The sequence below is a fragment of the Lacerta agilis genome, chromosome 7, assembly GCF_009819535.1.
Source record: "Lacerta agilis isolate rLacAgi1 chromosome 7, rLacAgi1.pri, whole genome shotgun sequence".
Taxonomy (NCBI): domain Eukaryota; kingdom Metazoa; phylum Chordata; class Lepidosauria; order Squamata; family Lacertidae; genus Lacerta; species Lacerta agilis.
In genome coordinates this window covers 22,493,065-22,637,243 of record NC_046318.1, presented here as the reverse complement: position 1 = coordinate 22,637,243, position 144,179 = coordinate 22,493,065, and the positions used below count along the sequence as shown (strand labels likewise).

The 144,179-nt window shown below is 41.9% G+C and overlaps 2 protein-coding genes across 3 annotated transcripts; one reads left to right on the top strand and one right to left on the bottom strand.

Moving 5' to 3' along the window:
- Positions 1 to 9,015: 9,015 nt before the first annotated feature.
- On the top strand, positions 9,016 to 25,006 carry IRF4 (interferon regulatory factor 4). Of its 2 annotated transcripts, none has more exons than XM_033154470.1 (8): positions 9,016 to 9,285; positions 14,210 to 14,396; positions 14,836 to 14,924; positions 16,008 to 16,149; positions 19,081 to 19,188; positions 20,665 to 21,018; positions 22,156 to 22,268; positions 24,339 to 25,006. In XM_033154470.1, exons 1-8 carry the CDS (start codon positions 9,052 to 9,054, stop codon positions 24,480 to 24,482), a joined length of 1,371 nt encoding a protein of 456 aa, XP_033010361.1. In that variant the 5' UTR covers positions 9,016 to 9,051; the 3' UTR covers positions 24,483 to 25,006. The 2 variants fall into 2 exon arrangements, with proteins under 2 accessions (XP_033010361.1, XP_033010360.1); XM_033154469.1 differs by having other exon boundaries at positions 19,078 to 19,188.
- A 17,866-nt stretch (positions 25,007 to 42,872) lies between these two features.
- On the bottom strand, positions 42,873 to 123,318 carry EXOC2 (exocyst complex component 2). Its single transcript, XM_033154468.1, has 28 exons — positions 123,259 to 123,318; positions 120,750 to 120,909; positions 119,779 to 119,955; positions 118,751 to 118,877; positions 108,930 to 109,043; positions 106,789 to 106,913; positions 103,726 to 103,806; positions 99,219 to 99,364; positions 99,033 to 99,114; positions 97,927 to 98,029; positions 94,333 to 94,451; positions 85,036 to 85,161; positions 83,984 to 84,108; positions 80,881 to 80,949; positions 80,057 to 80,214; positions 78,640 to 78,761; positions 78,039 to 78,100; positions 77,368 to 77,448; positions 76,841 to 76,900; positions 75,885 to 75,946; positions 74,450 to 74,516; positions 73,023 to 73,139; positions 68,652 to 68,793; positions 50,159 to 50,214; positions 48,959 to 49,081; positions 46,832 to 46,893; positions 45,541 to 45,600; positions 42,873 to 43,575 (listed from the first exon to the last, which is right to left on the bottom strand). Exons 2-28 carry the CDS (start codon positions 120,865 to 120,867, stop codon positions 43,482 to 43,484), a joined length of 2,778 nt encoding a protein of 925 aa, XP_033010359.1. The 5' UTR covers positions 120,868 to 120,909; positions 123,259 to 123,318; the 3' UTR covers positions 42,873 to 43,481.
- Positions 123,319 to 144,179: the final 20,861 nt, after the last annotated feature.

Here is a 144,179-nt window from a genome sequence, read left to right as displayed (position 1 = left end):
ATGCAGATGAATGGGTGCGGGGCCTTCCCCCATAATTCTGAAGTTGCAAGGCTGCACAGATGGTTTTTTGGGACCTGAGTGGCTCTTCCAATGTTGTTGGGCACCAGCTTCCATGCAATGGTCAGGGATGGAGGCTATTATATTCCAGCAGCATCTGAAGGGTCACAGGTCTCCCAAGGCTGCTGATACATACAACCAATGGATCAACACTGCGTGTTTCCTCAATCTGGAAAATAAGCAGGGTGGTGGCATCATGCTCCAACCTTTGCAGAGACTCAAACCCAGCATAGGGTGGCGCTGTTCTCAGTTCCAGTTGTCATGCAGTTCTGAAAACTAAGAAGAAGAAAGCCCCTAGGCGTTACTTAAATGAAACACGAAAGGTTTTGTCGAGGGCTCTTTTGCTGAACACTTTCGCCCTTGGATGGAAACCAGATATCTCTCGGTCTGGAAGAAGCTTTTTTTCAAAACAATAGAAGCTTCCTCTAGAACCCGGGTCAAACTGGGCGGACAAAAGGGAATGGAGTTGAATAGATAAGTGATTGCTCCTCGCGCTTTCGTGGCATGTTTGTGGGTCGGATCCGGAGGACGGGGGGGGGGGCAGAAATGCCACAGATCTGTTAATGCAGAAGGCGCACAAGTACTTCGGCTGCCCCAAAGTTTCAGGCAGGGGAGAGGGGAGATTTCCCACAGGAACCTGGCGTGCCGCTGCTTTTTGCTCATAATAAAAGCGCCCACTTCTTCCTTTCGTTTTCTTTCTTTCTTTCTTTCTTTCTTTCTTTCTTTCTTTCTTTCTTTCTTTCTTAAGAGAATAATGTAACTTGCTCTTTGGTTCTAAAGGAGAGAGGAAACCATGTTCTCTAGCCTTGTCACCTGTTCAGCCCTGGGACATGGGAAGTCATACAGTCAAGGCAGGAGGAGGGGGCCCCTGGATGCTTTCCTTTCGTAACACAGCATTGGGGCTCGTTCACACGTTCACATGTAATGGGTTCCTCTGCAGCTGATTTCTGAGCATACACAATGCGAACAGCGGTTGGACGTGTGAACAGACTCTATCCAAAGTTCTGTCTGCGCTGGCCTGTCCTTACCCAGACAAGTCATCATCTGACACGCAGCAGTCGCGGTGGGGTGAACTAAACATGTGTGAACCCGCCGTCGGGGGTTTGAAGGGTTAGGGCTTCCAGGGAGAGGGTGGGGTGGGAGTCCCTGGCAAATCTCGTTTAGGAAACGCGGGGATGTATGAAGGAAGCCCTTCGTCTTCTTCTGCGCATCTTCTCTGATGCTGAAACGCCCTCTAACGGGATGCATCCAGCATTCATCCCGCTGTCAAAAAGAAAAGAGGGGCGGGTCGAGGTCGGTTTTCCTTTTCTAGTTAACGTTTACAGAGTAAGCTATGGGCCTTGGTGAAGTAGCCTTGAAGGCGTGCACGATGCAACAACTTTTCTCGTACGGTTCAATTTAAAACGTGCCCCTCCGAAGCTCAGTCTGCAGAGCATGAGACTCTCGATCTCAGGGTCGTGGGTTCGAGTCCCACGTTGGGCAAAATATTCCTGCATTGCAGGGGGTTGGACTAGATGACCCTCGGGGTCCCTTCCAACTCGACAATTCTATGATTCTTGCCTAGGGCTTTCCCTCCGTGAACAGGGACAGGCTGGCTACCCTCCGGCAGTTCCCGACAAGTCTTCTACCGCGCAACTCGCTATTACTGAAACTGAACGCCAAACCCCGCCCTCCGGGTCAGTCACGCAGGGAGGCCCCGCCCCCTCAAGCCCCGCCCGCCCCTCCTCAGGCTCTCCGCTTGGGTCATAAAAGAGAGTTCCCCTTTCCCTCTCGCCGCTCAGTTTATTCCGGTTTGAAATCTGATTTCTCTCCCCCCCCCCCCAACCCGTCTCCAAACCATTTGGAGAAAAGGCTCCGCGCTCGCCTTCCGCGAGCGAGGAAAGAGAGAGAGGTAAGTTTGCCAAATCGCCTTCTTTTAATTCAGGGGGTGGTGGGGACAGTTGATGATAGGGAGCCAGTTCCGTCCAATGGGACTTAATTCGGAATAAGCTCTGGAGTGAGGTCTTTTTGACCGCCTTCAGGTGTGCTATAGCTCTGGCACACGGGGACCAGATCTGAGTTCACTCATCGGAGAGCGAGGCAAAGCAAAGAAGTCCTGGAGTTTGGACTTGCGGGAGCCGAGTTCGAATTCCGGGCCCTCCTGGTGATCTCTTGAGCCAGTCGACTCTTTAACACGCGCGGCCGCGGTGGTGACGAGAGTAAACCGGGGACAAATTCATAGAATCGTAGAGTTAAAAGGGATCAGGGTAATCTAGTCCAACCCCCTGCAACATAGGGACCTTCTACCCAAGTTGAGGCTCGAACCCACGACCCTCAAGAGTCTCGTGCTCCACCAACTGAGTTATGGGTACCAGTGCGTGGCTGCAAAGCGCAGTCCTGCCCTATCGACTACGAAGCGAGCCCCCTTGAATCCAATGGGACTTCTCTCCATCTGGCTAAGATTATTACAGCCATAAGTAGGCCTAATGGTCAGAAGGCCATATAGCGACCAGTTCAGTATACGGACCATTTGCCAAGCAATTCCCACCCCACCCCCACCCGCGCCTCTCGATTTCATCTCGGTGGAGTGAGGGCTTAACTGGCTTGTGGATCCTCTTCGAGAGCTTGTTCTAAGTCTAAAGCATCGTCTCCTCTCCCTCTCGCAGCCCTTTTTGCAAGTTGAATCGCTTTTCTACCCCTTCCGGCGGCTCTGCTTCCCTTCCCTTATCTCTGCCAGTCGAGATCGCGTTCGTTGTCTTTTATGAATGAAGTGCATTTCGTAGTACTACGGGGAGACCGCGTGTCGTGGCGTGGCGGGCAGGTGCGGGAGAGACATGTGGGTCTGATCCTGGTCCAAGAAGAGGTGATGCCGAATCACGTGGCTAAGACTTCTTCTGTGCCTAGACAGGAAGAAAGGTGGCTAAAGATGTGGCTCCCGTTCTGTCGTTTCTTTTTGGTAAAAAGAAGGTAGGCGGGCGAAGTTTTTGGGAAGCAAATTGCCCATCGGATTCCTAGTCCCCTTTCGGTTAAGGCCTGCCCAAGCGAGGTTTCTCACCCCACAACTGCTGCAGGCTGCAGAAGTTAAGGATCCGGGTGATATTTCTTTTATTTCTGAGCGCAACCTGAGAGTCGCGTTCCTTCGCGAGGCTCCCGTTACCGAGCCTAGTCCATTCCGATTGATCGACGGGGAGGTTACACGACGTTCCGTCATATAACAATTGTTAATGTCCAGCGCATTCGGCTGCCTCTTTCCTTACCCCGAAAAGTGCCCTCTAAGCTGGCTTTGCCAGGATGTGATCGAGTCCCACCCGGAAATAGCGACCGTCTGGAAGCGCCCCCGCAGACTTCAGCTAGGAGACTTCAGCCCTATTTAATGCTCTGTGCAAATATCATTCTGCAAAGATACTCTTTCCTCTGACCCTAGCCATACACTTCGCTTAGAAAGAGGGAGCAGCTAAGGCTGCAATCCTAAACACACTTACGAGGGAATAACACCCTTTTACCCCTTCCCAGCAGTACATAATGTACAGAGGATTTCATTTCACGTCTGTAGCCCAGCGCACACTTACTCGAAAGTAAGTCCCACCAAGCACAGAGGGGTTTTACTTCAGAGTTCAGAATAAATATGCCTGCACGTTGACACTGACCCTAAGCATGTTTACTCCAAAGTGAGCCACAGTGAGTTCAATGGGACTTATCGCCTTGCAATTGCAAGTGTGTTTAGTTCTGCAGTTTTAGTTTCCGCACGTTTGGTCTCCAGCACAGCCGCATGGATCTAAAAATCCCTTTAGCATAAGAAATTTGGCTCTATTATATTATAAGGAACAGTAAGCAAGTTTTCGAACCGCACAGAGCTCTCCTTCCGGACGGGAAAGGAAAAGGATGTGCTACCCCAAAGTTTGCTGCAAGTTTAGACCAATTCAGTAAGGAAAAGCCTGCTACTGGTTTCTGTAGGGGACAGTTTCTCTTCTGATGCCGCAGTCTTTCTGAAGCGCTTAAAAAAAAATATCAACTTGGTGATGCCTTAGAGGGGAACAGATGTGATTGGTTATTGTGAGCTTCCCTGGACCAGAGCTGCTTTCTGGACCAGGAAAACTCACGAGGTCAAATTAAAAAATTATTTTGTTTTTATTTCTTAGATTTATATACCGCCCTTGGTCCTAAGAGCTCACCTCGGAGGTGGTAGGAGGTTTTTGTATTTGCTAGGACAAACTTCGACGCTGCTGCCCGATCTTAATGGAGAAAAGTGACTCCAGAACTGTCCTTTGATTCCCAGACTCTGCATTTAAGACCCTGGTAACCTAAACTTGAGGACCTTCCTATTCACTCTCATATCGAGCTAGTCACGCTCTTTAGATTAGCAGCAGCAGTGGTGGGTGGATAAATAGTATTCAAATATATCTGTATTTCTTTTGATTGCTTCAGAGGTTTAAGACATCGGTAGGGTTCTTGCGCAGCTGGAAGAGTGGAAAATTTGTTGGAAGAGGCGCTGTCCCTCCAGCCCCCAAACCCATTCACACACAGAGCACAGGTGAGCTGTCATGTGGGGTGGGTGAATCCTAGAGGAAGGTAACCGAAGCTATTGGTGGGAGAACCTACAGGCAATATATGATACGGTGATATGAAGGCAGGCAGGCAAGTACTCATTTAGCTACCCTCTCCTAAAGCTAGATAGAGCCTCCGGGTTCAGAGGCAGTGTATCTGGCTGCAAGAGTGCAAGCAGCAAGGGAGGTTTCGAGGAAGTTGGCTGCCTTATACCGAGTCAGACCAGTAGCCCATCTAACTCACTGGGGCACGATCCGGATGTTTCTGGACTCCAGCTCCCAATAGCACAAGTCACAGAATCTCAGGATTGCAGCGTTGGAAGGGATCCCCGAGGATCATCTAGTCCAACCCTCTGCAATGCAGGCACATTTCACCCAGAGTGGGGCTCAAACCCACAATCCCTGAGATGAAGAGTCGCAATGCTCTACCAACCGGAGGTAGATCCCTCCTCCCCTCCTCATTGTTTTAGGCAGGCTTCTTTTGCATCTTACCAGAGGATTCGAAGTGGGTCTGTCTGCAATTACTGGGGGGTTGGACTAGATGACCCCCGAGGTCCCTTCCAACTATACATTTCTGTGATTCTGTGAACTCTTCACTGATCTATGGCCCTTTCCTCGTTGCATTCATGCCTTCCTTTTGTGTTTCCTGTAAGCGTGTGGATAGCTGCTGTGGGAGATAGGATACCGTGCCGACTTTGGGTCTGACCCTGCACTGCTTACTCTCAGGTTCTACTCTCTTTCTGCGTAACAGATGGGTGCAGTCTACTGACCCCCAAGTTTTATGAGAAAAGTATTAGAAAGGTGGGTTGGTGGTTGGTTCACAGGAGGCAGCCATGTAGACCACAACCCCCTGGGCCACGGCAGAACAAGCAACAGAAGTGACTGGGACAGTTCAGTCGTTAGAACTCTCAGTCTCAGGGTCGTGGGTTCGAGTTCGGCGACGGATTCCCCTGCATTGCAGGGGGTTGAACTAGATGTCCCTCTGGAGTCGCTTCCCAACTCTACAATTCTGTGATTCTAAGGTTGAAAGCGGAACGGGAGCAGTTTAAGGCTTGACTACGACTTCAGGTCGAGCACAAACTTTGCCCGCAGCACAAGAGAACCAAAGTATATTCTGAGACCAACCGAGGCAGCTGTTGAATTTCAACAACTTTTATTTTTGCCAGCTTTGAAGAGGAGGAAAGAAAAAGGAAAGGACCTACCACCCCCACCCCGAATTTGGGGGCTCAGGTTCTCTGAAAGCAGAATGTGGGTTGTGCAAAGCTCAAGGAAGGATGCGAGGGAGGGAGAAAGTATATGCGGGTCTCGCTCATCTCGTGGGAAATGGCTACCATTTGGAGAGGGAAAGCAAACAGTTCACAGAATCATGGAAGAGTTGAAAGGGACCCCAAGAGTCATCTAGCCCAACTCCCTTGCAATGCAGGAATGAAGAGAAGGTGATTCTCGTTCTTGGGGTGGGGTGGGGGGCGCAGCAAGCGCCAGGTGTCCCGGGAAAACGGCCTGGAGAATGAAAGAAGCGGGAGAGGAAGGAACCTGGACCAGATGATACTTAGCGCATAACTAGCCCTGCAGCTCATATTCATTTCAGCCTACGAGATTTTAGTTTATGGGAGGGCATGAACCCCTCTCCAGGAACTTTGCTGGGAGCTTCCCGTCGAAATTTCGACGGGGGGGGGGAGGACAAGAGCAGGAGGGAAGGGAGAGCGAGAGCAAGTGATGGATGTGAGCAAATGCAATCCTGCCTCCGCCGGGGGTCTATGAGTACCCATTTATTCCAATCCAATGAATGCCTCTACTTAATATAATACATTAACATTTACTATATATATATTCCCTTTTTAAACTTCAGCCACCTCTGCTTCCCTACTATAGGAAGGCAGCATCCACCCGTTGGTAATAATGTTTATTTGCATGTGGATAATTAAATGTAGCCGCCGATCTCTGTAAGGCATTGCCCCTCCACCAGCAGTGCAGTTCCAGAAGGAAGCCCCATTGAGTCCAATGGCACTGAAAGTGAGTCTGAGGTTGTGCCTTTCCTTGTATAAGTCTCCTGCGGCCCACACGTAAGCACTGCGGTGTGCGCAGCGTTTATTTATAGTGCTTAGCTTCGTGGTTCAGTAAGTATGCTTGTGTTTTGGTGTAAATAATGCTTATATACATACCGATCGTCTTATGGGGGGGGAGAGATGTGCATGTGTGGCTTTTCAAAGCACTTTTTCTGCCACTGACAAGGCTTTGCTTCGGTAATCGCCCTTTGGGATATTCGTTAATGTAGAATTTGTGCAGGTGTGCTTGTTTACCGTTGATCTCTATGGGTGAAAACCTGGGGGGGGGGGCTTCGCTGCTTAAGGGCGGTAGGAAAGGCTTGATGTCTTCAATCGCAGCAACAGAATTGCTGCAGATCCTGCCTTGACTGGTCACATAATACCCACAATGTATTTCAATGTCGAAACAACTCCCATTGATTTTCAGCGTGGCTGGAAGATGTCCGGCAGTAGCAGCCTGCCTAGTCGCGCGATCCTCTTACCACTGGGTAGCTCCGTTTGGTTAAAGCATGGTGCTGATAATACCAGGATCTCGGGCATGGGACAGCTGCATATTCCTGCATCGCAGGGGGTTGGACTAGATGATCCTCAAGGTCCCTTCCAACTCTTTGATTCTAGGTTTACTAGGAAGCCCCTGGAAGCTCGAAGACACTGACTCGCACGCGAGTCCTTCGGCTGCCATCCCTACACACATTTACTAGGGAGCTGCTTAAACAAACCCTGCGCGACTTACTGCCGAATAAATAGGCACAGGATTGCCCTGTAGCAGGCCGATCCTATGCACGTTTACTCGGAAATCACGTCCCCAAGGGGCGCCGGTGGCCTAGCACCCCGTGTGAGTCCAGAGCATCGCGCTGAGTGCTTTACAAGCTTTTGACTGCTTCCAAGTCGGCGAGGGGCCAAACAACACGTGTTTGAGCGCGGCTGCGCCAACGCGCGCCGCGATCCTCGCAGCAGCACCTTTTCCTAGGGCTCGTCTCGTGGAAACTTTCCCGAGAAAACGTGCTCAAGAGCCGCGGCGGAGGCGGCGCGTCTGGCCACTCGCTCACCGCCATTCCCCGCGTTCTCGCTGCCAGGAAGGAGGTTCGGCGGGCGGGCGCGCCTCGCGCCGTGCGGGCGGGAGTCCCGCCGAGCCGGGGCCGCCGTGGGTTTGTGAGCCACCGCTTCAGGGGCGGCGGAGAGGAAATGTGTCACGAGGGCGAAGCGACTGCTCGGAGCCGAGTCCCCTCTCTCGGCCGGTGCGCGCGGGCGGGAATGACGGTAACAGGGCAGCTGCGTTGGCGGGCGAATGTGAGGAGTTTCCTGCGGAGAGTCCGCGGCGTGGATGGGAAAGCGAAGGGGGAAAGGCCTCGGCGGGGGATTTGAACAGAGACAGAGAGAGACCAGGACGGCGGCCGGGGAGAGTGGAAGGGGCTTCTGTGAGTATGAGGAGCGGTCCAGCTCGTGCCAGCCGCGAGGAAGCCCATAATATAGAGGAAGGAAGCGGGGACGGATGAGCGTCTGCAGGAGAGGGAAGGCGACAGGGAAGTGGGAGCTGGGTGAGGCGCGACGTTTGGCCATGTGGGTTGCCTGTCAGAAAAAAAAACAACAACCAAAGACGGCTCTGAGGTGGGTGGGTGGGGGAAGTGCACAAAACGAAGCAGGCACACACAGAGAGAAAGATAATTCGGCGTGTGCTCCGAGGAAAAGCCGGTCAGGGGGACGAAGTGTGACCAGGAGGGCGGAAGGGAGAGGTGCAAAAACGCCGAAGGTGAGGCGATGGCTTTGGCCGGCAGGTTCCTCAGGGGCAGCAGACCCCCCCCCCCTCCAGTGTGGATCTTTTCTATGCCCCTTGTTCTGCCGCGGGGAGGGCGGCACCATTTTGTGGCTCGCCTCAGGGGCCGTTCTGAGGTGTTCGCGAGGGGAGGAGGTGCGCGCGAGAGAGCGCGATGGAGACGCGGCATAAGCCGGGGCTACTCTGTGTTGGCGCCAAACGAGCGAACGGTCTCTCTGCTTCCCCGTGAAACGGGTCTCTCTCTCACTCTGGATACCAGGAGTGCTAGCTTGACCCCGCGACCGTGGTTGCGTGAGGTATGCATGGTGGCCCTGGCACCGAAATTTGTGGTTGCCCGGCCCCTTCTTCACGGGAAATTTTGCGGGTGTTTGGGAGCCAGCCCCTATGCTGGAGACCGTGGTGGTGGACACCGGCGCCCCCGACCTTCGCTTGCCCGGTAGCAAAAGGTAGATGTGGAGAAGTTCGCGTTTCTCCCGCTGAACTTGCAGAATGGGGCGTTCTGTGGGTCAGAGAGGAAAGGAGCGCTGGCTGGGAGAGCCTGGCGGCGTGGAGGCGCTGAAGCGCGCGTGTGTCTGGCGCGTGGCACGTGACCCTTCTCCCTCCCGTCAGCAGGGGAGGCGCCGGAGCAGGCGACGTCGGCTGGGCGCGTGGCATGAACCTGGAGGGCGAGCGCGGCATCCACAGCACCAGCGAGGGCGGCGGCGGCGGGATGAGCTCGGTGAGCTGCGGCAACGGGAAACTCCGCCAGTGGCTGATCGAGCAGATTGACAGCGGCAAGTACCCGGGCCTGGTGTGGGAGAACGACGAGAAGAGCATCTTCCGCATCCCCTGGAAGCACGCGGGCAAGCAGGACTACAATCGAGAGGAGGACGCCGCTCTTTTCAAGGTAAGGGCTTCGCCCCAGGGCGGGCAGTACAGGCGCGTGCCAGATTTAGCAGATTGCGATCCAGTGGCTGGGTCCTTGCGCAAGTTTGGCTCCAGTCTCCATCAGAAGCAAAGCGTGCATTTACTTGGAAATGGCCCATGCTTATAAGTGTAACTGGTTCCAAATTTAGGGTCAGGTGCAGTTAGATGCTTTAGGATCATTGGCTAACGTACATGGAATTAAAATAGAAAATTCTTTCCAGTAGCACCTTAGAGACCAACTGAGTTTGTTCTTGGTATGAGCTTTCGTGTGCTTGCACAGGAAAGCTCATACCAAGAACAAACTCAGTTGGTCTCTAAGGTGCTACTGGAAAGAATTTTCTATTTTGTTTCGACTATGGCAGACCAACACGGCTACCCACCTGTACATGGAATTGACTATTTTATCTTGTCAACAGTCTTGCAAGGTAGATCAGACTGGAAGACAGGTTTGGCTGAGGCCGCTCAGTGAACTGGCTAATCTGGGATATGAACCCAGGTCCAACTCCACCCTCTGTCCACTATCAGCCTCACTGTCAAATTCCACAAAGGCGCAGGGGTCCTTCTCCAATAGCTCCTGTAACCTTTAGCCTGTAACAAGTGAAAGTACATTTTCCCTAGCAGTAGAGGCACACCTGTGACTAGTTAAAGAAATGATATTTGATGTTCCCTAAACTGTGTGTAGACTGAAGAAACCAAGAGGTAGATTGGACTCTGCCCCTATTAGGATTGCTGGACAGTGGAATTAGGAGGGTCTTTTATTTTAGGGCACTTCTTTTCTATGACTTTAAAAGAGAAATTAAATGATCACCTATCAATGATGGAATTATCTTTTCTACCCAACTAGCATCCTAGATGCTTCTGAATTAAAATGCCAACCAAGCTGCTTTCCTGTCACACTTGAAAGAGTCCTTCCATGTTCCATAATTCCCTCTTCCTTATTTGATTAACTGCCCCAAGGCGTGACTCTTTATGGCTGCAATGATGCTCCGAGTTGCACAAACTTACATTCTGTAGACATCAATGGAACTTGTGTACAATTCCAAACAGGATTTGCAGCCTTTGTCATTAAACTTCAGCAAGCACTGTAATAACTCTTTAGTAAGACTTCCTTTCTAAAACTCCTTCCGTTGATTGTTATTGGATAGCATTACCTGGAGCAACACTGTTCCATTTCTGCTAAAATGAATGTAGCTAATTACTTTTAATAGTAACTCATTTTTAAAAGCAACCATTTACGCTACTGGTTGAATCCACAAGCAATGCCTCCCCCCCCCCCACCTTAATTACCCAGACTTAATGTTAAACTTCCGCATGGTTTTCTTAGCTTTGTGTACTGAACTCATACTGTGACATGTCTTTTTAAAAAAGCCATCTCTTGACTTGAAAATAGTTTTTTACCTTTTAGCTGCCTGCAGATTCCAGTGACTAGACTGGACTTGGCAGAAGTTATGATGCTATTTCCACCTCAGCGTGATACGAAACGAGAGTTCATAATTCCTGACTGCGCTGATTATGCTGATTAGGTCTGATGGCAACTGGAGTACAACACATCCAAAGGGTCACAGATTCCACATCCCAATTATGAAAGAGTGGCTTTACATCCTTGCTCCCATTGTGTGTTGTCTGCAAGCAGGGCTCTTATTGAACTCTGCACCACACAGAATGAGAAGACCGGAAGAAGCTGGGGCCGCATCTGCCACCATAGCTGCATCATTATTATTATTTATATAGTCAGAGAGATCATAGCTGAGTGGTAAAGCATCTGCTTTGCATGCAGAAGGTCCCCGGTTTGATCTCTGACATCTCAAATTAGGGCTGGGGGGAGACAACAGATGAACCAATGAGTCTGAATTTGGTTAAAATACCTAAGGTCCCAAAAAAAAAAAAAAAGCCATTCCTTCTGCCTGCATAGAATCTCTCACATCTTTCTGAGAGCCGGTGTGGTATAATGGTTAGAGCGCTGGACTAGACACAGGTTCGCATCTCTGCTCAGGCCTGAAACTTAACTGGGTGACTTTGGGCCAATCACACTCTCTCGAGCCAACCTACCTCACAGGGTTGTTGTGAAGATAATATGGAGAAGGGGAGGACTGTGTCCTTGAGCTCCTTGGAGGAACAAGGCGGGATAAAAATGTGATAATAAATACACAAATAAAAACAGGAAGGCTTATAGGTGGTTAACTGCAGCCTGATATATATATCTGTCTATTATAATACTGCACACCTGCAATGCCACATGAGCGAGATGAATTCAACACCCAGCAATAAAAGATAATGGGAGAGGATTTACCCCAGCAAATTATTTGCCAAAATTACAAATACCTAAATAAGATGGTCATTTACCTTCACTCGGTTCTTTTATTATATATAAATAATTTTTATTAGATTTTCCGCTTTAACAAACCAATCAAAATCACATTAAATGTTCCAAATTATACATATAGATATCAAATAGTCCAAATAATCTGCCAAATCATAAGTTTATTAGGCTTCCCATGCTTCAAACTCGGAGGGCTCTGATCAACATCAAATTTCTGTTGCATTCCATAGTCCTTTCCGATGATTCCCATATCCTTTCTGATATTATCCTTCATTCTTTCGCAGCCTTTGAGTTGTTCCCACAAGCGAGATAAAACAAACAAAGATATATTTCTGTGTGGATTTAATGTCCATGGTTCTCCTCCATAAGATTCTCCTCCTCACTAGATTCAACGTGCTGCCATCTGCCTTATTGCAGGGCAGATTCGAGGGTAAACCATACGCGGAATGAATCTGCCCCTGCGGTTTGATGGAGGTAGAAACTGTCTCTCATGCCTTGTTAAGCTGTCGTTTCTATGGGGATATACGCTCGCCATTTATTACCCCTGCTATGCAGAAATCTCCAAATGAATCCAGACCTCAGTGTCTAAAATCCCTGGCAGAGGACAAGGATCCTGAGATCACGTTAAATTCTGTGCGATTGCCATAAAACTTAGGGAACAAGCTGTGCTATCATAATGGTTAAGGTCTTAAATGATAATTTTAGGTTATATGTTAGTGACTAAGTTTTAATTTATATATCTATCTATATCTATATATATATCTATATATATAGATATCCATCTATCTATATCTATCTATATCTATCTATCTATCTATCTATCTATCTATCTATCTATATTGCTATATCTGTATTGCCCCTGTTATACCTAATTGCAAATTCAAATTCAATGTATCCCTATCGTGTTTTATGACTTCCTTGATATTGTATGTGGGCTGGAACTGGTCTGTGACTGAAATAATAAATTCATTCATTCATTCATTCTTTCAACTCTTCCTTGCACACGGAGCACTCCATTTTCATGCTTTCTCTCTCCTATTCTATAGCCCCTTTGCACAGGGCTCTGTGTTCTTTCTTTCTCTCACATGAAGCAGCTGAAGAATGGAAGAGGCAAATGTTTGAGTACAGCCAGAAAGAAGATACGCTGAAAGGAAAAAAAAAAGTGGCTGATTTAAACAGTGGCAGAAGTTTGAGTAAAGTGGGGAGTGGATAAAAACTGAGAGGAAAATGGTGATTTTAAACAACAACAGTAAAGCAGGGATGGAGTGACAGTGAGGGTACTCTTTTTTAAAACAAACAAATTTTAACAAGAAGAAATAGCAGAGATGGGTGCAACACAAAAGATAACACCAAAAAGAAAACACAACGGAGCCTTTCCAAGCTCCCTTCTTACTGTACTCAAATTTTGCTTTAAAATGCTGCTTCCTCCCCCACATTGTCTTCCTCCCCCCCCCGCTTGCTTTGCTCAAACTTTTGCCATTCTTTAAAATCGCTACTTTGTTCCTCTCAGTGTTCCTCCATGCATGCTTTACTGAAACTTCTGCTGTTGTTTAAAGCACTCACATTTCCTTACTTTCAGTGTCTCTCTTTTCATGCTGTACTCAAACTTCTCCATCTTCCATTCCTCAGCTGCCTCAGGCGAGAGAGATAAAGGACACGGATTCCTCAAACATTCCAAAGTATCTTTATGCAATGCCACTGTTTAAAATTGCTTTCCCCCCCCCTCTCAGTGTTCCTCCAAGCTACCCCACAATGACTTCATGCAAATTCAGAATTGTGATGCAGCACTACAGATCCTTCAATGGATTACATTTTTATTATATAAAAATTACACCCACACACACATTTTATACACTGTTGTTCTAAGCTGCCCTGTGCTCCATACTGGAGGAACGGTGGGATAGAAACGATCTTATTCATAAATGAAGAAAGAAAACATGTTGTGGCTACTCCATGCTGTTTTGCAATGAACTAAAATAGCACAGAGCCTTTGTGTATGGCACAGGGTCTATATACCGTACTTCCTGTAGAACTGAAATATCTACTATGAATCTCAGAACGACATCTAGTTCTTTTACTGCAGTCTTCTCTGCTGGGTCCTGAAAAATTGCACTGTGTTGGGAATTTGGTTTGTAGCTGAACTATGACTTGTTGTTGTTGTTCAGTCGTTCAGTCATGTCCGACTCTTCGTGACCCCATGGACCAGAGCACGCCAGGCACGCCTATCCTTCACTGCCTCTCTCAGTTTGGCCAAACTCATGTTAGTAGCTTCAAGAACACTGTCCAACCATCTCATCCTCTGTCGTCCCCTTCTCCTTGTGCCCTCCATCTTTCCCAACATCAGGGTCTTTTCCAGGGAGTCTTCTCTTCTCACGAGGTGGCCAATGTACTGGAGCCTCAACTTCAGGATCTGAACTATGACTAGGGAAGTGAAAATCCTATAGTGGCAGGAGAAAAGCTAGTGATAGTCCCATCAGAGAACTTCCACGATGAACACACGTATCGTGCTATTTATATTGTTGATTATAGGTATGTTTAAAGGAGTTTTTAAAAACAAGATGTTAACCTCCATCTATATTTCCAGGCTTGGGCTCTATTTAAAGGAAAGTTCAGAGAAGGCATTGATAAGCCAGATCCCCCCACCTGGAAAACAAGACTGCGGTGTGCTTTGAACAAGAGCAATGACTTTGAAGAACTCGTTGAAAGAAGCCAGCTGGATATATCAGACCCCTATAAAGTGTACAGAATAGTACCAGAAGGGGCAAAGAAAGGTAAGCTTGCATTACACAAAACAATCCCATTTATTGAGGTGGTGCCGGGGTGGGGTGGGGATATACAGGTACAACAGCGCTATAATTACTTTAAGCAATAAAGTTTGGTGAATTAAAAATCTAATGCTTGTTTATACTGTATAGGTTTACAATAGAAGCACCTAGGGTTCAAGCAGCTGATGCAGTTCTGCCTGATTCTGTAACTAAATAAATTACCTATACAATTCAGGTGATTTGCATGTATGTTGTCTTTTATTCTGATAAAGTTTTCCAGTGACAGACTTCTAGATTTATCCGCTATCTGTAAAGCATACCAACAAACCTCATGGCTATGAAGTAGACTGAAGCAATAACAATGCCATTTGTTATGTGGAAGCTACTTTTCTCACAAGGTTCTTCAAGATACGCATGCGTAAATCTCCCTGTTTTATATACACAGGAGCAAAACAGCTTAGCATGGAAGATCCCCAAATGATTATGAATAATGCTTACACCATGAACTCATCTTACTCTGCACTACCACCTCAGGTATGTATAAATACACATATATAAATAATATGGATGTATTTTAGCTTTGATGTCAGTTGATGAAGATATGCTGATACAATTGCTGTTCCATTCCTTAATCTAGTGTGAGATTGAAAAAGAGTAGCAAAGAGTACAATTATAACTTAAGGAATGTTCTCAAAGAGTTCATAGGTGTTGCTGTGATCCAATTTTTGTTGTTGTTGAACCCATACTATTAGCTCTTATTATATTTCATATCTGTTTCATCATTTGCAGTCCAAGTATTCATCTTCATACATTTCAAATATTTACACCCCCCCTGTAAGCGTCATTAAAAGAAATAATTAATTAACAATGCTGGATTTGCACCAATGCATCAGTTTCATGTGCCCTTCCTCTTCAGAGGGGACCTTGGGTGCTGTATCTTCATTATTTGTAGGGGAGAGCCTAAGGATTGGTGGTGAAGCACATCTTTTGTGTGCATGGAGTCCCATGTTCTGCCCCCTGGCACCTGTACTCAAATAATCTCTGGTAGCAGGCTTTGGAGAGAACACTGCGCAAGACTCTGGAGAGCATTTTGTGTTTGGACATTTTGAGGATGGCATGTATCTGTAGTCCGGGTGGGAAAGCTGAGGATTCTGTCTGCAATTGACCATAACCATTATGTAATGTGTGGGACACCACAGCCTGACCCTGCACACTTTATTCATGGCTAAGTGACTGGTTTGACAGAACTGGAAGGACCACACAGCTGCTTTGAGAGCTCATTGGTCCCGAGGACCTTTCTTCTCTTGCAGCATATGAAAACATTACTTTTGTCTGAAGTTGTGAGGATCACAACTATTCTGAGATCTCGGACCCCTACTCAGAGCTGTTTGCCTGACTTGCATGCCATATAAGATCTTTCAATGCCTCCCCCATCCTCTTTTGTTATTTTGTATTATTGGTTTTGGCTACACATACCTGCTTTTTTGCAAAATGGCATTGTGAATGGACGTACTTTGCTGATGGGTTTTCTTTCTCCTTCTTATAACTGTGACTGAAAAACTTTTTTAAAAATGCATTAAAACAACAACATTATGTAATGTTTCGTTAAACATGCAGGTGCCAAGCTACATGGTATCTCATGACCGTAATTGGAGAGACTATATGCCGGAGCAGTCACACCCCGATATCTCCTACCAGTGTGCAAGTGTTCCTTTTGCAGCTCGCAACCACCATTGGCAAAGCCCAGCATGTCAGAACGGTAAGAAGATCACAGTGTTTTTAGACAGAGCTGTATCTGGTGGTTATTTAAATTGTGAAAGAAGTTGTGGTTCCTGACCCAGTGAACAAGGTGCTTCTGAGTAAAGTGGATTTCCTCATTCATTTCATTAGAAGACACTGCTCAGTATATCCAGCACTTTGTGTATGTAAACGTCCCCTCTTCGTTGAAATAAATGGGGAAGCATTGCAAAAGTGGGAAAACTCTAAATGTGCATTCCAATGTTGGAAGAAAGTACAATGGTATGAATGAATGATTAGGCAGCCAAAAGTAAGGACTTTTAAACCTCATTTAAGGGATAGGCAAGCACTTGTAAACTCCCTCTCACTGAAATCAGTTGGACTTGCAGAAGTGGTTAACTTTGGAGCATGTTCTAAGGTTCCATTACACTGAGCACTCAGTATAAGAAATTTCCACAGGAGTGTGGAGTGCTTTTACTTTGAAGATTCAGAATAATGGACGAGGCAAAGTAGGTAAGTCAAATGGGCCTATTTCTGATGGTGCACAAAATGAAAGCTTTTCAGTGTTTACAAAAATGATGTTATTCTGCAGCATAAGAGCCAACTCCTAGGGGCTGAGGTCCCTTTGCCTCCCCAAAATAAAATATTTCAGGAAGTCAGGGCACCCCCAGATTTCATGGGCATTGCCATTCAAATGGCGTGCGTGCACCGCATCATGTGATTGATTATGTAGGGTGGGGCTTACCTGCCCCCGCCAGTATTTTAGCCAAGTTGGCACCCCTGTTCTGCAGAGTCGGGTCACCAACGTGGCACAAGCAAGCACACATGTGCCTGCTAAAGCTTTTCCTGGTGCCTACATTATCCCCTCCTCACTCCACCCCCATTGTAGTCAGGCCTGAAAGAATACTTCTTTCCTTTCTGTTGCAACCAAAAAAAAAAAAAAAATCACCCTCCCCTCCTGGAATTAGTTTTTTTAAAAAAATAAAATAAAATAAAATACTGTAATAGAAGGCTTTCCCCAAGTGTGTGTGTGTGTGTGTGTGTGTGTGTGAGAGAGAGAGAGAGAACTTCCTGGAGTGGGTTAACCAGTTCCTGCTCAGTGCACTCTCCAGGAAGATGACCCCCTCCCCTTGCCAAAAACAAATTATGCTTGGAAAAAGGCTGAAACACTGTTCCACGCCAAAGTGTTGGAGGGCAGATGGGGTTGTGAATGGATGACTGTGGGGCATGTATATTTGCATGGTTATGGGGTGTGCATAGAATCATAGATTTGTAGAGCTGGAAGGGATCATGAGGGTCCTCTAGTCCAACCCCCTGCAATGCAGGAATCTTTTGCCTAGCGTCAGGCTCGAACCCATGGCCCTGTGATTAAGAGCTTCATGCTGCACCAAATCAACTATGCCAGCTGCCTGTGTGGCTGCAGTGCGGTGCCAATGCTTATTACTCAGGTTTCCAAAAATGGCAATCGCTGCTCCAAGAGCTTCATAAACATGGAATGTGTTCAGTGAAACCTGTCAAATAAAAGCATATTGCTTTATTAATTTTTGGCTTCCATCTTGCACCTACCAGCCCATGACTGAATCTGGCTGATTTCAATGCAATACAAAGATACATTATAATAGTATAGATATTTAAGGCACAGTGATACACCCCAAGTCAACCACTTCTCTAAGTCCTATTGATTTCTCTGGGAGAGTTTATCACTTAGATGCTTTTGCATCCCTTTCAATCCTAACCATTAGTCATTAAAGCTGAATGCCTGAAGAACCCCCTTGAGGGTTTCCTAGCTCTGTGACCTCACAAAGCCAGCTGATCCTATGCAAAGTAGGTTTTAGTTTTAAACTTGCACAACTGGGCATTCTTGCTTTTATTTATATTTATATTTTTCGTGCTTGGCCTAAGAGGGACAAGTAGATTTGGATGCAATCAAGTGAAAGCATTCCATACTGCTCCCAATGCTGTATAAATGTTAAATCTGCCTTCACTCTAAGGCTGCAAGCCTGTGTGATGTAGTAATTAGAGGGCTGAACTAGGATCAGAGTGACCCAGGTTCAAATTCCCATTCCACCAGAAACTTTACTGGGTGATGTTGGACCAGTCGCTGTCTCCCAGTGCTGCCAATTCCAGGGGGCCATGGGGGCCCAGGCACCCACAATTTATTTTTGCTGTGGGTGCACAGCCTCTGCCCCCTGCCCATGCCGCCTGCTGCCTTGTCTCTGGTGCTGTGGCACTGCAGCAGCGACTGGCCCTGTGCTCTGCCCCAGGGTCTCTGTTGGGGCCCATTGTGGCTGCAGACATGCTTCCAAAGTGTGACTACTGCCACAGCAGGCCCCAACAGAGGCCCTGCGACAAAGGTGCAGGCCCTGGCCCAGTCGCCACCATGGCGGCAGAGCGCACATTTGCCATAACATTGCATCGTGGCATGACGTCACCTTATGACATCACAGCGTGCATGCGCTGGGCACCCACAGTCTGGGGCCCAAGCTGGCACTACTTCCCCATAAGGTTGTTATAAAGTGGCTAGAACCACATGTGGCACTTTGAGCACCTTGGAGGAGCCAAATACTAAACACATTTACTAGAAGGTAAGCCTGTGAAGTCAATACCAGTGCCATGCCCCTTCTGGAGTCATGCAATGGTTTAAAGCATCCACGAGGTACCACTTAGTGTGAAGAAGTGCAGAAGCACCAAGGGATCCATCTCTGCAGCCAGCACAAGGCCCTCCAAACTCAGCCAAAACATCCAGAGTTCAGGAGAAGGGAAGCATCTGCCAGAGTTTTTGTAAACTACCTGGGAGCTCTGCTGAAAGACAGCATATAAACAAACAAACAAAATGTGTTCGGGTCGAAATGGAAGGTGAATTTCTCAGACTGGATTGGGAAAGCCTTCAATGGATTTTTGGACCGCTTGGCAACATAGTTTGTGAACAGAAACTTTTTGTTTGTGAAAGCAGGTTGTCAGGTAACTGGAACCTTTTACGCTTGCGCGCCACCCGAAGCACAGACTCCTGGGATCCCAATAGAGCCGAGCATAAGGTCTGGTGAAGCTCTTCCGTTGTCAGGTATATAAATAATTCAACAATTGGCAAGTAACAATGAATTCATGAGAGCCCTCTCATAACTTTCCAGATAAGTTTCTCTCTCTCTCTCTCTCTCTCTCTCTCACACACACACACACACACACTCCTTTCCCCGTGAGTTCAAATGAGAGGATAACTGTGAAATTTCCATCAATGTTTGGTTCTCTGATTTGGTTTCTAAAAATGTAAGGTGAATACAGGGTGCGCACAAATGTTGGTTGTGCACATTTATATGAAGTGTGGAGAATGTTCACGGACAACATGAACAAGGAATTTTGTGCAGTGCCCAGTCAATATGCATTGAATTTTGGGCAATGTCCAGTGAATGTGCCTGGGTTCCAAATGATGTTGGAAATAGGTGGCCAAAACTCAATTAGGTGGTGTGTTTATTGGCCAGTCAAAGCAGGAAGCAACCAAAGAGAGCTCCTCCTCCTCAATAGAAGTTCCTATCTGTTGAATTCTCTCCCAAGGATGACCTGCCTAGCACCAACCGTGTTATCCTTTCAGTGTCAAGCAAAGGATTATCCCAGACACCTGAATATATTTTTCCTCTCTTCAGTTGGTTGTTAAATATTTTATATTAATTTTGAAAACAGCTATGGAAGTTCCACTGAAGGGCCGCATATAAATATTTAAATAAACAAAATTATCCTGTCGGGGACTATGTGGATTACCTAGGCAATCAGTGAAACGTATGTGGAGGTGTTGCACATCAACCAGGCATTTAAGTACAACTGATCAGTTAATTTCCCCCAAAATCATTTGGCAACAACTCATACCGTGGGGCGTAACATTCCCTGTTGATTGTTTGGTAAACTTTCTCCATGCTGTCATGTGAGTGTACATTATGACTGATGTTTATGTACCCATTAACCCCAACATATACATGTTGACAAGAATTCCCTACCACTTAAGCATTTGCACAGAGTTATTTTAGTGGCGTGTTTGTAGATGTGTTATCTTGGTTTAAGGGCAGCTCATTTCACTAACTGTAGCTCTTGCTGCCCATACCTGCAGCACAACAGCCGTATTTGTTACTTGCTCCAATGCTCCATCACCAAAAAACCCCCCCATGGAACAGCTACCTATCAGCTATCAAGTAGCCTGCAATTTGACTTGGCCAACAAGCAAGGCTACTGCATAGCTCAACTCAGTGAATCAGAGGAATCACTATGCCAATACCCTCACAACCAGCATTTCCCCAGCTAATCTGCTGTGTGGCACAATCTTACACATGTTTAAGTCCCACTGTGCTTAATTTCCTAGCAAGTGTATTTAAAATTGCATATGCATTCTCAGGTTCAAAGTCTGCCACTGAAAAGTGGTTTGGAGCCACATCTCCGAGATGCTATGTGTCACTAAACCTCAATGCTTCTTAGCTTCCTCGTAGACGTTACATGACATGCCATTGTCTGGTGTCCAACGGTTAACAACAATTTTGCATAAATATGCTTTCAGATTGTCGATTGCACATCTGTCTGTATTACCATGAAACTCTTGTGAAAGAAGTCACTACTTCAAGTCCTGAGGGGTGCAGAATATCTCATGGCCAAAGTTACGAGGTCAGCGGGCTGGACCAAGTTCTTTTCCCTTATCCGGAAGATCACAACCAGAGGAAAATAACCGAAAAGTCCTTAAGCCACCTGGAAAGGGGAGTAATACTCTGGATGACACCTGATGGACTCTATGCTAAGAGACTTTGCCAAAGCAGGATCTATTGGGATGGGCCTCTGGCGTTTTGCAACGACAGGCCTAACAAATTGGAAAGGGAGCAGACATGCAAACTTTTTGATACTCAGCAGTTTTTATCAGGTATGTATGTTACAGTGATAAATGCATCCTTGTAAGTTGTGTGATCCAAGCTTCTTTTGTCATAGCAGTGGGTTTCAGAAGGAGTTGGATGCACATTCATGATTTGACTCTATTTAACCATAGCATGAGCTGAAATAATACCTAATTTGCTAAAAATTTCTAATTAGCCTTCACTTGAGAAATGTAATGTTGACTCACCCGTTGCCCTACTGTGAGCTAACGATGCTCCTCACACACATTTTTTTTTGCCTGCTCTTCAGTGGTGTAATATTTCTGAAGGTTCCCCCCCCTTTTCTTATCTGCATTCTTAAATGCTCCTTTAGCCTTTGGTGTCCAGGGTGCTAACACTTACAGTTATACGATATGTGTAACTATTGGTATGTACAACACTGGCTGTTTTGCAATAAAAATAGCATTGATATAAGATTGTGCAGCTTCAGGCTTTACTTCGGTGAGATCACACTGGCTAATATAAACACATCTGCTTAATTAGAGACTGTGATATGTGGACTGGATATAGAAACAACTGGACTGAAATCAACATTTCTTATCTCCAGCAAATTTGAAAGTGGAATATTTTAAAAGATTATTTAGTGGAGGGGGGGGGGTTAATGGAAGCACCATTTTATAGATTTGCCTTTTTAGATTCCAATAGTCTTTATTGTAAAATCCCCATAAACCCCCAGTTATACAATTTTGAGTCAACAAATAATAAATTGTAACATGTGGGAGACTTGTGTCTTCTCCATACATATTTTAGAGGTTCTCCTCAGGCTTATCACACTTGGTCTTTTCTGAAAGCCAGCCAGCTCTGGTTTATCCCAGCTGAGGGTAAATACAGACAACCGTGGCATACATGTAAGCACTCAATAAACTGGAAACAGTAATGTCTTGCCAAATTGACAGGAATTTTGTTATGCATATGTACCTGATCGGAAAGCTGGACAACCAGGGAAGTGTTACAATTTTTATCATAGTTGGATTTTAGATTTTGTTAGGTCTTTTGCCATCTTCATTGCCACAGAATCTTTTGATCAGTAATATCGGCCGATTTTCCATGATTCCTGCCCCCCCCCCACCATAGCTCTGAAGTTTAGTCCTACCTAATAGCTTGAGTATTTTCTGTTGACTTTCCAGAACTACAAGTATTTGCCCACCATGGCCGGCCGTTGCCTAGATTCCAGATTGTGTTGTGTTTCGGTGAAGAGTTTCCAGATCCACAAAGGCAAAGGAAACAAATTACAGCCCATGTAAGTATAAACAATTTAATTTGCTTGAAACTAGGGTCATGCAAATATATTAAAGGGGGTAAGGTGAATGCTTAAAGTGAATTAAGTTAATCCAATATATTCAAATAAGGTTGGAAAATAGCATTGAAATGAACTGTAAATCACCACTCTTACAGCTAGGCAGTACAGTATAACTGAAACTTCCTTAAGTATGATAATCGCCTGGAAATATGCAACACCAGTTTCTGAGTAATTCACACCTGTGATTACGCTTTTGATTTAAGCTAAACATTACAACAATTCAAATATTCTGAAATTGGAAATCACAGTCTATTTCAATACTGCTAAATAAACTAGACATGAACTATAAAGAGGGGGCTTTCTGGCTTGCCACCAATAGTTTGTGCCGTGTTGGTGTTTTTATAGCATTCTACAAAGCTGTAACAAATGATGCTTTGAGCATAGTGATTCCCTCGTCTCTCTTACCAAGTGCTCCATGCGTTCTGTGTCCTTACAGCCAACGCCTTTCATCTTCCTTTATTTAGGGCTATTTAGCCTATAATTCACAAAGCTGTTAAGCCAGAACACCGGTGCACCAGTGTCCTAAATCTAAGCACATTGGCTTAATTAGGTAGTGAATCAGGTTGTGAATTGTGCATTCTATTATAAAACAATACTAAGAAACATTCAGCAGAAGAATTAACTGTACAAGATCACATTATTTGACCAAGGTAATCTTGGACAAATAAAATAATCCATGTTTTGAGCTTCAGCGTAAGTTGTTTCGAAGTATACGTAATACCTGCAGTCATCATATGAGTTAACTTTGTCCTGAAAGCTGTGTGTCAACGTAGCACTGAGTGACTCCTTGCATGAGTGGATTGACTTCTGCCTGCACAACAGGACTCCCCCCATCCTCCCCCCTTTGCCCGCTAAATTTGTTCTCTCTGGAGCAGATTTGGGGGTAGTGGTGCAGGGCATGTGCAGGGGAAGGAGTGGGGAAATCCCATTGTGGGTAGAAATAATTTTACTCGTAGATTTAAGTAGATACCACCCTATGTTTGGTTGCGGGTCTTTTCTCTCTCTCTCTCTCTTTTACAATTTCCGCTTCAACAATCAACTGTAAAAGTTGATAATGCAAGGAAGATTTAGCTCTTATTGCAACTGATCAAGTAGACAATTCGCATATTGAAGAGGAATAACATTTCAAACATCCCTACCACTACCTTTGTATGCTTGTGTGGAGTTTTTGCTATCTCCAGGGCTCTGCAGGAGCTCCATACTTTTAGAAAGAACCATGTTCAGCAAGGGAAAATATATTTTTGTCGTCATTCATGGTAGGCAGTAGATGTTTCAGGTAAATGTTAGTCCAAGATACATAAAGGTGTGTTCTGATGCCTGCGCTTGCACATGTGTATAGGCTTCTATGTACATGAAACTGTAGTAGAATGTTGGACAGTCCCATGCCTGTTTCTTAGAAATAAGTCCTGCTGATTTCTGTGGGACTTGTTCCTAGTATGTGTATGTATATGATTGCTACTGGAAAGAAGCATGTGCTGCCGAACTTCAATATCTTGAGCAAGGCCATTTGAACTGATGAAACTAGATAAAACATAAATGAAATGCTTTCCGATGTGGAACTCCGTTGACTTGTCATGATTAATTTAAGGTTTGTTCTTATATATATACATTATATATATACAGTGTACACACACACACACACACACACACACACACACACACATAGTGATACCTCGGGTTGCGCACTTAATTCGTTTTGGGGTGTTATTCGCACCCCAAACAGTGGCACGCTTTCGCACATGCGTGAAAACGCAAGATCTCGTGAGATTGCGCTTCTGCACATGTGCGAACTGCACAGGACGCTTCTGCGCATCCACAGACCGTGCGGACATGCGCAGAAGCGTCCGCGCTCTGTGTTTCACTTCCGGGTTTGCAGAGTACGCAACCCGAACGTACTCAACACAGAGCGTTCACAACACAAGGTATGACTGGATATGGATATAGATATATTCAATATGAATGAATCAGACCATCTGGCTGTGTGTCCCATTAACCTTTCTATCTGTTAAGGTTGAGCCAATGTTTGCAAGGCAGCTATACTACTTTGCACAGCAAAACACCGGACCTTTTCTAAGAGGCTATGATATACCAGAACAAATCACCAGTTCAGAAGACTACCATCGAGCTCTCCACCACTCCTCTGTTCCAGAATAAGCATGTGAAAATCGGTGCCTTGAAGCATCATGTTGGATGTTAAGCATAATGCAAGAATCGTTGGTTCACAGCTGCATGTTATAAGTAAATGCTTGGATTTCCCCTGGGAAATGAACAACAACAACAACAACAACAACAACAACAACGTTCAAAGAATGGTTGTGGTCAAGCCTAAAAATATATTACAATGGACACATGGTCTCCTCCCTCCTTTTTTTGGATTGCTGTAGCTCAGATTCTAACACTGGGGTTAGCGGTGGAAACTGACAAAATACTTCCTATGTTTACATGTTCTAAAGGGAGCCAGTGTCTTATACATGACTTGAACTTATTTCAGACTCTTAATTATTTATTTGATTAGAAATCTCAGGGCAAGAATTACTAGACCGAAGCATCAGTTTACTTAAGATATAAGGAGGTACTCAAAAGCACATTATTCAATGAAATGTAATTATTCTGTAATTTTTATAAGTATACTATTTCGAAAACATCTATATAGTCTTTAAAGAAAGTTGCAGTGTACAGGTATATGAGGTTTTTTATATATATAAAAAACATCCTATAATTTCTGACATTTTTTCATGTTTTTAAATATGTACCGGTATATTGTCGCTCTTTAGAAAAATGGACACATGCAGCACATTCTATATCAGGATTATTCCTAAGATAAATGTTTTATTATCATGCTATGTTATTTATACCATTATATGTCATTTTCATAAAGCTCATGTAATGCTTAGCAAGCAGTCAAAGCTTCTTTCCAATAACTGCTGGATTTGCTGTGCAATCCTATACATGCCTACTGAGAGTTCAGTAGTACTTGCTCCCAGGTATGTATGTAGAGTCCTGCAGCCTCAGGCATTTTAAAAAAACAATTACCAAAGAGTGAAACACATGTTTGCACAGGATTTAAGATGAATCAGTGTAAATCTATATACAAACCGATTGTGAACTCACAAGCGCACTATAGTTTAATTTGAACCATGTAGGCACTCAAAACAGTTTTTGGACAAATTCACAATTGACTTTATTGTCAGAATTATTTCTTCTGAGTGATAATGTTGACAGACATTGTCACTCATTCAGGACAGAGTTAAGTGCTCCAGTTACATAAGTAACTATGTGACCACGAGTGGTTTCCTTTTTTAATATTAAAATTTATTGAATTTCAAAAAACAAAACAAAAAACCAAATCAACTTCAACACACATTTTCCTTAATGGTTTGATGTCCCAACCCTACCTCCATGTTGCTTTTATTTCCATCACTATTTTATTTTTTAAAGTACCGGTAAAGGAAGGACTGAAATTTCAGGTTATTGGTTATTTGCTTGATCAGACATGTCAGTATCAAAGCAGCATATTCTAATGAATCATAGGAAATACTCATCCCTTCCTTCCTTAAAAACTATTTGTAGGTGTGTGTTTTTTTCCTGTATTGAAGTATTAAAATTAAAAATGTGTTCTACTTGAATTTCTAATCAGGGACAAATTGTATATTTTTATACAATTGGCAGAAGACCCATGTTCTAAACCCACCCACCCACCCCCGAATTTATACATCTTAAAGATGCATGATGCCTTGGGATATAATATCCACTTTCTTCTCCTAAAAAGCCAGTCCCATCACCTGGCATATTTTTCCTGATGTATTTAGGCTGCAATCCTTACCATGCTTACTGCAAAGTAAGGTCCATTGACATTGCGGGACTTACTTCTGAGTAAACATGCATATGATTGTACTATTAATCTTATTCAGCTTGAAAAATTGATAGGCGCTGCATAGCTGTTTGGTTCTTTTCAGGCATATACATTTGTGGTGTTGATCCATTCAGCAAACAAGCACGTTCTCTCTTTCTCTCTCTCTCTCATGTGTGACGGACCACTATTTGCTTGTAGCCCCCTCCCCTTTATTTTGTTGGTTGTATAAAAAATGTTATTTCTGAATACTTGCAATTCCAATTATGAAATGCAGCTTGTGTTTAGTTTTCAAAGGCTTGATGACTACACCTTTGTCTCATACAAGGCAGTGTGAGTTCTATGTTTATAGCACACTGGTTCATAATTCATTACTTGGAGGACAGTCCTGTTGATTTGAATGGGACATATTTCCAAGTGGTGCAAAAAGCACTTCAGTGGCAACTGTGGAATAAACGTATATATAAATGGAAAATGCAGGTGCATGCTGTAAACGACTTCAGACTGGATTCGAACACTTTTATCTAAGGTGGCATACAGGTTTCCATAGCATGAGAGTTTTGTGTGTGCGTGTTTTCTCCTACAAATAAGGAACTGAACCAACTTTCAACTGAATGGACACTCCTGCTGTTTTTTTTAAGAGGGTTCTTTTTAAAAAGGTGAAATGTCCCCCCTGTAGTAGAAAAGAATGGGAATGATGGCCAACTGAACTAGTAGCATTCAGTTTGCTGTCCAGTACATCTTTCAAATGACTTTTACAGGCATAGGAACTCAGGCCTGAGCTATGGGAGGAAAGAGCAGTAGTTTTGATTTCCAATATATTTCTGTATGCAGCCTAGTCTTCACTATAAGGAGTTGCAAAGTTTACCAAGAACCAAATTGTGTTTTGAATATCCAAGGCAGAAGGGAGTGCTTTTTCCTACTGATTCATTTATGCAAATTGAGCTTTTGCAGTGTCTTATCTTATGGGGTATTTTTTAGCATTGGAAGGAAGCTTAACATTAGCAATTTGTTTTAGGATTGCCAATCCTTTTTGGGGAAAGGTATGGAAACCACAGTTGGAAATGGCTTTGGCAAATGTGATTTATGCAAATAGCTGTGCTCCAGAATCCAGAAAAGGGATACCCGTATTATTTCAATGGGCTGCAATATTTGTTTGTATTTAAATACAAATGAACTTTGGAAGACTGCAGTTTTGAGCCGAGGAATCCATTTTCTCCTTACTTTTTCACTCAAAACCACCCTTTTCCAACTGCCCTACCCACACTGTTCCACATATGTGCCCTGCTTTTTTGACATCACTTTTTCTGCTCAAAATTCCTCCTCCCCAGTGGCTTTTCTCCCCAAAGTGTTCCACATACAAGGGTGATGTTACAGACCTTTCTGTGTAATGTTTAGTTTGCCCTTAAGCAAAAGCTTAAATCTCAAAATTATTTGGGTTTGGTTGGATCATGCCTTCTGTGTTGTTTTGAGGTGCAGTGTTTACAATTTCTAACCACATTTCTTTTTAAAGCAAGTTCCATAGCTCTTAAACGAAACTTCCTTTTAAGTATTTGGGATCACAGATGTGCTCAGTTTCAAGCTTCTATTTTGTCTAGCTTCTGCAGGAGTAGCTGAGGAAGGTAGTAATAGAACAGATAGAAATGCCGGATCAAGTTGGTTATGAATACAGTGGTACCTCGGTTTAAGAACAGTCTGGTTTAAGAACAATTTGGTTTACAAACTCCTCAAAACCGGAAATAGTGTCTTGGTTTGAGAACTTTATCTCGGTCTAAGAATGGAATCCGAACGGCGGAAGGGCACCGGTGGCGGGAGGCCTCATTAGGGAAAGCGCGCCTCGGTTTAAGAACGGTTTCGCTTTAAGAATGGACGTCCGGAATGGATTAAGTTTGTAAACCGAGGTAACACTATATTGGCTGTAGTGGAACAGAGCTATAAATGTACTATTAACAGTGAAAAAAGAAAGCTGGATTTTTGAGACATTGTTTGAAATGTAATATTGTAAAATAAAGTGATGAATTTTTAGTCTCTTTCCCAGTGTTGCTTTCAAACACATCAATGGCTGAAAGGGGGGCGGGGAAGCTTCTGAACAACTTCCTGTTTCTGTTCAAATTCTGCTTATATCCTCTTGAGGTCTACTTTCTTCCTGCTATTGAAATCTTATCTCGAGTCTTTTAGCAGTTCATAAGAATGTAAGTGGATTTGTAAATGTATGGGATTGCACTGTAAGTCTTCAAACCTATGTACAGTTACCTGGGGATAAGCTCCATTAAAGATAACAGGGGCTCACTTCTGAGAAAACATGCATAAAACAGAATTGTAGAGTTGGAAGGGACCCAAAGGGTCACCGAGTCCAATCCCCTGCAATGCAGGAATCTCGGCTAAAGCATCCATGGCAGATGGCCAGCCGACCTCTGCTGAGAAACCTCCAAGGAAGGAGAGTCCACAACCTCCCAAGGGAGATCATTCCACTGTCGAACAGCTCTTACTGCCAGAAAGTTCTTCCTGATGTTTATTCAGAATCTCCTTTCTTGTAACTTGAAGCTATTGGTTTGAGTCCTACCCTCAAGAGCAGGAGAAAATCTTGTTCCCTCTTCCATGTGACAGCCTTTGAGATATTTGAAGATGGCTATCATATCTCCTCTCGGTGTCTTTTCCACGCTAAACATACCCAGCTCCTTCAACCGTTCCTCATAAGGCTTGGTTTCCAAACCCTTGATCGCCTTAGTTGCCCTCCTCTGCATACAATCCAGCTTGTCAACATCCTTCCGAAATTTTGGTGCCCAAAATTGGACACAGTATTCCAGGTGTGGTCTGACCAAGACAGAATAGAGGGTCCCTTCCCTTGATCAGACCAAACCTGGAATACTGCGTCCAATTCTGCGATGTGTCCAATCAATCTGTGATGGGTCTATTGCTGAAAACCTCAGACACTGTCCCGCCAAAGTTTGATTTCAATGGGAGAGTATTAAGTAGGTATTTAAATCTCCCGTTGAAAGATATGGAACTTGAAGTTTTAAACTTTGACTAGTATGTTGTAGCTCCTGCAGGGGCTTTAGGTTATGAGCCCCTATGTTTCGACAGATTTATGGAAAAAAGCAGAGGATTCAGTGGCCTTTCAAGTTGGCAGATCTATGCTGTTTACATCAGCATTTGTCACTGGCATGGAGGTGGGGAAACACCTCATAAAACAGCTTTCAGGAAAAGAAAACCACCGCCCACAGATTACTAGTTAGATCGGCGGCGGCCTGTAGCTACGGTAAATATCAACTTCCTTTTTGAATGAGAAACCAATCAGCTCAGTTTTCTTCCTTCATCTCATTGATTTCTCTGAGAGCTGTGTTAAAAGCAAAGGGCTTCGCTGAAGCTGCATAGCTTATTCATTTATAAAATGCATGTGTTCCTTAATGCAGAACATAAAGGAAAAAGTCAAAGCAATAAGAACAGTGAGGATAATAACAGCAGCATTTTTTTTGTTAAATTAAAAAAGCCACTTGTGTAACAAGACTGATGTTTATCTATACCTTGCCATCAACAGCTTGTCACTTTGTTTTAGAAGGCAAAGATGAGAGCTTAAAATTACTTAACTACAATGGCTATCACCATGTGGAAGGCATTATTCCTTAAGTGTTTTCCCATTTCCAGCGTAAACTCTCAGGAACCAGGTTTAAGTTCCTCCTCCTCCTCCTCCTCCTCCTCACATCAGTTTATGTTTCTCCTTTTCATGCTTTGTTGAGAACTTGATCATGGGTCACAATTTCACCCACCCACTGAAAGTCCTGCGGATTTGAAAGAAACCTAAAAATCACAGTGTGCAGTATGTCTAACTGTAACATAGATTATACTATCTGAAGAAGTGTGCATGCACACGAAAGCTCATACCAAGAACAAACTCAGTTGGTCTCTAAGGTGCTACTGGAAATAATTTCCTATTTTGTATAGATTATACAAGTGTGGGAACAGAGGTGAAATTATGATGATAGGATCCAGTTCTACTGAGTGTGTGTGTGCAAAATATTTTTAAAGCAGTTCCTACAGAGCTGCTAAGGACGCAGGTGGCGCTGTGGTCTAAACCACTGAGCCTCTTGGGCTTGCCGATCAGAAGGTCGGCGGTTCGAATTCCTGCCACAGGGTGAGCTTCCATTGCTCGGTCCCAGCTCCTGCCCATCTAGCAGTTCAAAAGCACATCAAAGTGCAAGTAGATAAATAGGTACCACTGCGGCGGGAAGGTAAATGGCATTTTCGTGTGCTGCTCTAGTTCGCCAGAAGCAGTTTAGTCATGGTAACCACATGACCTGGAAGCTGTCTGCGGACAAACACCGGCTCTCTTGGCCTATAGAGCGAGATAAGCGCCGCAACCCCAGAGTTGGACACGACTGGACCTAATGGTCAGGGGTACCTTTACCTTTACTTTTACAGAGCTGCTAAATAATTTGCAGAACAAATGGAATAGTTGCCTTGATCTTCCTTTGAGGTCGCAGTGAAGGCGGTTCACCCAATCCAAAGCATAACATATGGTCTTTTATTACATAGAGAGTCTTACTGGTTTGGTTTTCACAAGTTTGAACAAGAGGAAGGCTGAAAGATAATATCCCTGATTCCCCGCCTGCAAACATGGGCATTCACAGAATTTTTTTCCCCAAGGGAGGAGGCAAAGCAGATATTCCAGATGAACAAACAAACAAAACACCAGATAGAGAGATTCCTAATAGGTCCAATGACAGAAAAGCATTTTCTTAAAAACATCAACCACAAAACAAACAAATGACATGATCAACACCACTAGATGATGATGATGATGATTATGTAAAAAATACCAATTTTAATATGTTTTAGATATAATTATTTTGCAAATATTATTTTTTAAAGAGTTTTCTGGATTTTAAGTGTGGTCTGACATTTTTGTTATGTACACTTCTTAGACACCTCTTCGATTCAGTGGTTAGAAATCATTCCATATAAACAGTGTTAGGTTTTTTCCTAGAAAAATAGGTGCCGGTACACACCATGAGGTTGTTACACTTTTTAACAACAACAAAAAGAAGTGCTGGTACTGTGTACCCTTGAGTACTCCCTGGAAAAAAGTACTGCATATAAAAATTAATAAAAGTAGAGACTAAGGGGGCATTCCTATGGCAAGATCTGCTGGGGTGAGCAGTTTAGGATTCCTGGCTCAATCCCAGCTCAGCTGAAGATACTCTGGTGTAACTTGCTCATTCCACACTTCACCCTTACCAGACAGTCCCAAGCAGGATCACAGCAATAATAAAATACATTATTAAAAACAATTGATAACAAATGAGAAACACAGCTAGAATACACACGCACAAGTGAATCTTCAGCACATGAGGAAAGCTTACACACAATTAAGGTGCCAGATGCATTTTAATAACGTTGAGGTGCATTTTCTGTGGATTTATTCTTTTCACATCAAAACCTCCAAAGATAGTTTGTCTTTTAAAGCAGAAGTGGGGGGTTTACAGTCAAGGAAAACCCGCTTGTCAGTTCATTTTCATTTGGTGTCACCGAAAGGTGACCCTCAGATAGCTTTTGCTGTCTCTCTGGTATAATGTTTCTGTTGCAATCAAGTCTTTTTCTTCCCTCTGCAAATGGAACTTCCACTGATACCCAAGCATCCAGATTAAGGCATCAATACGAAATTAAAAATGAAAACAAATGAAGAGAGTGACATTTGAGTGACAGGAGTGTCCTGTCCTGTCTCTCTGCCTGAGGGGGTTGGCCAGTGGCTTCTGGCAAGATCTTGCAAGAGCCCCACAACATCTTGTGGACATGTCCAGAGGCCTCGCACGAGCTTCCTGGGACCTCAGTGAGCGAGGTAGAACGCCTCACTTACCAGGGTCTTGGGAAGGTCGTGAGAGGCCTCTACGAGATCACACAGGGCTCTTGGGGAACCCAGAAGCAACCATCACTGCTTCCCTTGGATTCTGTTTCCCGAGCAGTGGTGTAGAATGGATTGCTGGTGTCCGGGACGGAGCAAGTGTTGCTCCCCTCTGGTGGAATGGGCAGTGGCCAGTCCTTTCATCAGCCCACATCTAATCAAGGGAGTCTCTCCTTGAAAACTAGCCCTGACCTGGAAGCAGAGATAAGCCAGAGAAATGCGAAGCCAGGTGTGCTGCTGTGTCGCCTCCACCTCCTGTCCTTCCAGCAAGGTGCTTTAGGCAGTGTTTTTCCACCTTCCTCTTCCTTGCTCCATCCTCAGTGGGTGCTTCTGCCCTCCCACTCCCTTCCTCTCAGCTGGCCCAGGGGCAGGGAGTGTGCAGGCTTCCCTTCGCTGGCCATGAGACTGAGGTCCGCTGCTGCCACAGTCAGACTGGGCCTGATGCAGCTTGTCTCCCTGCAGCTCCAGTTTCAGTGAAGGAGCCTGTCCTGGGAGTGCCTAGTTATGTTCCCTCAGAAATTTGCACCCGGGGTCATGCCTCCCTGGCCCTCCACACTATGCCTCTGCTCCTGAGGCGGCTGCCTCAGTTTGCTGCATGTACAGAATGGCTCTGTTGAGAAATTACCCCACCCTGTGCATCAAAATAACTTGTGAGGCCCCCTTTAAGTGTTTATTTATTGGCCCCAATCCACAGGCAAAGGAAGCATGCACTGGAGAATAAGCATCTGTCAGGAAGAGTAGCCACCCCATGTACAAGGTGTAGAAGCCAAGATACTACATTGTTTACAAGTACTCCCAACTACTTAGCCTTTCAGGTGCCATTTTGAATTTTGAGAATATCAGAAATGCCTCTCCATCTCTGTAGTGGCACCCGTCCTGTTGAACACCCTACCATCAGATGTCAAGGAAATAAACAACTACCTGACTTTTAGAAGACATCTGAAGGCAACCCTATTTAGGGAATTTTTTTAATGTTTGATGTTTTATTGTATTTTTAATATTTTGTTGGAAGCCGCCCACAGCGGCTGGGGAAACGCAGCCAGATGGGCGGGGTATAAATATATCATTATCATTATCATTATTATCTGAAGGCATCCCTTTTTCGGGAAGTTTTTAATGTTTGGTGTTTTTAAGATTCTGTTGGGAGCCGCCCAGAGGGGCTGGGGCAACCCAGTCAGATGGCCAGCATACAAATAATAATTTTTTTTTATTATTTTAGCAGAAGGTGAACGATTTTATTTTTGCTCACCGGATGTACTTAAACAATTGAACTCCGTGCTTTGGGAGTGACGTCACCAGGAATCTCTGTAATAAATGAGCAAACGAATTACGCCACTTCCAGAGAACCCATACATGTCTAATGCGACATAAAATGATATGATAGTCTGATAGCATCTTATCTCTGTGTCTAATTAGTATTATTCATGCTGTTATAAAGGAAGCGAGGACCAGACCAGAGATCTCACGTTATTTATTAGCTACCCTCCACTCTGTCTCCCCCCCTCACTTCTATTCAGTTCAATGGAGCTTACTCACATGTAAATGGGTACAGGATTTCAACCTCAATATATGAATAGATATTTGTTTGTGGAATAGATTGCCAGCTGTGGTGATTTTGGTGACAGTGATGTTTCTCACAGCCAAAGCCCTGGTGGCTTATTCCCACAGTAATTTTGCTGCTGACAACATTTCATGGCGTACAAAAGGAAGTCAACAGCAAAAAGAAAAGAGGGGGAGGAAAAGAGGGGGCAAATGTCAAGATAATGTTCCCTTACAAGGTAATTAGATAGCACAGACTACGTTCTCCCTACAGGAACCTGCCCATCATGCTCCCCTGCCTTTTTGAAGGTCAGGTGGGTAGCTACTGGAGGGAGGACTGTTTCTGTGGTGGAATCTGATTTATTGACTTCTTAAATAAAGCATTAATAAACCACTTCATATATTCTAAAAACTCTAAGCAATTTATGGGGGCTCTCTATTCAGTCATAGGCGCTGGGGTCTAAACCACTGAGCCTCTTGGGCTTGCTGATCGGAAGGTCAGCGGTTCGAACCCCTGCGACGGGGTGAGCTCCCATTGCTCTGTCCCAGCTCCTGCCAACCTAGCAGTTCGAAAGCACGCAGTGCAAGTAGATAAATAGGTACCGCTCTGGCGGGATGGTAAACGGTGTTTCCGTGCGCTCTGGTTTCCTTCACAGTTGTGCCAGAAGAGGTTTAGTCCTGCTGGCCACATGACCCAGAAAGCTGTCTGTGGAGAAACGCCGGCTCCCTCGACCTGAAAGTGAGATGAGCGCTGCACCCCATAGTCGCCTTTGACTGGACTTAACTGTCCAGGGGTCCTTTACCTTTTTTTTTTAACCCAGTCATATTTTCTTGCTGCCATCTTTGTTACCTTTGGGGTGGTAGGTGACACATTTTCTGCCAGCCCCCCTTGCAATTTTTGAGATCCTTCTGATGTAGCTTCAGTTTTGTCATTTAAGCTGTTTTGGCTGTTTTTGTTTTTAATTTTGCTGGTGGTTGTTTACAATTGTCTTTTATTATTGTAAATTGCCTCGAAGGCAAGAGATGGGATGCAAATTCTATCAATAGCTAAATTAATTGCTAATGAAGAATCTAGAGTACTTGTAGAGTGCAATTAATTCTTTTTGAACTGAGCAGCAAAGCAAAGCTCAGACCACAGGCCTGCCTAGTCCACCATCCAGTCATCTTGGGAAGCCTGCAAGGACACAAGGCCAAAAGCACTCTCCTGCTGTTGGCCAGCAACTGGTATCCTCCGGCATGCTGCCTCTGTTTCTTGTGGTAAATCAGTATACAATAAGCAGCACAAAAACGGCGCACACAAATATACCAAACCATTCCACGTTCTGAATTCTATATTGGTAGTCCAACCAAAGAGAGAGCAATGCCAGAAATCTAACAAAGAAGCCACAAACAGAAAATTCATTCAAGTTATTGCAACAGGACAATTTCAGTCTTTAAATTTCTTTAGCCGGGCTCCTGTAGATAATGATGAAAATAGGTCCAGTCAGATGAAATATCAATGATGATACGCACAGATGTTAATTGATGAAAGCAAGTCCAATCAGATGAAATATTAGATGAAATAACATGTTAAGATGAGATGTAACATGTAAATTTGTATGTATGAAAATACAGTAAACCCTGGGAAAGAATTTACTGAAGAAGCCCCAAACTGTCCATGGGCGAAACAGGGGACAAACGCCGGCACCCTGTCTAACTTTTGTACGTAACATCTTCAATATTTCATGTGATTTGTTAGATTTCTTGCATTGCTCTCTCTTTGGTTGGACTACCAATATAGAATTCAGAACGTGGAATGGCTTGGTAGATTTGTGTGCGCCGTTTTTGTGCTGCTTATTGTATACTGATTTACCACGAGTATTGGCAGCATAGGTTTATTTTTTCAGCCTCTGTTTCTTGGGCAAGCATATAGTCAGCAGGATTATCATAGAGCTAATAATCACAGAATTGTAGAGTTGGAAGGCGTCACGAGGGTCATCTAGTCCAACCCCCTGCAATTCAGGAAACATTTGCCCAACTTGGGGCTTGAACCCATGACCTTGCAATGAAGGGTCTCTTGCTCCACCCACTGAAGTATCCCAGGTCCATCCCAGTAAGCCATTGAGAGCTTTATCCTTCATGAATTTGGCTAAGCCTCATTGTTGTTTTATTGATTTCATTTATATCCCACACACCTGATTTCCTCCCAACAACCCTGCGAGGTAGAATAGGCCAAGAGACAGCCAGTGGCCCCAGCTAACCCAGGGGGCTTCATGGTTGTGTGGGGACAAGATCCCCCTAGATCTTAGCACAACTCTCATCTTTTGAAAATTCAGTCCTGCAAAAGGATTAAAAAAACATGAACCCATTTCAGGGCTTTAAAAAACAATAATTTCCCAAGTTGTGTTTCTTTCTTTCTCAATTTGAACCTTTTACATGGTTTTGTGTGTATTGTGTTATTTTATGCATTGTGACTTGCAGTTATTTTTATTTCTCATAGTTTAGTTGATATTCACTGTAAGTATTAAGAGTGAGTTTAATTAATATATTTGAGAGTTAATTTCATTGTGTACTATTATATACTAATAGATTATTGAATATTACTTTGTTGGATATAAGTCATTCATTCTAAAGCTACATTTTTTTGTGTGGGTCCTTTTTGTTGCTGTAAACTGCCTTGTGGTACACAAATCACAAGTGAAATGAATGAAATACTTTTGCTCAGTACCTATTTTTCTTTCTTCCTGCTCCAGAGTATGGCTTGGCTCTCTTGCTTTTAGTCATCTGCTGCACAGGAATCTCCTACAAAAACCTGCTCTCTGCCTGTGGTCTGAGTTGTCTGTGTAGGCAGTCACTATGTGGATAGCCCTGGCCTTTCACCCAGAGTTGTACTACCTGGTCATTAGGATGCCGTGAAACTACAGGGAAAGGGATGACATTTCAAAATGTGACATTTTAGGTGAGCATGTAACAAAGGTTGACTCCCCTCGCTAGTCTAGCTGAGATCACCATGTTCTCTACACCCAATTTCATAGGCTAAGAAAGGCTGCAGGAGATGATTTCTTCTCAGTGTCTTAGGACATGGGAGTTTGCCCGTTTAGGACTGAACTGATGCTCTCGGTGTCTAGAAAAGTAAGCATCATGAAACTACCGATAAACGAAACCAACGTATTGTCTCCTGGAAATGGGCGCTAAGAGGAGGTGAAATAAAATATCAAACGCAGCTTGCAAGTCAGTGGCTGAAGCAGCAGCAGCTTAAGCCAACAATGTATTAGATGACACAGGTCTGACTACCCCGTTACTCAAGTTCTGTGGTCCTTGACTGAGGATGTTAATTTTTCCACTGCAGATAAAAGGTCATTCATTTGCTAGATTTGTCTGAGTTTCGTTATTCCTCATGTCTCTGTACCCAGACACCCAACTTTGCATGGATTGTCACAACAGATTCTTGAGTCCAGGCCCACCTGAACTCCCCACCCAAACCTGGAAAGTCCTGGGAGATGCTCCAGAAAGCACCCTAAACTGGGCTGTATTGGTACTGTGGTGCTATAGCTCCCAATGTGGGGCTCAAACCCACAACCTTGAGATTAAGAGTCACATGCTCTACTGACTGACGACAACAAGGAATTGAGCCTTTAGTGTCACTGGCCCAGTCCTGTGGAATACTCTGCTAAAAGAGATCCAGCAGGTGCCTTCTGTTTTGACTTTTTCAATGGCCACTGATTTTTTTTAAAAAATGCAGGCAATTAAGAACACATCTTTCCACAATGGTTAATTGATGTCAGTTTTTAACTTGTATTTACAGTATGGTTTAATGTATTTTTTGTTTTGTTTTTAATGAAATAGTTGTCAATCTAACTAACTTACTAACTAAACTAACCTGCAGTCAGAAATTATATAGTCTAGGGCAGCCAATATTACTGCATTCTGCTGATTGTATAAACTAGCTATAAACCAACCATGCAATAGAGGGAGAATCTGTTGATGTGCAATGGTTATTTGCACCCAAATTATGCAAGGATACCATTACAGTGGTACCTCAGGTTACATACGCTTCAGGTTACATACTCCGCTAACCCATAAATAACGCTTCAGGTTAAGAACTTTGCTTCAGGGTAAGAACAGAAATTGTGCTCTGGCGGCGCAGCGGGAGGTCCCATTAGCTAAAGTGGTGCTTCAGGTTAAGAACAGTTTCAGGTTAAGAACGGACCTCCAGAACGAATTAAGTTCTTAACCCGAGGTACCACTGTACTGCTACAAGAACAGCATCTGTTCAATGGTCAAAATTAAGTCACTGGTTCATGAAAACAGTACATACACAGGAGAAGGGTTTCCCTTTTATAAGAGAGCAGAGATCAAGAGTTAATCATCCACCAAACCACTGAAATGTCTCTTCTTGCCAAATCCTCTTCTCTTCCCCCCAGGGAGAACCCACAGCCACTTTCCCTTCTCTTATTTCAGCGACAGGTTTTTAAGTCTCAAAACCAGTGTTTTCTTCTTCTTCAGGGGGTACTCAAGGGTACAAAGCACCGGTTCATACCTTTCTTCCCTTAAGGTGTTCCCCAACTGGTTGCTCCCACCATTCCTCTGTGTCCAACCAGTCCATGACAGTGGGCATGTAGAAACCGCTGGCTTTTGTGAACTTGAAATGTACTCTATCATACAATGATTGGAGACACATCGGCCATGAGTCTGCTGGAAGTTCCCCCATGAGGTGGTGTGGCCCTCAGAGCTGTAAAATGTTCCACACTCATCATTTCACATGGGTAGAGTATACCTGCTTTATGTGAAATGCAGCCTAGATCTCTTGGCCATCAAGTGCTGGAAAAGTGGCACATAGCTTTTGGGTTTTCTTCACATGTGAAGGGCTCGGCTGACGGACATGTCAATAATCAGGCACACCATCCAGTTAACAGGGAAATAACATTCACTCTTCAGCACTGTGTGGCTTCAATCATCTTGTCAAATGGGATGTGAACTTTCCTTCTTTAAATATGTCTGTCAAATGTACTGGAAGTGTTTATGACTTTAAAAACACACACACACACACACACACACACACACACACACACACACACAGTTTCCTGGAATGACTCCTTTTAATTCCGATCTAGGTTTCATAGAAATGCTCTGAGAATGCTTCTTATCTGCAAACTCTTGAGGGCTACTAGGGACAATCCACTTAATCATCTAATGGCTAAAGGTTACAAGAGTTTACAAATCACATGGCAAGGATCTTTCACAGGGTTGAGGAGCATTTTTCTAGGTTTTGGACTCCATAACCTCTCTTGCATTACATATTGATAATGCAACGCACAGAAACTGATGAAGTCTCACGACCAATATTACTCCAGATGTGCCTGAAGAAGACACCTCCTGCTGTTATTTTTTTTAACCACATATGCTCTTGCATAGATTGCCAGATCAAGAATGACATTTTTCTAAATATCCCCTTATGCAATGTGTCACGTGGTTTGCTTTAATGTAAAAGCCCACACTGAAAACACACAGCAAAATATGATTGATATTCCTATAAACCAGCTGTTTGAGAGCTAGAGAAATAATGAGTTCATGTCTCTAGCTGCCTACAATCCAGCCTCTTTGTGATCACTCCCCATTATTGTCCTAAACTAGGATTTTTTTTGTTCACAATTGGCTGCTGAACAACACAACTCCCCCCCCCCCAGAAAACCCTAAGGAGTCATTCTGCAACTCTTGCTCGTTTTTGTAGGAGTTCAGGTAAAAGGCAAGTGACCTCCTTAACCTTTTTAAAAATATGCTTAATGTAAACTCCAAAAGGGTTCTAAACTTAGTTTATCATCACAGACTAGGCTACGGTATCATAGATATTCCAGTTTAGACAAAGTGCTGAGGTTCCACAAAATGATAATGCCCAGAATTCAGTGAAGTAGAAATAGAAGATGAAAATAGAATGGAACAGAAGATGAAAATTAGGCTATTCAACCCAGCATTGTATTTTCTATAGTGGCCAACCACGTGCCTAACAAGCAAAAATCATAAAGACCACAAATTCTCTCCCATTTTATTACGCAGTAACTAGAAGCAGAATATAGTCATCAGAACCAGTAGCCACATCTTCCATGAATCAAATTTCTCAGCCAGCCTAAGAAGAACCATACTGGATCAGTCCAAAGGCCACCAGACCAAAGGTGTACCATGATAGCTAAAGCAGGGTAAGTACAGAGAACAGATGCTTGTATGCTCACAAAAATGGATGCTTATTATTAATCTGGATCTGTTATGGGACTCCCTTGTTGTTGAACAAAGTATAATTAAAGAACTGGCTACATTCTTGCTGATAAAGTATATAGCATTAATCACACTCTTCTGAACCAATTAAAACATTTGTAGTGTTTTATGATTTGTGTTGGTGCACATCTTGACATATATCAGGGATGGGGAACCTGTGGCTCTGCAGATGTTGTTGAACTCCAGCTCCTATCTGCCTCAACCAGCATGGTCAAGAATTATAGGAGCTATTCGGGCAACATCTGAAGGGCTACAGGTTCCTCACCCCTGACTAGAGCATGGAATGACTGAGTTCAGTTTAACAAGGTTCACTGAATCCATTGAAAAACTTCAAAACTACCCCAGAAAGTAGGTTCCACAATTGCCAGGTGAACGGAACTTGAATTAAAATCATGGGGGCAGAACGATTTCTAATTCATCTTCAACTTCATTCTCTTACGGGTGTTTGTTATGCTTTTGACTTGTATTTGGGCCTTGAAGCTTAAATATAATAATTGTTAGAAAAAAATAAATTCACCTTTCCCTGTGTGTTTTGGTGTTTTCTTTGTCTTAAGTATATTTTATACTCCTACAAGGCAGCTTGTTGTATTTGGAATGCAAAAAATATTTTGCTGAAAGGCTGAACTTGAACTGAACAAACTTTCCGAGCTCTGCCCTGACATACAAGTCTGTCAGCAACAAATCCATTATTAGCCCTTTTTAAAAAATGGCAGACTCTAAAGTACTCCCAAAACACACACACACACACACACACACACACACTTATAACTTGCTTTTGAAATTTGGGAAGAGAAGAGGAATTAGCATAGCTACATTTTAGGATTGGGGTAAGAAAAAACTAATAGAGGCAGCCCTATTTCTGGTCTTACTGTTAAAAGCACATAAAAGGAATGTGTGAACTATTTATAGCTTTGTTCACAGGTCACAATCAAACAAATCAAGAGAAAAGGATCGAATGATTCTGTCACTTTTTAGTACTTAACATTTGGGACTTCACTTACAGTATGAATCTGACCTAACATGCGTTTAATCATCTCCAATGTTAATAAAAATAGGAGAAAATCCATGTTGTGAGATGGCAGGATGAGAGCAATCATGCTTAATACAGGAGTCGTGTGTGCAGGATCTTGTTTTAGGGCACAAGATGGACTTAATGATCTCTAGGACCTTTTCCAGGACTGTGAATCATAGCATTCAAAAAGATGAGTAAAATTGGAGTTCTTTTCAGTCTTTCGGGTGCACTGTTATGTTACTTCCCATCAACAAGGCTGCCAGTAACCGACAGGCTTTTATTGTTGTGAATCTGCATGTAGGGCACCCTTATCCTACAATATAACTGTTGCCAATAGACGATCATTGTGGGGAAGAGGTGTTGGGGATTTTCTTGGCTTCAAGCTATGAGCCTCCCCAACCCAGGCAGCCAGTGGAAGCACTTCAGGAAGTAGTGCAAGTGCTGCTGCTCTTATGCCAAAGAGGGAGCTCTGCCTGTAGGATGACACATTTCTGGAGAGGACTGTTGGTGTAGATCAGGGGTCAGAAGACTTTTTCAGCAGGGGGCTGGTCCACTGTCCCTCAGACCTTGTGGGGGGCTGGACTATATCTTGAAGGAAAAAATGAACGAATTCCTATGCCCCACAAATAAGCCAGAGATGCATTTTAAATAAAAGGACACATTCTACTCATGTAAAAACAACAGGCAGGCCCTACAAATAACCCAGAGATGCATTTTAAATAAAGGGACACATTCTACTCATGTAAAAACACGCTGATTCCTGGACCGTCCGCAGGCCGGATAGAGAAGGCGTTTGGGCCAGATCCAGTCCCCGGGCCTTAGTTTGCCTACCCATGGTGTAGATGTTCTGGAGCAGAAGAGAACAGAACTGGATGTGTTAGGGACATGATCCACCAGACCCAAAACCCTTTGTTCCCCTGACATACCTGCAGAACTCTATGTCAGGGGAGGTGTAGGTAATGGGAGAGAAGAGGAAGCAGCTGTATTCTCCATTTCTCATTCTGGATGGTGGGCAGAAATGCAAGGTACAGTCATGGGGAAATGAAAGTACACCTTCTTTGAATCCCATTGTTTTACATACCGTATTGGCCTGAATATAAGCTGCACTCCCCCCCCCCCCAATTCCTACTGTGAAATTTACAGTGTGGCTTATATCCGCGACCTTACAACACGAGGGATGTCAGGGGTGTGGGACAATGGCGCCTGTCCCAACTGCGGCTCCCAAGCCTCCCCCTGAGCCACCGGCTAATTTGCGGGTATGGCTTATATTCGGGCCAATATGGTAACAGTCACCTACTCCTTAGAATCAGGCATAGGCAAACTCGGCCCTCCAGATGTTTTACGACTACAATTCCCATCATCCCTGACCACTGGTCCTGTTAGCTAGGGATGATGGGAGTTGTGGTCCCAAAACATCTGGAGGGCCAAGTTTGCCTATGCCTGGCCTAAAAGGTCTTGAAATTAGGTAAATACAATCTCAGATGAACAGCAACATGACATATTACACTGTGTCATGGTTTATTTAACAAAACAAGAGAGCCAAAAATGGAGAAGCCATGTGTGAAAAACTAAGTACACCCTTACTGCTTGGCTATCATATCCAGTTACAGCTCCATGGTCTCCGCTGCCTGATAAGCCTGACTCATGCAAAATGGTGCCTAACTCTCCAGAATGGGCTTAGCAACTGACAGGGGAAACTAAGCAAGGGCTCAGCTCCCTAACACATTATAGAGCCACCACTGCTCATGAATGAAGTGTGAGGGAGAGGCTAGCAGCTGCCCCAACCTGGTGGGTTCTGGCAAATGGTTTGGTATCATCCAGGCCTGAAAGCAACACTGTAGTTTGTGGAAGATGTGTAACCTCCAAACTGAGCCTATGGAGTTTCGTCCATATTTTTAACTTTGGAAAGTAAGTGTCTATGTAAGTGTGTGTGTGTGTGTGTGTGTGTGTGTGTGTGTGTTTTATTCCTGCCATCTAACTTTAATACACATTCAATCACAAGTACACACTTATATTTATTAGACAGCAACATTTCAGTACATTCTTTGCCATCCAACTCCTGGATAATAAAGCCATTTGATCATTTGCTGACATAAAAGTTGCAGCACGTTCTCTGGTTGAAACAGATCATTACAAAGCTGGCAAATGGGGTAAGTAAAACCGAGAGGTCTGTTGGTGAATATAGATGACAACCACGATATGCATGTCGCCACCTGGTAAGTCAATAAACTGGAGAATTTTACCACATTTCTGTAGTTAATTAGAAACACGGGGAAGCAGGAAAATTCTCCTCATTGTTTGATAGGATAATTGGCTTGCCAAACACATGTGCTGTGGTAAATTACCATATAAAAAATTGCAATTGGCATATTTTCAAGACAAACCCCCAACTATGAAAGCTTCTGTTAGGCATTCTTTCTGGCAATGAAAGGCTGGCAATCTTTTTAACCTCTGGAGTCTGGATTCAAGAGACACAATTCACACAAATGGACCAACATAGTTACTTGTCGGCAACTAAAATACAGTAGCACATTGAGAAGAAAAAGCAATTATCAGGATTGATACTGTTTCCTTTTCCTAACGCGATTACATTTCAGAGTTGCCTTATGTCTTCACCATTGTGGAAGAAGAAGCTTGAAAGCAGGTGAGCTGCAACTGCATGCTACTCTTGAATATATTCAGCAGCTCTTCTAGCAACCTGTTCGAAAGGAAAATGCTTTTAAGGTTTTGACTGGCTTGCGCAGTATTTTGGTCATGAACAGAACCAACAAACGTCATACACAGGGGGAATTAAGGCAGAAATAGAAATACATTGTGCCACAAATTGCTGCCCTTGGGCTCCTTTGGAGTATGAGGTATAAATTTAATAGTAAATAATGCATTGCATTGCATACACATGTGAAACAATCTTATATATGCCTAATTTGCTATGCATGCTTACTAGGAGTGCTAGTTTAGTTTCATGGGACACACACAAAGTTTTATCGGTGGGGGAAGACTCATAGCAAGGTTCAACGACCTGTTTTCTGATGTGTTCACAATAAAATGGAACAACCCCCCCCCCCCGTAGTATAATCCATGGTTTGAAACTTGGGCAAAATGGCTGCTTCTTTCGGGTTCTTAAGTAGTGTCCTTGATTCTTACACTGAAGTGAATCACAATGAGTGGTGCAGACCCTGTGTCCTCCAGATATTGTTGGACTCCAACTCCTATCAGCCCTAGGCAGCATAAGTTGATGGTCATGGATGATGGGAACTGTGGTCCATTTGGAATGCCACATATTCCCCATTCCTGTCATAAAACTTATGTCTCATTTTGCAGGCTCACAGATCTTTTTAGCATGTGTGTGTGTGTGTGTGTGTGTGTGTGTTTGAAGTTGCAACAGCTTGGGGAAATTCAGACAGACAATGGGATTAGCCTACATAACCTCACTGTGTGGCAAAACCAGAAACCGAAACCCTGTTGTTTGGGCTCCTTTCTCTTTGATTGCAATGTTTACTCATTAGTTAAATCAAAGATTCAATAAACATTCTCATATTGCCAGATACCTATGATAAAGCCAAGCCTTTAGGTGGCAAGCATAATTTGTGTGTGTGTGTGTGTGAACATGCAGACTTGTGTGTGCATTTTTTAAAGGATCAGTAAAACCCTCAAAACTCTAGGAAAGAAAAGGGAAGAAACCACATAATTTTGTATTAAAAAAAAATGTTGAGCTAGTCGTTAGGCAGCCACCACCAATTTCCTTTTGAAAAAAACACAGCATTTAATAGCGGCAGTAAATTCCACAGCTGTATAATCTGTGCCAGGGCCAGCAAGGAAAAGACATAAACATGTCAGTATCTACTTCCTCAATAACACCCTGCAGGAACAGGTACTAGCAGGGCAGCCACACACAGGCAAATACTTAATAAGTCAATATTAAATATAATATGTCACTGGCAACACGAACAGGTCTAAATCATTCCATAAATGTGAATTCATTACAAGAAGTGTGCAGCGAGCTTGCAGATGCAACAGCAGTGTATGAGGGCAAATAATAAGGAAGAGGGAATATAACCCTTAAGTCTGCCAGCTGCGTTCTGGAAGAAACTCAAGCGTTTTTGTATGCCAATTGCTGCTCGAAGTTCAGCACTGAAGCTGCTGGAGGCAAACCAAATCCCAAAGTTACATCTGGAAATGTAAGTGTGTTGACCTCCCAGCATCTAAAAGGAAACTTCCCTCTTGGCATCACTTAGGCGCAACGGGAAAATTAAAAAAAGATATGGTCTTTTTGGTGGCAGTTTGGTTAAGTGGACAGGGTGTCGCGTTCGGATGTGGGAAGGACAAGATCATATTCCTGATACTGCATGTGTGGTGCTGAACTAAATTAGCAGGTCAGGAGGGGCAGACATTAGGCCTGAGGCCCAAATGTAGCTCTCCAGGCCTCCAGTTTTCCCACCTCTGCCTCTGACTAAGTTGCCCCACAGAGTGCGTTCAAAGACAAACAGCATCATGATGATACTGAATGTGTGTGCAGAAAAGAGTTGTAAGAGAGACACCAGCACTTTAACCACCAGCAAGGTGGTTACTTCTTGGACTAACCTTATGAAATATCAATTATCATCATGGAACATTTTAACCACCATACTGTTCATAAAACACATTTTCTAACTTATAAACTTACTTTTTGTCTCCACCACTTGACAGCTGTGGCAAGGCTTCCAAAGCTTGCTTAAAGCTTGAGCTGTAACATTAAAACACATACTGATTGTATCCAAGAACTACAATGACCTTTTTATTCCTATATCCATGCTTTAAGCATAGACTCGTTTTTCGATTATGCAGGTTGTATAGTTATGCATTTCCACAATACAGACATTTACCCTCTAAAATTAACATCACAATAGAATGCCTCAATTTACAACACTTTCCAGCATGTTGCTAGCATTCAGTGCACACGTACAAATGCACACGTGTGTGGGCATGCATGCAACTGCATTTCGCTCCATGAAAAGAAGCTTAAAACTTTAGCCGTTTCCCGCTCCCTGTTCCATTTGTTATTTTGATTATGAAGCCTTTTCTCGATTTGCTTTGAAAACTAGCTGGTCTCTATGAATTCCTCCACATCTAATCCTTTTAATAAATGACAGATTATTATTATTTTAATAACATGAAGGGGTCCTTCACAGAAAGAACCAGGAAGGTGATATGTTAAGGCTCCTGCTTTCATGGGAGAGAGGAGTTCTTAACAGTTGCACCCAACTGGTCAAAACAAATGAACGCACAGGCTCTCTCATTCCTGTCGTTGATGGATGTGTGGGAAAGGGAGCCTAATAGGAACCATACTGCCGACTGTTTCAGCTAACGCCAAGTAATTTTTAATCTCTGCTAGACATTTGTAGAGCAGGGTAAAAGGTAACACACTTTCAAAATTATACAAAACTCAACGACGAACAGTCTATGTGCGTTGCTTGAAACTATAGCCCTTAGCACAGTGTAATTTGTGGTTCTGCTGCAGAAGAGGAGCAGCTGCCCAGAGAAGAAACTTCAATTCCAGGAACTCTAGCTAACCAGCAAGACCTCACAATTGGTTCAAAATTGCAGTTCTCATTGCTTTGCTAATGTGTGGTAGCAATCAACGGAAAAAGAAAAGAAAAGAAGGAATGATAGAGCTCAGCTAGAGCCTAACTCCTCTTGACTGGGGGCATCTGTGTAATCTCTAAATGAACAGGAAGACTGATTGGGGATCCCTTGGTTGGGAGTTCTCAAAAATCTTGCCTAGTGAGAGTGGCTCATGTGGCCAGGGGGAGCCTCTCCCCAAGGGTGATGTCATTGCTTCAAGAAGCTTGTCTGCTACCCAAGAAAGAGGCTCAATCCTTGTCGTCAGACTATGCTACTCAGGAGGTGAGAATACAACAGCATAGGCTCCTTTTACCTTTGTGCACATTTGCTGAACCTCTTGCTTTTGTACTTACTTGCTTTCAGATGTAAGGAACACAGCCACTGCATCTCTCAGTGCACAGATTTCAAGCCGGGCCTGGAGGACATAAATGTTCAAAAGTAAAGCAAGTGTGTATTTATAGATTCAGAATCTGATTTCACAAGGTTTGGCTGCATAAGCAAAACAAAGCTGCTGCTGGTGCAGCAGCAGGAGGAGGCAAAAATGTTAAGAGCACTTGACCGAAAATTTGTTTCCTGTGCTGGAAACATCAGTCCCGAAACAGCTGTAAAGCCAACAGGAGATCTGGGAAGTTCTGGAAACGAATTAAACAAAATCTGACTATCAGGAAAAGTTTGCAAATATAGTTTCTTAAAGTCCCCTACCCCCGCCCTGTAAATGTAAAGTAAAAGTCCTGGAAAGTGCTTGCATTTATTCTTACCAGGGAGGTTCTGGCCTCTTAATATACAGTGCCACCAAAGAGGAAGGAAGTGCAAAAGGGCGAAGTCTGTCAATATGCATCTTGTTCTCTCCCCCCCCCCTTTTCTGGCTGCTCAACAGTAGCAACAACAAAAGGCTCCCCTCTACCCCTTCACGTGCTTTACATTCAGTGATTTTAAGATGTTCATTTATGTCAGCCTTCTTCATCCTCCAGATGCTTCTGGACTACAACTCCCATCATCACTGACCATCACTGGCCAGAACTAATGAATGTTATAGTCCAGCACATCAGAAGAGCACTAGGTTGGGGAAGGAAGAAGGGATAAATGGCCTTATATATCTATAGTAATAGTCTATATAGCCCTGCTACTGATCTTGCAAAAGAACATTTTTTTAAAAACCTACCCTCTTCCTTTGCCCCTTTATCTGATAGCATGAAAAGCAAAATTATGCTGAAGCAGAAAAGAGAAGGCATGCCTGATTGCTGCAGGGGGAGGATTCTTTTTACTGCTGAGGAACGCATTGCTTTGAGGGCTACATGCCAGTGGTGGGCGGGGCCAGAGTCATAAGTGGGTGGGGTCTTGCATAGTCCTTTTTTCATATCCAAACCATGTGTAATGTAATTACAAAAGGTGACAAACTGTGGTGCGCTTAAGTGCTTACTGTTAAACTAAAAGTATCAGCAAATACCGCACTGCTATATTCTTCCAGCTCTAGTTCTATTGAAGCCCATGAAGTAAGAAGGAGGTTGGCTTCACATCTTCTCTGCAAATTGCAATATGCTATTAAAAATGTTTAAATTCCTAACTTTCTTGGGATGTTAGCGAATCAAGAAAACTGAGAAAACTGAGCTCTGGCTAAATGAATCCAAATTGTTAGAGAGCAAAATTTGATCATAGAAAGAGTTGTCTCCCCAGGCAGTATGACATAGTTTGATACACTTAGAAAAGCAATAATTTGCAGGTCATAATGCAATAACTCTGTGTGGGTGTCAGACACACCGATACCTCTTCAGAAATGAATCGACAGCACCTTTCCATCCTGGAGACTACATTTGATCATTTTTGCATTGACTGGCTCGTTGCAGGCTTCTAAGACATATCTGTCTATTTACATGTACTGCAAATGTGCATTCATTTAATAGCAGTTTAACTGTCATAGCTACCCCAAAATAATTTTTGGAATTCCCAACTGGTGAGGATGCGGAGATGTCTAGGTGAGATCCCTGTATCTGTGCAGGGATTGAAGGCTGCCCACACCTTCTCAAACTCCTGAACTTTCCACATAGCAAGAAAAGGTCTTAAAGGAGTGTTGTGTGTTCAGCTGCACACTGTTAGCCAGTGGTATGTGGTTGCAAACCCTCATCAAGAAGGGGTTCTGATAGTGAAAAGGACTGTAACCATGTTCAGCAAAATGCACTTACAATAGGGCTGCCATATTCCAAGAAGTAAAAACCCAGACACAAAAATCCTGACATTTTGCCGATTTCCTGAAATCCCCCCAGATGCTAATTCCGTCATTGGAATCCCAGACATGTCCGGGGAAATCCGGACGTATGGCAACCCCAACTTACAACCTCCTTCTGAACTTCTTGCTCAATGCAGGTTGGTGGTAGAGGAAGTGCCCCCTCCATGGATACAATATACAAACATCTGAACAGGACAACTGTGTTAAAAAAGCTACATTCCCCCCCCCCCTGCCTGCACTCATAGAATTCAGTTACCTGCAAAGCACCATTTCTGCTGAAGGATGAAACACACTGCATTAGCCTGCTGAGTTCTTCGGCGACTGCTTCGACAATCCTCGACAGCACTCGGGGTACGAGCTCTTTAGAGATGGCAAATACCTGCAGGTTTCAAATTAAAATAATACAACTGAAGGCTCAAAAAGCTGGAATTGCTTTTTCCCTCCAAAAGCCTTGTCAGCATTAAGACCTTTTCTCCCGTCTAAAGGTGCGCCCATGTTTGGATGGGACTCAATTGCACAGCGGCAAATGTGTGTTGCACGATTATAACTGCTTGGGAGGGGAGGTCTTGTGCAACAAACCAACTTCCCCAAAACTTTTTTTTTTGCTGTAAGGAAAGTGATGGAGAAATGCCCTGGAAAGTGTGGGATTAACTCTTGCTTTGACACCGCACCATCCAACCTCTGCACAAACAAATCAGAAGGGAATGCTTGTTAAATTGCCATCGGCATCTGGTCTCCCTGCAAACAAGCTGGGATAAATGCTTCATGTAGAAGCCGCCTAATACCTGCCGACCGTCAGCTGAATAACAGTGCCCCCTCATAATTAAGATCTCATTTATTCTTGTTTTAATTGTGCCGAATCCCTGCCAACCGTAAGTGATCAGAAATAGGTATTTTAAAAAGTAAAGTAAGTGAGCACTTGCAATGACCAGTGTCATGCCAGCCTCAAAAAGGAGTGCTTCTATTCTATCCAGATCAGGTCTTCTTCTTCTTCTGCCTCTCTTTAAAATATGGTTGAAGTGCTATTGGCAAAGCCCACCAAAGGCCAGGGCCTGCTCACAAGTCACAAACTGAATACAGTGGTGCCCCGCTAGATGAAAATAATTCGTTCTGCGAAAATTTTTGTCTAGCGGGTTTTTCGTCTAGCGAAGCGGCAATGCAAGCTGCGCTTTTGCTAGACACAAAAAAAAGACGAAAAATTTTCGTCTTGTGAGGCAGCCCCATAGACTTTTTCGTCTTGCGGGGCTGCCTTCCGCTAGACGAATGCCTTCGTCTAGCGAGTTTTTCATCTAGCGGGGCATCACTGTACCAACAGAGCATAGTCCAGGCTAATATTTCTTTGGAGCAATTTTCTGGCACTGAAAAAGGCCTGCCTTTCTTGAACCTCCAGTTCCACTGGTATGTTTTGGTTTAAACACATCGACACTCATCATAGATACGTCTGAAATAGTCTTACCTCGGCATGCACAGCAATGATGTGAACTAAGGCTTCCTTCAGATAGTTCCTGACACCTGTAATTAAAAACAAAACAAAAACAACAACAAAACAGTTGGTGATTTCATTCTGTTATGCTGAAATATCACTTGACATGATTATCCATGCCATGCAGGCCTCTATATCCTGTAACAGGTATCATTGACTACGATACCAGCATATAGAAAATGAAAACTTCTCCCAACCACACCACTATAATCTATTTCCTTTTTGAAAGTGAAATGGAGAAAGGCACATTTCCTTACACAAAAGGTTAAAGAAGCCAGAAGTTCCTAGTCTCGTCTGGCATCCCTTGTTCCCTCCTCTTCAAAATAGCATCAAGGGGTGTGGTTTTTTTGGTTGTTCTTTCAAATACTATTCAATAAAAGGCAGCTGTCAACTGCGATTGTCTTATTAAATACCGTAGATCTTGCTATTATTAAAGAGAAATATGAGCTTGGAAAACAGGATTGCAGAAATCACTGGCAATAACAACAATCTCATTTCTATGCTGGTGGCTTCAAATGTAACTCATGACAAGGGTTGAGCAGACAACTGCGATCAAACAGCCCCAAAAGCTTGTTGCACTAAGCACAGTGAAATCAAGCTAAAAACAAAGTACATGAAATTTTCAGCATTTATTTCAACAGAACCAATATTTTACTTGTTACCAATAAATAAAGAAAAAGTCTAACAAGCTTATAAACCACTTTGAGCTTTCCAAATACAGGTAATCCATTTTATAAGTAAATAAAATATTGAAACAGACGGGACGTTTCAACAGGAAGAGTGTGTGTTAACATAGCAAATATATTTATACATATTTGCTTATACAGTACGTACATATATTTCTGTCGCTCTGTTGTGAATATTTTAAAGAGTTTGGTGAAATGCATTGAGAGCACATGGGTTTGTTTAGCATTCAAATGGTTCTTTACAATGGAGGGAGATAAGCCGAGTTTAGAATGAGAAAAATAAAACGTGCCACAATTAACGTCAGTGATGGTTTATAAATAGAACGGAAATATATTATTCTGGGGAAAGCAGAAACTAAGATGAAATGTGAATCAGTTAGTCTTAATTACAGTCATATGACCTGTTCAAATACAAAGCACAATTGACAAGGAAGAGAAGCAAGAATATTGTACTATTTGTTCCATTTAGGTAACACAGTCAACTAGCTGAGCTAGACATGCACTAAGTAATATATAGGACCTTGTCTGATAAACATTTCACAACCAGTCTTTCATCTGGGTGTCCCAGTAAACTAAATCAAAATAAAAAAGATGAATTGTATTTTTAAAAGTCAAAATCACTGGTGCAACAATGGTTGGAGCCACACCCTGAGGGACCCCTACTGACCACCCAAAGAGCAGTAGAAAACAGCAGGCCTGTCTTCAAGAGCCGGCCTGGTACAAGCATGCTGCACCCAATGGGTCTGATGCCAAGCTCAGGCAGCATCCTTTCTGCCTTCTTATTTTTAAAAGCATTGTATATGCTAGAGGCTCCTGACTGGCCAAACACATAGTTACAGGTGCTCATTATACAGTATTATCTCTAACTGCAACAAAACCATGCTTATTCCCACCTATTGTTTAACCATAGTAAAGCAAACCCCAATGTATTCCTGTAGGCACAATGGTACAATACTATGATCTAAGCGAAGTCTGGAAGACCATTTTGTACTGATAAAGAACTAAGAAAGGTGTAAAAATCTGAAACAGGCTCCACAGAACAGTTGTAGGGACAAAATCACATTGCAAAAAAGGCTGCCTAATGTAAGATGGATGTTTTATTATTTGAAGTGAGTGCCTGGTTAGGGCACAGAGAAGGAATGTTCTCTAAAGTTTTGTGTTCTTCACTGTGCTCTAAGGTATCAGAAATGGGTTATTGGGTGAGACGGATTTTTGTTAGAAGGTTAATTAAAGTTTCTCTTGCAGCCCCCACCCTAAGCACAGGACTATCGGAGGCAGTCTGGGAGTGTAAGAACTTTTCCTCTAATAATTCCAGCAAATTACCACCTTCAAATGCCAAAACACATTTAACAGAAAGCTGGGATGAATTCAAAGAGGGCATGAACTTCAAACACTATAACCCCCTCCATAGCCTCCAGAACAAAGAGCTCAAAGAACGGAGTTAAATGCTGCCAAGAGAACAGGAAAAGCAAGAATTCTTTTTCAACTCAATTTCCCTGTATGTTAAGCTCTTTGAGGTTTGCCCAGTCTGAAGATATGATGAGCAACGCTGGCTGAATTAGGAAGTGCAACCTGCACTTCCCTTTGACAAGAGATCTGTAGTTTACCCACACATCCAAGAGCAAAACCCCTCAAACCACTTTGAAAATTGAAATAGCACTGCTTGCCAATTTGCAAAAGCCTTATCTTTTATTCAAACACACTGAGTTATGGGTGCTTGAGGAGCAGAAGGGCTCGTTCTGCATTGACTGTCCTAGTATGGTTGGGAGCTGTGTGCTAGCACGTACAGCTTCTGAAGAGAAAAATAAAAACCTTCCCCAATTCTCCTTCAACTAGTCTCAGGTATAAACTCCTGAAGCCTGGTTCACTTTGTGGCCTTCTGTACCCAGTCCATAACATGAGTGTTACCATACCCTCCAACATTTCTCTGAGGAAAGTCTATGTCAAATTTGTGTGGTCCAAATCTGTCTCATATATACAGCTCATGAAATGCACATCATACATGTGGCAGGGTGATTTTTTTTTTAAGCACCACCCATACAACTGGAATACCACACTTCTGGGAGCACAAAGACCCCATGAGCTGGGATCCTGGGTTCTAAGCAGAAGTCCCTCCCAGAGCTGAAATGGAGGAGGAAAGTGAGAGGTATTTTTGTGGCATCACAGTACCTCGAGGTACTTCCTGTGGTGCATATTACTGTCACACTACTTCTCATGGCACTAAGAGCTCTAAAGCCATCTTGTCAATTTCATGTGATGGCTTACTTCTTACAGGTGGAGGCCTGCCAAATTTGATAAGATGTGTGAGGAATGCTGCACCAAGTATGGCCCCTAGGTATGGTCTTCAGGTGGAGTGTTTCTTTCCTTGCCATTTTCCCAGTTCAGTGAAGAGGAACAGTGATCACATTATGCTGTGAAAACGAGTCTTTCCAATCCCCCCCCCCCAAATAAAATAAGAAAATAAATGGAGGTGGAGGCAACACACCTTGAGGTGCAGTGAGGGTGCTATTTGCTCAGAGTAGACCCCACGGAGATGAACGAACATGACTAAGATCAAATTCACCAGATTTATTCTAAGTAAAACTTAGTTGAACACCACTCCCAATTAATGTGCAGGTCAGTGTAAAAACTTGTGATTATTGTCCTTTGTGACATGGATTTTTATCAAGTCTTCCTAACTGCCTTAAAAGAAAAGGAAGCCTTGTAAATCAAGTGGGGTTTTTTTGTCAGTCAGTGATGAACAAGGTATTTCTGATGAAGGTGCAAGTTATAAAAACCATAACCTTCTAAATGCAAAGACAGACATAGGCAGCCGATCTGATGTCATGGTATTTGATAGAACTATCCCCACCCACATGCCTTCTGACTCGTTTAGCAGAAGGTAGAACTCTTGAGTGGGAAATTCCCCAGGGACACACAAAATAGACTGCTGTATTCGCCTGAGTAGGAAAATGGATGAGACAGAGAGAGAAGGGGAGAAAAACACCTGATTCTTCACTAAGATACCACACTACTGGCTGGGCAGGTACCATAGCATTACATCATTAGAATCGTCTTGTAGGTTCAGGCTAACTATCCAGAACCCTTTTCTCAACCAGCCAGCCTCCTGATCCTCTGGAAAGCCACAAGCAAAAATGAACTATTCATATGCAGCTTTTAGCAAAATCAAATTAAATCCCAGCATTCGAAAGAACAGCCCTGCAGGATCAAATCAATGCCCACCTCACCCAGCATCCTGTTCCCAAAGTGGCCAAGGAGATGTCTACGGGAAGTCTGCGGGCAGGACCTGAGTACAACAGCATTCTCCTCTGCCGTGGGCAATGTATGGCTGTGCTGACTTTCTGGGTCTCCCAATCTGGCATTTATTCTTTGTAGACATTAGGGGCCATGGCCTGGGCTGACCCAGGGAACAACTGACCTGACCCAGATCTGGCCATAAATCAATTTGGGGTGCAGAGCTAATGCACAGATAGTTTTTTTTTAAGGGTGTTGTATTTAAAAAAATGATTTACTCCTGCTTGGTGCTGGCCTGTAGCCAGAAGGACTGCATGCTCTATGGCTTTGCAAGCATCTTCCTTGCGGAGGAATCCATGCAGTAATTCTACACTGACAATTGAAGAGGAACGGCAGGAGTTCTCTGAAATATATACAAAGACAAAGCAGCAGCTCTTTCTAAACCACACTGGGATGTGGTGGTAAGGGTGCGTGGGCTTCAACAAGGTCACATTTCCAGGGGCATTCAGTCTTGCCTGGTGGGGATTGAAGGCAGGATCTGCCCCAGGATTGTATCTTTCACTGCAATGCTAAGCAAAGGCAAAAGAGAATAGACTACTCCAAAGAACACTTGAAGGATGACCCTGATCATGTCAGTGACTGTGCAAGCATTCTAGCTTCAGCCAGCTGCTAGGAAACTGCAATGTGCAGGTCTTCCCTGTGCTTTCCTGCACAATGGGGACACAAAATAGCCATCACTAAACAGTTCCCCATGCCTGGAATGGACTGGGACACCCTTGCCAACCAATGCTGGATCAGCCAAGGATTAAGGAGGAAGTTGGAGAAATGCCTCTAAACATGCATTGAAAGAATGAAAGGATATTGAATGCTCAAGTGCACTTCAGCATTTAACATATAGGGTGCTGATTCAAATCCATAGTAATGATTGTGAGAACAGGGACCAAGCATGTTCCAATCAAGTAAAGAGCAAGAGCATGTGATTTTCTGAAGTGTCAACAATTTCAACTGGTACAGCCTCTGGAAGTCAAAGAGGAAGCACTTTGTCATATCTGAGGCTGTGATACTAACCTCACTGACGTCTTTGGCTGAAAGACTGCACTATAAAACCTTAAAAGGGTTTCTTTAAATTTATTGGAAAATGGAACAATCAAAACCGGGATTTTACGCATATGCCAATTATTTGTAAACTGGTGCCACATGAATAAAACTAATAATGGCAATGTAAGGCCACCGCCTTCCATACTTATGCTCACAGACCCTTGATTATAATTTTGTTCCTCTTCAAGAGAATAAACTTTCAAAGAGCAAAGGAAAGAAACAGATTGAGTGGCCATGTTTAGGTTGACCCTGACTGTAATTTAGAACCTCAACAACATGCAAAGAAGTCCAGAATGAAGAGGTTACAGTTTGCTTAAAACATTTACTGGAAGTGAATGGTGATCATCTGCATGAGGAAGGAAGTATTTTCTTCTATGAGCCATTTCCTGCTTTTAATGGAAACATTCCTCCACTGATCATAGCAGGATCTCAAGATGCTCTGCATCACTTTGCTTTGATATTGTAGTAGCTAGAAAAATAAAATGTGAACATGTAGGCCAGCTCTGGAAAGTCTTTGGAGGGACTACCCACCACTTTAATCACATTTCCTGTTTTTAACTCCTTAATTCTAACGCAGTTGTAACTTGACAAAAATAACTTGAAGAAAACAGTTGCTATAAATACCCCAGGGTTCTTTTTCTCTCTCCTTGCTTTGAGCTTTAAAAACAAGGGGATTTTCATTGCTTTCCTGCAAGCAGAAAGGCTCCTACATTGCACAAAAAAGGTACTGAGTTCCTGTAGAGATCCCAAACCCCCCAGCACCACCTGTCACGAAGTTTTGGATGGTCCTCTGAAAGGAAACGCAGGGAGAGCCAGTAAAAACCAACTCCCCACTTCTGCCAGCACAAGTCCTGTGGGAGGAATTCTACCCACACACGTAGGAAACCCAGCCAGATGGGCGGGGTATAAATAATAAATAATTATTATTATTGTAGGCCAGATCTGACACTCTGATTTTGTGAATGCAAACAACATTTCAAATAGCAGGAATTGCTTTCTCAAGTAGACACCCAAGTGCAAACCATATGAAAGATGCAGGTTGCTGGCTGGTTTAATCTGGGAATGGGTGCCATGCTCTTTTGAAGCAAGAAGAGCTGGAGGACCCATCTCTCTTGATACGCACCTCTATGGAAGATGCAAAGAGCTTAACTATGCCTCTTTCCCCCAATCTGGTGCCTCTATTCAATTTTTAAATGCTATCAGCAGTCTTCATTGGTTTGAAAGACACAAACTAAGTTACTTAAATATCTACTTTACAACACCACTCTATAAGCAGAGAGTTCTTATTCATAAACATATCAGTAATAGGTACATCTTAATTTAAACCCCCTTTTTTATTTAAAAAAAGGTGCCACCCACCAAAACAAAACAAAAAATAATGCTTTAGTGTTTGGGCATTTAATCCACTATTTCTTTTTATGAACATAAACCATCGACTGGGCGCAAGGTGTTATTTTCTTCAAAACGCCCCCATCACTATGATTTTATAAAAAATTATATGAAAATCTTCAACACACAAACTAGCTGAAAAGTGATAGGCGCTTATAAATCCATAAAGCTGTTAGCTGTTGCCATAATAATAACCTGTCATAGCTTTTACAAGATGAAATGACAGCAATTTTGCAAATGAAGAATGGGCTTAGAGATATGCAATGTTTATGAATTTAGATTGGTTGTCACTCAAACATTATGAATATTACTTTTTAGAAAAATAAGAAAATGAATCCATTGATCTGAAAAAGGACTTCATCTGGGGGGAAATGCCTGGAATGTGACGGAGATTACAGAAGCCTAATTCTCTCTGAAATACTTGTCTTCTCCTTGCATGGCCATAAAAATGTCAAAACCTTTGATGAGAGACAGAGGCTATAGTACATTGGGTTTGGGGCAAAAAATTTGGAAAATTTAATATAGGCAACCAAGTCAGAAGAGCTGGGTAACTGGGCAACCATTCTGTCCCTTTTATTGTGTTACGAGTTGTCTCTGAGAAATGAGAATCCTCAAGTAGCCTAGGTTTTCATCTGTTACATAACAACACCACCATTATCCACCCTTCACCCTAAGGTCCCAGAACAAGCTACAATTAAAACTGCAACACTAAAAACAGTTTAAAACAAATCACAATTGCAAAAGTAGGGCGGGTCTTACAAATATACATCTCAAGTGCCAAAGACCAGATTAAAGAGGTGTGTCTTCATCATTCACCTAAAACAGTATAGTGAAGTTGCCATACGCACTTCTGTAGGCAGTTCCAAAACTTAGGCACTGCCCCAGAGAATGCCCTCTCTGGCACTACAACCAACCTGAGCTTCTGAGGGTGGCAGAACTACCAGCAGGCCCCATCTGCTTATCTTAACACCCACCCACACCCCGAAGGGAATGTGGTGGTCTTTGGGGCCCGTCCAGTTTGCCCTGTCTTCACCTGGTCATTAAAGTAGCATCAGATGATCTACCAGTGTTCATTAAACAACTGCTTAATGCACCATTGTTCCTTGTTTAATGAATTGTAGTTTAGTTTTTTATGTTTATTTTTACATTCCTATATTCCATGGTGGAATACAAGTTTCATATTTATACAGTACAAAATATATCAAGCATTCATAAATGTTGCCAAATAAAATCATATTTGGTAGGAATATGCCAACCATGAGATCGTTTGGTCATATAAATCATGAACAGCCCCCAAACAGATGCAAAGCCTGAGGGGTCCGCATTGTCCCTGGTGGCACTTATCTTATGGGTAGGTTTTTCAGAGATGGCAACGAACATGGCTTTTTAAAATCTCAAGTCCAAAGAGTAACAAGAGGTCCTTCCATCCTTGAGAAATCACTACATGAGCAGCACTACCAGACATAGTGTCAATTGTTGATAAGTAAGATCAGAATTAGCACCATCAAAAATAGACAAAATAGTGGGGTAGGAGAGTTGGGAAAAAATTACCGTACTTTACCGTATATAAGACTAGGTTTCCCCCTAAAAAATAATGTTAAAAGGGGAGTAGTCTTATACATGGGGGCAATCTCCCCCCTCCCCCATTTTCTTAACTTTGAGTCCCCCAAATAAACGGGGGCAAATATGGTGCATTGGGCAACCAATATGCCCCTTTGGTTTCAGATAGTACATGGGTGGACTAGTCTAAAAAGCCTGGGACAAAATTTTTCACGGCCCTATAGCAGCTATGGTGGCTCATTTACCAGAAGCAATGCATTTAGTGTTAACTCTGGAAGTGTATACAGTTGTACCTTGGATCCCAAACGCCCTGGAACTTGGACGTTTTGGCTCCCGAATGCTTCAAATCCTGGAAGTGATTGTTCTGGTTTGCGAATGTTCTTTTAGAAGCCAAACGTCCTGCAGCCAATCAGAAGCCGCAATTTGGTTTTCGAACGTTTTGGAAGTCTAACGGATTTCCGGAACGGATTCTGTTTGACTTCTAAGGTATGACTGTACTTGGTTCTGACCAAACTAAGCCTCCAAGGAGTATACACTTTGAGGATACACTTTCTGAGTCAATGCTAAATACATTACTTCTGGTAAATGAGCCACCACAGCTGCTAGAGGATTGTGAAAATTTGTGTCTCGGGCTATTTATATTTGCCTACCCATGTACTGTCTGAAACCAAAGGGGCACATAAGTTGCTCAATGTGAAATATATTTGGCATTATTTTCAGCTCTCTTATCCCACTAAAAGATATAACTTGGGGTTCAAGGTTACCCGTTTGCCAATGATAATGCTAATTTCTGTTACAACCTGTTTCCAGAACATGTGTACACAGTTACATCTGCCAGTATGTTCCTTGTACCTTACAAGTCTGCTAGCATAAGGAGGAAATGGCTACTAAAATTTGTAGTGATCAGATCAGGGTTAAAAACCCGTGGTGGACCACTTTCAAATTAATCTCCCTAACGTTGGCAGACATAGACCCAAAGGGGCAAATGGACCAAGGAGTTCAAGCTGGCATGCCACACATGGTTCCTCGCCTCTCTTTTATTCTCACAACAACTCAGTGAAGCAGGTTAGGCCAGTCACTATCTCTCAGCCTAATGTCACCCAGTGAGGCTCCTAATTGACTGAACCCTGGTCTTCCCAGTACTAGCTCAAAACACAACACTACACTGGATGCTATGATTCAGAACAGACAGAAGGAAATACTTATTCATATAGGGCATAATTAAACTATGAGATTTCCTACCGCACCAGGTAGTGAGGGTCACCCAACTTAAGACAGCCTTAAAAGAGTATTGCAGGAATTTGTGGGGGGGATAAGATTCATCAATGGTTACTAGTCCAGGATCAGAGGAGGAGGCCTCTGAATGCTAGTTGCTCAGAAGCAATCGTTGGTGAGGGCTATTCCTCTCATGCCCTGGGGTTCTCATAGGCATCTTGCTGGCCACTGGGAGAAACTGGATGCTTCATTTGTTCCTTTGTAACAAAATCACTAAGACCAAATACATGCTACCGCTGTTGAACACTCAGGACTATTTATATTCTGGGGAGGGGGACCCAACACAAATGTTAAAAGATCAGTTACTGGTACAGGAGCAGAACTGGATTAATTAAAAACCAGCGGGTTTCTAAGTATTATATGCATAGAGATATTTCAAACACAGAATGAAGGCTTCGGACATCCCAAGATCTGAACCAACATGAATTAGGGATTTTTTTAAAAGGTGGACTTTTGTAAACCACTTTGGATTTCTGCAAACTGCCTACAGATTTGCTCACAATGGCATGGTATATACCTGTTGTGAAATTAAGTAATATAGATGCTGCCAAGGATACTGTTTGTGCTGATGAAATTGTGAATTCTATATGCACAATGTCAAACACTCTGCCGCTGCATGCAAAGTATACAGTGCAACAGACACATATATGAGTATATGTCAAATCTCTATTTACCGGGTACTCTTCTATCTCAGGAAAGCAATGGGATGATCATGGGAGCCAGGAATGCATGTAAGCAAATACATGTACATACTTGCTGCATAAGAGGCTGCACCACAAGCACAAATGGTGTGTGTGTATTTATGTATGTATGTGTGTGTGTGTGTGTGTGTGTGTACACACACACACACACACACACACACACGCCCAATAGATTGTCCCACACAGAAAGGACATATGTGGTGTGTGGGATCATAGAAATTCAAAGGAACTGCAATGACTCAATCTCAAGAGTGCACACATGTATTTCCAGTCCAAAGGGGATTGTCTGCATGGAATCACATGTGCAAGGAATCTCGGGGAAGAGAGAACTGCGCCATGGGAGTTTATGTGTGAACTGACCCTCTTGTTCTGTGTGCATTACTAGGTTCAGTTATTTACAGCACAATCCTAATCAGGTTTACCCAGGTTTACTATTGAATTAAATGAGGCTTACTCCCAGGTAAGTAGTATTAGGATTGCAGCTTCAGTTTTTGCAGTCAAATTGTAATACCCATCCTTGACCCAAGACTGTTGCATGCATTAAAGTCTGCACAAACATTGGCAGCCTATTAAGATCTCATTATGCATGTTCAAATATTATGCTTCCCGAAAAGAATGTCATCTCTCAATGTGTTTGAAGATTTTAATAGCGAGCCCAATGAGATGCAAACAATTAATGAAATGCCACAAGGTAATAAGACAAAACTGCAGTTTAGAAGGATTGAACTGGCATACTTTGATAAAAATGGGATACATTTACACACTATGTGCTACATGATTTCTAAGTGGCTTCCTATTTACTCCACTCAGAGGGAAACTACAAAACTTTCCTAATACACACCTTTAAATGTTTTTAGCAGTTCACGCTTCATTTTCTACTTCCAAAGAATCATCATCAAAATGAACCATAATCATATATACTTGGGAGAGTGGCAGAATGGAAAGTTATTTGTTTTTTTTAGTGTGAGCTATAGCACTCAGCTCAAAATTCAACATTTGGAACTTATCTAACCTTATGAATGAAGTAAAGAACTGGAAAGCTGAAGATTTTTCACAGTTCAAAGTTAGGGGTTTAATAATTCTGAATCACTCCAAGCTACAGAACAAGTCCAGAGCTCTAATCTCATCCAAACATTAATAAAATTGTGAAGTGTTTCATTAAATTGAAATTGCTAAGCAGAGTGTAGAGAATTTTTAAAATAATGAAATGTTTGCTATTACAATGGTCCTGCTATACTGGTTAATGGATCATTCGATCTCCCAATATTACAGCTTGGCTCCAGACTAAGGTTTACATTCAATTCACCAGCCAAGGTTTTTTTAAACCTAAAACTCCACCAAAAAAATTATGGATCGAAAAACATTATGCTGAAAGCTACTAAAGTCACGTGTTGGGGGAAAACCCCCCCAAACAAACCAAGTTCTTTTCCTGTTGCCCACCAATAAACTGTTTTCATAGTTTAACTTACTGGTGAACCCAACTCTGTAAACTGAAGAGTGCCTGAGAACACTCTGATGTAGTAAAGGAGTTCACTGCTATGATTGTGCTTCAATAAAAGATTCAAACAGTTCATTTTATTTCTTTATTTATGGAGGAAAACGTCAAGCTTAGCAGTAACTTCAAGGTAGCCCATCCAGGGGGGGAAAAGTAATTGCCTACAGGTAAATTGTTAATTTTATTTATTTGCATTTATATCTTACCTCTGCTTCCCAGAAGTCCAGGGTGCTATTGTCTCTGGACAATCAGGTTTTGCAGCTGTGCAATACCCCCCCCTCTGCTACAAAATGTTTTTGACTCAACATGCCTGAAGGTCTTCAGATTCTGTGCAGCGTAATCATCACACAAACTGGGAGGTGGGGAGGAGAAGAGCTGCATGGACTATTGTATTAGGTAAAAAGGTAAAGGTAAAGGACTCCTGGATGGTTAATTCCAGTCAAAGGCGACTATGGGGTTGTGGCACTCATCTTACTTTCAGGCCGAGGGCGCCGGCGTTTGTCCACAGACAGCTTTCCAGGTCATGTGGCCAGCATGACTAAATCGCTTCTGGCGCAGTGGGACACGGTGACGAGTGCCAGAGGGCATGGAAACGTCGTTTTCCTATCCACCACAGCAGTACCTATTTATCTACTTGCATTGACATGCTTTTGAACTGCTAGGTTGGCAGGAGCTGGGACAGAGCAATGGGAGATTCGAACTGCCAACCTTCTGATTGGCAAGCCCAAGAGGTTCTAACACACATGGTGAGCACAGACAAATAAAACTGAATCAAGTGGGGTGCAGAGAGCTAGCACACTTCTCGCTGCACTCCCTGCTCCTGCCCCAAGATGTTACATTCATTAACTTAGATTGCCTGAATGAAAAGGCTTTTATGATTGGAGCTTCCAATCATGGAAAAACTTGCAAACAAGTGTATTGAAGCAAACACACAAGTGTGCTTCAGACCTTGCCAATCAACACGACCATCACACACAATAGCTTTATTTTCATACCACTTTCAGCCCTGGGGAGGCGTGAGTACAACAACTATAATCCTTATCTTGTCTGTCTAGTGAATCAAGTGAAGGATTTACTATTGTTCCCTTCAAACCATGTTCTGTTGCAGTTTTGTTAAAACAGCTTCAAATGCTTGTTAACACAAGAATCATTATTCTATCTGGCAGGGTGGAAAGCAATGAGAAAATATTTGGGCCAAGATCGCACAAGGGAAGTCTATGATAGTGGATCTTACCCGTACGTTTTATCCTTTTCATCCCATACCACCCTTTTGAATTATATACCCAAAACATGGAATCTAACAAAGGGACAATATGAATGGACTCTCTGTGTCCTTCCTATGGCAAAAAGACTGTTATTGATGAACTGGAAGATATGTACAAACTCGCTACACATGAACAAGTTGCATACAAACACAGACTTGCCATGGACAAATTTAACAATATTTGGAATTCATTTTTATAAATACCATATTAGGTTAAGGTCTGGTTAGTTACAGTAACTATTCCCCCTCTTTTTTGGGTAATGTACACAATATTTTTTTCCCTGTTTTGTTTTCTTCGTGGGTACTATTTCTTGTTTCTTCTTCTTTTTGTGTCTTTTCTTACCCCGTGCACTTTTAATTTTGTACTTTTTGTTTTTCCAATAAAGAATATAAAATAAAATAAAATAAAAACCATGGTGAAGTGTTTAGTCAATACCTGGAAGGTAATTGTACATCCCTGGGCCCATGCAACTGCCTGTTAATAAAAGCAAGGGTTATATATTTACACAACATTTTAAATCTTAAATAGAAGGGTTTAAACAACCAGTATTATATTAGCACACATAATGAAAGAAGGAACATAAGTTCCAAATAAACGTGACCTCAAAATGAAAAAATATTATATTCTGTCTTCTTTTCTTACTCATCATCTCTCAATTTTTTTTGCGTTATGGTGGTTAAGCCTATTATATTTTTTTGTGTGCAGGGGACTGCCATAAGACCAAAATTCCATTGTCTTTGCCCACTATTGACCCTGGATATTGAGAAACTGTTGAGATGGCAGTGCAGTGGAGCTTGGTTGGGGAGAAAGCAATGCCCCCTGCACTACAAGTAAGTTCATACGATTTGTGAGACTTCATAGGTACACAGTAAAGCATTGTGTTCCTTTCTGTGGGTGCTAGGGCTGCTTGGCCCCATGCCATTAGCAAGCTGCACTTGCACTGGTATAGTTACGCCACTGCTCTGTGCACCCCTGAGCCACCAGGACTCATACTAACTGGCTGGCCCTAAGCAGAATCAGTGCCAAGTGGATCTGAGCAGAATGACTCGTTCCTAGGTTCCTCCTCACCTACAACCGTTTCAACCATTTATGGTTCTGTCTCTCTTGTGGATACAGCACCAAACACATGTGGCCTTGGGCAAGTCACCAGTTATCATGTTGTTCTCAGTCTGTAAAATGAAAATTATAATGGCATCCCACATACATAGGGTTGCTGGAATGGTAAAACGCGTACAAATTTTAAGTTGCTTTTAAAGTGTTTCCCTCTTGTTGTGATTTCTGATGCTCACCCTCGCTTTCTCTGCTGCTACATTCCCTTGCCCCCATCCCAGCCTCTCTCCATTGCGTGACTTTTTCAGTCCTTTGCCCCCTGCCTCCTGTCTGGATTGCCCCCCCTCCTTCCCCGGACCCTCTTCCTTTCCTTCCCTCTCTTTCCTTCTGCCAGGATCCATCTTCCTCTTCCATTCTCTGCCTTTCTCTGCTTTCCAGACTCCTCCCTCTCTCTTAGGGCTTCCATAGAGCTTTGGAAAAGCAGTGCCAGGGTTGCGGAAGTATCCAAGAGCCCTTACACTGCCTTCTCAAAATCAGGCAGGCTTTGGGAAGGTGGCAGGGTCCACCCACCCTCAAAAAAAGAAAAAAAAAGAAAGAAGAAAAGAAAGAAACCCTCAACAACTCTGTCAGGATTTTTACTTTTATAAATATGGCAACTTTACACAATTCTATATTTACAGGATTAAATCCTCCTCTCCTGTCCACTGAAATCTTATCAGTGGAAAGGTGCAAAGGGTACCCTTTTAAGAATGAGATTTGGTGGGAATGAAAGCGCAAATGCGCAGTAAACCCAATTTAAATGACAGGTACAGGAGTTGTAAAGTTAAGGGTACCCTGTTGTGTCAAGTTTCTAAAAAAAAGTGTTGGCTTAGTAACTGGCAGGCACTAAACCATCCATCTTGCCATCCCTTGCCTAGCATCTCTGGGTATGTTGCCTGTCAGAGCAAAAACACATATTATTCAAGGACAACTGCAATGCGTTCTACATGGGGCTACCTTATAGAAATTAACTTAGAAACTACAATTAATCCAGAATGCAGCTGGTAGACTGATAACTGGGAGTGACTGCCGGGACCACATAACACTAGTCCTAAAAGATCTACATTGGCTTCCAGTATGTTTCCAGGCACAATTCAAAATGTTGGTGTTGGGTTTTTTCCTGTATTATTGTTGGAAGCTGCCCAGAGTGGCTGGGGCGACCCACTCAGAAGGGTGGTGTATAGCAGTGTTTTTCAACCACTGTTCCGCGGCACACTAGTGTGCCGCGAGATGTTGCCTGGTGTGCCATGGGAAAAATTGAAAAATTACTTTATATATAGTCAATATAGGCACAGAGTTAAATTTTTTAACATTTTCTAATGGTGGTGTGCCTCGTGATTTTTTTCATGAAACAAGTGTGCCTTTGCCCAAAAAAGGTCGAAAAACACTGGTGTATAGAAACCAACCAACCAACCAACAAACAAACCAATATTATTATTTCTAATTCTAAATCTCTTGGTAACAGTTAGAGCAACAAATGGCATGTCACTGGAAGTCGATGACCATACCAATGTGTGCATAAGGGACTCTGGGACAAACATCATGATGGAGAACAAACTTGCACATCAAATTTATTATGAAAAAGGTGACACAAATCAGATCCTACTGGATTAACTAGGACAACTCTGCTAGGGTAACTGATCAGCTGCCACTTGGCTCCTTCTCTCCCTCAACTGTATCCATCCTCTGAACCATTTGCAATCACGCTGGTCATTCCCACACAACTTAAAGGATTGATGCTACAGTTTCCAAGTTTCTCTCTTTTGTCTCCATTACTTTTTCTTTTGGGGTCTTCACTTTTAGACTGAAAACCAGAGGGCAGGGACAGTCTTGTTCTTAATCTGTTCACAGTGCTTAGTAATTACAGGCAAGTGAGAAATAACAACTCCTTATCACAGATCACAAATTTACTATTGGAATGAACTCATCTTACAACTTACTGAAATATTCACAAAAGTCTGTCCAAGAACTCCTGCTAACCGTATGGCAACTTTCACCCCTATTCTTCTGTCCTCCCTTTTGCTTTCCAGCATGTTGATTCCCTCAATACCTGATCGCATCAGATTTTGTATTCCAATCTGAAAACTGTCTATAAGTAAAAGGGGGGAGGATAGCTATGTGGTATTTTAAAACACTAACACATTTCTGACACAACATTTCATAGGTAAAAGCTACTTCAGCAGATGCAGAGGCAATATCCGAGAGAGAGAGAGAGAGAGAGAGAGAGAGAGAGAGAAGGTTCCCCTGAAGACGTCTTAAGTAATAAACACTTTTACTTTAAGTCTTTCAGACTTTGGTGTCTACAGGGGCGTCGCAGGGGGGCGGAGGGGGCGGGGGGCCCTGTTGGGGTGACACATCGGGGGCGGCCCCGCCCACTGGGCTTTTAAAAAAAAGTAAAAAAAAATTAAAATTCTTTTTAGGTTATTTTCGGCACTGCCGGGGTGGAGCCGCAGGGGCGGCCAGCGAGGAGGGGTGTCACCCCCCCTCGCTGGCCATCCCTGCGGCTCCTCCCCAGCAGTGCCGAAAATAGCCCCCCTTCCAGCGGCGCAGCTCGGCATGGAGGCAAGGGGCGGGCCAGCGAGGTGGCCCGTCCCTCTCCCTGCCCCGACTTGCGCTCCCCCAAGGGATCCCGGGCGGCGGATTTGGGAGTTTGCAGCCCGCAAAGACTCCCGAATCCGCCGCCCAGCACCCCTTCTTGCAGCGGCTGCTCACGCAGGCACGAGCAGCCGCGGCAAGAAGGGGTGCTGCCGCCGGGCGGAGGCTTCTTCAGGAGTCTTTGCAGCCCGCAAAGACTCCTGAATCCGCCGCCCGGCACCCCCGGGGGCGGGGCAACGCGTGCGTCATGATGTCATTACACACGCACGCACCGCGATGCCCCGCCCCCAGGGGTGCCTCTTGGCTTCCCCGCCCCCGGCAGCCAAGGGGCTAAGAATGCCCCTGGGTGTCTATAAGGACTTCATTTGTTTTTACAATTAACATTAATTTGTATTTGAAAAACAGTTCTGTTAATATCCTGTTACACTAGCGAGGATCATTGTGCTGGCTTTCACTTGCACAATGGTTTCACTGAATACAGCCCTAAGTGTCACAGCTGAGAAGGGATCTGATTTTCTGTTTCCTTGGTCTATTCCCAATGCTCAGCCCACGGTACCATATGTGGCAACAGTTCCTAAACCCTACTTAGCCAAGCAACCAGTTTGCTATAGATTTAAGTATGCCATCTAATTTAGGTCAAACACTGAAGCTCTATTGCAGAAAGCGAAATACAGATGTACCACACTTCATTTGTTCAAGGATCATAGCGACACGTCCAAAAGTACTGAGTAATCAAGCGGTTCATATGCATACACAAACCTTCACACATCTTGATTATTGCCACTACTTTCAGCAAAGCACGACTTAAATGCCTGTAGACCTGGACCTATGTTACATTGAATATGCTTGAAAATTAGTGTGGAAAATGGATGTAGGAAGGAGGTAAAAAGTGACACGTTATTTCAAGAGTCCTGCGTACATGTGCCTCTATGCACATATGTAGATTTCGGGAAAAACATCTACTTCCAGTAGCAAGCTTTCTGTGCAATGCCAGATAGCACTCAATAGGTTCCTGTGGCTGAGGAAGGAAGTCAACGTGTACTCAGCAAGCCTTAAAATCAATGCTGGCCAAAGCATCTCGACCAAAGAGATGCTTATTAGACACTCTGGAGTTTCATGACACATGCAGCCTCATCCCATCCCTGTTTCCTTGGGAGAAACTCTTGCTCTGCTCAATGGGGCTTAATCCTAAGTAAGTGGGGACTAAACTGCAGCCTAAAAAAATATCGCTGCAAACCGAGAATGGCATTAGCCAACATTGTGAGAGGAGGAACAGCACTGAGAGATCCACCAATGTAACAACCTTCAGGATCCCTGAAGTTTATGGCAACAGCAGGATCAGCACGATGGGCGAAACTGCACATAAGTTGCATGCTGGTTCTGGCACATTACACTGTTCCTGCTTCACAGTCTCCTGCTCCCTGCTGCCACAAAGTGGTAGCTGCAGGAACTTCAGGCATGCCTCTATGCGCTCAGACTGGGCAGGGATGCTATCAGTAGACTACAACGTACCAAACTTTAAATAACTTTTAAGATCCTTGAGTGCTCATATTTTTAAACAAAACTCAATTCTAAGTAGGCGCAGATAATTTGCTTGTTAAATATATGCACTGATGAACAGACATCTTTTTTAAAAAAACGTACTGAAAATAACACCCATTACATATTTTATGCTTAAACACGTTTATACCAGTTTTTATCATCAGTGGGAGTGGGTCAGGTCAAGCTTCCCTTAAAAGTGATATTCTCACACATTTTCTTACACAATGGCATTCTGGTATCATACACAAGTGACCAGATTTTATATAATGGGTTTGTAAAAAAAAGCAAAGTTGTTTTTCGTAACTACTCAAAAATGTATGAAAAATGAAGGTGGAAGATAACAAAAACAACAATTCAGAGAGATTAGCACTGATAGAAGATGCTATAATTATATGGGTTATTTGAAAAGCATTCTAAGAATTATATACAATTGATCCACTGAAGGAAAAAGCTTTAAGTAGTGATATATAATTTTTTTTATTAAAAAAAAATTCATATCAGTTTCTACTACAGTTTCAGAGGCTTAAAAATTCCTACCTGTTGGAGGAAGACAGTCTTTCCAATCAAAATAACCTGCATAAATGCCAGGTTCCAATGAGCCTACTATCGGATCAGCCTTTAGTTCAATGTACATTTCAAACAGTCGTTGATCAAGTTCTTTTAGTGAGTCCATGCTAACCTAAAACAAAAAGTTATGAATATGATTATTTACAATAGTATTATTGTGTGTAAATCTCCTCTCATTTACAAAAAAAGCCAGGCATCTAACACTTTTAGAATGTTACACAATGTATATTTTGGAAGTCAATATTTCTGTTTTTTAAAAAATGAACAAAGTGTCAAGAAGCTGGCAGATTCCTCAAAGTCAGATGGATGGTATATTTTGCCAGCCAGAATAGTATATATTCCTTAATCATTCACTTGGACTGAGATGTTGTCCTGCCTGCTAGGATATGCAGAAAAGCTTCTACCTATTGATTTCTCTTCTTTTTATAGAAACCTGACTGGGTGAAGACCCAGGAATTTGGTAGTAAGATGAAGGGTAGCTAAGAAATCCTTTTACAAGGAGGCTCTCAAAATGCACAACAGAGGACATTGCCTCCAATACTTCCCCAGCATGCAAGCACCGGGAATAATTTTGTGACAATCAAAGGGCAAAATCAAAAGTACATTGGACTGGGCGCTTATGGATGAGGTGCATCAAAGCCTTATTACATTCATTGCAGGTGAAGCTGTGCTGAAACAAGAATGGGAATAATAATAACAAAATTGTAACATCACAGATGTCTATATATTATGATTTTAAGTCCTTAAGACTAGTTATCAGACTTTTTAAGTGTGAAAGGAGCAAAGATTAAAGAAAACACATGCCAAACCCATTCCAAGGACTATATGCATCTCCACAACAAGGATTCCATCAAAAAGGACACTGCAGGATAACTCTATTTAGGTTTTAACCAACATTAGTCAAACCAATGGACAAGTAAGACTTGGCCAATATGGCTAAAAATCATGCAGTAGTACAAATTACGAGTAGTAAAATACAATAGAGATCTGGTAAATACTTATGGGATGGTTGCATTTTGCCTCTCTTGCCAGCACTACTATTGCTACTGCACATTCCCTGTCTTTCTTCCTTAGCACAGAGAACTAGGGCTCAAAGAAAAGGAGAGAGTTCTGCATGCAGGTGCCATAGTGCTGCACTATGTTATTTCTCTAACACATCTGAATTCCAAAGGGCTGGAAGAGGCTCCAAGAATAGAGCTGTGACAGTATACATATGAGCAGGGTGGAGCAAAAGGATGGGTGGTAGGTATATTTTGCTACTTGGCTGCATGTTGGGGGCAACTTCTACTTACCCAACGCGAGGGGCAAATGTTAAGGTTGGAAAAAAAGGAATGGTTGAATCTAATTTACAAAAATATAGCCACCATAAATACAGCTGTTTAGAGACAGCTTTGTTGTGTCCTGGAAAATGGTAATAGTAACAGGCTTACTATGAAAAGCATGCACACTTCTGTGAAAGAAACTAACTATATAGTCCTAATAAGTCAAAATATTACAGATTAAAAAGTAAGTTATCAATTTACAAAAAGTCAGGACAATGAGACATCATCTTCCGCCCACTTTTGACATTTCTCTTCTTTGTTAAGAAGCAAAACCCCAGCACTTGCCTGTGGAGTTTACCTTTAATATTTTTTAAAAAAATGTTTTATATACCTTTGACATTTTTAAATGCCACAAAAAACTATTACAACTATATACCACTAACTAAAATTGTTCACAGAAATTTGATAAACGAATGAACATGAATGCAGATACCTTCCCTATCATGAGCTCAAAAAGCTGAGCCTTTTTCATTTAGATGGGGAAAGGGGGGGGGGCAGGAGAAAGCCAGATGAGGAAATTAAAGAGGTTTATCCAATTAGTAACAAAAAACAAGTATTATCCTTCTCAAAGCATCCACTTAACATACATTTCCAGCAGGTCAGAACAAGCAAAAGAACATGTCATACTCCAGTCCATAGGCTAGACTTCTCTGACCCAATTTTTTTCTATTGCATTAGCCTGCTCTGTTGCTTATCAACAGATGGACCCCAATAGTTGGACCTCAAAAGGCTGGTAGGCTTTGCATCCTAAGTCCAACCTGCCTCTGCAGTAGGGTTGCTAGTTTAGGTCTCCAGGCTGGTTGCTGTCCAGCTGCCATCCGCAGAAACAGCACAGATTTTCCTGACCAGCTTCTCTGTCTTTTTATCAGTCCTGTAGTTTCAGATTGGTTTACAACAGAGCATTGGGAGCTCTGATCTTGGCTTCCGCTCCTTCCTCCTGGGCGGTGTCTGGAAAGTGGTGGTGGGGGATGAGTGTTCAGACCCCTGGGCTCTCACTTGTGGGGTGCCTCAGGGTTCCGTCCTCTCCTCCATGCTTTTTAACATCTACATGAAGCCACTGGGAGAGATCATCAGGGGGTTTGGGCTGGGTGTCCATCATTATGTGGATGATACCCAGCTCTACCTCTCTTTCAAATCAGAACCAGTGAAGGCGGTGAAGGTCCTGTGTGAGTGCCTGGAGGCGGTTGGAGGATGGATGGCAGCTAACAGATTGAGGTTGAATCCTGACAAGACAGAAGTACTGTTCTTGGGAGACAGGGGGTGGAATGGTATGGAGGACTTCCTGATCCTGAATGGGGTAACGGTGCCCCTGAAGGACCAGGTGCACAGCCTGGGAGTCATTTTGGACTCACAGCTGTCCATGGAAGCGCAGGTTAATTCTGTGTCCAGGGCAGCTGTCTACCAGCTCTATCTGGTACGCAGGCTGAGACCCTACCTGCCCGCAGACTGTCTTGCCAGAGTGGTGCACGCTCTGGTTATCTCCCGCTTGGATTACTGCAATGCGCTCTACGTGGGGCTACCTTTGAAGGTGACATGGAAACTACAACTAATTCAGAATGTGGCAGCTAGACTGGTGACTGGGAGTGGCCGCCGAGACTACATAACACTGATCCTGAGAGATCTACATTGGCTCCCAGTACATTTCCGAGCACAATTCAAAGTGTTGGTGTTGACCTTTAAAGCCCTAAATGGCCTCAGTCCCGTATACCTGAAGGAGCGTCTCCACCTCCATCGTTCAGCCCGGACACTGAGGTCCTGCGCCGAGGGCCTTCTGGCAGTTCCCTCGCTGCGAAAAGTTAGGTTACAGGGAACCAGGCAGAAGGCCTTCTTGGTAGTGGCGCCTGCCCTGTGGAACGCCCTCCCAGCAGATGTCAAGGCAATAAGCAGCTATTTTACTTTTAAAAGACAACTGAAGGTGGCCCTGTTTAGGGAAGTTTTTAATGCTTGATGCTGTATTGTTTTTAATATTCAGTTGAAAGCTGCCCAGAGTGGCTGGGGAAACCCAGCCAGATGGGCGGGGTATAAAAAAAATAAATTTATTATTATTTATTATTATTATTATTCATTTTGCAGGGATATGGCTACAGACTCCAGTTTATGTGCATTTGCTTGAAACTTGTCTAACTTTACCTTTTCACACAGCATGCAATACAGTGGTACCTCAGGTTACATACGCTTCAGGTTACAGACTCCGCTAACCCAGAAATAACGCTTCAGGTTAAGAACTTTGCTTCAGGATAAGAACAGAAATCGTTCTCTGGCGGCGCAGCAGCAGCGGGAGGTCCCATTAGCTAAAGTGGTGCTTCAGGTTAAGAACAGTTTCAGGTTAAGAATGGACCTCCGGAACAAATTAAGTACGTAATCAGAGGTACCACTGTACATTTAAGGAATTAATTGCTACAATGATGCAGCACTAGTCATTGATTCAATTTTTTTTTTTACAAAGAATTGGACAAATTCACAGATAGCAAATCTTACAAGAACTTCCAGCTATAATTGAGGACAATGTAGCCTCCAAGTGCAGAAGATGTATACTTCTGATTACCAGAGGCCACACATTAAATGGCTGTGCTCAGCATACACTATGTATGAGTTTCCCAAGGTACTGTGACTGCTGTCACTGAATGCCAGACTAGATTAAATTTTGGTCTGATTTAGCAAGGCAGTTCTTATGTCAATCTACATATTTCTTTATGAATGTGGAATATGTCGAACTATTGATATAGTGCATTTATTCTACTTCTAAAAATATATCTCTAAAGTTGTAAGTCCCAGGTATGAAATCTGACTGAGTACTTAAAAAAACAACTTGGTAACAATGTAAGTTACAAACAACAACAAAACCAAATTCTCTAGATTAAAAAAAAGAGAGTTTAGGAACAAGATGTAGAAACAACAGCATATGTGCTTCTGAACAAGTACAGATTAAATTTCTATTCAGTGGTGCTAATCTTATTTATAATTTATTTTGGAAGCCTGCTGAAAACTGAAACTGAAAGAACTGAGATAAAATACTTACTTGAGTGATTTTTTCAGCTCCTTGGAAGCCATGTTTCTCAAAGTGTTCAGCTAGGTTTAGTAAAGTGTGACGTTCTAGATAGCAGCAGTTGCTAAGCACAATTAAAAGTCTCCGCTCCTAAATCAAGGAAGATTTCAACAAGAAAAATGAATTGATGGTACAAGAGAGGCACACAAGTAAACAATTTTGCTAAGAAGAAAGCAATTGTTGTTTAAGACAGAAATCAGGCTAAGGTTACAAATTATGACCATGGGGCAATACTGATACTTTAAAATAGAATTGTCTGAAAGACAAGCGTAACCTTAACATGGGCACAAACACACAATATTCAGATGAATTGCAAGTCTGGTTATGCAGCATTGTCCCCAACAATGAGATTCTTGCTGCAACACTGCCTACCTGTGCTTGAGTGGGCAATGGAGTTTCTGTATCATTGCTATTTGGCCACCACTTCCATAAGGTAGAGGCCATTTTTAACTCCTCAAAATGTACTGCTAATCTCCCTTTGCCATAACTGAAGCTGTTTACCAGAGGTCTAAATAGGGGAGTTCGGAACATAAATAGAATTTTTGATAGGGCTTTCATCTTAATTGCAACTAATCTGTCCATAATAGCAAGATTGAGCTTCCACCAGGACAAAGCCTTATTTATTTGATCCCACACAAGGCCATACTTAATGATTGGGGGGGGGGAATATATATATTTATATTTTAGTTCTATGTATGCCCAAATACCTGAATGAGACATAATGCACCTGAAAATTTAATAACATGGAGAACTCCTTTTGGATCTTGGGAGCAATATGAAAAAACATGGGATTCTGATCTATTTATTTTTTAAATCCACCTTCAGGCCAGTCACCAACTCAGACTCAACACCAACTTTTAAGTAGATGAATGAAGGGCTCAGAAAAGGTAAGAGCTTTACCACTCACGCAAGGGACACAGGTGGCGCTGTGGTCTAAACCACAGAGCCTAGGGCTTGCCGATCGGAAGGTCGGCAGTTCAAATCCCCACGACGGGGTGAGCTCCCGTTGTTCGGACCCAGCTCCTGCAGTTCGAAAGCACGTCAAAGTGCAAGTAGAAAAATAGGTACCACTCCGGCAGGAAGGTAAACTTCTGGTTCGCCAGAAGCTGCTTAGCCATGCTGGCCACATGACCCAGAAACTGTCTCCGGACAAACGCCGGCTCCCTCGGCCTATGGAGCAAGATGAGCACCACAACCCCAGAGTTGTCCGCGACTGGACCTAACGGTCAGGGGTACCTTTACCTTTATACCACTCATATGGATTCCTAGTAAGTATTCCTTTGCTTTAATTTTAACAACTTTGATTTCTGGATTGTGATGCAGCTTTTTATCACACCAGCATAATGTACACATAATGTACACTTCCTATCATTTAGATTACTCTGCCCAGTCACACTTACCAAGGACAAACTGGAGTCTTCATGGATACTTCCAAATAAATCTGAAGATGAAACATCAGCTGAAAGACTGAAAGATTTTGTAAGAAGTTACTGGTGAAGTACTTGTTCTAAACACTTAGAATGTATCTCTACATGACTAACTCAAATTGGGTTTATGCCACTTAAACCCAAAGAAAAACAGGTTGCCTATTTGTAACAAGTGGTCATCTGTGAAGTCAGATTTTATCTATGTAGTATGGGATCTACGCCCATGCAAAGCACCATTAAAGAACTTTTAAGAGCTTGGTGATAAAAGGTTTTGGCAGGAAGCCTGCTCCCACAGGGCATGGGTTCTCACCTTCCCTTTCAGTTTTTTTCTTCTTCACTGTCATAGAGGCAGCATCTCTAGGAATCTTCAGTTCCACCTCTTTCAGTGGGTGGGGGGTGAGCTAGGCCTTATTTCAAATATAAAGACTTACCCCCTATAAGAGACTGCACAGATCCCACAAAGAAGAACCGGTAGTTCAGCAAAGGTGCTGAGAATGGTCTGTTAGAATTCTTAACCTTCCTCACAGAACTGCAGCTCCCGGGGAAGGAACAATTCTGTTTAACAGTATTATAGACATGCACTTAGACCTCATGGAGTATGGCTGGAAGACAATGGGACCTCTGGAGTTAACGGCTCATGAACAATCTCGGCCTAAGTCACAGATTGGAAACTTGTGGCCCTCCAGATGTCAGATTTCAATTGCCATTTTCTCCAGCTGGCATAGCCAACAGCCACAAATGATGGAAGTTGTCACCCAGTAACAATCCAGAGGACTACAGGTTTGCCATCTCTGGCCTAGCCATCATTTTAAAGTCTTTTGTTCAGAAACATAATATCTAAATTTAAAAAAAACATAGAAACAACTCCAAAAACAAGAACCAGAACATTGGAAGAATACCAATAAACTAAGAACCTAGCAGTTCGAAAGCACGTCAAAGTGCAAGAAGATAAATAGGTACTGCTCTGGCAGGAAGGTAAACGGCGTTTCCGTGCGCTGCTCTGGTTCGCCAGAAGCAGCTTAGTCATGCTGGCCACATGACCCAGAAGCTGTACACCGGCTCCCTCAGTCAGTAAAGTGAGTTGAACGCCGCAACCCTAGAGTCATCCGTGACTGGACCTAATGGTCAGGGGTCCCTTTACCATTTACCTTTAAGACTAGCTAAAGATGCTGCTGAATAGATATGCTTTAGTGTTGGCAGTTGAACGACAATGAGGGAATGAGCAGGAACTCTGCGTCAGATTATTTCCCTTAATGAGAAGCATGGTACCCCTCTCCATGGGGAAATGGTATTCTACTCTTTGCATGCACATCAACCAGTAACACAACCAGAAACTTTTTGTTGAATTTTGGAATAAGTAGCATGCGGATTACTGACAAAAAGAGCACCACCAGATTATTTTACTTACTGTGAGGTATCTACATCACTATCAGGCTTGGTACTTAGCTGTTCCAGGCAGTCAATGAATACCTGTGAATGATGAACGGAGGGGGAAATCACTATTTAACATCACTACTTTGACTATTAGGAACATCATTAGCCAATGGTAAACTCTCAAACCACATATTCATAGCATTTCCCCCCCTTCACTCTCACAACCTGCAATTTAACCAAATTTTAATGGCCTGTGTCATCACAGTTTTTGTATTTTATTACTCAGACCTCTTCACTTGAGAGCTGAAATTAAATTAATACAGACAGAAGGTATAATCTATGAAAACAAACCCACACTTTTATAACAAGTGTATGCCTGTACCAATGGTTGCAGTTCTTCATATTTCAGTTGTGCCTGTTGCTAAAAGCAGGAACTGCACACATTATGAGGAAAACATACCTCAGCTCTGTCTTTTGTTCATAAAGCAAATGTAGATGGAGGATGGACTTGCAGGAAGAAATCGGTGGAAGAAGTTGTTTAATCCTGAAGCAGGCTTTAAATAGCACCGCACTGTTCTTGGTTGCACAAAGCAGCTTGGTACTGTGTATCTGAAATGTGAACTCCCCCCTCTCTCAAATCTGCAGGCCTCAGTTCAGACCCCTCTGCTCAGCTACATGGCTTGGTCATTTGCAGCCAGGCCTCCCTCCTACTCATGATCTCCAGTTGTACATGGAAGAGGCAGGGTGGATGCAATTCTGAGTCAGGACTAGCTCTAAGGGAGTTTCACACAACACAAACTCATATTTGAGAGGGAAGAGTTCAACATTCTGAGCTACCTACTCTTGAACCCTCACCCACCCCTAACTGAATTAGACTAAATGCTAACTGTATGAAAAGCGAATGTTCTCCTCGATTTCTCAAGTATGTAGAATTCAACAGACACACATGAACTGCTTGGAGAAGTGCCTTAAGCCACACGTTTATATTACCTGCATAATATCAGTGCTCAGTCGGCACACCTCTTCCTGTATTTTCGGATGCTGAAAAACCTAAAGAAACAGAAAATGGTAACTGAAAAAGCAAGCAGGGGGGAAAACTTTTAAATTAGACAAAAAAATGAGGACAGCATATTATGGCGATAAGAGTAGAACAGTAAAATCTTAAGGCCAGACTTAGAACTTCCTCTTGGCTCTATCTCATGTCATTCCTGGTTATGTTAGAATGAAGAAAATGCACAGGCAGGGTGGAGTTATATGGGAAGAGCAATGCTAATGTTATTTTTTCCAGCATTACCATTGTTTGTGTGATGCAGTGGCACCACAAATAGTATTGGAATAACCTCTTTACTTATCTGAATAGCATGATTAGGAATTCCTTATAATCCCTTCCATTTATCCTGAGGAGTGTGTAAGGAACGGATTACTGTTCTATACATGTAAGAGGTTGAGATGATTTCAGTGTCCATCATGCTACTCATACCCTGGAATTTCCCCAAACACGACCTGACATGACTTACGCTGGTCTCTCCAGGTTTGCAGTCCAGGACACCTTTAAGCGACTGCACAGAATGCACAATACACTGCTCAAACTGGGATGGCTAAAAGGTAGAGAATAAACAAGAAATTACTTCTGAAACCTAGAAATCATGACTGCAGTGGAATCGTCCTGGTTTCCAATCAACCATCTATTTAAAGCTCCTGCTCTGAATGTCCAGTCAGACCATAATGGGATTTATATGCTCATCATATTGTGTAACAGCTATAGTGCCATGTTAATTGGAAGTCAATGTTGCTGACCGTTTGCAATCTCATTATTAAAAATACCTTACCTATCCAGTTAACAATACAGGGCTCTCCTCTCCCCTTAACGAATTGCAGGCTCATCAGGACAAGAAGACTAGGGCAGGGCATGTATCAGAGTTTTCACTGATATGAGGGGATAGGAAAGGGTGGGATTTTCACAGAAGAGTGAGAAGAAATGAGGCTACTTTTCACCAGCAGCTCATGCATGGGGATAAGCTACTATATCAACTTAACTCACCCATTGAAGTAGATTAGGCTGAAACAAAGACTAGGTCCAAGACCTACCCCCCGCCCCCAGCCAGTTTCATGCTGAGCAGGGAGTTGGACTTAGGCTACAGAATCCACCATTCAATACAGATGCCTAAAGACATAGCAGCATACCCACCAAACTGGTTAGGCCTTCGTTGTCCACCACCCAGTCTTCTTTTTCAGCTAATCTCTTTACATCTGCAAAAGGAGACAAGTTTTTAGATGGTTATTTTTCTGTAAAAAATAAAAATAAAAATGACGAAAGCCCTCTATCAATGTAGTGATTTGTCATCCAAATAGATTGCCGCTGGTACCTTAAAAAGATGGCAGCAGTTTTATTACGCATCAAACATGCTTACAGCAAGGCAAGTCAGCTAATTATAGGCATGTAACAGGTTGGATATAAACCATGCTGTGTCACAGAGATTATGTGTGAAGTAATTGTTTTATAACACTAATGCGGCATATTGAATCCACAAGAGTGAAAATGACTGTAGTGAAGACCAATACTTGTAATCCTTTGCTGAATTGTCATTTCTACTTTTAATATGATGACACAGCCGTACACCCAGTTTACTAAAACACTTGAAAATAAAACCATCTAGTGGTACGCTTGACATATATGAAGGTAAAAATCACAAAGAGTATAACATCATTTAGGAAAAAAAATCCAATCAGAAGGACACTCGTGTTGATATACACCCAAAAAGACAGATAAACAAAGTGTCTTTTACTACCTTCAGCTGTATGCTGTAATGTGATCATTATACAGCGAACTCTGAGATCCAAAATAAGATCCTGGATGATCTGAAGCATATCATTTGGTATTTCAAGTGCAGCAAGAGATTCATAACTAAGCCTGGAAAATGGGGAAAATAATGTGAAGTTATGGTTTTTGAAGTAGTTCAGATGCTAAGGACAGTCATAATTTCTTGAGACCCCCTAAAATTTGAAGAGAAGTAGGATTAAAAAACAAAAACAAAATCACGGCATCCCCCTCTTTTCTGTGAGAGCCACTATGCTATCATTATTCATCTGTACTGGGTACTTAATTCCATTCTCAAACTCAATATACTCTGCACTGCCTGGGAAATTACCAACTGGCAAGGGAGGCCACTTCTATCTCGGACAGTGTGTGATCCAGCTGCTAAGCTCCCCTTCCTTGCTTCAGAAGACCTCAGTAGGTGCTGTTGCCTGGGAGCGGCCATATGTGAGCAGTGGAAGATTTGCCTCCATCACAGAGCTGAGCAACGTCTAGCTGCTCGACTCCTTTCCTTTGCATTAGAGACCCTCAGTGGGAGCAGTTAGCTGGATGACACCAGGGAAGAACAAGGATCATTCAGGAAATGCTGTCTGAATAATCCTGGGACTCAGTTATACAGCTGCAAATAGGAAGCTTTAAGTGTGTTGTAAAGTGACATTTGTAAAATATACAAATGTGACACTAGATGGGGATATGGAGCTACGCAAAATTCAATGTATTTTTTGAAACTTTTTTTTTTAAAAAAAAGCATTTTCACAGCGTTTTTTATATGTGTGTAGATTCCACCTGGTTTCATATGGACATAACAATTTCCATTCCTGTTTGGGTAGAATCAGTTGAAGAACTTTTAAGAGCTGTTTTGAGAGTGTTCCGGAGCTATAAACTGATATATTTTCTCCTATTTGTGTGTGTGTCACTACGTGGTCCCAAGAAGCCTAGAGGTGACAATACTGATGCTTTGATAACACACTCTGGTTTGGTTTGGTTTTTTGTCACGGCTGCTTTGCAATGCTGTAAGCTATCTTCTCCCCAATCCCCAGCTAACAAGCTGATGCCGGACTCCATCTTTTGAGTGCTTCCCACTTGCCATAATTTCTATAAATACTATTTGTCAGCAATCTACGCCAGTAAAGACACTGAGTGGACACCTGGATAGTTGCACTACTTAAATACCGTTTACACCTTCTTGCCTTTGCTCTCCGTGTCTCAGCCAAGCATTTCCCTGGGTTGTTGATCTGTATTAGGGCCAAGCTGTCATAACACCATGATTCCCAATTGTTTGGCTTCACACAGGACCCACGACTGGGTCAGAGAACAGAGCTTACTGAAGCTTAATCCCTAGCCACGTATCCCAATGCACAGGTGTTCTACTGAGTTGCCACAGTACTTACCTAACTGTCTGGATGACATGAGGCAACCATTGGCCAGAAAGTTCAGATTTCATCTCCCAGCCACCATATTCTCTCAGTTCACTTTCTCCAAGGCTGAATGGAAGCAAAGCACCACGGATCAGTTTAACCAGGGACTTCATCACTTGCTGAATCATCATCTACAACAGGAAAAGAAAACATTTTGTGGGTAAACACTGCAACATGTGTAACAAGTTGTGTTTTATGTAACCAGTTAATTCATAAGACCAGGGCTTTTTTCAGATGGAACTTGCTGGAACTCAGTTCCGGCACCTCTCAGGTCGGTAGCATTGCCATTAAAAGAGAACAAGGGAGGCATTCATGGTGAGTTAACTGCTAAATTGTTCTACTTATTTCTAGTTCAATGCATGTCTCAACTAAAACAACAACAGACAATAAATTGGGTTTCTCCTGCTCATTCCCCCCTCCTCCAATTTTATTTAACATAAACCTAATGTGCAATAAATAGACAATGGAAAGGCTTTTATGTGAATAATATGTGAATGTTCAGAGAATCTACTGCAGATCTGCCATATCAGAAAAAGCCAATTCCTGCCCTGCCTAACTGTACCAGCTAGTTGGAGGGCAAACAAATGGTTGAAGCATGGTGCTAGGCCCAGTAAGGATGGAGAGCTCATAGAGCTTTAAAACCAGTATCTTCTTGATTGAGTGGTAGCAACTTGAGTGCACCGAGGACTGTATGTCTCATTAGGCCATCCCATTACAATATATTATTAAAAATAAACCTCTGCTGGTCTTCAAAGGTTTTACACCCTTCCACTTTGGGTGGCTGCACACCTACTTACCTTGAAATCATTCTGTCTTTGTCGAGCATTCTTCTTTGATCTTTCCATTTGGCCTGATTTTTCGGCAGTCTTGGGAAACAGAAAAACAACAACTGAGACACTACAGCTGATAGCCATTGTGAACATTCACCTGGAACAAATCAGCAGGTCTATGAATTCTATCTTAGTCATAGTATATGCTCAGGTTAATTCTTCATAGACCAAGTCTAATTAGTGTAAGAAACAGTAGAAAATTCATGCTTAGATCAAACATATCAACATGCCAGAAAACTTTGGCAAATTAATAAATCAAAGAAGACTAATGTAGCAGTGTAGTAGTAGGTGTAGTAATTTTATTATTTATCTGGCTGGGTTTCCACAGCCACTCTGGGCAGCTTACAGCATATCTAAAAACATAATAAAAACATCAAGCTTTTAAAACCTCCCAATACAGGACTGCCTGCCAATGTCTTCTAGAAGTTGTGTAATTCTTTATCTCCTTGACATCTGAAGGGAGTGCCTTCCACAGGGAGGGTGCCACTACTGAGAAGGCCCTCTGCCTGGTTCCCTGTAACTTTGCTTCTTGCAGTGAGGGAACAACCAGAAGGACCTCAGCGTCTGGGCTGAGTGATGGGGTGGAGACGCTCCTTCAGGTATACTGGGCCGAGGTTGTTTGGGGCTTTAAAGGTCAGTACCAACACTTTGAATTGTGCTTGGAAATGTACTGGGAGCCAGTGAAGATCCTTTAGGACTGGTGTTATATGGTCCTCGTGGCCACTCCCAGTCACCAGTCTAGCTGCCGCATTCTGGATTAGTTGTAGTTTCCGAGGCACCTTCAAAGGTGGCCCCACAGAGCGCATTGCAATAGTCCAAGCGGGAGATAACCAGGGCTTCTGCTGGAGAGGAGCACCCCAGTGCAGAAGCCACTATCAATGGGGTGTCTCAGTTCTGCTGGAACTTGTGCAGACCCTGCTGCCACCATGTGACGGCAACAGGTCCAATCTAGGACTCTTCACTGTACTAGCTTGGAAGCTGCCGCAGTGAAGGGGTATTTTCCCTGGCTCCTCCTCCACCACCACCTTGTGCCCTGGGCCTGCACAAGAACCAGAGCAGTCCTGGCTGCACCACTTTATCCAGTCTTGCTGCTGCTGTCCAGGTGTTAGGATTACAGTCTTCACATATTGTTATAAGTGAATGACATCTAAAGGACAGTAGTGATGATAGCAAAACTGGAGTTTGTAAAAATGCCTCTTTATTCTTTTATTTTTTTAAACGATAAAACTTGTTGTCTTTCTTTTTTATTTTTAAAAAGTGATGTTTCTAATATGGATGAAACTAAAATGGCAGTAATTGAGTTCACATTTCTTATATTACATTCAAGTGTACAGAGCCAAGTCTGTTAGCTACAAAACCCCCTTTTTCTATACTTTCCACTTTCTAAAGTAATAATCAGACCCTGCCTACTAAGAATGAGCCTAAGTATGTACTGCCCCATTTAAATATTTGCTAAACATAGGAAGCTGATTCAACTCGGTCTGTCTGTATACCTTGCAAATTTTCAATATTCATTAAACCTGTTTTGCTTACTTCCTGTGTTGTTCAGTCTAGATAAGTTGATCAGAGGGAGAATGTGACAGAGCAATGGATGACTAAATCTTTGTGCAAGGAGTTAAAATCAGATGTCCTGTGCTCCCTCTGAACCCTATAGATTCTAGAAACACGTAAAGGTGCACCAAAGCTACTGATTCCCCTCCACCCGCCACTGATTTTGCTGAATAGTTAAGCACCTTCCTATACAGACCTCTGTGGTAAGTACCAACAGTTAATTCTGTGTACAGATTCAATCTGTACACAGAAATAGGTCTCCATTTAGCTACAAACCTTCTGTTGAAAAAAATTGAAAACGCTAACCAAAACGTGTGTGTTTTAAAGACATACAGATCACCCTTATAACTTCGAGAAAATAAATCACAGTTCCTTTATTACTGGTCGTTTCCTTTCAATCATTGCTCATCACTTTCATGACTAGATGAGGCCCCTGCGGTTTTGTTTTTTTTCTCTTCTTTGTGCCTCAGTGTCTATGCTCAACTGTCCCTTTAGCTGTAAATTGTCAGAAATTCGGAACAGCCATAAAAATTATGGGCTAAATCGGATGAAACCCCAAACTGTTTCTCTTCCTGCCTGCTTAAGTGTGGACTTCGTTTTAAGGCACCCAGAAGTGCCCTGGATGTTGAACTTTGGGTGCCTATGAAAGTCCAGACGTCAAAAGTACTAGAGGAAAATAATGGAGGACCCTTCCCTCGTCCTCTCGGAAGATGGGCGGCTCCAGGTTTGGGGGGGGGGAACAATGTTTAATGCCCCTCTAATAGGTATGAGAACTCCTCCTTTTCAGCCCTCTCATCTGCCATACAGAAATCCAGGGTCAGTGGCAGTTGTGGCTGATCTTTGGTGTGGTAGTGGAAATAAGGTAATGAGGGGGAACTGCTGTCAGGACTGCCATGCAGGTGGACAGAGGGACCCAATCCCCCCGCCATGTCCACCATCAAGAGAGGGAAGGCATGCCAGAGTAGCAGAGGCCCTCCCTATACCTTTCGCAGCTGATCAGTGTTGCTAATCACTGATGCTGGTCTGCAGCAGAACCAGACAAAAAATGCATTATTATTATTATGTATTACATTTATATTCTGCTTTCCCCCCATGCGCTCAAAGCAGTATACTTGGATCTGCTTCCCCCTCCTCTCCTCCACCAATTCTTTTCTCAAAAGAGCCCTGAGACATAGGTGAGGCTTAGAAATAGTGCTTTGTTCGAGGTCATTCAGTGAGCTCCATGGCAAAGTGGGGAGATATGAATCTCAATATCCCCAGGCTAATTTGATACTCTAACCACTAGACATATTGGATCTCAAGGAGTGTAAGGAAGCAGTTTCAATCCAGCTGCATTGGCAAGTCTCACTGGCTGTTCCTAGGCTCTTCACGGAACGGATCATCTGTTTTGGCTAGCAAGAGGGAACTTAGCGAGCACAAAGCATGACTGATACACAAACAAAGGAAACCTGGAGAAAGATGTCATGTTCCTCAAAGAACTGTATATAGCTGAAAGTATGGGAAAGACTGAATGCCATACCTCACTAAAGAGGCTCCCATTCACATAAGAAATCCAGAGTTTCCAGAAGTTGGGGAGCTGGCTTACGACAAGCTTTGTTAGCTTTTCGACAAACGCCACTTGCTGAGGAGCTTTAAATCGCCAAGCTGGAAAAGGGGCAACAAAATCAGAAGTTAACTACTGAAACATCATTGGTAAGGAATTGTTTTCAATTGTAGATGAGTAACTGGGATTTGTCTGCTTTACAAATTTAACTTTTGGCAATTACAGAGGTGCTCACATCAAGAAGGAATTTTAACTGCTTAACAACCATCTGAGAAACATGAGGGGCTGGCACATAGAATCATAGAGTTGGAAGAGACCACAAGGGCCATCCAGTATAACCCCCTGCCAAGCAGGAAACACCATCAAAGCATTCCATCATGTTAGAAGAAATAATTTGATTGGTTTCTCATAGGTTTCAAGTTCTGGTGACAGCCCACTGTAAGGATGCTGTGAGGATGCAGAGGGGGAAAAAAACATCACCATCGATCTACACAGCTCTTTAGAATATTCAGACCACTTCACAAAATTATTCTACTGTAATCCTTACAACTGAAGTCTGAGGATGAAATTGAAGGAAATGGCATAAACAGTATGAGTTGCTTAAAGACACCTAGTGGAGTTCATGGAAGAGGTGAGAAATAAGCCAGGAAAACTTCCTGATTCATGGATTTATTTAACAAAATGTATGTATCACTTGATTGTAAGAAAACCTCTAAGCTGTTTACAAAAGGATAAAAAACAAGGGCACTGACAAAGTAGGCATCTGCTTACGCGACCAAACTTTCTCCCCACAACCAAATAACCTGCTCCAGAGGGTTGGAGCACCCCCCAGAACAGATTCTAGGGGCACACAGGTGGGGTGGGGTGGGATAGACGAGAAACCAGAATTCCTGTTGCACAAAAAGATTTCCATTGTGCAAGCAGGCAGAAATGATAAGGGCATTACACCAGCAAAGAAGCGGGACTTCATCAAACTGCAACACTGGTTTTTCGAAAAGCAGAACAAGAAATAAAATCCCAGCACCTACTTTCATCGCGACTGGACTGATTGCTGCTGCCTCTTTTCAGTGAAGCACTCCGACTGAGATGGCCAAGTGAGGAGGAGCGCACTTCACTGTCCAGATCCAACATTGGACTGTGCAGTAATGGATTGCCTGGGCAGTTGGAGGAGGAGAATTATACAGCTATTGGCATTAGCAACCTGTTGATCTGAACAGTGTTAAAACATGCAAAATAAACATAGCATAGTGTTGAGGTCTACACAGACAGGTGGGTGCATGAAGAAAATGATGTATACTTTTCTATTCTTTATGATATATACTTTTTGCAAAGGGCACACCCATGCTTCAGAACCCACATGGAATTTACCTTTTTGATATAAACAACACTAGCTCATTTCCACTATTATTTGGTAGGCCATTAGCTTTATTACTTTTTGCTGCTCCTGCAACATTGGAGGTAGACTCCAGAGAATGAGCTGACGCACATAAGGGTAATTTCTATGATACAAGTATAGAGGTAAGCAATATAGAATTGGGTTACAGGCAGCATAGGAAACCTACTGCTCCTCCCTAAATTATGGAAGAACATAAACACATTTAAGCAAAAATGGAGAGTTTGAATGCTGGGGTTCTAGAGCATCCAATAATACAGTCTTTGATTAAATGCTGATGTTCTGTTAGCCAGGCATGGCCAAACTTGGCCCTCCAGCTGTTTTGGGACTACAATTCCCATCATCCCTGACCACTGGTCCCGTTAGCTAGGGATGATGGGAGTTGTAGTCCCAAAACAGCTGGAGGGCCATGTTTGGCCATGCCTGCATTAGACAGTTGGGATGGGAACAGGGGAATTCACAACCTCAGAATAACTTTCAAAACATGTACACAGTAGTGCTGCATGTCTGAGCAATTAACAAAATGTGGTTGAGCAGGGAGGAAAAGCTATGTCACAAGTGACACCCACAAAGCACCAGTAACACCCGGGAACCCACAATCCACACTGCAGATACAAATGTTATGACTTATCTGGGAAACGGCTTTTTTGCCTACTGCAAAATGCAACACTGGCTGCTTGGAAAATGAAACCCGCTTTTGGTTCCATTTCTCTTGGCACTCAACACATGAGCTCACAGTTAAGCTGGAGTGATTCACAGACCCCTTGGAAGAAATGCTGTTGTTTCTATTATGGTGAAAAGGGACCCAGTGACACTGCATTAATGAAAAGGAACTGTCCAAGTTTTTAAAGAACAATCAAGATCTCTAGGTTTGTGAAATTTGGCTCTAGGTGCATAATCCTCAGAAGTGCTTCAGGGATTCAAATTCAAGAGGAAATGGGAGTCAAGGTTGCTGAATCCAGGTTATATTTATGAAGACCATCACAACAGAACTCCATTCCTAATAAACTGCAACTTAACAAATAAACCTAATTAAATTCAAAGAGGGATATGCAAACATTACTTTTGGAACCTTAATGCAACCTGTGTCTCCTTCCCTTATCCACAGAATTCCATTACTGCTACAGTTTCTCAAGAATCATCTATTCCCTTCTGCAAAATCTTCAAGATCCATCCTGCCCTTCCTTCAGCCTCTCTTCTTTAATCAGTTTAGTTTCAGAATGCCATTGCTGGAATAATCTCTCTTTTGTTCCATCAGTGGGCTCATGTCTGACTTCCCTGTAATGCTAATTTGAAAACATAGGGTTGCGAGTTTGGGGGGCAAGGGTGAAGACAACAAATGGTGAGCTGACTGGAGCTGAGGAGCTGCTTCAATTGATTTTTCCACTCCCTGGGAGCCTGCTGTGCAAGAGGGGTTGCAGGAGGAAAGAAGAGAAGAGCAAACTGCAAAATGGAGGTGAAGATCTGTTGCTTATAGATCTCTTCACCCCACAGCATAGGAGGCTGCAGAACTGAGACTGGGAGTGTGCCCCATGGATAAAGAAGAAGGCCTGAAGAGATTGTGATGGAATGGAAACTTGCTTGAAAGGAACAAGCTGCTACTATGTTGGGTTAAAGGTATAACTGTGTTTTGACTATCTGTTTTTGATGCTGTGTACACTAATACCTTCATTAATTTGCCTGTTATTTTTCTGCAGGGAATTATGTATTCTGCTGTTTGCTTGTACATCTGGGGACAGATGTCTTGTTCCTGGAAGGAGGTAGTATTGTGACTTTGGGGGAGGCTAGGTTGTATGGATAAGTCCCCTTCCAATTCCTGGATCCAGCACGGATTCAATTCCCGGAATAGCCAGGCTAGCTTCCTGGTGAGGTAATGGGCTAAGCATACGTTGTTAAGGTAACAAAGGAGGTGATGCAGTGCCAGAGGGCAAATGGGTGCTGTCAGTGGCAGAGGAAGCCTCTCCGGCACCCAGGGCGGGGCAAACTGGCCAGCGGCACCCACACAGACTGTACATGCATGGCGCCTGTACCCTCAGCCGCTCTACAGCTGGGGGGGGAGGCAGCGGGCCATCTTGTCCACCCCCCCAGGGTTGCACCCGGGGCAAACTGCCCCCCGCAACCTCCTCGTACACCCCTGGGTGCTGTCCAACTTCCAACCACAACTGTCTGGTAGTTAGAAAGACAAAAGGCCAGAGGTGAAGCTGGCAGAAGCCAGAGAGATAGAACCATGTCTGATTTCTACTAGGATCCAAGGCTGTGGCCATGGAGGAAGCAAGACCCTCTTGGGGTGTTAATGCCACGAGCCCCTCTGTCGCAGGCTCAGGTTGTATATATGTGTAAATAAACCATATATCCTAAAGATACCACAGACTCCGCTGTCCCTTATTCCAAGAAAACCGAACCTTGGAACCCCTGGAATCTTACACCGCTCAGAGATTGGTGGCATGCAAGCAATATTGAAGATCAGTTCTCCTGTCTTTCCTGCAAAAAAGATTGTGATTGGTTGTTGCACCACTGTCATTTTAAGGGTGCAAATGTAGAATGCGTCAAGTTTCTTTGCAAATCTGCTTTGACTTCTTTTTAAAGAAGCAGGCGTATAAAGGATTATGCTGTAAAATACAGATCTGTTCCGTCTAGTTCAGCCTTGTTCAGGCACTAACTGGGCCTGGCTGCCACTGCTACCAGGAAAGCTTGTGCAGAGGACCCTAAGTGCCAAATGATGTGATGTGCTTATTCTGGTATATGCAGCCTTCGATTGGTAGAAAACATTATGTTTCTGAAGGTCAATCAGCTGTTTTGGGACACCAAGCCCAGTCAATCACAAAAGAAAGTTACAAATGTAACCTTTATGGAAATTTACTGCAACCTTAGTAAATCTATATAAACTCCTGAAAAAGTATACTGTAAACAATTTAATACAAATATTCATGAATTTTCTCAAATAATGTCAATATGTACTTATTAAACAGTACCCACCTACTTTCAAACAAAAAATAAACAATTTGGCAGCCTGGCCATTCAGTCCTTTATTTCCTGGAGTGACTGATTTAAGCAATGGGTCTACATGAACTAAAGGAACTGTTGTTTAGGTTAGCTGCAAAACAATATTTAAGAGTAAAGCTCAGGCACCAACACTGTGAAGGAAGAAAAAAAAAGTACAGGGAATTTCCAAAGTACTTGAAAAACACATCTACTCATGCAGATGTACATATTGAGTGTGGGCATTTGACCGATATTTGCAGAATGGCTTTTAAACTAATTAAATTAGCATTAGTGTAACCTCTCTTAAACAGGAAAACCAAACAAAAACAAACAAAAAGGAAAGCATGCTAATTATGATTTTTTTTCCTTCCCCAACCCAAAATTCACAAGGGTATTTGAGAAACCCTGTTGAAATTCTAAATGCCTTGAATCACTCATTTTATATACATATGGTTTTGGCTCTGTTGCTTAAAACTAAGCCAAATAATCTGTAAATTTCCTGAAAATCACTGGAAGAATATAGTAAGATAAAACAAAATTGAAACAAAATTATTCTGTTTAGCATTGCTTTTTCCAGGTCAAACACACTTCTTCATACATTAAAGCTATACATTATCACTCTCTTTGCATATTCACATCAAAAACATTTTTTGGGCATTTTAGTATTAGTTGATTTTAAAAAAAAGTTTCCAGAATGTTTCAACTTGCATTGCAAAAGGAAAGAGTAAAAACTATGGGTTTCCCCCCCTCCTATGTGCTTCTGATATTTCAAAACACATTTCTCATTTATGCATTGTACCCTATTTCAAGTTCAAAGGATGTCTAGTAATTAGGATTTTTTAAATAATAATAAGAAAAAGATAGCTTAGTATGATTATTTCAAAAAAATACACCAGCTCAAAAAGTGATCCTTTTGTAGTATTGGTCAAAACAGCTTGTCTGTTACTAGATTGATATGATGAGAGCATGACTACACCAAATTGCCACTCCTGCTCTAAAAACAAAAAACAAAAAAAAACCACCAATGGTTTGTTTATTCACCAATAATAGAAAACAGGGCAAAGAATACGCTCTTGTTCCACTAGAAACCACATCATCAGTTTGCAGTGGTACCAGGAAAAGAAAGTTTAACATGAAACTAATTTCTTAATTGGTTGTCTAGCATTACAAGAAAGTATAACACAGGAGCAGGGAATGGCAACAGCACATATACCCTCAGGAATAATGAACATCTGGAGTGCATTAGTAAAGCTGACTTTTTTCCAAGTTGTCCAGGAGATAGCGCTTCAGGACTACACATTGCAGCCAGGGGAGAGAAAGAGTTCTTGTACAAATCAGCATTCAAACATCACTCACTCAGAACAAAAAGTTAAAGCGTGGCCATTTAAAACCATGCACTGCTATTTTAAGCACTGGATGTAGATGTTATTATCTAGCTGGCTGTGTTTTCCCCAAATTCAGGAAAAGTTATTGTAGCTTTCATACTTTAGACATGCATTGAGGGGAAATTTTGGGGCTCACAATATGCTTGAAGGTGTGCTGTGTGTGAAACACTCCTAAATTGCTATATTTAAAAAAAAATGTTTGCCATAACTAAGAGTAACAGAGAAAACACAAGACGTGTTCAAAATAACATAATATTTCTATGAACAAAGGAGAAACCAACTGATCTTAAACAGAGCAAGTGCCTACCTTTTAAAAGGATACTTTTTAAACATTTCAGTATACTACTTAAAATGGCGTTTATAGAGACTGAAATTTATAATCTATTCAAAGCTGCAACTGTGTTGGGAAAATTCACATTTACACAATCCATGTACAGGTTTCAATACAGGTCCCTTAAAATTAACGTGAATCAGCTATTAAGAGTGTGGCTATAGATAAATTTGCTAGAAGTCTAGGTTTAGCAAGAAGATTAAGAATTTTGAACTAGGAAGCTTTGATTTTTTTAAAAGAAGCAATGAACAAATGTTTGATGGCAATTTCATTTTCCCCAGAACATTTTATTTTTTCCACAACTTCATCTGCACAATTCACGTTAAGCGAGACACGCGGTTTAACGTGGTTGATAAGAGCTAATGAAAAGTTTAATTCTATCTGTTTTTGATTTTTTTTTTTTAGCAGAAACATTCCAATGAAATTATTTGTGATCTTGCTTTAAGCACATGGCTTATCCAGCGGATCTTTGTTTACATAAAGGAAAATCCATCAAATAACAGAAAAATCAACTGTTACGCATATAGTCTGCACACAGGTTTATGAAAGTTCTACAGATGTCACAACGTAATGAAGTTGCAGTATTTTCTCTTGCTTTGCACACCATATCGTGCTCTCCCCTAAAGGCTACAATAGTGAGAAGAAACACTGATCTATAGCTGTTGGATTCTCTGAAGGGCAGCAGACTTCCTTACCGCCCTTAAACACCTTTGAACATTTTTTCCTGTGCACAGCAGGCCCTTGTCCTGAGCTACAGCCCGACCACCCACCGTTGCTTGTTGACCAAACAGGCAGTGCCTTAAGCCTGCACCGACACAAGTAGGATAGGATTCCTTTCAAACACGCCACACAGAAGACTTTCAATTTGCCGAAGCAAGAAATTAAGGAAGTTCCTTTAAAATTAACTTGAATCAACAATGTATTTTTAAATGTCCTGTTTGTTCCCTGTATCTGTCTATATTTGGAAACTAAGGCAGGCCATTTATGAATCGCATATTAAAAAGATATTGCTAATAAAAAATATGCCTTTTATTTACAAAGCTTTTTGCTATCATAACTGCCAACTAGTTCATTTCACTTTAGAAACATTTTTTTACGTTTAAAACAAATATACACTTTTGTATTGAACAAAGTGGTTTTAATATCTATCAATCGATTTATAAATGATTAAAATAAAACCTTGGTTACCAGATTTTGCAGTGTATTGAAGTAAAACCTGCCATTAATATTTAGATTGTTTCTGACTTCCTTCTTTCAGTGCTTTAGGTGAATGGTTAAATCCTGAATGTGCCCTCCTAAGAGTTTTATATATTTAAAATGTGGAGAAGCTCAGAATTAAGGGTCAGAGTCTAATCCACAAGACTTTTGTGGTCCTTTGAAAACTAAAGTCTTGCAGCAAACGTCTAACATTAGTTATACACAGAACAGACCTACTGAAATCAATGGGCTCAAGTTACTTAACATTTATTTTCATAGGTCCTTGTCTATGGAATATGCCTTAGTTGGATATTCCACCCCCCATCCCCATGGTTAAGAATTGAAAATTATGGAGCAGTTTTGAAAATGAAGATAAAACAAACTACATATAAAAAGAAAAATTAGAAAATAAACCTCATTGTTACTTTAATATTTGGACTAAGCTCTAAATGCCAGTGCAAGTGAGCAAGAACAGTACCAATACTATAGCCCAGGTTTTCCCAAACCAGGGTCTCTAGCTGTTTTTTTGCAATACAATTCCTATCATCCCTGACCACTGGTCTTGCTAGCTAGGAATGATGGGAGTTGAAGTCCAAAAACAACTAGAGACCCAAGTTTGGGAAACCATGTTACAGCCAATACAAGTGGCACACAGACTCATGCCACTCCTCTAGGACTTTCTGAGGAAGCAACTGTAGAGAAGGCATAACTGTACATTGTCCTTGAACTTCATCATGATGTCATTTTTGAATGAGCATTCAACTCATTTGTCCCTGATGTATGTATGTCTAGATTAGCAAAACACTGCAGTGAATGCAAATTAGAGCTTTGTTTGTTTTAAACAAGGCAACCTACATCCTCTGTCTCATATGCCCAGGGAAGGTTGCCATTTCACAGGCCATGTCAGAAGCCTCCTCTTTGGTTGCACCTGCTAAATGTTGGAGGGAAAGGGAAAGAAATAGGATCCAGCTGCTCAACTGCTGCTGTACTTGCTGCTGCCTTCTGTTCAGCATGGAGGAGGTCAGCAATTACTCTGAACCCAATTCAAATTGCTGTAGAGCGAATTTGCCCATACAGACTTAGTAAGACTCTGTGGTCAGCTTTGTGACAGTGTGGAGCCTATGTATGACCTATTTTAAGATGCCTTGACATAGTATGGATTATACGATGAACCTCTCTTGTGTAAGCCCCACTGAAAAGAGTTGCACAATACCAAATCTATTTAATACAGCATGTGTCTCTGAGTGCTGGTCTTGATTAAACTGCATAAAATTCAGAGGAACTGGAACTGGTTTAATTTGAACAGGGTTTATATAGACATTGCTCTGAAGATTTCAAGAACCCAGTTGACCAATACTGACCTTAGCTGAGCTTTATTATACTTTTTAAGATCTGCAATATTTTGGTATAAATGCACTTGTAGTCATGTTCATCCTATTTTAAGATGCGGCAAACGGAAGTAGGTAAGCTACCTCAAAAGTTGTGAAACGTCTGCTAAGCTGGCAAGGGCTCAAGAAGCAAATGCCAAGCTGCATAATGATTATTAGTTTAATTTCAAACTGATATTACATTAAAGCTTTGTCTGAGCATTCACTGTTAAAAGAATATTTCTATTAGGAACAGGGGATGTGAGTTAGGGATGAAATAACTCCCAGCTGCAAGAGGCCTTCTTCCAGATGTACAGTATGCAAAGGCAACAGAGGAGAACCAGCTGCTAGGATAACAAATTGAAAAGGCTCCTTTGACACAGGCCCTGTTGGCCTGTCTGATCAAACAAAGATAGATCATTCATTGCAAGGTGAATAGAAGTCTGGTAGGAGGCACAGAAGGGCAAAGATCTGTCTGATTTCCTAGCACTTAGGCAAAGCTACTGGTACGTTAGCACTAAAAGCAAACACGTATCTTTACTCCAGGAACAGAAACAAGTTTCACAATTTGCTTGATATTCATACTTTTCTATCAAAGCTGAACATTTTGCTAAAGTGCTCAGAGATTCTGTTGGAGCTAGCATGATATCAAGCATACCTAGGAATAAGTTAAGGCTTTTCTACAGATATATTTACAAGACTTCACTTCTAAACTGCATAGCACTCCCCTCCTGATTTTCTTGTTTGTTGTGCTATACAACTTGCGTTGGGAAGTTCGTTTGAAACCCTCTTTCCTCCACACAATGCCAACAGACAAAAAGAGAAGCAGTAATTAGGCAGAAGAGACACAGCATATTACTGTATTTCCCCAGCAGCGGAAATCAGTATTTTAAAGCACTAAGATTTCTGCCACTCTGGGGAGTCTTCAGCCCAACTCAGACATAATGATCTCAGGCTGATAAACCATGCTTTATTGGCCCCCAAACAGAGAGCCTGCGTATTCCACTTTTATGTATTGCCCTTGCATGCCCAGCTGCAGTACTGACATTGTGACTTCTTTAAACCACAGTTTCCCCTTACTTGAACTGTGGGTTAATACTAACCAGGATCTAAAACCAGATCCAACTCGGCATGCCTTAATCATGCACTTGGTCCTAGCAAAGACAGCAATGCACTATAAACTGTTTAAGCCCACTCACATCTTTCCCCAGACACAGTTACTTATTTCTTTCCAGTCCCTCAAATGCAAGCTACCTTCTTCCATAAAAAAAGGTTTTGCAGCTTTTGGGTCCCTGGAAGAAGAGGCCAGGGTTCTTTCCTAGCACATCAGCTCAGGAATGCTCTCATGGGAGCTTCAGCTGTCACTGCTTCTCTTGATCACCAGAAAAAGGGGATGGCAAGACAAGTAGTGGCTGGATATCATTCCTACCAGGAAGGGAGTTGTGTTTTTGTATCTTCCTCCCTGTCAGTTTCAAGAATCGTAAGAATTCATATGAAAACATGGTAATAACTTGTAAAAAAGATGGATCAAAACTGAATAGCTGAAAAGGTTTACGTATGTGAAATTTATACAAAGAGAGAGAGAGAGAGAGGTGGCGGGGGGGGGGAATCCTATACTGCAGCCTTCAGGTTCAATGGAGGACACTTTTCCAAACAAAAAAATTAATTACCTTTTTGTTCTTTAATATAGCTCTCTTTACAGTTGTGCATAAGCTGCAGAATCCACTTATGTTGGGCAGCGATACATTGCCAAGCTGGGTCCCCTTCTGCATGGAGATCAGAAAGATACCTGCAAAATTATTGTGCTGAATAAATGAGGATTCAAAACCAATCCATGCCACTTCTGTGTTTCATGGATCACTCCCCTTTCTTCCCACCCACCCCAATCCTGGACAAAAGGGAGCAAAACCAGAGTTCTGAAACGGAACTGATGACTTGAAAATTAACAGTGCAATCCCAGTCAAGAGTAAGTCCCAGTGAGTCAATGGGGCTTACCCCCAGGTGAGTGGGATACGGCTTTAGCCTAAGTCACTATTACAATCAACAGAAAGACAGCCACAGAGCTTGTGTTAAATGTGCATCTTTTTGCAATATTCCAAGGCAGCTGTTTCCAGTTAACAGTGCAATCCTAGACATGGACACTTTAGAACCACCGAGTGCAATCGAGCATACTTCCAGGTAAAACAGTATGTATAGGATTGCAGCTTAAGTACAAATAATCCTGACTTCTGCGTAAGACAGGCCCAGTTCCCAAGCAAAATGGAAAGCTAGCCAATCGCAGGTAATTGGAGATCAAGGCTTGTTACACATGCAAACATTCTAAGTCGTTTAAAAATGTGGCCTATTCACCTAGCTTCAAGTTTCCCAAAACAAAAAAATACATTCACTAGTAAATGCCTACAGGCAGACACACTAATCCAGAAAAAAACATGTGCACGTAGTTATTAATATTGATTTTTATTTTTAAAAGAGATTTTTCTAAATTCACTGTGAATCTGAAAGTGGAGGCATTGTGGTATTATGCTTCATTCTGCTGTTTTGTTTTGCCAGATTGTGCAGATAGGCAGTTATTTCTAGCTAACATCATGACATTTTTATGTGGGATTGCATTCATACCGCTACACTATTTTCCAAGGCTATAGGAGTCTACAGAGTATGCTAAGCAACTGCAAATGATAACTTATTTACTACACTTATATCAGGTAGTACAGGCAGTGACAAGACCTGCTCAGCTTCAGTCAGGTTGCTATGTTAGATGCAGACTACAAGACATAAACTAAAGGCAGCCCATTATTTACAAATGCTAATGTTAAAGGGGGGGGACCTATATCACTCATATCCTAGTAATACACCAAAGCATGCTGAGAAGTTTTAAGCCTTGTTAAATCCCCACTCAGCATATGTGTGTTGCGGGGTTTGGCATAATATAAATAAAGGGATATAGTTAAGCCAGAACACTTTTATTCTTTCTTTCTTTTCCCCACTGGCAAGTATTCAAGATTTCTGTCCTAAAAAAAATAATCAAAAAATTGAATAGAGGATAAAAACGAAGAAGCAGTTAATTATGAAATATGTCTCTAGCCAGTACACCGAGTCTTGGGGTGCAGCTCCTCCCACTGTCTGCTCTACCTCACTGCATCTTTCCGTATTACTCAGCTGTGATACCACTTCCCTTAGATTTCTTGGGGAGCAAAGGGGAAGTCATTGAAAAATAATTCTAAGCTCTTGCATCAGCTGCAGGGGCTTAAGCAAGCTGAGCAGTTGGAGTATTTGGCAAGAGGATTCATTATCTATCCTCGCAGGTTGAGGAGGTACACAGGACCCTAATTCAGATGTTTACCTGAGCCAAATCCTGTTCTGTGGGAGAGAAGCTGGAATATTCTCCTCATAGGTGAGGGGGAGGGCCAAATTGTGTGATCTTCCGTCTCTTCATTGAGAAGAAAGAACTGCACAGACATAGGTGCATTCAGCTGGCTGTGAGGAGCACTGGTGTTATGATATACATAGTAAGTGTGGTGATGGGATGTACAGAATTGTCTGCTCCTCCACAAATGGAATGGATTTCGACCCAGTTAAGCGCTGCTTATATTGGGAGCTTCAAGTGTCTCTCCCCATTCTCACTGCCTTGCGCACGGCTACTGTGAATGAGAGGCTGACACACTGTGCTGTCTGGGGACTAGCGGTGACAATCTATGTTCCTGTCTGCACCTGGCAGACATTATAAATGAAGTTAGGCATATGCTACTAGCCTTCTTTTAAAAAAAAACCCAAACCCTATATGTTACTAAAACAGCATTTCAGTTCTTCAAGGTTCTTTCCAGTCAGTCATATATAAAGTATGCAATATTTCCAACCACTGCAACATGAGCCTTATTAATAAATTTGTGGATATTTAGGCTTTGGGACACCCAAAATTAACTTTAGCTTTGCCTAATAATTAAACCTCTGCAATTTTGTCTAGAAATGTGTCCTGACACACACTGCTGATCATCAGTGCCTGAAAACCCTGCTGAGGTTGGCAGCACTGGGGAATTCCCCTGCTTCAGCAGCGATCAGAGGCACTCAGGGATTTTCAGTTGCAGCAAATCCCAGTGGGGCTTGCAGGCACTGCCCATTAGTCGACTGACACTGCCTGAAAACCTCACTTTTTGAACCAATCCTAGTGGGGCTTAAATTTGGTGCCAAATTTAAAATGCCCTGAATACAAGCCCAACCGAGCAATTTCAAGCTCTTGCCAAATTGATTATTAAGTGTTCTGGGTCTCAGAGTTTTGGGTGCAAAATATGAAAAAGAAATCATGGTGAAAATGGGTCCTCTGTTGCTGCAGGGATGCATATAGCACACTGCTTCTAAGCAGGAAACAAGATGGATTAAGGCCAACAGATGAAACAGCAAATCCCTGTTTTCCCCATTCAACTCCATCACTTGTGCAGAAGCATCCAGCGGTCAATGTGGGTACAAAACATCATCACTATTTTGTCTCATCTTTAAAAGAAAATGGCATAAACTAAAATAATCTGCTGTAATATCAATCTCTAAAACCATTAAATTCATATTTAATTATCCAAGTTAAATATAGCCAACTGAATAAACTGGACAACAACAGAAACCAAAACTTCTTGCCCCCAGATTGATATTTAGCTCCTTTAAGATGCCTTCTATACTGTACAAATTTCCAGACACTCTGAATTGCAGGAAAAATATTAATTACCTGCATAAGTAAGTGTTTTCAAAGCTCTATATGTGTCTTCCAAAAGAAAGGGTGAAATTAAACGAGTATTACAGGACAAAGCAATACAAAGGTTGCAAAGTGTTTCTATAATTACCATAACTTCTCCTAATTTCAGTATTGTCCTTTTCAAAGGTATTGTTAATACGCACTTTCAGATGAAAGCTACTTTACACCTCTTACATTGCACAAAATCAATCATGAAACCAGTATGCCTAGTATTAGAATAATGCATTCTATAATGAAACAACAGAGGATCTAAGTGTGGAATATTTGTTGTGTTTCCAGTTAAACACAATGTCAGAAACACTTTGAAAAAACAAATCAGGAAGGAGACTTTTTCAAATTTATCTAAACTATTAAATGTAATCTGATGTTAATGTTTCACACAAAACACTGGAGCAGAAAAACATCTTAGAGATTTTGCCATTATTTTACGGTAACACATTACTACGTTAAGAAAAAGGTATCATCCAAGAAATATTCCCATCTATACAAAGAACATACATAAAAGACAAAAATGTGAAAAGGTCACCTTATATAGCGCTTCTGATCATGTAATGTTGATGGAGTCTCAAGCAATTTATCCAAAAGCAGTTTCCTTAATGCATCAACTCGTGTTTCAACTTCAGCATAATCTATGGTTGTAAAGAGGATAAATTTGGTTTTCCTTAGCATAAAATGTTATGTATATGCAATGCTAAACTTTTTAAACAAAACCTTTATTAGTTCAAACTTTTAAAGCAAAACTTTAAGTAGTCAAAAATGGCAAGATAATACACAGGTGACTCTCAACTTACCCTAGGGGTATATTCTGGTGATAGCGCATAAAGCCAAAACAGTGTATAATCAAAACACATTGGGTTCAATAGTGGATGGGATTGCCAAAGTTTTCCCCCAAACATTTTTTTTTTTAAATTGCCAAGCATATACAGATGAATGCAGGAAAGTTAGATGTACATAATTTGTGTTATCTGTACTACTATCTCCTTCATAAAATTTTCTTCCTCATTCATTACATTTGTTAGTTCTCTGCTTTTCATGTCTAACTACCAGTAGAAAGAGAAGCTGAAATTTCTGTTACTTCTGTCAAATCCTTGATTTGTTTTATTACTAATTTCATCTAATTTCACTTCACTCTGAAATGATAGTTTACTCACAGATCTAGAAATATGTACCTTGCAGAACATCAAAACTACATATAATATGCAACAAAGTATTTTTAGAGAATTGGGAAAGAACTCGTACTAGGATTCAGAATCTTTTTCTGCACTCAGGCAAATACACAAACAACTTATATGGCATCTTAATTTTAGCCTGGAAAGATTTGCAAGAAAATTATTTTTAAAAACTGCAGGCTACAACTCCATAGCTTTTTAGAAGATGCAAAAGAAGACACCCCAAATCTCAACCTGTTTCATGTTACATTATGCCAAAAGGACTGACAAACTCCTGCTATATGCAGTACAAAATAATGTACATTCTCTTGTACTTCTCAGGTAGAATCTGCACTGTTGTTTCAAGTAATTATTCCACACATTGCAAAATGCCTCGCATAAACAGAAATTAAATGCCACAGAGGGCTTCTTAGCTTGTGCTGTTACTCTTTCCTAATCGACTTTTAAAAAGTCTAAAACTCACATTTTTTGAACACTTGAACCTCAGTCTTCCCAAACAATGACTTCGCTTTTTCATAGTCATTAATGACTACATCATAATCACCCTTGAAAAATACAAAAAGGAAAGAAAAAAGATTTGCCATCAGAAATATATTGTGTTCACTGGGGTAAAAATCATATCTGTACTGTATCTTAAAATAACAAGTACCTTTTGAATGTTTCTTTCAATATTCAATGGAAGATTAAAAAGAAATTTGAAGCGTTGGAGGACATTGAGTGCATTTCTTGTTGAATCCGCCTTGTCTTTGCGACCCAAAACTTCCTGGAACAAGGTATCTGCAGTGTTACTTGCTCCTTTTTTTTAAAAAAAGGAACACACATGTAAATAAGTTGTTTACAATGGAAAGTAGAGTAGCTTGTAATGAGTTTTAACTATATATCTGTCAAGCTAATTATAGTGATTAATTATAGCTACATTAACACACACAAACATTCATATTAAATCTGTAAGAGATTTTAAAAAAAATAATAATAAGACACTGAATCAATGTTTTATAAGTGTTGATTACTTAAGACTTTTAATGTGGCAGAAACCACAGTACAATTAAGGCAACCTTAGTTCTTAGACCAAATTCTTTGACTTCATTGTGGTGAATTTAGAGTTTGCTTTGGCTACAGAGCTGAATTTTACAGTTCTACCTAAGCCTTGTAGGCAATTTGATCATTACATAATACATTTCATTACAGAAGGATACGATGAAACAAACACGATTTTTTAATGGCATTGTTATGAGCAACAAAATACAGATTTTGTTCTTTGGTGGGAAGAGAAATAATAAACAGATAATTGGACTTTTTAGGAAAATGTGACTAGCAGGGTACCCTTATTATTTTCCATTAAATGATTCCATTTAAGAAATTTATCAAATTACAAGCTCTGACTTTTCTTTGGATCCAGAGTTTTGAGCAACACAGACTGGTTTCAGTAGATCCAGAACCAGGAACCTAAGGACCTGAGTGGATGAGAATTTCTGTGTTAAATGTTTAAATTATGAGAGATCAAGCCGTTAATTGTCTTTAATCCTCATGGCCTAACATAGTATATCCAATACTGAAGCATGCTGCAGTTTGACAAAAATATGCCCCTCACTCTTTCACTCACAATAAGATATATTAAGACATTTTACTTTCTCCCCTTCCTTCAAACCTGTGACTTATTTTTAATTTACCATAAAAAGGTGAATGTTTTTAGCTCTTTTGATGGCTGCCTGTAAAAAAAAAAAGTTTCTACATTATCTGGTCTAGTGACTATAATTTAAGCAAAGATGAAAAAATTACATCAGACTCACTGGGTGGCTCGCATGCCATTTTCTCTCGTCAACACTGTGGGTGGGCTGCTCATGTTAGAAGTAGTCTTTGTAAAATAATTGTTATATCTAAATAATGTTTAAACACTGATGAAGTTTCAAACCCTCGATGCAAGAAACTTTGTTTTGCTAGGAGAATTGGTCCTACTACATTTCATGGTTGTTAGGGGTGAAAAACAACACACCACAATTACCTGATGTCTCAAACCTAGTGAGGTATTTTTGCTAAATCCTATTCTTTAGAAATGGGTTACTGGATTATATTTTACATTTTTTGTTTTTTTAAAAAAATGGTTCTGGAAAATGAGTATCTGGAAGAAAGTAATATTCCAATAATGAAATAGGGTGATATTGAGCCAAATCAAATGTGGTCTTCTGATAAACAAGTGCCTCAGAATGCATTTAGATTAAAAACCACATGGCATTATTCATTTAAAGTCTGAAACAGATTCAAAAACATTTATAGTCAGCTCTGAAGAATTTACTGACATTTTAGTGATTTTAAATTTCCAGTTCTGAAACATAGATCAGCATAGTCAAGGAACTCCAATACAGTTAGCATATTCAAAAACAGCCTTCTTCCAGTTGGTAGAAACAGTGAAAAGCTATTTTTATTCAAATTTGTTTTTCTTTAATAGTCTGCAACAATTAATGTTATACCATTTCCTATTACAGCAAATGGCACCTATTCTGGCCAAGATGACCAGGAATTTGGCAAGAAATTAGTATTTTTAAGAGATCTGTATACAGTATGTAACATCTTATTTATACAAAACAAATATTGTCAGCCAAACTTTTTTTTTTAACTGACCTTATTCAAACAGGGTTGTTTTATACAACTGAGGTTAACTGGATCTTGTCTTGAAACCCTCAGAACTGCTACATTTGTCATATTATAAAAGTTGGTAAAATTTCATTTTTAATCACTTTGGTTTTAAATAAAAGTTCTTTTCCCTGATGTCCTAAGACTGAAAGAACTGGTATGCGAGAAGCTGTGCCTGAAATTCTGGCTCACACTTGCTTCCCTCCAGCTTTGCCTGTAGGGAAATGAGAGTCCCAACAGACAAGTAAACTATAAATATGAGATTCTGTATAGCATACCGCTGTTCAAAGCTTACTACTTCCAACTGCAGTGGTGAGACTTTAATCATACGCAAACAAAACATCCTGACATGAAAAGGGAGAAGAAAATGCCTTCATGTCACTTTTCTGATTTCATTCAATATCCTCAAAAAGTGAGTCAGTGATCAGGATGCAGTTCTGTGCTTACTGATACAGTTTAAGGGAAGTATTGCTTCCACTGAGGAAGGTAAAATAACTTACATCACAATGAAACAAAATAAGAGTCTTTTGCAAAATACTTTTCTTTTCTTTTTAACCAAATGCCCTGATTAGCCATATGCTGGAATTTATCCAGTATAATATCTATTGCAATTCACCACCACAAAAAACACTTTCTTCATATTTTAATGGTTCTTCTGAAAGACTCCCTGTCTCTTGAACAAAATGCCAAATAAAAATGTTTCCTAGTTTGGAAGTCAAGTTATTTCAACTTAACTCTGGTTAAGATTGAGTAAAACAACACCTAATCACATATTTAGAAACCAGTCTTCAAATCATGAACCTCTATTTAACAGCACTATTTAAGTTTGATTTAGAATGCTGGGATGAATTTTTTTATATCATCTAATATTTCAGCATTAACTTGTCTTCTTCCTTCAAAATGTAGTTTATTACAATCCCATTATTTATTAAATTGTGTTATGTGTTTCAAAACAAGCGAGGCAAAGGTTACATCTTCTGCTAAAATTGTTCGAGTGGAAGAGTAGGGTGTGTCAGTCCTGGATATAACATACTCTTATGAAGTGGATCGGTTACTCTAATGCCGTGGCTTCATCCAGAGAAGGCAAAATCTTTGTATTCACCAAGCAGGGTTTGAAATGAAACCCCTATAAAAGCTTCAAACTGGTATGCTAAGAAAGATCAAGCAGTGGAGAACATGAATATCTCTCCCCCTTGGTGCTAGCAAACCGAAGAACCCACTCTGCAAAAAGAAAGCACTTCTGGCCATGCAGAGGTGGGAAGTTTTCACAACTGTAGTCCCCCCCAAAAACAGGTAGTCCACAGGGTCATTTGACTTTCTGGAGTCAACTTTCTGGGGGTACAAGGGCCTGCAGGGATACCAGGGCTGAACTGGTGAACCCTCTCATTTAGCAGGATCTTGCAATCTAAGCTCTGGCTGAGCAGAAAGCTAGGGAAAATGTCTGATCGAGCATAATATAATTATTTGCTCATTCTGTAATTTGAAGGCTTTTTTTATTTAGGACAGAGGTTGTCCACACACACACACACACACACACACACATATAGTTCAACAGAAATTCTTTTAAATAAAGTGATATCACCAGACTGAGGCACAGAGCATTCCTGGAAACCTAAAGAGGCTAAGGAATTTCTCAGATATAGCAGAAATGGAAATGTTAGTGTCTTCAGCACATATCAAAGACTCAGGGAGCCATCCTATACACAAAGCAAGCCAGTGTAAGTTAAGCTGATGTAAAACTACACCAGATCCAACCCCGCTCGGCTGTGAGGCTACTGCTGGCTGAGCTGGAATAAGCATGGCAGAGGAGAAACAAGCCTTTAAAATAGTGTTTGAGTTACTGGCTTTTTGCTGCTAAGTTTCCAGGTCATGTGACCGAGGTGACCATTTCCCTGTCTTGCCCCACACTCAGAGAAGCCCTTTCCCAGGGTGTGCACCAGCTTAAGGTTTGGCAAGCTTGGCTCAACTGGCTGGGTCCGAGATGGGTCCGGATGGAGGAGAAATGCCAGTGTATGTCCAGCTGAGCCGAGGAAGAGGGAGTCCAGCCAGAGTAGGCTGGCTTTGCTGGAAACCTCAATGCTCAACCAGAGATCCTAAACTGCTCATGCTGGAGGATGTTGCTATAGGATTGCTCCCCAAATGGCTACCATTTATTCAGTATTTTGACAAATGGCATCCAATGTAGAGAAACAAGACCATGTACTTGCAAAATTATTCCATGTCTTGATTGATATTCAAAACTCCTTCTGAAGAATATGAAATGTTAAATGATATAATAAAAGCTATTAAACTATGCTCCACAAACCTGCCTCATATCTAGATTATTTGCCCTTTGTAATTAAATCCTATGCAATGCTGCCAATTGTTAAATTCTTAGGCTCCATATATTCTCATGATTTGGGAATAAGAATCTGGGGGGGGGGGGAATGTGTTTCCCCCAAAATTTCAAAGTCCAAGAAATATGCCTCAACTTGTTATAAAACACAAAGTCTACAAATAGCTATTACTGGGTGTTCAAAACTCACTGTTCAGAACATTCTCTAGTTTTTGCGTCATGGATCCTTCCACTTTTTCAGTTCCATCCGCTTCCAGTTTTTGATGAATTGCTGAAATAAAACATCTTGTTAAATGCCAACCATTTTAATGGGTGAGACAGCATGTCTGAGCAGTACGCTTGTTAGATCTGAACGGTACGTGTTTGTTACAAAAGAATTAGGGATCTAGTGAAGCGGGCACTGTTGATAAGAGCCAGATACTTTAGACTTCTAAACTCTCCTATTCTGTAAGCTTACGGTATGATCTCTGGCAGTACGGCTGAAGTCATCAACCTGTGGGGGGCCAGGTTTCCTTATTTAGTCCTCTAAATTAACATTAAAATTCTGTATTATATATTGGGCTTTATTGTATGTAGTATAAAATAGTTCTGCCTCATATACTTTATTTTGCTTCATTGACTGTAATTTCTTGCTTTATCTGACTCTGAAGAAGCAAATTTATTTTATACTACTTTGTAGGTCCTACTGTGCTCTAATTTGGAAAGGTCAATGCGGCACTGTGGAATATGATAAACTAAATATAATCATTATCTCACCAACTTTTCACGCCTTCCTCCAACCACTGGTCTTCACTAACATTACCTGGGCACACTGCCATGACTTTCCTTAACTCTAGAGCTTTTCCATGCCTGAGTTCTTCATGTATTTATTTAGGGTATCTTACCAGAAGATTCCCATGGTAGCTTCCAAATTAAAATACTTTTTTTTGTTACCCTTTGCTTCCTTCACTCCTGATGTCCACTAACTTTATTCTTGTCCTATTTTTCTCTGCTATTGCTTGTTCTGTAGCATATTTCAGGGGCTATTGTGACTAGGAATCCCTATTACAACAGGTAGTTTATGAAGAACACACACAAAGGATTTCTGAATAACGGTTGGACTGAAAACATAACATTTGAATATTTCCAGTTTAGGCAATGGGACCTCTTGCTTGAGAACAGCGGTGGGAGAATATTTGCTGAATTCATTCCCACCAAAGTCCTTCATTTATCAATTTACACCAAGGGTGGGAAGCTTGTTCTGCAGACCTATGCTTTGAAACTGACTTTCATGTGAAAATAAGAAATGAAAAACCTATAGGGCAAGCCAAAAATATGCCAAAGTAGATGTTAAGACCTCTTGTGCTGTGTCACACATCACATGCCTAACTAAATAACGCTGAATTAAAAGCCATTATCCGTACCAATTTGGAATGTGTAATGTCTACAAAACTATTGTTTTAGATGTGAAAAGGGAAAGGGAAAGAAGGGCTGATCTTACACAGTTTTGCCAAACAACAAAATGTTCACTAGAAGGAAGTTCAGTAGTGCTTTGCATGTTTGTATACCCACATAAGTTCACTCAGTTACATAGATGCCATTTCTACCTGCATCTCACAAATGATCACACTCCAATGCTGGCATCATCTAAATGCAACCACTTTACAATTAAAGTACGCAGGGGATTATAGACAAGATCTGACAAGAGAGATGTATTAATTTTTCTATGCAAATTAAGATTATCTGTATAGGTAATTAGCAGAAAATTTTCAGTTTGCATAGGAAAATGTTCTGATGCCCTAGAGAGTGATGTAATTTAGTATGTTTACATTACTTGCATTTGGTAAACAAAGCTAAACTCTTTGAACCTGCCAAGCTTGACTAGTTTCATATCTGCAAATGGCATCGATTCACTAACAAACTTACAAAATAAGAAGATCTTGCCATGGAAAAATAAAGTGCTAAAGAATGTTCTGCCCCACATGATTAAAATCTGATATGACCACCAAGAACCAGATAAAATACATTCAAGGGCTGGATTTGGACCACCATGCCTGTTCAACAGCAATGAAGGCAACTGGTAATGCTACAGCTCTTTAGATTATGAAGCATCAGTTACATGGCATCACCCCATATCCCTACTTTCCCAATTTTTATTCCCTGCTTATACCAGCAAACACTAGAAATATATTTCTTTTTGTATGCTGCCAAATGGGAAGAAGACCCAGGTTATGTGGCTTTCACACAGATTTGCAATTGGATAAAAAAGCAGAGGACTGTCATGCTTAAGCCAATATCCATTTTACAACACTAATTACGAACAAGAGTTTGTTTTTCCAGGAGATGCGCCTGATCAAAACAATACAATAGATAAACTAAGAAAACATTTATTATTATATTAGTGCCACAATATTGATTTTATATGTGTAGACTTAAGAGCATAGGGCATTTCTGCTTTGCACTATCAACAGTATCAGCTTTTAAATACTGAAAAGCACCTTCTATGAGGTACTGCAGCACACTTAACTCTCCGGTTCTACATCCACACAAACTAAACAATAAAGGCAGTTAAGAAAGCCTATAAAAGTGTAGAACACATTGTAAATGTTCCATGACCAGAATCTCACATTTCTGAAATGTAATTCTTCCCACGAGGGGAAAAAACAAAACACTCTCAACAAATGGGTAATGACAAATGTTCATGTAAAGGACTTCTTTTCTGATCCCAGATAGCAGCTTCCCTCAGATTCCTCTGTGCTGATAGAACTAAAGAGAGCTTTTCCTTCTATGAACTACAGATTGTTTTAAGATGAGACGTAAGCATCACTTTACATAAGGATCCAGTTTACGCAAACCTCTGAATTCAGGGGCCTGCTACAAACTGTGGGGAAAGAGAACATCTATGTATTTAATTTCCAGAAAACAAATGTATTTTATGCCAATACATTACCTCAGTAATACAGAGAAGCCTGTTAACTCAGTCACTAGAGTAAAATAATGTAAGCATCTATTCACGTGAGTTAATGCTATTCAAAAGTAAGAATTAGCTGTTTTTGGAGAGGCAAGTTATAAAATCTTTTGGAAATACCTAACAGGTATCTTTGTCTACTGATTTACAGCTTTTCAGAACTTCCTACCTCCACTAGTGACCTTAGTCACCTATAATGTTCATATTTGTCCGATCCATTCCATCCACATATTCTTCTAGAAATCAGGGCAAAAATAAAGGCAATTAATACAGTATAGTTTTCTGTATACTGCATCTGACACTTACCTGATAAGGCATCTTGTGCTTCAAAGAAAGTACTGAGACCTCCTTTGACATACTGTAGACTTCCCTCGTTTTTCTTGTTGGCTTGTTTCTTCAAATTCATTACTGCCATTTTAAGTTGATCAAAACTGAAACCAAGAGGCAAGAAAACGAATTGATGGCATTCTTATAATAAACACAAAATGAGACACTAAAATTATGAAGATATTGAAAACCCTAGCTACACACTAAGAGAGACACTAGAATGCCCTTATTAACACAGAGACAATTTCCTAATTTCTCCAGTGGCAGGCGCTAACTAGGCATGTTGCAGTGTTGTGCTTGCTAATACTTGATGGAAGTTGTAAATTACCAGGTTAGAATATGAGTATCAGCCATGAAAAAGCCATGAACAGAACAAAAAAAGTAGGAAGATTTACAGAAAAGGTGAGACCAGCTAGGTCTCAATATCTATTAGAAACAATATTGTTATCTGAAACACAAAGTATTGTATTGGTCCTTTACATTTTCTTTAAAAAAAACAAACAAACCACTAGATTTTGGGAGGTGGGGGGCGGGAAGAGAAAGAAAAGGAAAAAAGAATAGAAATAGACAAATTAACAAAATTGTCTACAGCTGCATGATATAGCAAACCAAAATGTCATTCATACAAATCTTTCATCTCCTAGTTGCTGTTACTAGTCTAAAACAATAATTGGATCTTTGCCTTTTAAAATTTCGGTTTTCTATCCTTGTACTTTTGTTTATTCTTGTCATAATGACAAATGTACTTGGTTCAGCAAACATGCCAAGAGGAGGAATATTCAATTTAAATAAGTAAATACGTTAACAATGAACTCCAGCTATGAATTATGGCTACCGTCTAGAGGGCTACATTCCAAGAAATGAAAGAGTTTGGTATTTCAAATATATGGAGGTATGAAATAATGCATTTTACACACTAAAATGGTGAAATGAGAAGCACAATTTTTCATACATATCAGAGGCAAAGTACTGGCGTGGTTTACTTTTTAAAAAACATGGTAAAATCAAATTATTGGGTTTTTCAGGCAAACTTTCTCAGCTATGTCCATAATAAAAATAAGAGGAGCTCTGCTGGATCAGACAAAAACCCAGGAAGTTCATCATTCTGTTTTCGCAGAAGCCAGCCAGATGTCTATGGGAAGCCCAGTAGCAGCCCTCTTCCACCTATGAGTCCCAAGAAGTGGTGTTCACCTACTGTGATAATAGCAACAGATAGCCATCATGACTAGTACGAAATGATAGTTTTATCCTCCATGAATTTGTCTAATTCTCTTTTAAAGCCATTCAAGCTGGTGAACGTTTTCTTGCATTTTTCATTCATCTCTTACATTCAATTAATATGGCAGTAAATCTTATGAATAGGAAAATTGTTCCCAGAGTTATTAATTTATGGCTAACATTAATACATTTACAGCTAATCTGAGAGTTAAGATGCAATCCACAACCTTTGCAATTACTATTATTCATTATTTATTCGCCTTCCACATGTATGTCTCGAGGTGATGTGCACAACATAATAAAAACAGCTAAAAACAATTAAAGACATATTAGAAAATAACAGCAGATGAGTTGAAAAAGGAGAGGGAAGGAAAGACCCATGGTAGAGATCTGTTCATTCAGCTGGGAAAGCTTGTCAGAACAAAAATGTCTTCAACTGTTTCCGGAAAGTGCAGAGAGAGTGGGCACCTGTCATATCTTGACAGGAATACTGTTCCACAAAACAGAGGCAGCCATACTAAAAGCCTTGCTCCAAGTTACTGTGGAATAGGCTTTGATATCTTTGAAACTTGCAGGAGAAGCTCTCCCATGCTCTGCAGTGAATACTAGGTATTTAAGGGTTAAGGAGATCTCTCAAGTAACCTTATCCTGAAGTCCCACAAGTAGGGCATTATATGCTGGCGATAATTTGCCAGCACAAGCAATCTAGCTTGCCACATTCTGTACCAGCTGCAGCCCCTGAACCAACCTCAAGGTTGCCTCACATAGTCAGTAAAAGATGCTACAGACACAAATCTTTATGAGCTACTGATCTGCAACCATCAACCGCCAATTCACACCCAGTATTACTGATACTTCCTGGATAGCATTAAAGCATCCACACAAATTTCATATTTACTAACCTTGTTGTTGAATGGTTCTCTATCAAATACCAGGCCGCAGAAAAGTTTTCACTGGTGAAGTCAGCACTCATCCCAGGAAACAGAGTTTCCAGCTCCTTTTGTGGAAACTTTCCTCTGAAAAGTAAATAAAAAATATTTACGGAAACAAGGTCAGGAAAAAGAATGCTCTCTTACAGATAAAAACACAATGGATTGTCCTTCAAATGAAGGTATTAGCATTACAATCCCACAAAAAAGTTACATGTGTCACGGGCATCGATGGATTTCATGGCGCTTTTCATGCAAATGACTGCAGGTCTGTTTCATGTGGCTGGGGATTTTTAAAAGCTCTGAGCATGTAAGTCATTGGCATGGCAGAGGGGAGGCACCACATCCAGAATGGTATTCTCCCATAGTATAACTAATGGTAGGGGGACCCAGAGAAGCACTTCAGAAGACAAACTTAACATTTAGGTAGGCTTGTGCAGGAGAAGGCAGTCTATTGGGTACAGATGGAAGGGTTAAAACCAGCACTTTGAACTGTGCTGTGAAATGGGACTGGCAGCTAATGTGGTTGTAACTGGCAAGGTTCCATTCAACCAGCCCCAGTTAACAATCTAGCAGAAGTATTCTGAAGCAATTGGAGTTTTCAACTGTCTCTCCTTCACCCCCTGCCGAAAGAAAGAAAGAAAGAACGAAAGAAAGAAAGAAATAAGAGCCCTACACACAACGGACTGCAGTAATCCAATCTGAATGTCGTTTAAGCAAGCTCTATAATATTACACGGCTCCTTGATTCGTGTGAAACTTAACAACTACATTATGTTCCATGATGGATGAAACCTGTGACTAATTTGTTTTCCTGCATTAATCACCCCTGTACTTCTACTTCTACTAGTTAGCCATGGATCACCTGCTTAAGAAATTCACAGAGAGACCACAAACAAGCAGAAACGAAACCTCTTGTTTCTCAACTACTCCAGTGAACTCTACCATAAAAGCGAACAGTCTATGGTGCATGACACATTTAGAATAAAACAGAACCTGCTTTGAGTGAACACTGCACCTCCCCCTGCATCCTGTTCTTACACCTGATTCGTATGTTACCACTGAGGCATGAGAAGCAACCATGTCTGCTAAACCTAAGCCCGTGAATTTTGCATACAGACATTAGCATTGCAGGGTGGACCACATGGAAATGGATCCCAAGCTTTTACAGTAGTAAATAAATTGGCTTTCTTACAGAATAATAATAATACAGTAGTAGTAGTAATAATAATAATAATAATAATAAAATTTATTATTTATATTCCACCCATCTGACTGGGTTGCCCCTTATTCCCTTATATTTATCTTCTTCCTGTTCATAAAATGGGAATAGAAACAGAAAACAAAACAACTCGGTATGCGTTTAACGCTCTGTGTTATAACATCAGGTCAGAAATGGAAAAATGAAGAGGATATTCTGTCTTAGGGAAGGGTGTTGGACTGGATGCCCCATTTATTTTCTTGGAACTACATGCTTCAATGAAAATTAGAACCATTTGCAGGTGGTTCTGTTTAGAGCTTATATAGCAATGTTAGAAACTCAGATACATAAGCTAGGCTCCAAATGGCCCCTTAAACCAGGGTTACAGTCGCCAAAACGGAATGCCTAGTTGCCATTTGGAGGCCTGATGGCCCGAAAGTCGTATTTTCCAATATGGCTTTTTGGTTCCTGAAATTCATTCTGTTTGTGCAGATAAAAATATAACAGATAGAATTCTATCCAATAGCCAGGTGTGAAATGTGCCTGGCACCTGGCAAATTTCAAACGCTAGCCTATAGACTTGATGGAGATCTGGAACCACTTTTTCCTGCTCTACTCCAATACATCTTTTATTATGGGTCAATGTGGTTATAAGCAACACATGCAGATCGGATCCACACCATCAATAACCTTTTAAATTGGGAAGGGACAATAATGAACTAAGGGTGGAGGCAGTGACATCTTTACTGCACTGATACTATGGGACACAATAACACAGGAGCATAGCAACTTACCTTATACTGATTTCAAACAAGGGTCCCTCCCAACGCTACCTGGAGATGCAGAGAATTGACCCTTGGACCGTCTGCATGCACTGAGCTAGGTCCTTCCCTAACCTTTATTGCTCCCTATGCCAAATTACCTACTCATATAGAAATACATTGTTTTGAGGACAGGTATTGCTTACCCCTCCATATGTGTGCCTCAACTGTTGGAGGGTTGGGAAACCCAGATCTAATGCATTTAGCTATGGATACCATCTTGAAAGCTGAATAGTGGAGCTTAGATCACCAGAAACCACGTGAGTACTATTCTTTACTGTTCACAAGATTTTACTGGCTTAAATGAACTGAAGAACAGATATATCTAAATCACTCAGCAATTGTCAGCAATAGGGATGCCTTCCTTCCTCCATTCCCTGTCCTCCTGTCTTGCTATGGGTCCAAAGGCTATAATGTTACAGTTATGTTGCAAAAAATTGACAGCAGAGCTCCATCTTGCTACGTATAAAGGCAAGACTGTTTGTATTTTGCAAACATTATTTACTTGCTTACTAAATGTATTTGTTAGTCCCCTGATAGCATACACTATTCAAACAATAAATATTTCAGTACATATTTAAAATATAAAAATGCAAAATCACAAAAATCCAATGACAATATAAAAACAGCAATTCAACAATTAAAAAGGGAGCTAAAACATTAACAAGAGGTAGACAGTCTTAAATGCTAAGAAAGGAAATGGGATTTTTTTTAATTTTTAAAAAACTGCTAAAACAGAGACTGTCAAAGTGGGCAGTAACAAAACCCCCAAAGATTCCTCTTGGCTCTGAATGTTGTTTTTTGTTTTCTTAAACTGATATTGAAACTTTCAACTGTGTTCGTTTTAGTTTTGATTTTTTTTTAGCTTTAATCCTGTTACCCTTAATTATAATTATTTTTTTAAACCATATTGGAGGCCACTGTTAGGGCTGAAAGGTGGCATAAAAATGTTTGAATAAATAAGTAAGTAGAAGTCCCTTTTAAAAATGAAATAACATTTCAGGATGTTGACTACAGCACCTAGTATCAATTTCTATGCTTCTGGAAGCTAATCACAAAATACACACAGGCTTATGAAAGCATGCCGAAAAGAAATCAAGTGAGACTGTGATAGGATGAGGACCATTGGGCAACGTCCATTAATAAAAACAGATTTGTATTCTGGTAAGTGGTTTGATTATCATAGCTCAGTTTGTCAAATGGACTAGATGACAGTATATGAGACAGTTGGCTCCACTCAAAGTGTGTTATGTTTTCATTCCATTCCACTGTCAAATTAATTTCTAGGACTTGCTTACTGGCTCAAGTACCATAGCCAGACTGCAACAGTAACAATGGTGAGTCTATATGATATATGTCTTACTTGAGAGGTGAGTGTCAAAATACGGGGTGGCAAAAATCAGCTTGTAACCAAAGAGAGACCATGCTGAGCCGCCTGGAAAATGTAAAATGGCATTATGTATCTAATTTATCTTAAAAACAAAATAAAAGTGTCACATCAAGAAGAATGCAACCTCAAATGCTTTTGCTTTTGGCTGGCTCCACTGGAGGTATGTCAAGAAGCAGCACCATCTTTAGAATTTTGGGACGTTTCCACATAAATAGCTTTTTAAAGGGGAATTCACACATGCATGTTCACCACTTGATTTCTTGTCGCATGATCACTCAACAAAGCTCTGTGGTGGAGGTGCTATGGCATTATTATCTATGGCAATGAGGATTCCTTATGGCTCATTCACATATGGAAGTCGCTGACTTATTACGTCATCATTAAGCGATAATACTAATGTTGTGAATGAGCTGCCCATGATTTCAATGCTGATTTATAAACTCCTCGGTTCTGCAGTCATTGAGCGGTAAACACACCTTACACCAGAGCTTTCCAAACTTTTCATGTTGGTGACACACTTTTTAGACATGCATTATTTCACAACACAGTAATTCAGTTTTACTAGCAAACTGGAGGTTAAACTAACCCCTTTCCAGGCCTGGGAGAAGCGTGGGCACTGGGCAGTGTTTGCAGAACATATACCTACTGTCAGGGTTGTGTGGGAGCCTTTCACGAGAAAATCCACTTGCTAGCCGGCTTGCTTTAGAGTAGTATTTATTAAGTACATATTTACAAAGCAGAGCTCATTTCTCAAGCATCCGAACCCTCACTGTCAGTTGCCAGCACTGGCCGCTTGCAGGACCGCCCCCAACATAATAGTTTCGGCAAACCCACCCGCCTACGCTCCTCTCCCGTCTCTCCACTGCTGATGGAATAACGGACAACAATCTCTCCATCTCCATCCGTCCCTGAGCCTCCCTACTGCTTTCCACAGCCTCTTGGTCGCTCCTCTCTGCACCCCTCTTTGCTCCCAACCTTGTTCTGACTGTCCCGTGACACCTATACACTGTAGCTGACACACTAATGTGCCATGACACACAATTTGGAAAGCTCTGCCTTACACAATTACTTGTTCTGTGATAAATCCAAGTGAAACAAATTAAGGGAGTGTTGTTTACATTATTGATAAAACTAATCAGATTGATGTACTATTTTGACTGCAGTTCCACCATTTGGGTTTAGCTTGCAGATGCTCCTGGATCCATTACTTTTCCTGGATAGTTAAGTGGCGACTATGGATAGATTTATTTATTTTTAACAAGATTCGGCTGTTTTGAAAGTTATGGCCTCTTCTGGGGGAGACAGATACAGCAGAGGCTATGCATGTCTTAATCACATGCAGATTTAACAACTGTGATCAGACCAAAAGCCTATCTAGTCCAAAAAGCTAAAAAGTAGGACATGAGGGCAATAGCATTCTCTTATTGTTCTTCCCTAGCACCTGGTATTCAGAGTCATCATGGGATGATAGCCAATGATAGTCATACTCAGAGCAAACCTACTGAAGTCCATCAACATAGGAAACTTAAGTCCATTAATTTCAAGGGACCTACTCTCAGTAGAGCGTAGTTGGATATCAGCTATGGTACCTCTAACCCTGAAAGTAATAACAGAGTCATCATGACTGGTAACTACCGGTAGATCCTCCATGAATTTTTTAAGGCCATCTAAGTTGGTGGACATCAGCACATTGCATGGTAAATAATTCCAAAGCTCAACTATGCAACATGTACAGACCCCTTTCAATCTGATTCTTATTACTGTCATTCCACTGAATGTGCTCTTAAGAGATCACTGAAAATTTGAGTTATCCGCCAAACTGAGTAGTCAATCATTTGCTTTTTAACTTGGCTTACTGAGTCATAGACAAGTAGTTAACAGGACTATGGAGAGCTGTAAAGAGGAGACTAGCTTTAGGTTCCCCCTCAGACCTTTTCTGCTGCACCCGCAGAAATGCATCCTGTGGAGGAGCCATAGTGTTTGGACAGTTCATCCCACCAATGAGGAACAAGAATTTGCTATAGCTGTGGTTAGTTTTTTTTTTGGGGGGGGTAGTGTATCTACTTGGAGACCCCTGGCAGGACAGTCTTGGTGGGGAATCTCTAAAGGGGCTGACACCAAAGTAATGACTGCTTAGGGGGGCATTCTTTCACTGTCTGATAGGGCTGAGGCCACTCCCCCTAGGCTACTGTTGTGAATGAGCTTGATTAGAAATGAGAGACTGGAAAAGGTGGGGGGAGTGTGAGTTATCCCAGTTTCCAAATGGAATGCTGGGAATTACATCTGCGCCGGAAGCTGCCCATGAAAGTGAATGGTGGGTATTTGGATATTTGCTATATTGTTCTGATTAACTGTTCTGCCTTTTTTCCTTTTGTACTAATATTTACTTTGTATTACTGTTATATTTTGTATTGGCATTTTGTATTAATATTATGTTCCGCCCCCAAAGGGTAACATATAAACTGTTGCATAACATTTAATTCTTCTTTGATTTTTGGTGGGTTTGCATGTTTCATTATTACTGTTTTATAGCTTTTAAGGACAATCCATCTTCGTTCCACCTCTTATCATCTTCCTTTTGTCACGATGATTTCCTCTTTTAAATTCATTATCAGTATGTTGATAATCTGCAGTGCTTCTTTTATTCTTCTAATCTCTCTTCTCTTTTTATACCTGTCATTGCTATTCTTCCTGGACGCCTTTGCTTGGCTCATCTAAAACTAACTGTGGAGAAGGAACTGCTGGACTGGCTGCTTGCCTTTCAGTAGCCTGACCAGTAATTGGCTAGGATGGGCTGCCAAAATGCAGGGGTGGGGCTGGCAAGACTGGGAAAGCCTTCAGACTCCTCCTGATGTCTTATAAGCCTCAGAAGTAATTGTGGAAATGGGGTAAGAAGAGGAGAGGTTTGAAGAAGACAGAGGCTGCTTCTTGAGGAAAGGATAAAGTAGGTGGTAGCCTGGGTTACCTATTTCCCCCTAAGGATGAGCAGGGTTCTTGAGGTTGGATGGGAAGACAGAAAAGGAATGCAATTTTTCCTTCTCCCGGAGTCATGGGTTGGGAACCTCTGGCCCTCCAGGTGCTGCCAGGCTACAATTTCAGCCCTAGCTTGGAAACTGGGTGCAAGAATACTCCATTTAAGCAAATGCTTCAGAAGAAACAGTTTAATACTATTGCTTCCCATGAGAGAATTTAGTTATATGGAGGAATTTGACAGGTTTATGTAAGAAGAAATGTAAATCTGTGCCTCACAAATAAAGCTTTTAAAAAGTTATCAACCACCCAGGGGTAATGATTCTGTGCACAAAGCCATGTAAAATCTATTAAAAAACTAAAACCAGGCAGTTCTACTGGACACTGTCAGCAAAAAGTCACGTGAACTGGATTCCATAGGATTTTATAGGTCAAGAAGAGCCATTTTAAGTAAATAAAGACTGAATGGCAACCACCATAAACAAACTAAGTAACCATTCACATTCCCCCCCACCCACCGCCAGACTCATAGGAGCAAACGTTTGTACCAGCTGTATTCTGTTACTCATGCATGCAGAAGACCAGCAGAAAGGACGCTGGAGTAGACTAAACAGGACAAACCCAAAGGTGTTAACAAGGACTTTCTCCAATGGTAGTACAGAGGACAAGGATGGCCCCTGGAAACATTCCAGAGGACAGCTAATGGCAAATCTGGACCCAGCCTAAGGGCAACACTGATGTGGCAGAACCTCACTTCACTATTGCTGATTGCATCCATATAAGACAGTGGGAGACAATAGAAGGACCTTCAGCTGATGGCAAATACAGGGCAAAATCTGATCCATTCCACTGAAGAGCCAAGAGCACAATTAAATCATTGGAAATGTTTTAACACTGGCCAGATTAGGCCTATGAAGGCACCACCTTGCCTAGATTACTATGAAAAGTGGGACTTTATGTTTGTTTCTTTTTGTTAATTTGTTGTTGTTTTTGGAAAATATAATAAATATTATTTGAAAAAAAAATAGATTACTATGAAAAGTTTTCTTTCCTTGTAAGATTTTGACTTCTGATGCTGACAATAAAATATTTAACTGAACCTGCAGCTAGCTTCCCAGCTGAGCTGCTGAATGACAGCCTTATTGTATTTACATATAAACAAACAAACAAAAAAAACTACCTCTGATATGATTGTCAACTTTGCCTACACAAAAGAAGATTCACATAATCCATTAGGTGGCAGTGTATGCTTAGCAAGCTAGACCTTGCAGATGGAAACCATTTTTAAATTTACTAATAAGACGACATGTAGTGCTACTGGGAATATTTTGAGAAATGCCTAAGAATGACATAGTAACTGGACACAAAGCACACACAAGCTTTGTACTATTATTCCTAGCCAGTCCTAGGCAGATGAAGTATATGTAGGATTGCTCATTACTGTCATATTTTAGGGAATGCGTATTCATGTCAGAGAAGAAAGGAACTACAAATCAGTTTTATCAGCACGGAGTAACTGTTTATTGAGGTCTGGGTTTCCATAGCAAGTCTGAAACCTGAGTGACCTTGTTCTATAGTGGGTGTTAGGAGAGAGCAGGAAGCTTTCCTTGTGTGAATTTCCTTAAGTTAATTTTTTTAGGATCCAAGCATTAGCCATTATGGAAGAACGGCTTTCCTGCTAGAATTGGTTCTCCACTGCTGCAGAGGTTTGCATAAAGTAACCTAAATCAGTGTTTTTCAACCTTTTTTGGGCAAAGGCACACTTGTTTCATGAAAAAAATCACGAGGCACACCACCATTAGAAAATGTTAAAAAAATTAACTCTGTGCCTATATTGACTATATATAAAGTAATTTTTCAATTTTTTCCACGGCACACCAGGCAACATCTCGCGGCACACTAGTGTGCCGCGGAACAGTGGTTGAAAAACACTGACCTAAATTATTCGGGATTGAACCTACAATACATACCGGGTAGTAAGTGCAGTCTGCTATATTTAGCAGAAACACTATACCCAGATTAGAAAGATTTTTGTTAAAATTGCTATTGTAGCATTGAGGTCACATGCTAGCCACATGCTACTATGTTGTCATATGTTGTATGTCAATATCCCTAGTTTTGTTTTTTTTTTTTAGAAAGTGCAGATGAGCACTATTTGCTGTGCTGGTTTGTCTGAAAGCCTGCCCCTTCTCCCTCCACTGTGCAAGTATCAATGTTCAGCCTTGCTCAGACCTGGAGCTGGTTGTGTCCTCAATGGAAGACTAGGACAAGGAGCCACCAGCAGACCCTTGCAGCACCACTGACCCTAAGGAGCTCCTGAACACAGCTATGTCTACCACATGGCCAGAGATCTCTATATCCATTGTTCTCGTTCCTGGCTGGTTCCTTCACCACTAGGACTGCAGAAGTAGACAGGACAGTACACCAGACAGGAACCTCGGGGATGCTGACGAAGTGTCCAGCTATCTGCATCTACTTCTTCATGGTATGTTCATCTGCAATATTAGAGTAGCATTGCAGCACTTAACTTGCTATGACAGCAAGTGTTTTAAATATATATAAACTGTTTTTCATATGAATACAACTACTGGAACCTTTGCATAAATGTGGCATTTGTGCATAAAAACACTAAGATTTGTGGCTAGGAATCAAATTAGCATTTCAACAAAAACTAAAAAAGAAAGAAAAAAGATGGATGGATGGAAAATATATTTTTACTCTGCAACTCCTGCTGCAAATCCTAATCTAAACAGAATCACATAAAACTAGCTAGTGCTTTTAACAGCTAATCTCAGGTCATTTGCCACCTCATCCTATCATCCCCCACAGCTATTAAAATTGTTCACATATTATGAAGTCTTAACTAGATTTGTTATGTTTTATTACTGTGAACCACTTGCATATTCCTCTCTGTAAGTAAAAAGTGGTGTGGAAATATTTGCATTAGTAAAAATATGAACAACACTAATATTAAATATGTTATGAAAACTAAGGGTTGTAGCCAATGTCAGCCACACTCAAGAGTTCATGCACTGAAATTAATGAACATGACTAACAGTTCAATTAATTTCAATGAGCCTACTCTAGGTAGGACTTAGTTGGTTAAAACATTATCTGTTTTGGGGGTTCCCCTTAACTGTCAAGAATAGATTTGGGGAGGGATTGGGACACATGCAGGGGGAAAAGACCTGTTGCACATGCAGAAATTCCTGAGTTGATAGGGCATAACCTCAGACAGAAATATAATTACTCTTCCCATTTACAGAATAAGAAAGTGAAGAAACACTATCTTTCCCTGGCAAAGTGAAATCAGGCTATAGTCTTGCTTTATTCAAATCTCACATTCTGAAATATTTTTGAATTCTTACAGGGAAGTCAGGTAAGAATGTAAATTGACACTACTTGGTACTCACTTGTCTATCTCAATACCAAGAGGATTAGCAGGGCGCAGAGACAAAGGGGGCATCCCTTTGTTCCTGTCAGTGCGCATGTCATAATAGTTAATTTCATCAACCCAGACTGCAGACTGATCCAAGATACCTTGAGAAAACAAAAGATATATCCTTAGAAAAATAAACTCTGTCGAGCATCATGAAGTTCTCATGCATTAAGTCAAAAAGTCCTACAAATATAAAATGCATACTTAGATAATTGTCTGGGGGGAAATAGGGTAAAAGCAACCTCGAAACCAATTCTCACACTGCTCCTAATCTACCTCTGCAGCCAAAGAGTTACAGAGCAATATGGTTCTCAGAGGATTTTATTTGGATTTCTCACCTGACATAAAATATGGTGGGTTGTTGTTGTTGTTGTTTGCTTTCCTGTATCTATAATGCACATGGAAAACTACAACTGGCAAAAAATACATTTAATTTTGGCTCTACATTCCATCCTGCTTTAAAATGCACACATGTGTCCAAATAACATCAGAAAGATTTAAATATATTTTATGCTATCAAGTGCCAGTACATCATGTGTATAATCATATAATCCAAGCAGTTTTATTAGAAACTCAGTGGAATGCCCATTGGATACAACAGAAGTCCATGAGACTGAGGTGCTAGTATGAGGATAGCCTAATTTAAAAATTGATCAGCAACCAAGAGAAGCTCAAGTATTTTGAATTCATGAGATTTTACATAGAACAGCTGAAGTTCAAGGTCAGAATAAATACTCTACATGGCCCTAGGTTCAATACCAAGTTCAAGTACCAGGCATGGATAAAACCTATGCCTGAGACAGGTTGGGGAGCTGTTGCCAGTCAGAGTTGACAGAACTGGACTAGATGGGCCAATAGTATAAATCTGTATAAATACAGTCTTACGATTTGTTCAACAAACCCACTTGCATATCCTATGAAGATTTTCTTTTTTTACAAAACTTTTTTTTATTACAGAACAATACTTACAGAAAGAGAAATAAATGGATAATTTAACCATACCTATTTTATCAGGTTTCAGGAGTTTAAAAGAAACAGTGGAAGTTCCTTTGCCCCCTGACTTTGTAGTGACGATAATGTCCCCTTTGTCATTCTTAGCTTGACCTACTCGACACACAATTTTGCTGGCAGACATCCATTCGGCAGTCAGAAGACAGTTGTGTCCACAGATTGTCAAGCCTGAGAGAGTCACACAAAGCAGAGGAACAAAAGTTGCTTAACAGTGGATATTTTTTATTTCATAATTATCGGGGGAACCTGAAGTGCTTTCAGCTCATAAACGCATCTCAAGTGTCTTACAGATTCACTCCAGAAAGATTTTTTAAAGTGTTGCTCTAAATACATAAACATTAGAAGCCAGTACTGAAATACTCAGTCTTGACCACTGGGTGAAAGTGAGGATACAGATACAACACAGCAAACTTGCTCAAAGAGAACAAGTGGCATGTTACTGTAGTGATTCTCAAAACTGGGGACATGAGACACTTGAGGGGGCGAATTAAATTTCCCCTGACAGAAAACCTTTCACTGCATCCCTACTGACCCATCATTTCCACATGATCTGAGAAAAAGGAAGCTCAGGAAGAAATACAGCAACAATACTTTCCCAGGGCTTGACTTAACTAAGCACTTCTGCAACAGGGCTCCCCCCTCTTCCCCACCCCTCAAATTGGCTCCAGAGGTGTCCAGAGAACCCCCAGAACAGCACGTGGGGTGAGAGGGGTTGTTCTGTCATGCAAATGGAAATACTCAAGCTAACTGAACGTTTGTTTTTAGCTCAACACTGAATTCCCCCCCCCCCCGGTATTTAGGAAAGGATCTCTTCATCTTCATGAAGAAAAACCAACAACATTTTATTGTCTATCAAGCGTTTTCATAACACCACTAAATTATCAACAACTGCACATTTCCAAATAAACTCTGTTGGATGCATACTACTGCCATCAAAACGGAAACAGCTTACTTGACTTTACCTATTAGATCTGTTGGGCCCGTTCCCAAGTTCTCTCCTCGAATTGTGACCTTTGTCCATGAGATGCCTTCATTGGGAGAAATGCCCGTCACAAGAGGGGGCTTGCGTGTGTGAGACATTATAGCTTTCTTCTTTGATGAAAGACCAATATATTCAGCAGTCTAAATCAGGAAAAAAGTGAAAATGTTTATAGTAGTAGTAGCAGTAATAATAATAATAATAATAATAAGTACCCCACCCATTATAATAATAATTTGTACCCCGCCCATCTGGCTGGATTTCCCCAGCCACTCTGGGCGGCTTCCAACAAAAATCAAATACAATAAAATATCACACATTAAAAGCTGTTCAGATGTCCTCTAAATGTCTGGCAGTTGTCTATCTCTTTGACATCTGAAGGGAGGGAGTTCCATAGGGCGGGCACCACTACCGAGAAGTCCCTCTGCCTGGTTCCCTGTAGCTTTGTTTACATTGCACCAATTATGATAAAACCTAGAAATGCTCAATTGTGTGATTTAAAATGGCTTGCTAAGGTGTGCTTAATTCTTAAGTACTGATGGTTCTTAAGGAATATCAAGATGAAACTTCTCAATTTTCAAATTAGGGCTGGGTCAGATGCATGGTGGCGCCCATCTGAAAACCCTGGGAGCTCCCAGGATCACTGCCAGGCTCCCAGTTCTGTGTGAACTACTAGCTCCATGTGGGTGGCCTGTACATGAATGCCCTGATTCCTGCTACACCAGTTGGACATTTAGATCCACACCCATGATGAGAATTGGGAATTAAAGTTCCATTTACTTGTGTCAGCAACTCCAATGGAACTACTTTTAGGGCAACATTAACGTATTGGGCATTCAGTTTGTTGTCAGAGATATCTGAAAGGAACCACGAGCCAAAATGATTCTCCTCAAAAGGAAGCATGAAATTACCTGCCACAGTGCCCTTCTTTCTACAGGATATATCTGGGTTGTGCAGACTTCGTGTGTGCACTATTGCAGTGTGTGAGATGGGGTACCACAACTGCACCATTCCTCTGCATGTGGCAGTGCTGCTGTTACTTGGGAGTATGGCAGCAAAGGATGCAGGAAGCAGTGGAATGGTAGTCACAGGTGAAAGCATGCATGTATCAATGCCTGCCCAGCCAACCCAATGCTTCCCCTGCCCTTGTCACTGCATCCAGCAAGTGGCAACACCATCACCACCTGGAGGGTGGCAAAGCAGTGGTGGTCCATCTTATGTACTGGGCTTAGGCTTGGGGTCTTTTACTAGAAAGACAGATGCACACACTAAAAAGAGCCTGGTTCTAAAGACTTGCACTTGGAATTAAATCAATTTGAGTACAGTACTAAATTTATTTAATTCTGTAGTATAACTTAGGGCATGGGGGGAGCGTTATTTCATTCCTGCTATTTTTAGTTTAAGTTTGGAATCAGAAACCTTGCACATCTACTGCAAATTACCCAGGCCTTCTGCACTAGGCAAACTGAACAGCCAGACATTGGCTTAAAAAGGTGACATGGAGCAACCCATGTGCATGACCCCCAGGCTCAAAGCAATGGCGGCAACAATAAATTGCTTCAAGGCTCAAATCCTTCACTAGCTTACCCCAGGGTAAAGCCTCGCTGAACATGGTGAAACAGTACTTTCGAGCGAAGCAAGGTTAGGATTAGGCATTGCAAGTGCCGGATCAAGTACAGCCATACCTCGCAAGTTGAACGCCTTGCGAGACAAACGTTTTGGCTCCCAAACGCTGCAAACCCGGAAGTGATTGTTCCGGTTTGCAAACGTTCTTTGGAACCCAAACGTCTGACACGGTTTCTTCCTGCAGCCAATCGAAAGCCGCACCTTGGTTTCCGAATGTTTTGGAAGTCGAATGGACTTCCGGAACGGATTGTTTGGCTTCCAAGGCACGACTGTACAAGGATGCTGAACCAGAGCATGTTTCATGCGCGCTGTCTGAGTTGTGACACTAGCCTGGCCATGACCCATGACAGAGCCTGGTGGCCAAGAAAGCCTAAAGCGCATGGTGGCATCCCAAGGCTCACCCACGAGCCGGCCAGTGGGGTATGTATGTGTGGTGTGTGTGCTTGTATTATTATTATTTCATATTATTCATATTATTATTATTGCATGCTTATATTATTATTTCATATGTGTGCGCGCGTGCACTTGTATTATATATATATATATAATTTGCATACAGCCCTTCATCTGAAGATCTCAGGGTGGTTCATAGCATAAAAATACAAGATAAAAACAGAAAAACGCATAATACAAACAAAAACTCCCTCCCAGTTAACTCCTTCCCTCCCCACCCCCCACCCTCTTGGCAAAATAAAATAATGTAAAAATAAAAACTCCACCCAACGCGTCAGCCGGGCTCGTCCTCAGCTGAGCCGGGAACGGTGGTGGCGGTGAAGGACCCTCTCCCAACCGTCAAACGCCACCTGAGGCAGGAAGCCTGCAACCGCCGCCCCGCTCCCTAAAACGCCACTCAAGCAGAGACCTACCTCCCGCCGGAAACGCAGCTGGCGGAGAAGGGGCGGACGGAGCGCTACGCAGGGGGGCTCTGACGCAGCCACGCACGTGACGCAACGGAGCGGAGGCCGAGGCACGTGACGTCACCGGGGCGAGCGCCGGCTGGCTGGCTAAGCCGGCGCTGCCACTCAGCCGTCCGCAGCCAATGGCTCGCGAGAGGAGGAAGGGGCAGAGTTCTTTGCCCCGCCCCTCCTCCTCGCTCCTTTCCATGTACCTCGCCAGGATCGAGCGCTGCTGCTCCATCTACCTTGTGGCAGAATGATACACACTTCATTATTATTATTTTTTTTGTGATACACACTTCATTATTATTATTTTTTGTTCGTTCAGTAGCAAAGCATTCATAAAACAATTATCCTTATGCTGTTGGTTCAGGTATGCTACCCCAGATTTCAGTATGTTATTTCACTGTTAGCTTGTTTATATCTCAGCTTGCCAAACCAAATCCGACCCCATGCGCGCTATTTGCAGTGCTCCCTACACGAGAGGCTGTCGATGGAAAGTTCACCGCGCAATGGTTGTTTCAGACAAGGCGAGGAGACAGATCGTTGAAGCTAGGAGGGCGGAAAGTTCTGCAATTTGCAAAACCATCTACCCTGATGACCTGCGGAGTTGCCAAGCATGTGCAAGGAGCTTCCTGGAACTATAGTCCAGACTCAGTGGGTTTAACTTTACACACAGGTTGGGATGTTAAAACTGTTGCAAAAAAATAAAAAAAAATATGTTGTTGAACTGATACTTTCAGTGGGGTGTGTGAGTGTGGAGATTGCAACTTTCTAACCTATTGAAAGTTTGAAATGCAACAGGCCAAAGTGTAAGAACATGAGTACTGTGCAAGGAGCACAAATTCACTGAATTACACAAGTAAAAGACATCCTTATGCATAATAAGACATGTTGGGAGAACAATAATCCTAGGGTCAAAAATAAAGGCCCAAACTATTACAGTATGTGTGTGTTTTTAAAAGCAATATTAATATGAAGGAAATTATATGCTGAATATTTATTTTCTCCGTATTTATTCTTTCCCCCCAGTTCCACTTTCCCCTTAGTCTATAATGCCAAGGCATTCAGGTGATGCACTGGAATTAAGACTATACTAGACAGTAATATTAGAAAATATTGCAGCACGCTTTATTGGATTTCAGAAGCTGGCACACTGTACCTCTTTCCATTACAGTATGAATTCATGTAATAAAAATGCTGAGCCTCTCAAAATCTAATATTTCTACTCAGGTATTTCCGTGCTTATTGCAGAACAATTTTTTAAAAACTGCACTGGAATGGTGAGCATGAAGAAAAGACTCAAGAGTATTATAGTGCTTTGAGTTTGACCAGTGTCCATTATCAGCAAAATAAGTAAATTTAAAAGAAGCAAAGCTTGGGCAATGAAAACATTGTGTTTACATTAGGACTGTTACACATTAATTACATCTTGTGAGTGCTTAATATATTTATCAATTGATTAAATTTGCATATGAGAAAGCAGTACATCTACAAAAAGTATTGTTTTTAAGAAGATGTACCGGTATGCATGAGGGGAGAATTGACTCCATCACAGGCTGAGCAATTTCTGACTGCTTAGCCCCTCTCCCTGGTTTTAGAGGCCATCCATGGAAACCAGTAAAGAAAGACTGTCTTCAGTGTGGTGTAGTGGTTAAGAGTGGTAGATTCGTAACCTGGTGAACTGGGTTCGCTTCTCCGCTCCTCCACATGCAGCTGCTGGGTGACCTTGGGCTAGTCACACTTCTTTGAAGTCTCTCAGCCTCACTCATCTCACAGAGTGTTTGTTGTGGGGGAAGAAGGGAAAGGAGAATGTTAGCCGCTTTGAGACTCCTTCGGGTAGTGATAAAGCGGGATATCAAATCCAAACTCCTCCTCCTCCTCTTCTTTTTCTTCTTCTTCTTCTTCATGGACTGAACAAAGTTCAACTGCTCAGTGTCTTGCAAGTGCTGACCTCCACAGCAACAAAGCAAAGCTGATTTGTGCAGCGTTCATCCTCAATGTGATAGGAGAACAGTGCTTGGGTGTTGCTTCAGCAACTGTCAGCCTTAGAGCAATCCCCATGTAGGAGCAGCAGTTTTGTCCCAGTTGCAAGTGAAGGAGACTGGTTGTAACTGGGGCTTCTGCGATAGAGTCCTCTGAGTCAGAGGATGGCAATACGACAGCCTTAGGCTGGTGGGGTACTGGCACCAAAATATAGTCTTGTGGCAGTGCTTCTGTCTGCAATTTCTCCTCCGACCCCACATCCTTGAACTCATCTGCTGAAGATGGGGAGTTTGACTCCAAGGCTGTGATACTCAACTAACTTCAAAGGAACTCAGTGGGCCTCCTGTCTTGGCAACACTAGGGAGGACCAAGAATGAGTGAGAAATGTTGGGTCTGAATTTTAATTCTTTCTTTCTTGGCATTTTTTTTTTAGTTGTTAAATGGATGAAATCACATTTTGGTCATTACGGAGGTCTTAAATGTATTCTGTCTTCTGTTGATATTGTAGTGATATGGAAAGCATATTGGGGTGTTCTTCAACATAAATGTGTATAAACACTGTTAATAAATGTTATTTCTGAGTATGGGTCAAAAGTTTTTGAATGTGACTGAATTGTGCAAATATTTTGTAAGCTGCTTTAAGAACTACATAAGGATAGAAGTATTCTGAATGAATGAGTCTTAGAAAGCATTGTCTTAAAAATACAGTCACCCTGCTGTCTCATGTTTTAAAGGTGTAATACCTATATGGCATTATTATTGTTTTACTTCTTATGTAACTGGTTTGCTGAACAACGCGGCATCCATTCCAACTGGTCATTATAAGAACAAAGCAAGCTGCTTTAGACTGACGGAAGATGATCTGCCCATCTAGTTCAGTATTGTCTACACTGACTACTGAGCAATGACCCTCCCCCAAAGAACTTATATTTAACTTTGTTAAATTAAGATTCGATGACTGTTTACATTTTTCCCTCTCCTCTTCCCCCCCTCCCCCCTCCCCCATGTGTCATGTCACTTGCTTTGTAACCTGCAGGCAGGGACTGAAATGGTGAACCATTTCGCTTCTTCCAAGCTGTGATCTGAGATCACTGCAGATAATACAAAAACAAATTAAGGAAAATTAGAATTCAACATAAATGCAGAAATATAGTAGACACAAGTTAAAACAGTAAGGCACTCCCCCCCTCCACCTGAATACATTTTTTAAAAAAATGATGGTGATATTCCTTAATCCCTTTGGAGAGTTTTAGCCCACAGATTTGCAACAGCCTTCACCACCGCTATGAATATTACAGCCTTCATCGCTGCATCAATAATACTAAGTTCATTCCTGCAAGTCTGCCAGAAAAGACTAGGAATGAATAAGCTAAACAATGCTGGAATTCCAAGTCATATTAAGAGTGAATGCATGTTTATTTGAATAATGAAAGGAGACTTGTCATTTTAAACAAGTATTGGTCATGAATGTTACATTTGGTTCAAAAAAAAATATTCTCAAATATCTCTAAGCTACTTAAAATGAAAAGATAAGCACATACAAAGAAACAGTCTAAATAACTAAAGGTTAATTTGCCTTATCTTGTCGTAACCGGCATTCACGTCAAGCAAATATTAGCAAATGACAAGTCATTTTAATTTTGAATAGGGTTTTTTGTTTTGTTTTTCAGTACAATCCTTTATGTCTCTACTCAGAAGTAAGTCCCATTGAGCATATTTCCAGGTAAGGAGGTATATAGGGTTGCATCTTTATTCTAGCATTCCTAATGTGCTTTACTATCCCAATAAACTGGTCTTTTAAGTAGTTTATGGTATAATATCAATACGTACAATAAATAATAAAATAAAAGCAAATTTCTGGCATTTCACCAGTTCTAAAGCAGTGAGCAAAATATAATGTAAATTAATGGGAAAGGGTCAAAATATGAATATGAGATTGCACAACTTGAGGTTCATTGCATGACCCAAATAGATCTGGAATCTGGATTACAATTTTGTATGTCACAGCTAAACGCACACACACACACACACACACACGTCTTTAAAAAGACCTGCCGTATCAGACTTCATAGTTACAGTACATATTTCCCATATCTTAAAATTCCTGCATTAAATAACTCACAAAAAGTACATCTTCCAGGATTCAGAGAGAGAGAGAGAGAGAGAGAGAGAAAGAAAGAAAGAAAGAGGGAGATCCTATCTTGACATAGTAAAACCAAAATAATCACAGCACTCAGCAATGCCATTAACATTTCTGAGTCACAGGGGATTAGCAGGCTGGACTTGAAGCAGATGCTGCAAAAGCACTTGGTCGAGGAGTTCAGCACATATTTCAGACTGTGCTGCAGCTGTGAGGGATTGCTGCCACTAACTGTGGAATCAAGCTCAGGAGAAACTCTGGGCACAGTTCCGGCATCCGAAATAAATTAAAGTAAACAGAGTTGCTCTCTCTCATCCACCCTGTTAGCAGCCTCTCGGCCAAGCTGGAGACCACACACCCAGACCACACAGCACCAGCTGAACTCACTCGCACGCAACATCAAGAGGCTGTCACTCAGCTGAGGTACCGGGAGGGTGGGGGGTGGGAAAGTGTGTGTGTATTTAAGAAAGCTGCTTGTCGCCTCCTCCTCCTCCTCCTCCTCCTCCTATCTGTACAGCTGGCTTGAGGACTGTGTGGTTTGGCGAGGAGGGATGTGGGGAACCTCGGGCCTTGCCGAGTGCACAGACCGGCGGTCATGGCCTTTTGTCGTGATATCTTGGGTACCTCTTGGCAGCAAACTCACAAGTGCTTCCGCTTAATGACTGTCCCTTCACAGGTTCTTATGAGAATTGATCATGCCCATTTTAATGGATGTGGGTTCTTCCTCAGATATTACAAAAATGACCATTAGAGAGAGCTAGCGCAGCATAGGAAGAAAGGGACTTCGACATGAACTAAGAAGTCCTGGTTCAAACTTTGCTTCTAGTTGGAAATGAAATATGGAAATGAAAAGCGGGCCACTGCAACGGAATATTGCAGTATGTTGTGTTTGTGATCAGGATTCCAGACCATTCATTCCATTTCCCGTCCCGGCCTGCATAGTTTTGCTCTTGCCTCCCACCCTTCAATGGTCAGTGAGCATTCCATATCCACCGCTCAGTCTTTGGGCTATTTGTCTGTCTCCATTTTGAGGGTTTTCTCTCCATTGCTGAGCAAATTTGGGTGATGGGATGTTACATATGCCCAGCTGTAGCTAGATTAGAATCCTGGATTTCTCCATTGATTCCTATGGGCATTTCTCCCTTATATCCTCAGGACATTAATAATATCAGTGTGAACAAGGAAATGACTTACCCAGATGATTAGATGATCAACTCTATGCTTTTTACAGCGACGCATCTTTTCCTCCTGCTGTTTGGAAGTCCTTCTGTGGACCCTGTGCTAGCTGGGGTAGACCAGTAGCCAGGAATATGTTCCACCAGCTTCGACTGTGGCTCTGTCTGTAGAGGTCAGGCCTAACCCCAGTGACTCATCTTCGAGTCACATCTAGGCTTGGCTGGTTCTATGTGCTCTATGTGAGGGCACCTTTGAAGATGGCTTAGAAACTTCCGCTGGTTCACAGGTTCACAATGCAGCAGTCAGAAAGTTCTGTCAGTGGGACAGTTGCATCCTGTAGGACCATTATTATACCAGCTTCTCTGGCTTTTGGAGCATTTCTGAACCCAAATCAAAGTGGTGGTTTTATTGCTTGTATTATTATACAGTGGTACCTTGGTTCTCGAACTTAATCCATTCCAGGAGTCTCTTCAACTCCCAAAACCGTTCGAAAACCAAGGCACAGCTTCCGATTCGCTGCAGAAGCTTCCTGCACTCAATCGGAAGCCGCGGAAGCCACATCAGACGTTCAGCTTCCGAAAAACGTTTGCAAATTGGAACACTTATTTCCAGGTTTGCGGTGTTTGGGAGCCGATTTGTTTGACAACTAAGCCATTCGAGATCCAAGGTACCGCTGTATATTTATTTATACCCCTCCTTTTCCCCTGGTGGGACTCAAGGCAGCTTACAGATGATAAAAAAAAAGAATAGAACATAGAAATGACAATAGTTTAAAAGCCATTAAACATCAATAGAATTACAACTACATACACATATAAAATATGTTTTAAATATACAAATGATTACAATAAAAACAGCATGGCACGAGCCCTTTCAAACCTAAAACCAGTCAGTTCCCAATCTTCACCTACTGGTGGAAGGACAGCAAAGAGGGAGCCAGTTTAACTTCTCCAGGGAGCACATTCCAGAGTCTGGGAGCAGCCACTGAGAAGGCCCTTTAGAGGTTTTAACGTTTAAAGTCTTAAATTATTTGGACTGGAGCTATTTGAAGGGCTGCCTGCATATATATATCAACCTGCCAGCCCATAATGTCTACAACAGAGTCCTTTCTCACCTGTATGCCCCTCAGATCAATGAGGTTTTCAGGGATGAGGGATGGGCCTTTTCTGTGGTGGCTCCAGTGCTCTACAACTCTACCAGTAACCCCTGGAGAAGGCCACCTAGCTTAGTCATTCCAAAAGGCCTTGAAGACTTACCTATTTCAGATGGCGTACACAAGAGCTGTATTTTCTTTTTGATGTGGGCATTCTTCTATATTCCGTGAACAGCTGGTTTTGTAGAAATCATGTTTTACATTTTGGGTCGGGTCTTTTTATTACTGCCAGGGAGATTTGTAGTAATGCTACTTGCATTTATGCTTTGTTCTATTTTTTTATTATTGAAAGATTTGTATTCATGAAAGTGGCCTATAAATATTTTAAAATAAATGAAATAATAAATGTACAAAGTCATGATGTGTAAGCATGTTTTCAGGAGTAAGATCCGGAGATCATATTTACAATGCATGGTGGATGTTGTCAGACATGCTGTTTATTGTAAAAAGGGTACCCCTTAATGGTTACAAATTGGAATTGCAACTTTATATAACTTGTATGTTAAAGCACTGGTGGAGTGCTAAAGCAGCAATGAATTCATCTGAAACTGATGCATATTTTCAGGTTTAATAAAGAGATTTGTGCAACACAATTCTATGCAGGTTTATTCATAAGTAAGTCCCATGACATTCCGTGAAGTATATTCACATATGCAATATACAGCAGCATTACAGAAGCTGTCACACGATTTTTATACATGGACTGTGCACAAACCAAATTTAAGGTGTTGCTTTCGCAACAAACCAGAACTTGCCTACCTGAATATTTTGATTGGAGGTGAATGGTGAAAGCAAACGGTTCTTAAGCCATGTAAAAACCTTTTTGCTTGAGCTTTGGTTTATTTTTAAGAAAAGGATTTGTTTTTATTGTGATTAAAATCAGTTTCAGTTGCCTTGCTGTAAATCAACCCATCCTGTTACACATAAAAGGAAAGATCATATTAAATGCAATATTAAAGGCATATCCCAGTGAAAATATACATGACCTTGGGTAAAGCTCAGAAAGCAGGATGGTCATAGATAGGGACTGAAAAACAGGCTTATCAATCCATGGGAAAAAAGACTAATTTCTAGCAAACTGTTTGTTAGAAGCTCGAAGTGACAAGCGAATCCTGAACATCTTTTGGGTGGCTTTCCTATAGTAAAATGTTTTGGCTACATGTTTTAATAAAGAATGGATAAAAACGTTGCAAACCAGCTTCATGTCACAAGCCCCCACAGATACTCAGCCTGAAGACTAGACTAGGGCATCGCCATCAACAGTACCATTGTTTTCTATAACCTAGGTTTTACTTAGTGGTTTTAAGAGCTTTTTAGAAACTGCCCTGTTTATTTCCGGGACTGTCTAGCCAACTCTATTTAAAACCATATCCATATCACCCTTCCCAGTTAATACAACATGGCAGGAAGCTGTAAGAGTTATGGATAAAATTCTTCTTTTCATCTCCAAGTAAGAGCAGCATGGACATAAGAGGACTCCTACTGGATCAGGGCAAAAGCCTCTCTAGTCCAGCACTCTGTTCCCACCGTGGCAAATCAGATGCCCATGGGAAGTCCGCAAACAGAAGTTAAGTACAACAGTGCTATCTCTGTGTCAAGGCTCTGTCGAGGCTTCAGGAAAGCCATTCCTCCCCCGGTTGCAGCAAGGGCAGAGAAAACAAGGTAGAGTCCTGTTTTAATGAGTTTTATTCAATCTTAATAGTGAGAGGCAAAAGAACGCAACAATCCTTAACAATGGCGTTGCTCCAAACTGGGCTCATCCTCCCACCTTCCTAGCAACAGCATATTACTTTACGGTGGCTACCTGCGACCCAAAGTCTCTGATTCCGTTGTTCCAGTGTGGTGTAGTGGTTAAGAGCAGTGAGAGCCAGTGTGGTGTAGTGGTTAAGAGCAGTGGACTCGTAATCTGGGGAACCAGGTTCGCGTCTCCGCTCCTCCACATGCAGCTGCTGGGTGACCTTGGGCTAGTCACACTTCTCTGAAGTCTCTCAGCCCCACTCACCTCACAGAGTGTTTGTTGTGGGGGAGGAAGGGAAAGGAGAATGTTAGCCGCTTTGAGACTCCTTCGGGTAGTGATAAAGCGGGATATGAAATCCAAACTCCTCCTCTTCTTCTTCTTCTTCTTCTTCTTCTTCTTCTTCTTCTTCTTCTTCTTCTTCCTACACCCTTAATGAACGCCGAGTTCTGGGAGAAGGGGGATCAGAAATACTCTCCACTGACAACGTGTCAGCTGTTGCAATTCCCCCCCTTCTTCTAACACTTCCCAACTATTTTGTTCATCTGTCTCTGAGCTGTGACCTTCCTCAACTCCCCTCAAACCCCTGCTGTAAATCAATACTACATTCCTCTTCTCCTGCAACGTCATGAGAAGTGGTCTTGCCCTCTTCAGTCTAATCCCTAACACTCTGTCCGCGATTTCTAGCCATTTGTATTCAGAGCTGTACTGACTCCAACAGTAGAAAGTAGTACATACTGTAGCCACCATTATTCTCCATGAATTTATCTAATACTTTTAAAAAAGCCATTCAAGTTGGTGGCTATCACTGCCTCTTGTGACAGAAAAGTTCAACTATGCGCTGCATGAAGAAGAATTTTATTTTATCTGTCCTGAATCTTCTAACATCCGGGTGCCCAAAAGTTCTAGTGGGAGAAAAATATTTCTCTATCCACTTTCCCCACACTGTGCATAATCTTACAAATAACTATTGTATCCCCTCAACTTAGTCGTTTTAAAAACACTTTAAACATGGCTTTCCCCCCAAATAGTTTTGTGAGCTGTAGTTTTTTAAGAGTGCCAAGAGTTATCGGGGGCTACAATTCCCAGAGTTCCATGAGAACAGAGGTTGAATGTTAAACCACTCTGAGAATCTGGGCCAACCAGATGCCAATGGAAAGCAGGACATGAACTCAACAACAACCTTCTCACTTGAGATTCCCAGTATCTGGTACCTGTACTCAGAGCCATGCTTCCTCCAACACTGGTGGTAGTACATAGCTTCTGTTTATGGACTGTTCAATGTAGGCAACCAGGGGAAATAAAGGATATCTACTTTATCCGTAATGTACGGAAGTGAGAGCTGGACCATCAAGAAGGCTAATCGCCGAAGAATTGATGCTTTTGAATTATGGTGCTGGAAGAGACTCTTGAGAGTCCCATGAACTGCAAGAAGATCAAACCTATCCATTCTCAAGGAAATCGGCCTTGAGTGCTCACTAGAAGGACAGATCCTGAAGTTGAGGCTCCAGTACTTTGGCCACCTCATGAGAAGAGAAGACTCCCTGGAAAAGACCCTGATGTTGGGAAAGATGGAGGGCACAAGGAGAAGGGGACGACAGAGGATGAGATGGTTGGACAGTGTTCTTGAAGCTACTAACATGAGTTTGGCCAAACTGCGGGAGGCAGTGAAGGATAGGCGTGCCTGGCGTGCTCTGGTCCATGGGGTCACGAAGAGTCGGACATGACTGAACGACTGAACAACAACAACAACAACACTTAGTGCCAGTGATGCTGTTAAAACAGAAGGGCTGATTTAGCTGTTTTTTTGCTGCCTTCCTTTCCTCTTAAAGTGCAGGCTACAGCACTTGTTCTATTTTTTTATTTTTTTTTACCATTTGAAACCCATTTATACCTTTTACAGTCTTTCTTCGGTAAAACACAAGACTTATCCCATATTTTGGACACGGCAGCCCCCATCAAAACATCTTCTAGCAATCAATACCCACCGAGGAAGCATCTTAAATGACGGTAGAAACAAAAGGAATGGAAACCTAGAGAAAAGTTATCTCCTCACCTAGCATGGCCAGAACAATATGGTCTAACAGTCCATTTATCTACAGCGCCAGAGAAAAAGGCCTATTGTAGCCTGACTAGAACCCCCAGTTCTCACACGGCTTTATCTTGCTGGCTTGCAGTCCAGTCATTTCCACCCTCCTCTTCTCTTCAATGCCTTATCTGTGAATCCATGCACTGTTGACCCTGAGGCATTGTTTTTGGAAGCCAAACAAATCCCCAAAAATTGTTCACAAAACCCTGTACAGCTTTTTAAAAAAATACTAAATATTGTATTCCACAGATCAGGCAAGAATGTTGTTCGTTTTCCCCCTGCTATTTTTCTGGCTTGGTACAAACATTGCTTCTGAAAAATACCTTCCATGTACTATTTGCAATTCTGAATTAAAGAGAGAATGCACAGGAATATTTGAGTCTAATGGAAACAATACTCCTGGTGAAGGGTGATTGATAATAATGATAATAATGATAATGATAATGATAATAATCCTGATGTATTATGCTGAAAATGGAGAAGGAAAACTCTGATCTTAAACCTCCACTGCCTTGTGGCTATACTCATTTGTGAGAAAGGCTTTGGGAGTAAACCCTGAAGAAAAATCCATTCTCGCCGCCTTGTGGTATGTCTTCAGGAGAAAAAGCTAAGCAGTAAATTCTACACAAATCCGGAGTAGGGTCCCTAAGGTGGTTGGATGATGCCTTGTATGGCTTCATCTGCCAAGTCCTGCAGCTAAGATGGTGCCAAATGTTTTGCTCTGCTTTCCATTGGCCCATATCAGTGGGGCCAAGAGGAGGGTCTCATCATCTAGGTAACCCAGGACCTCCATACACACTGCCCTGGCTTGCACCCCAGAGAGGTCACTTGGGTGCTGCTAACACAGCAAAAACTATGTAGGGGGCAGCAGTAATGAATTACTGATCTCTGCAGCCACAGCAGGCGCTGTGATTGTCCAGCGATTTGACTTCACCCCAGGAAGTGCACTCCGTTGCCTCTTGACACATACGGATGCCAACAACGCTGAAAATCAGCGTGCTTTCATATACATTTAGCATTGTTCCCCTAGGAAGCGAGCCCTCCGTTTGTAGAGGTTAGGGCCATTTTTTTCCATTCAAAGCTCTGTGTATTCCAGGCTGGAAGGGGTCCCCGAGCTTTCCCTGAGTCTGGTACAAGAGAGATGGTTGACGTTTTAATATTGTCTAGCTTGGCAATCCTAAATGTAATAATGTCCACCTTATGGGCACATTATTAAATGTGGGATCCACAAGTGGATTGCCCCAGTGACTCTGCTTGTTATTCAGAAAAGGCGAAAGTTGCCCAAAGGAGGTGGTTGCTGCTTGCAGACAGAAACCAGACAAGCGACTAGATGGCCCTTGGTTTGATCCAGCAACACATAAGAATATAAGCCTGCTGGACCAAGCCTAAAGATTGGAAATATATAAAGATATAGGAAGAATATATAATAGCAAAAAAAGAGAAAAGAATCCATACATTTGTAGAATTGTAGAGTTGGAAACGACTCCAAGGGTCATCTAGTTCAACCCTTGAAATTCAGGAATCTCAACTAGATCATACATGACAGATGGCCATCTAACCTCTGCTTAAAAACCTCCAAGGGAGAAGAGCCCCCCACCTATTGTGGGAACCTATTCCACTGTCAAGCAGCCCTTACAGCCAGAAAGTTCTTTCTGAAGTTTAGTCGGAGCCTCCTTCCTTGTAACTTGAAGCTATTGGTTCGGGTCCTAACCTCCAGAGCAGTTAAAAACAAGCTTGCTCCATCCTCCACGTGACAGCCCTTTAGATATTTGAAGATGGCTCTATTTCTTTTTTTGCCACATCTTGAAGAGACCCACCATCGAAGAAAATGGACTCTTCTCAGCACATCCAAGTCGATTTGCTGCAATGAAACCATATTTTACAAATATTGCTAATTATCAAATAATTATTATTTAAATGCCAAAGTTTTGATAGATATAAATGCATTCTGTGCTGTCAATGGCATACAGTTGCATCTTTTGTGGTTAAGTGTGTGCTTGCATCCTGCTATGCTCAATGTCAGCAACAGCTTAAGGTGTGTAGATTTGCATGAACATGCCTCATAAGCACAACATAGCAGAGTTCCCCCCCCAAAAAAAATATTAATATAAAATGAAGTATTTCATATGTTGGAAAAACACATAGGATTAAAGAGAATGGTGCCAAGGGAGGAGGAACCCACAAGAAGCTATATAGAAGTTATTTTTTAATGATGTACTTGAAAGCCAGATTCCTAAATATATACTGTCCCAAATGGTTTCGCACCAAAATTTTGTGGAATCACATTTTTGAAAAAAACAAACAACCATGCCTAGTCCACACTACTAGGGTTTACTGGCAATTTTGTAAAACTTAGAGAAAGAGGGAGCAAAAGATTGGATATTTTTTTTGGGGGGGGGGAATGTATACCCATTGAAACTTGCAAAGGATCCCTATTGCATCATCCTGAAGGCTAGAAACATAATTTTTTTTAGAGAACTGAAAAGTGGTATGTCAGAGGCAGTGTTAATCTGGGTATACAGTTATACACATGCATTTTGTTTATTTCACTGTCAACTCTTTTGAAACGATACAAAAACCACCCCAAAGTATCCTGCTTAAACCAGATACCGGGTTAAAACTTTATAAGACCTATCATCTGGCTCCAGCTGTAATAATATTCTTGGCATCTGAGCTTTCAAAGCTGAAATTCACGTTAACACTTAAAAAACGAGCATTTGTGCCTCTGGTTCTGCAAGAGAAAAGCGACGCCGATTCCTTATTTTCCTCTGTTATTTTCTAATGGTTTAATCAAAGTTCCACGCTGCATCCTTTTGTCTGTGCTCGCGTACGCCTGGGAGCGCACTTCTCCTCGCGCTGCAGCAATTTTGAAATTGAAACGTTGCACTGCTGAGAAAGTGCCATGAAAATATAACCTACTGCATTCCATGAAAATAAATAAGCAAGGCCACCCAAATTTTCAATTAGTGTTTGGGCAGAATGCAGGAAATGGCTAGAGAGCCGTCAAAGGCTGCCTTAGGCTGGGTCGTGGACACGGAACAGTGACAGGAAGGTTTGCAGCTAGGAATACAGGCTCAGTGTGAAAATGGCTCTTCTCCAAGGAAAACGGCATGCTAATAGGTTGATACCGATTTCCTGAAACATACAGCCCGGGTATTACAAGCTGGAATTTACATTCTGACAAAGGCCGAGCCTCAAAGACTTTGCCTTTCTGTTGATAGAATAACACTAAAAAGTTCAAGCTGCATTATGCGTTTTACGGCTTTAAGCTTCTTAAACATTCAAAGTACAAACCAGGCACATACTTTTTAGCCACCTGAAACAGCAAGGCTTGTGAAAAATAAAGAACAATGTTAGATCCCAGGGTTGAACGCAGGTCTGCCGCTAGCTGCCACGTATTTGAGTCCTAATGGGAGAAGGCCATCTAAGGTGGCATCCTTCTGCTCCATAGGGCAGATGAACGAAACGATACCCACAAGCGGCAGGAATCTGAGGGCAGCTTGCATCACACAGAGAAAGTTCCAGAACCTTCTTGAAATAATAGAATAGGAAAGATCTCCACACATTAAAGCAATATATTCTGTACCAAAAAATGCAAACCATGTCAGTATTCGAGTCCTAACGGGGGAAGGGGCAGGAATCTGAGAGCAGGGGGGTGGAATGCCTTGCATACTTTTCTGCATCAAGGTCTGTCTGTGGATGTTCCAGCGCTGAAAGCCCAACAGGTCCGAATACATTTCCCAGCCATGTTTTCCAGGTCATCCAAATATATTGCCCCATACACTACATGTCTGCTTCACCACCGAAGTCTTTGCCCCTTTCCAAATTTCTAATTCTGAAAAAAAAAAAATCCAGATTTTCCCTTTGTGGTCCAATGCACATTTAATAGATTTGTGCATATTTATGTAAGCTCACACCCTCAAACATTTCTCTGATGAAAATAGGGACGTCCTATTTCTTCTTCTTCATCACCATCATCATCATCATCATCATAATCATCATCATCATCATCATTTTATTTATACCCTCTCCACCTGACTCGGTTGCACCAACCATTGTGGACAGCTTCCAACACATATTTGTTGTTGTTGTTCAGTCGTTCAGTCGTGTCCGACTCTTCGTGACCCCATGGACCAGAGCATGCCAGGCACCCCATCCTCCACTGCCTCCCTCCACTGGCCAAACTCATGCCAGTCACTTCAAGAACATTGTCCAACCATCTCACCCTCTGTCGTCCCCTTCTTCCCCTCCCTCTGTCGTCCCCTTCTTCAACACATATAAAAACATAATAAAACATTAAACATTGAACAACTTCCCTATACAGGGCTGCCTTCAGATATCTTCTCAAGATTGCATAGTTACTTATCTCCTTGGCTCGGGGGGTCTCATAACTCCATACCCTCCAACATTTCTCCAAGGAACAAAGGGACACCCTAAGGGAAAGTGGGACATTTCCAGGATCAAATCAGAAACTGGGATGGCTTCTATAAATCTGGGACTGTCCCTGGAAAATAGGGACACTTGGAGGGTGTGTAAGCTCTTTGGCTTGCAGAATTTCAGATGTTCAGGCTGCAATACATTTAAGTGAGGCCTACTTCTGAACAGTGGACTTTGAGGAAGAGGTCTGGTGCCCTTCTCAGCAAAACGAGCAGGAGGAAATTGCTCCACCAAACGCAGCAAGCCTGGCTTGCCACATTAAAGTGAAGTCATAAACATCCTCTAAAGAGACCCACCCAGCCTCGTGAGACTATTAAGTTAAGATTTTAAAATTACATGACTGCTTCTGAACACACACACACCTAGGATTACATCAACACCTGCAAAATTTGGAGCATTTTGGTGAGGGATCCTTCGCTTCCATAAGCAAGGTCCACCCAGGGTAGCAAATTTGGGGGTGCCCTTACTGAGTGGCAAATTGCCAGTTAGGTAATGTGTAAAATATACATATTATACCTGGGCAGAGTGTGTGTGACTTTTCTGCTCCAGGCACTCTCCTTTGGGAGAGAAGTATTAGTATGTGTTCATATTTCATTCATTTCATTAACAAGGCTCAGGTGCCCCCTGCTCAAATATTCCGGAGTGTCATTCGAAACAGAATCGCAGCACTTAATGAAAAAGCTTGCGTCTTAAAGATTGCATATGAGATCAAAGCACGCTATTTATAACAATGATTAAAGTCCTATAAAGAGCCCTTCCGCGAGGACTCGCCGCATCATTACAAGAATGATCAGATACAAGCAATATAAAAGCAAAACAGAATACCCAAAAGTCAAAAGTGACATTTGTTTATACTGCATTAGTGTAGCTTTCCCCTCTGTGGCTTTTAAAAGGAAAAATAGAAATAAAGCTAGTGGAAAATATTTTGATGAGGAGAGGGGAGGTGGGAGAAACCTAGACCTTTTTGCTGGTTTGAAAGTGATGTGTGGGGTACAGTGTGGTGTGTATTATCTTTGTCCTTTGTTTTGAAAACAATACTTTAAATACCACTGGCCTAATTCTTACCATATTTCTATAATGCTGCACAAGCTTATGTGGTCTCAGAAGGACAGAACTCGTGGAAGCCTCTTCTCGGGGTGCTTATTAGCTCGCTTTTCCAGGTGTGGAGTACATTGGTTCTGCATCTATAGGTCATGGGCTGTCAGGCCAATTCAAAACCCAATTAAGACAAAGACCTCCTTGAATTTGTGATCTGCTTTTAGGCAGCTCTGCAAGACCACCAAGGAAATCATGCAGCAAAAATGACGAAGGCATCTCTCTCTCTCCCCCCCCCCCTTTGATATTCCAGAGCAACAGTGGTGATCAGTCTCAAGTGTGCCTTGACAAAGGATAAAAGGGTGTGCCAGTTTTGGTTCTCTCAGTTTTTCATTTTTCCAATCTTTAATTCAGTTCTCCACATTTCTACAGCAGTTTGCAATTTTTTAAAAAACAAAACAAAACAAAACAAAACCCCAATAACCTTCATGAAAAATTATGAGTATTTTAGTGTGTATTTTAACTAAAATATATATTTTTGGAAGCAATTCCCCCTAATGCAATGCATTTCGTATGTTATTTTCACTAATACAGTATATTCATTTCAGGCACACTTTTCACTAACCTATGCATTTGGTGTGTGTGTGTGTTGAGAATTACATTGCAAAATTCAGATAAGGGTGAATTCAAGAGGATAGCTGCGTTTCAGTTTGAGTCTTGTTTTGGAAACTGAGAATTTGGCAGGTTTGCCTGAATCAAATTTCTCCCCCCCATACCCCTTGGTTGGCATGGTAGGAAACTACTAATTATTGTAGCTGGATGGACCAATTTGCCCATGAGACCTGTACAGCTGAACAAAGCACAACTTTCTTGAAGGAACAGCTACACATACTCATTCTAAAAATTACCAGAGTGGTTTGACAGTTCATCCATCTTTCCAGGGAACTCTGGGAATGAAAGCTCTGTGAAGGGAATAAGGGTCGCTAAGCACCCTTAATCAGCAACAATACTCAGGATTCTTGAGGGAAAGCCATAGTTGATTAAAGTTGTTGCCTCCTGCTTTGGGTGTATGGTGTAGGTGGGGCCTTATGCAGGTCATGGTTGTAAACACAGTGGGATTTAAGGTCAAGTAAACAAACAAACTGGAAATCAGCCCTGAGTGCTCACTAGAAGGACAGATCCTGAAGTTGAGGCTCCAGTACTTTGGCCACCTCATGAGAAGAGAAGACTCCCTAGAAAAGACCCTGATGTTGGGAAAGATGGAGGGCACAAGGAGAAGAGGACGACAGAGGATGAGATGGTTGGACAGTGTTCTCGAAGCTACTAACATGAGTTTGGCCAAACTGCGAGAGGCAGTGAAGGATAGGCGTGCCTGGCGTGCTCTGGTCCATGGGGTCACGAAGAGTCGGACACGACTGAACGACTGAACAACAACAACAACAAACAAACTGACACGGGTGGTGCTGTGGGATAAACCACAGAGCCTAGGGCTTGCTGATTGGAAGGTCGGCGGTTCGAATCCCCGTGACGGGGTGAGCTCCCGTTGCTCGGTCCCAGCTCCTGCCAACTTAGCAGTCGAAAGCACGTCAAAGTGCAAGTAGATAAATAGGTACCGCTCCAGCGGGAAGGTAAACAGCGTTTCCGTACGCTGCTCTGGTTCACCAGAAGCGGCTTAGTCATGCTGGCCACATGACCCAGAAGCTGTATGCTGGCTCCCTCAGCCAGTAACGTGATATGAGTGCCGCAACCCCAGAATCGGACACGACTGGACCTAATGGTCAGGGGTCCCTTTACCCTTAAAGAAACTGAGCAAAACACAATACTGAACTTTCAGACTCTCTCACCTTAATGACAATGTGACTCTAAGCCAGAGGCAGCAAACCCTCCATTTCAGAGCCTTAATCCCTCACAAGCAATTTTTTTCTAGCCTCCTAATGCCCCACTAGTTGGGGAGGTGCCAGTAAAATAAAATAAAAATGGTCACAGTGCTGGTTGGGTGGAGCCCAGTGCTCTGATATACATGTTTCATTTTCCTACTCATATTGAAATACTGCCAAACTTAGATTCATAAAATGTTTAGGGGTATGCGTACCCCTGTGTCCCCCCAGGAAAAAAAGCATTGCATATTTCTCTTCAGCCCTAGATTTGCCAGCAGACAAATTACCAAATCCGATATGGCTTTATTTGCAGTTAGTATACAATTAGAGAAGATTGATGCAAGATTCATAGGTACAATTCACCTGGTATGAAGAAACACATTGGGAACATCAGTCTTTGCAATTGACGCTTAATGTGGGTTTGTTTTTTGACAGCTGTTTTTGATTCTCTTTTCTTATTTGCTCTGTCCACGATACCCAGAACAGATTGTAAATTTCAACCAAAAATGCTAACACAAAAATAACATGGCTGCTTGATACAATTTGCTTTGTGGTCTTAATTCTCCAACGCCCTTTCCCCTCTTTATAGAAATTTGACAGTGCCCCAGTTCTGTCCCATGGCCTAAGGTTCCCATAGTGTGTGCTTTTTTGCAACTGTTTGGAAGACCGAGTGTCAGGTCTGCGTTAGGGTTGCTCATGAGTAATCAGGCATGAGTCTCAACAGTCTTTAAACAGTTTATTGGTGCAGGCTATTTACAGTGCAGAGAACGTGAAAACATGACCGTCCTAGTCACTCGCAGAATCCGGGAGTGCCGGTTTCCGGTTGTAACCCCAACTTAAGAATTTCGGCACCCCAAAACGCCACCTCCCCTGTCCCCTTTTGACCCCTCTGTGCAACTGGGGCGACGGAAGTGGCGTGCTCCCCTCAGAGCGAAACTCATGAGGCGTGCTGGGCCTCTCAGCAGCATCTCCAAGCCCTTGCCTCGCCTGGCTGTTTCCAGCCTGCCCCTCCCCGCTGGAGGAGGTGCCACTTTTCCCGCTTGAGGAGATCTCACTACTGAGGAGGTGTCTGGGCCCCCGGTACAACGATAAGACCTCCCGCCCTGCCGAGGGCAGTTCCCTGACACCGAGGATAATATTTTTCAAACGCTCTAAAACTTCACATGAATTGCAGTGCAATTCTGTAGGTGTCAATTCAAGAGTAAGCCCCGTTGAACTCGGTGAGATTTATTCAAGGTAAGTGAACATCAGATTGCACTATCTGAAACTTGCTTATTAAGTCCTACAGAGCACAGCAGGACTTAATTCTAAATATTTTTTAAAAAGTATAGAAGTAAGCCATAATTAAGCTGTAATTAGGGTCTGAGGGTTTGGCTCAGAATCTCAGCCTCTGAAGGCTAAGTCTGGAGGGGGCGGGGAAACCTTTGTTATTCTTCACAAAAGTAAAACTGTTGTCTTTCAACAGTGCATGCTGATTTTCCCCATGTGGCGCAAGACAGAAGGAACTTAAATTAAGCACACAAACCACTTTTCTGTTGATAGATGCTACTTGGGTTCCCCGCCCCACAAATTCAAGCATCAGAATAATTTTTTGTGTGACAAAATACGTAATGATTTAGCGCACAACTGAAAACAAGCATGAAGAAAACAGGCTGCATCCATACATTTCCATATGTGCCTTTCTGTTTACAGACCTACATCCTTTGTATATTTTATCGCTGCAGCAATGGCATTTTTGTATGGGCCACCCCTCGCACTTGTGTAACAAGACACTGTGTTGGCAGTAAATCATTCAGAATTCACCACAGCTTACCTTATTTTCCAGCCAGGAAAGAGGGATTAAAAATAAAAAAGAAGATATGATAAAATATTCCTCCAATAGTAATCAAGAAATCTGTTTTCACAGAAATGCCCTCCCCTTCTTTAATATGCTTCTTCTTCTCTTTGGCGATCACTCGTAGCTGAGTAAGATTGCCTTCCATAAACACAGTTTTAACAGTGAGTCTGTAAGTGACTGTGGAGGCCAATTCTGGATCCAGCCCAGTGCCAGATTTACATATAAGCTAAATAAGCTATAACTTAGGGCCCCACTCTATAGCCCCCCCAAAAAAAAAAATTAAATGAAAAAGAAAACCTGGATGTACATTTCCAAAATATAAGATAAAAAAACAAATAAAATAAAACCTACATACAGTAACAGTGTTTTGTGTTGTGTAGGCTCCTATGATGTAAGTAATGGGCCCCGCCTGCTAGCCTGCTCCCTAAAATATCACTGGTTTGCTCATTTCTATATACAGTGGTACCTTGTTTCTCAAACTTAATCCATTTTTAATTACCATATAGCATATATTCAACACAAAACAGCAACAATTTGTTGTTGACAAAGGACAGCTGGACATATAAAGGGCCCCATTACCTTCAGTAGCTTAAAGGTAAAGGTACGCCTGACCATTAGGTCCAGTCGCAGACAACTCTGGGATTGCGGTGCTCATCTTGCTCTATAGGCCGAGGAAGCCAGCGTTTGTCCACAGACAGCTTCCAGGTCATGTGGCCAGCATGACTAAGCCACTTCTGGCGAACCAGAGCAGCACATGGAAACGCCGTTCACCTTCCCGCCGGAGTGGTTCCTTATTTATCTACTTGCACTTTGACGTGCTTTCGAACTGCTAGGTTGGCAGTTGGCAGGAGCATGAGCATATTTCACCACATCTCCCCACCCCACCCCAAGTAATTCACCAACTTGTGACCATTTGTCCACCACTGCAAGCTCCTTTAGTCAGCTTGATCTTTCCCTTCATCTTGAGCCCTTACAGACAATGATGAAATCCAAGGATCAGTTCTTTTACTCTAGAGTAAGGATGGAAGGACCTGTCTGTTTCTGTTATTTAGGTTTCCTAATTTGTGTAGTCTTAAGTTCTGTTCTCCACATTTCTGCAGCAATTTGTAATTAAAATAACAGTAATTCCTCATGGAAACCCTTCAGCATTTTCAGTGCCCATTTCTCCTAATAAACATATTTCTGCGTGTAGTTTTGACTAATTGCACATTTTTGCAAACCGTTTTGTAGACTCATAGAGTTAGACGGGACCCCAAGGGTCATCTTGTCCAACTCCCTGCAATGCAGGAATCTCACCCAGATTTATCCTAATATAATGCAGTTAAAATCAATCAATAATAAAATAAAATAAAAGTTTGCTACCCTTTCATAACAGCCAGGATTGGTTGCCTCACTTAATTGTAGGATCAGCTTTCCTAGATGCCTC

Excerpts from the sequence above, each read along its gene's own strand:
- IRF4 (XM_033154469.1), top strand. The coding sequence starts at position 9,052 with ATGAACCTGGAGGGCGAGCGCGGCATCCACAGCACCAGCGAGGGCGGC. Across the intron at positions 16,150-19,077 it reads AAGCCCAGCATGTCAGAACG|CAGGTTGTCAGGTAACTGGA; the intron begins GTAAGAAGATCA and ends TGTTTGTGAAAG. Across the intron at positions 22,269-24,338 it reads GGAAACAAATTACAGCCCAT|GTTGAGCCAATGTTTGCAAG; the intron begins GTAAGTATAAAC and ends CTATCTGTTAAG.
- EXOC2 (XM_033154468.1), bottom strand. The coding sequence starts at position 120,867 with ATGTCTCACACACGCAAGCCCCCTCTTGTGACGGGCATTTCTCCCAAT. Across the intron at positions 103,807-106,788 it reads AGCACAAGATGCCTTATCAG|CAATTCATCAAAAACTGGAA; the intron begins GTAAGTGTCAGA and ends GTTTTATTTCAG. Across the intron at positions 99,365-103,725 it reads ACTAGAGAATGTTCTGAACA|GAGCAAGTAACACTGCAGAT; the intron begins GTGAGTTTTGAA and ends TTTAAAAAAAAG.